At 42.6% G+C, this 144,179-nt stretch overlaps 1 protein-coding gene and 1 long non-coding RNA gene across 11 annotated transcripts; both read right to left on the reverse strand.

Annotated features, from left to right (window-relative positions):
* Positions 1-64,087: 64,087 nt before the first annotated feature.
* Positions 64,088-113,041, reverse strand: Agfg1 (ArfGAP with FG repeats 1). Of its 10 annotated transcripts, none has more exons than XM_040753194.1 (15): positions 112,587-113,041; positions 97,836-97,929; positions 86,684-86,799; positions 82,589-82,751; positions 81,742-81,895; positions 78,931-79,050; positions 78,219-78,290; positions 76,860-77,069; positions 75,708-75,888; positions 72,908-72,981; positions 72,657-72,749; positions 68,216-68,263; positions 66,245-66,403; positions 65,321-65,412; positions 64,088-64,767 (listed from the first exon to the last, which is right to left on the reverse strand). In XM_040753194.1, exons 1-15 carry the CDS (start codon positions 112,751-112,753, stop codon positions 64,708-64,710), a joined length of 1,803 nt encoding a protein of 600 aa, XP_040609128.1. In that variant the 5' UTR covers positions 112,754-113,041; the 3' UTR covers positions 64,088-64,707. The 10 variants fall into 10 exon arrangements, with proteins under 10 accessions (XP_040609128.1, XP_040609129.1, XP_040609127.1 ...); XM_040753195.1 differs by having other exon boundaries at positions 65,321-65,406; positions 72,908-72,984; XM_040753193.1 differs by having other exon boundaries at positions 72,908-72,984; positions 112,587-113,040.
* Positions 113,042-113,181: 140 nt separating this feature from the next.
* Positions 113,182-120,648, reverse strand: LOC121142774. Its single transcript, XR_005879870.1, has 3 exons — positions 120,180-120,648; positions 117,778-117,869; positions 113,182-114,025 (listed from the first exon to the last, which is right to left on the reverse strand). It is a non-coding gene; the product is annotated as an uncharacterized LOC121142774 (long non-coding RNA).
* Between the last annotated feature and the right edge of the window lie 23,531 nt (positions 120,649-144,179).

The following is a 144,179-nucleotide window of genomic DNA, read 5'->3' on the forward strand; positions in this document are numbered from 1 at the left end:
AGACCCTGATTGCATCCTCCATTAGATTATCTGACTAGGATAACTGGTGCATTAGTCTACTCTAATTAGATAAAAAGGGGAATCATGAAAATGGGGTTTTAGTTACTCCATAGAGCTCAGTAAGGGGGAAAGCATCATCTATGGAAAGCCAAAGAGGGGTGCAATTTATTTATTTTAGGTGCGGGAAATGTGGATTTGCTTAGAGTTTAAACAGGCTCATGTGTATAGAAGTTGAAGTTTTATTTAGTGACTGTCTCTGTATGTATATGTATAAGCATAGGCTCTTGTGAAGGTCAAAGGACAACTTTCAGACATACATTTTCCAATTCCATCTTCTGAGACAAGATCTCTATTGTCTCTGCAGCATCACCACTCAAGGCTAGACAGCCTGCCTCCCCTGGGAGTACTGAGATTTCAGATGCACACCACCACACAGGGCTTTGTATGAGGGCTCCAGTTAACGCTTTTACCCACTGAACTATCCCACCTGTCCAGAATTGGTATTCATCATTTCATTCTTAACTGATATTTGCATTTGAAAATGACATACAAAGCCATGGCTATCACTCAGTGATTCAGATCTTGCCTAACATGCATGATGTTCTGGGTTCAGTCACCAACACCCCCACAAAAAGAAAGAAAATACTGTGTACAGTGTTGCTATCTGATACATGTCTGTGATGTATAATGATCAAATAGGAATAACTGGCATTGCTAGCTCCTAGTATATTGTCATTTCTGCATACAGGAAGCCTTTGAGCGCTTCTCTAGTGATTTGAAGCACGTTTCAAACCGCTGTTGTCTTACTTAGAACTGCACATCCGCAACTATGCATTGGCATCCTCTCTGCTCGCTGCACCATTCTTTTCTCAAAACGGTATGCTCAGTATGTGTGGCACCTGTAATACTGGAAGGTCTGGATAACTCGAGCAAGCACATTTCATAAAGGTAAACACACAGGCGGTGTCAGACTCAGGACCCACCACATTGAGGCCATTCCAGTGCTTTGTTTCAAAACACAGCTGCAGTGAAAGACCAGATTTTTTGTTGTTAAACGAAATAACTTTTGAGACAAAATGAATGAATATTACATACTGACTTCCTCCTCAAGGCTTGCTCAGCCTGATTCCTTATACAACTCAGGACCTCCTGCTCCGGGGTGATACCACCCACACTGGGTTGGGCCCTCCCACATCAATAATTAATCAAGAAAATGCCCCCACAGACATGCTCACAGGCCAGTCTTACGGAGGCATTTTCTCAGTTGGGGTTCCCTAGTTGACAAACCAAGAAATGCATGCACGTGTATGCAGTAGACATCTTCACAATCACACAATTACCATTGTGTTTGCAAGAGAAAAACATTTCACCATTGCTCTTTTAAGGCAAAAATTCTTAAAAAAAAAAAAAAGTCCTCTGTGCCTTGCTGCCCTTTCTCCTATCCCTCCATTCACAAAGCAGTATGTATTAAGCAAGCACTCCACCACTGAACTACCCCACCACCTTGCTTCAAAGTTTTGTTTTGTTTTGAATTTCAACACATTCCTATTGAGTTTTGCAGTCCTCTGCCTGTCAAGTCAACAGCATCACATTGTCTAATGCAGTCATTAGTCATCAGTGCTCATCTTACTGCATTAGTTGGTAGTGTCGCTGCTGTGATCATGCTACTTGGAAGAGTTCCTTAATGACTTCTAGGACGCCATGCAAACTGACTTCACTCCTTCACCACTGCTCCAGTCTATCGCCACTGCTGCCCTCTCCTTTTGAAACTTTTAGCCTTGGAAAGTCCTGATGTCGCCTTCTCTACCCATTGTTTGACGACATCCTACAGTCTCTGTGTCTGTACACTGATGGCAAAGAACGGGAGCTCCAGCCTTGACATTTGCCCTTTCACATTTCTCTGTAGATCCTGCTTCTCATCAGCACTGGGAATAACCCTGTGGCTTATTTATCTGAGATATTAACATTTCAAAGAAAATCAATCTTCAGCCCTCGGCTGCTCACTCAGCATTTCCATTTGGATGACTGCTAGGTATATTAGCCCAACAAACACCAGAAAGAACCTCCATCTTACTCATATACTTACTTATGCTGTATAAATAGAAGAACTATACATACATAGGCTGCATAAGTATACATTTGTATTATACACTATAAGAATACACATACTCATTCTTATGGCTTGCTCTATAAATTTTGAACTGATTTTCCAGCCCCCATAACCCATGATAAAGAATCCTTTAACCTGTATCTCTTACAGGTTGACCCCTGACAAGTATAGATTCAGTAGCAGTAAAAGTTACAGGAACAGAATCTTAGAAAACAGTCATTCAAACTATTTCTGGGTTTCCTGGAACTGATTAAGTAATTGAGCTATAGTTTCAAAGATTCATCTTATTTTTTAAATATATATGTATGGGGGAGGGTGCTATGCATGTGAATGCAGGTGCCACAGAGGCCAGAAAGAACATCCAGTCTCCTGGAGCTGGAGTTACAGGAGGCAGTGTCGGAACCAAACTCAAGTCTCTGCAAGAGTAGTATGTGCTCTTAACTACTGAACCGTCTCTCTAACCCCTAGTCTGGCTATATTCAAAATCACAAATGAACCTATAAATAAATTAGTGGTCATAGCATGAAGTTATAGAGACAACAAAATGTCACCAATATAAAACTGTTATATTAGTTTCTGGGGGTTGTCATAGCAAATTATAGAAACAGAGTCATCTAAAACAGCAGAGGCATTCTCTGTGGTGTTATCAACGTCTGGTATCAAGTTATTGGCAGGGCTGTGTACTCTTAGGGCTCTGAGGGATGTCCCTTCTTTGGTTCTTCCTTGTGTTTAATGGCTTCCAGAAACCCTGGGTATTCCTTAGGATTCTTTCTCTTTCATGTGTGGTTTTCTTCTCTGGGTGAGTAAGTTACCTTCTTCTTAGAAGGACACTACTGGTGTTGGAATTCTGGTCTTAAATTATCTGGTATCAACTCAACATCTGCTTACAGTGCATCTATATTCATGTATTTAACTATTTTGCATTGCTATCATTAAACTCAGAAGTATAATGTAGCTTGTTGCTCTTAACTGCCCCGAGGAAAAAGAGAGAAATGAGTTCAAGGCTTCAAATGCCCATCTTAAGTGTGACATTTATGACCTAAAAGCCAACATCTGGCATGAAAGAGCTCTTGCCACCTGTAGCCAGAAAGCTAGATTTCTGAAGAACGAGCCCAGAATCTCATCTTGAAAGTGGCTGAATTTCAGGGTGAACTGAACTCCGAATCTTTCAAAGCATCTCTAGGAAGGAATGGAATCATGGAAACTGGAGTGGAGACACTCTAAGATCTCACTCAAGATGGGGGCATTTAACCACTACATTCTGATGAAGATTTTTATGGCTCTTAAATGTTCGGGTCTTGAAATCAACCAAGAGCTTATGTGTGGAACAGCTGGTCCACAGCTGATGGTACTGATGAGAGGCAAGAGAAGTTTTAGGAGGTAGGGCATACCTGGGGAAAGTCAAGTCACTGACAGCACGCTGTTGAAAAGCATTGTGGCCGGGCATTGGTGGCGCCCGCCTTTAATCCCAGCACTCGGGAGGCAGAGGCAGGCGGATCTCTGTGAGTTCGAGGCCAGCCTGGTCTACAAAGTGAGTTCCAGGACAGCCTCCAAAGCCACAGAGAAACCCTGTCTCGAAAAACCAAAAAAAAAAAAAAAAAAAAAAAAGCATTGTGACCCTCTCCCTTTCTCCTTTTTCTTTCTCTCCCCCATCTTCTCTTCCCTGGCCCACGATGTGAGTAGTTTTGCTCTGGTACACACACTCCACCTCGTTGTTCCTGCTCACCACAAGTTCAGGGTAGCAGAGTCAAGCAACCATGAACCGCAGCTCTGCAATCCTGAGTGGAAAGAAATTGATCCTTTTGTTTATCGTAGGTACTTTGTCACCATGGCATTAACTAATACAACTACCTAAGGAAGGGGGCCCTCTCTTACCTGGAAAGCATGCAGTGGACTCCCCTAAGGCAGATATTTCACGAGGTCCTGTGGATTCTCTCCACACCCTCTATTTTCTTGAGATCAATAATCACATTCCAGGGTAATGGGTGAGCAACAATGTGTGACTCTCTAGGACGTATACCTCACGCCAGAACATCTGCATTATTTTCTCTGTGTTGTACTGTGTATCAAGCCTCGTATATATTAGGTTAGCACTGTACCAGAAACACATCACCATTTCCACATCAGGGACATAAACGTAGAGATTAAATATAGGCATACATCTAAGTGTATGGCAGTAACACACGCTAGATCAGAACAAATACAGTTGTAGATTAATACCTAAAGGGTCTGGATTGCAACTAGCTATTGCAACATGTTCTTATTCCTTCAGTTGAATATATTACACAAAAAGAAAGCTTTCAAAGTTGTCCGTACACGATTATTTCTGGCATTGGTTTTTTGTATTTTTGCATTGATTCTAAATGTCATCTGTTTGTTGTTTCTGCTGCTCTTTGAGAATTTCACATGTGTATACAGTGAAACATGATCATATCCACCCCCACCCCATTTCCCAACCATCTCCCTCACCTCATGTCCCGAGTTCATGTCTTCTTTTTCTTGACCTTCTCTTCCCTCCACTCCTCCTCCTCTTTTCCCCGTCCTTCTTCTTCATAACTTGCTAAGACCATTTAGTACTTCCCATATGTACATGAGTACAGGCCGTCCACCAAACCATGGGCAACCTACCAGTGGCTACAACAAAACAGGAATGACTCTCCTTCCCCTCGCAGCTGCCACCCAAAGCTCCTTGTTAGGAGTAGCCTCCTCTGAGCTCCCCTCCACTTGCTTCTGCACTGCAATTTCAAATTATTTGACCTTATGGAGATCTTATGTTGGTTACCACAACCACTGTGAGTTCATGGGTGTTGAAGCTATGTCATATCCGGTAGGAACGTTTTACAGCATCACCACGCCCAACCTCCACCTCTTACCTTCTTTCCACCTTCTCTCTGAGAGGGTCCCTGAGTCATAGCATGGGGTGGAGATGAGGCTAAGGTCTCACATTTAAGGCCTAGCACCCAGATTCTCTTGTGGATTTAATTCTACACTGGGGGCTTGATAGAACACTATGCTGTGTTACCAGAAGTCTGCTGGTAGTCATATATATTGGAAGCATGATTCGGGACAATTTGATATTTCACTGATGGAAGGACTGATCTCCAAAGACCCGACCACAGCTTCTCATGTGACCCTTTGTAGGAATGTTGTCTTAGGAGGTGTCTCAAAAGTCTTTGTTCAGCAATAAAACATCTCTCAAATTTCAGAGGTTCATATTGTCGAGAAGAACACAAAGGAAAAGACTTTTGTGGCATATTTTCTTTTATTGGGAAATTTAGAAGCTATTATACAAGAGCTGTAAATGAAAAGGAGAAAAAGAAAAGGTACAGTGAAAAGAGAGGGGGAAGACCAAACAAAGGGAAACTGGAGACAAAGAACAGCCATAGGGCCAAACACCAGGACCTCGCTGGAGAGGGGGTCAGAGGATGGAGAGTGACGGGTCCGAGGCTCAGCAAATGTTTCCCCCAGAGAAGTCTCCTATCAGTTTGGATAGAGACTTTTCAGATGGAAAGACATTAAACGCCAAAGACAGGAAAAGTCCACGACTAGAGGGAGATGGAAGAACAGACAGGCAAGGAAAGAGTGGCAGCTGCTAGACACAGAAGCAAAAATTCTGGAAGGATGCTAGCAGCAGCATTGCTTCTGGCAGCAGCACTTCTGCTGGCAACAGCCCTTTCCACAGCCACAGCCACAGCCACAGGAGCCGCAGCCACAGGAGCGGCAGCAGGTGCGGCGGCAGCAGCACATCACAGGCTTGCAGCAACCACAACAACCACAGCAGCCACCACAGCAGCCACCACAGCAGCCACCACAGCAGCCACAGCCACCACAGCTGCCACAGCCACCACAGCCACAGCCACCACAGCTGCCACAGCCACAGCCACCACAGCCACAGCCACCACAGCCACAGCCACCACAGCCACCACAGCCACCACAGCCACCACAGCCGCCACAGCCACAGCAACCCATGTTGTCAGTAGAGAGGACTCAGGTGCAGTGAGGAGAGAGACTCAGGAGAGGAGAGGGAGATGTGATGCCCCTTCTGCCGGGGAGCCCCTTAAGTACCATCTCGGGAAAGAGGAAAGGGAAGCATGGAGGACACGTGACCTGTGGTCACTTCCTTGCAGCACAGCTGCTGTTTTCACAGCAGGGTCATCCAAGGTGTTTATGTCCCATGCACTCCACATAACCTAGCACACTTGCTAGCAGTGGCTTTTCCTTCGTAAAAGCTGTGTTTGAAGCAAGTCAGGAGATGCTGATGTGGGGGAGGGGCGTTTACTTTCTCAGCAGCACACTGCATCTTTCAGATTTTGAGTGACAGTTCAGTCGCTGGCAGCCATTTCTTGTTCCTGTTTAATGCTTTTCTCCGTCATCCATTTGAAATCTCCCTGTTCTCACAGGGAAAGATCAATTAAGACCATCCACGTGGAACTCAGCATGCTTTAAAAGTTCGTGTGTTTTCTATATCATTTTACCTGTCTTCTCATCAAAAGAGCAACTCTTTTTATGACTTTATGCGGTGAAGACTGTGTTTAAATTACTTATCATGAATTTCACTTTTCCCTTAACTCACTAAATTTCCTATAAACGTCTGTGCCTTCCTCCTTGCCTGGTCCCATTCATCACCCTGGATTTTGTTTCCAAATGCATCTCTGTAGCTCACACTCACCTCCAAGCACCTATTCCATCCATAATCAAGTCCCTACCCATCATCTTCCTGAGTCCCAAGAACATCGAAATGCCCTCAGTGTCCATGCCCCAGACTAAGTCAGAGATAAGTAGATGAATGTCTCCTACCGTACCATATCTATATACCCGTGAATAGGTGTGTGAGCCCTTACTTTCCCTCGCTCCAGTCTCCCCTGCCTCGCCAAATTCAGCTCACTCAGGACGTTCACACTTTCTCTCTCTCTCTCTCTCTCTTCTTTCTTATAGAGGAAAAACATTTGATTTGGGTGGTTTATATTTCCAGAGGTTTAGTCCATTATCACCATGGTGGGACATGGTGGCCTGCAGGCAGATAGGGTGCTGGAGAAGGAGCTGAGTGCCCTACATCTTGACTTTCAAACTTAAACACACATCTCTAGCTCTCACTCATCAGCACATAGTTCAAGTTGCCCCACCCCAAGCCTTTGTGAATGCTGTCTCTGGTCCAGATGTCACCCAAGTGTGCTGGGATAGGCAATGGGCAGCAAAAGAAATCCTACACATTTTTCACCCCTCCCTGTTGCTCAGATCCTTGAGGAGCCATGCTAGAAAATAAGGGAGCAGGTTGTGAGCAGTGGGTCTATTGATTAAAAGAAGGGTGGAGATTTGTATGCTTCTGGTGAGCTGAGTACTTTCTAGAACCTCCCACATGCTGGAAATGCTCTTGTATATTTGCATAAAGAAGAGCCATCTTCGTCGACTCTTGCTTGGTAAAAAGTCCAGAATAAGCCTCACCATGTTCCAAACCATATTCTGATTCCCCTCCCCCAGTAAATTCCCTTCCTCCTTGATGTAAAGTTCTCCGCTAAGCTCTTCTCCGGGTCCTGGTGTGCTACCATAATAATCCTGCTGCTTAGAAAGGTCCAATAGCCCATTCTTCTGGAAGCCTGGGTCAGGCTAATAATTATCAATGTGTTTTATACAGGCAGATTTCTATTTCACAATCAAAGATGCAAGTTAAGACCTGATTCAAAGTGGAATATAGCAAAAGTTACATCACTATAATATGGATGGTTATAAAGGTATGGATGGTAAACAGCATTTAAACCTGTCATTAAGGCCTGAGTGCCCCATAGATAAATCACACTGCAAGGCTTCACATGCAGAGGTCATGAGGTTGATTGCAGCCCCAGCTGACCCCAGTGCTTGTAAAGGTCACAATGGTGTTTGCAGGGACTTTGAATCTGTTCTTGTTTCCTCCTTCCCACTCCACAGGCTTTCTCTTGCAAACCCTCTGAAGACAAGGTCTATGCCTCACCACGACTTGTGGACATCTCAGAAGCTCACAGGCCAAGTGGCCCAGGGGTTCTCTGAGGATGCCTGTGGTCTGTAAGTCCCACCCACAGCTCACAGAAGGACATGATTGGAGCACTCTGGGGAAAATGGAAGGCTACCCATTATATGGACAGTATTCTTAGGTTCCTGGAGCCAACAATTCTTTCCAGAAATGTTCGGCCCTTTTGAGTCCTACTGGAGTGCAGTTTTAGGAAGAGTAGACATAACTGAAATATGCAAAAGTCAAGGATATCTGGGAAGAGAGGTAAATAACAGCTGGTGAGATGCTCATACATACAGGAAGTCAGATGACAGCAAGGAATGGTCACATGTTCCCTGCTGGACTCCCCAGCTTTGGTACATAAGGGGCTCCCCCAGCAGGAAGGGGCATCACATCTCCCTCTCCTCTCCCGAGTCTCTCTCCTCACTGCACCTGAGTTCTCTCTACTGACACCATGGGTTGCTGTGGCTGTGGAGGCTGTGGTGGCTGTGGCTGTGGTGGCTGCGGCTGTGGCTGTGGCTGTGGTGGCTGTGGCTGTGGTGGCTGTGGCTGTGGAGGCTGTGGTGGCTGTGGCTGTGGCTGTGGTGGCTGTGGCTGTGGCAGCTGTGGCTGTGGTGGCTGTGGCTGTGGTGGCTGCTGTGGCTGCTGTGGTTGCTGTGGCTGCTGTGGCTGCTGCAAGCCTGTGATGTGCTGCTGTCACCGCACCTGCTGCCGCTCCTGTGGCTGTGGGAAAGGCTGTGGCTGTGGCTGTGGGAAGGGCTGTTGCCAGCAGAAGTGTTGCTGCTGCCAGCAGAAGTGTGGCTGCAAGAAGTGCTGCTGCTAGGATGACAGCTGGCCTCTGGGCTTCTGCTTCAGCTGAGAGAGGTGAGCCTGTCTGCCTGCCTGTCTGTCTGTCTGTCTGTCTGTCTGTCTGTCTGTGTCTTTCTGTCTGTCTGCTCCTGTTGGGATTGTGAGTCACCAGCATGGACCAAGCTTATTGTCATTGCAACCTGGAATTTCTATAGTTGTTATTATTCTGCCAGTACCTGATAGTCACCAAGCAAATGAATGAATCCAAGGCCTTCCCTGTCAGTTTACATTCAATCATGACTGCAGCAGATGCAGTCTGGGTAGGTTATGCTATGACTTCCTACAATGCCTCTAACTCTCCACCAATGACATGTTTCTCCATTGCATTGCCATATTTGTAACCACAAAGCTATTCTTGCTAAATAAACTTCAGTAAATCCACCTCAAACAGTGACTCTTGTGTGTCTTATTTGATTTCCAGTTTCTAAACTGTCTTTCTATAGGGTGAAGCAAGTTCCATCTCAACACATACGACAATGCTAAACAGGCAAAAGCAGCAGAGAACCAGGGACATGGTAGAGTGATGTACATAGACAGGTGTGATGCTGAATCCAGGGGCGGTCTTCTGGTTGTTGGGGCAGACCCTTGCAGTGAGTCATGGCCCCTGCTCAGGATCCTCCTTTTCATCCCTCCTACTGCTCAAGATGTGGGAAGCTTTGTTCTTTCCCTGCCCGGACATGCTGCCTCACCACAGACCTAAAACTGCTGGGGCAAACCACTGTCGTGGTTCTTCTCTGTGTTAGCCTGCCTGCATTAGATTGACCTCAGGGAGGGATGGAGTCAACTCTAGATATGTCTGTGAGGATGTTTGCAGAGAGGATGAACTAGGGTCAGGAGAGAAGAATCACCCCAAATGTGAGTGGATCCATCCCATGGATGTGGACCTCAGATTGAACCAAAGGGAAAGAAGAAGAAAGCAGAGTAAGGCCAGTTTCCATTCTCTACTTCCATCCAGTACCTGGGAGTGGCTGCTGGGATCAGAGGTGTTTATTTTCTGCTAGTCTCCCCTCCTACAAGTGCAAGATCAAGGTGTTAGCAGACTTAGACACTTCTCTTCTTCACGGGGTCTACCTCATGTCTGCATATCCCTTTCCTCCTTTACTGAACATCTCAGTCATGATGAATTTAAACCTACCTTTCTTAGTAATGGTTATCACTGCTGTGATGAAACGTATGGCCAAAGCAACTCGGGGAGGAGATTTGTTTGACTTACACTCCAGTATCACTGGTCATCATTGAAGGAAGTCAGAACAGGAACTCAACCAGGGCAGGAACCTGGAGGCAGGAGCTGATGAAGTGACCATGAAGGAGTGATGCTTGCTTACTGTCTCGTTCCTTATAACTTGCTCAGCCAGCTTTCTCATAGGAGCCAGGAGGACCAGCCCAGGCATGGCCCCACCCACAATGGTCTGGGCCTTCCCCCATCAATCAGTAATTAAGAAAATACCCTATATGCTTGCCTACAGCCAGACCTCACGCAAGCATTTTCTCGATTGAGGTTCCTGTCTCTTAGATGACTCTAGCTTGTGTCAAGTTCAGATAAAATTATCCAGCATGCCACACTAGTGACCTTATGGTGACTTAGCTGCCGTTTATAGTTGCTGTAAAGATGCTATATCCAGATGACATCTGCTTTCTGGGGTCTGGGGAGTTACATCCTCAAGATAAGGATGAGCAGGCCCAGTTCAGCCCCATAGCAGAAGAGTAGCAAAACAGAGACTGCGTGTTTCATCCTGTGTTCAGGTAATTTCAATGGTGACCTGTGCTCAGTCTGACATGCCCTTTGCTTTTGCTGATTTTATTTCTAGTAGCCATTATAAATTTTCACTTAAATCTTGTTTTCAGTAAAATGGTATTCTGCCAACAGGACCCAACACCAGGTCTGACAAAGACATGTACATTAAGTGGCCATGCTATACTTGGAAAGTTTGTGTATCCCATCCAGGTAGTCAGATGTCCCTCTGTAAAGCTAGCATTGGCCACACAACTTGTCCTTATCCTCCTCTGAGAACTAGCTCTTAGAGGCTCAGGTAGAACACACTGGTACCTTTTGTTTGCAAACGGCACCATCACTCCCTCACTCCTCTCTTCAGCCTGGCTGGCTGAGCTTTCTCTCCTGCTGTTCCCTACCATGTGAGCCTCTTCTTGGCGTGCAAGCACTCCATCTCTCCAGAATTCTGGGGAAAACAAACCTTTGTTGCTTCCCCGAGCTTTTCCTATTTCCTCTTGTGACCACATCTGCCATCTATTTTAAGAATAAAACAGTATAGGTAGATGGGGCAGAGCAGGGTAAGGTGTTAGTTAACCAAAACTAGGGGTGTAGATAGAAGCCTTGGGGATATCTCCTAGTTTGTGGCTAATCAATGTACAATATGAAAATGGCAGCTGTATTAGAGGTTTCCCCATTGTTTGACAACAGGGCTTCCAGAAGACATCAGTTACTTGAAGTAATTCTCAGTACCAGGCAAAGCTTACCTCCTTATTGGTCAGGGAAGTTGTGAGGAATCCAAAATAATACAGGCTATTGTCATTGTCCTTGGTTGCCCATCACAACCAAATTCAATTGCTTATTACTGAAGATACCTTCATAACCAAACTCAACACTTTTTTTTCTGAATACACCACCCACCTTGATTGTAGAACATTGAGAAGCCAAACTCAAACTGAAACTTTCAAACTGCAATCTCAATCAAGAAAACTCTTCCTTTGGTTGTTAGTTTACATAGTACTAGAAAGTACCAAGCAATTGGATGGGGGGGAAAGACCTTAACGATCCTGCCCTGAGATAGATATGTGCTTGCTACAATACCAACTTCGTAGGAAAGCTGTGCCCACTAATGTAATAGTGACACAATGGTTAAGGAAGTAACCAATCACACTCTGCTTGAATTTGAGGACTACTTCACAGTAAGGATTTCATATGTGATGCTACAAACCTGGTCAAAAATCTTATGACTGGGGAGATTCTAGAGGGGAAGCTACTGGAAACTACTGGTGATATTCAGCTAAATGTCCTGTTATCAATATTTGCATTTCTACACATAAATTTATTTTGCCTTTATTCTTTTTTGATCAGAGAAGCTTTTTGCAGTGGGTAGTGTTTAAAGCAAAGATTCATAGTCAAACTGCTGAGAATGAGAAACTGTGAATGTTCAGCTGTGGAACTTTCCTCCATCCAAGGGGCATCATGAAAGAGTGGGCAGAAAGAATGTAAGAGTCAGAGGATAAGGAGGAGGGCAGTGAAACATTGCCTTCTAGATACAACATGGCTCACACACATATCAACTCACAGTAACTATGCTTGTCTACAAAAGACCTGTACAAAATCAAGTCAGTCAATATTCCAGTAGATGGGAAGAGCTCCCAAGTCCCACCCCTAGGTGGGGAGCTATTGGCTGTTGATGACTGCTGATGGAAAGTCAGTTTTCATTGGGCATGTGCCTCCTGGTAGATTGCCCATGTGATGGCCCCACACCAATTTGCATATAGCCAGCAAAAGTTGAATTCAGGAGACAAGTAATAATTTTAAAAGAAGATGTGAATCAGAAGGAGACAGATTAATGGGTCCTGGGGGAGTTGCAGGGAAGTAGTGGGGGTTAGATAATACTAAAGTATATTGTATAATGCATGGCATTTTCAAAAAAATAAAAGTTTTTTAAAAAGATAAGTAACCCAACCTTAATACATGGGGAGGGGAGGTGCTTAGTCTTAGCACAACTTGATATGCCATGTTTTTTTTCTTTCTTTTTATTTATTTTTCAGTTTAAATTTAGATTAGAAACAAGGATGCTTCACAAGTCAGTTCCAGGTCCCTCTCCCTTTCCCTCCCCTCCTCCCGTGCCCTCCCCTCAGCCCCCCCATTATCCCCTCATTTCCCCAGGGAGGGTGAGGCCCTCCATGGGGATGCCCATAGTCTGTCATTTGATATGCCATGTTTTATTGATACTCATAAGAGACCTGCCCTTTCCTGGAGGGAGACAAAAGAGGAATGGATGGAGGAGTGGGTGGGAGAAATGGAGGGAAGAGCCTAGGGGGAGAGGATGGTGTGAGGCTGTGGCCCAGATGTAAAGTAAATAGATGGATTTTTAAAAACATGTTAAAGAAAAACAAGATAAGTAAAACAATGCAGGCACTCTGCCGTGTGTGTGTGTGTGTGTGTGTGTGATGTACCTATTCATGTGAGTGTGTACACACGCATATGAAGGTCAGTGGTAGAAGGCCAGTGTCTTCTTTGATCCCTGCATCCTATTTTTCCAAACAAGATCTCTCATTGGGGCTGGAACTCATGGATTTGGCAATGAATGTGGAAATCCATCTAGTTCACTATCCCCAGTACCAGGGTTAGGGATGACAGTTGAACACTTACGTCTCTTCTCTCTCTCTCTCTCTCTCTCTCTCTCTCTCTCTCTCTCTCTCTCTCTCTCTCTCTCTCTATCTCTCTGTCTCTCTCTGTCTCTCTATCTATGCATGCGTGTGTGCATGCGTGTGTGCGTGTGTGTGTGTGTGTGTGTGTGTGTGTGTGTGTGTGTGTGTGTGTGTGGTATTTATACTGGTATGTGCCATGGTGCACAATGGAAGTCAGAGAACAACCTTGGGTTCTGGTGCTTGCCTTCCACTTTGTTTGAGCAAGGTCCTACACACAGCTGTGTTTGTCTGTCTGTCTGGCCCCATGAGTTTCTTCTGGCTGTTCTCCTGTCTCCACATGGCATCTCCTTAGAGAGGCATGCTGGGGTTACAGACGCTTACATTATGCAGCTGACTTTTACATGGTTTGTGTGACCTAAACTCAGGTCTTTGAGTTGCACAGTAAGCACATTAGCCATTGAGCAATCTTCATAAGCACTCTGTGCTGGCTAGTTTTATGTCAGCACATGCTAGAGTTATCTGCAAAGAAAGAACCACAATTAAGAAAATGCCTCTGTGGGATTGGTCAGCAGGCAAGTCTGAGAGAGTATTGTCTTGATTACCAATAGATGTGGGAAGGCCTAGCCCCTTGTGGGCGGGGCCACCCCTCGTTAGGTGGTCCTGGTTGCTGTAAGAAAGCAGGCTGTGCAAGCAATGAAAAGCAAGCCAATAGGCAGCATTCCTCCATGGTCTCCACATCAGCTCCTGTCTCCAGGTTTCTGCCTTGAGTTCCTGCCCTGAATTCCCTGGATGATGGAATACAAGATGAAAGAAAAAATAAATCTTTTCCCCAAGTTGCATTTAGTCATGGTGTTTTACCATAGCAATAGTAACCCTACCCAAGATATGCCCTGTGTGTAGAATTTTACATGGGTGCTAGAGATCGGAACTCAGGTCTTCATTTTTTTTTTGAGGCAGGCACTTCACTGGCTGACAACTCTCCAGTATCCTTCTTTGTTCTTTTCGTCGCAAATCTATGTCAACTGAGTGAAGATACCAATCAGTCCCTTATAGACGATGTCTTCTACTGCTGTGGGCCAAGAGCAAATTTATTTCCAGGGCACGGGACAAGGAGTACAAATACTTAGAAGAAGCTGGGCTTTAAGTCCTATGACAGGCTAGGAGTCCCACAGTTCTTCTGACCAGCAGGAATGATCAGGAGACTGGCTCAAGGGTCCTGAGTGAAGAATAGAGATGAACCTGAGCACATGCTAGAGTTATCTGCAAAGAAAGAACCACAATTAAGAAAATACCTCTGTGAGATTGGTCAGCAGAATAGAGATGAGCCTTAACTCTCCGTTATCCCTCTACAGTCAGACAACAGGAACCACTTCCAAGTGTAGATATGGGAGACAGGGATGAGACAGATGAGAAGAGTGGGTCCAAGAAGGAATCCTGGAGGCTGACAGTACCTAAAGGGCTCTGGGTAACCCAAGGCCATCAGAGACGTGGGGATCCCACAGAGGGACAAGGCAAAGGAGACAGAATTGATGACACACAAACTGATTTGACTGCTTAGCTTCTGGAGACTCATTCACACCCCATAGACACCACTCATGACTGCCAAGAGGAAGGAAACTGGCCACTGTCTCGTCTCTGGCGTCCTAGTCTGTGTGTTCTTAGCCAAACTGCACTCAGAATTCCTTTGGCTGAATCATTCCAGTGTTTCAGATACACTTGGTTGGGCTTCTGTTCTGTGCCTGCGCAGAGTGACAAGGAAGACAAGCATAATGGTTCCAAGGCAGACATACTCAAGAAACTGGTATTCACTGGCGCAAACTCACAGCCCAACCTCAACTGAGATGCCTGCCCTCCTTTTTTTTTTTTAAATGATTACGTTTAATTAAATTTTTTCATTTATTTTACATTCTAACCATAGTTTCCCCTCCCTCCTCTCCTCCCATCCTCTCCCACTCTCCTCACACAGTCCCATCTACCTGCCTCCCCATCCACTCCTCCTTTGTTTCCATTCAGAAAGGGGCAGGCCTCCCGTGGGCTTGAACAAAGCATGGCGCATCAACTTGAGGTAGGACTTAGTAGAGCTAGGTGATCCAGCATGGGGAACAGGTTTCCAAAAGCTAGCTAAGCACCAGGGACCTCACTGCTAGGAGTCTTACAGACAGACCAAGCTACACAACTGTCACACACACGCAGAGGGCCTGAGTCAGTCTCATGCAGGCTCTCTAACTGTTGGTCCAGAGTCCATGTGCTCCCATGAGCTCAGGTCAGCTTTCTCATGGTCTTGACCCCCCTGACTCATTCAATCTTTCCTCCCTTTCTTCAGGAGGACGCCCGGAGCTCTAAGGAGGACTCCTGGAGCTCAGAACTTGGTTGCCTGCCCTCCTTAAAGCTCCCTTTGCTGCTAAATGAAGTACACTGTGCTGTAATGTGGAGTCTGCACTAAAATGACCAAGTAAATGAAATGACTGCAGAAAACTAGCAGAGAGGGAAGATTCGGGAACACATTGCTTTGTGCATGAGGATGCCCATGGCAGGCATGGGTGAGTTGGTCTTGAATTCCTTTAACAAAAGAATCCAAGGCATTCAACTTAGAGAGAAAGAGCTAAGGTTGATTTTGGTTAAGTTTCAGAAATATTATTTCACATTTGTTGCATTAAGTGTCATGTGACAAAATAGCTTCCACAAACAATCTAAAACTAAGATATTCCTGTTGACTCACAGTGTCAGAGAATGGAATCAATGGTTTCTCAGCACCCCCATATGTTGGCAAAACATGATGGTACAGGAAACATATGGCACAGGAAGGTTGTGACATTTTTATCCCCTAAGGAAGAAGAGAAAGAATAAAACAAGGCACTAGGATAGCATCTAACTATCCATGTACTTATCCATCTGTCTATCTATCCATCCATCCATCTATCTATCCATCCACCTATCCATCTATCTATCTATCCATCCATCAATCTATCGATCTATCTATCATTTATCTATGTTCCATCTGGTTCCACTCACACTTAAGGTAATTCTTCTCCCCTGGCCCCTGTTGATCTTCTCTGCAAACATCACCACAGATAGCCAGAGTTGACTCCATTCCTCCTCCAAGCCAATCTAAATGCAGGCAAGTTGACCCAGAGAAGAACCAGCACAGTGGTTTGGTCCAGCAGCTTTAGGCCTGTGCTGAGGCATCATATCCAGGTAGGGAAAGAACAAAGCTTCCCACATCTTGACCAGTAGGAGGGATGAAAAGGAGGATCCTGAGCAGGGGCTATGACTCACTGCAAGGGTCTGCCCCAACAACCAGAAGACCGCCCCTGGATTCAGCATCACACCTGTCTATGTACATCACTCTACCTTGTCTCTGGCTCTCGGTTGCTTTTGCATATATAGCATTGTTATGTCTGTTGAGATGGAACTTGTTTCACTCCATGGAAAATAGTTTAGAGAGACTGAAAAGCAAATGAAACACACAAGAGTCACTGTTTAAGGTGGATTTACTGAAGTTTATTGAGCAAGAATAGCTTTGTGGTTACAAATATGGCAATGCAATGGAGAAACATGTCATTGGTGGAGAGTTAGAGGCATTGTAGGAAGTCATAGCATAACCTACCCAGACTGCATCTGCTGCAGTCATGATTGAATGTAAACTGACAGGGAAGGCCTTGGATTCATTCATTTGCTTGGTGACTATCAGGTGCTGGCAGAATAATAACAACTATAGAAATTCCAGGTTGCAATGACAATAAGCTTGGTCCATGCTGGTGACTCACAATCACAACAGGAGCAGACAGACAGAAAGACACAGACAGACAGACAGACAGACAGACAGACAGGCAGGCAGGCAGGCAGGCAGGCAGGCAGGCAGACAGACAGACAGACAGACAGACAGACAGACAGACAGGCTCACCTCTCTCAGCTGAAGCAGAAGCCCAGAGGCCAGCTGTCGTCCTAGCAGCAGCACTTCTTGCAGCCACACTTCTGCTGGCAACAGCAACACTTCTGCTGGCAACAGCCCTTCCCACAGCCACAGCCTTTCCCACAGCCACAGGAGCTGCAGCAGGTGCGGTGACAGCAGCACATCACAGGCTTGCAGCAGCCACAGCAGCCACAGCAACCACAGCAGCCACAGCAGCCACCACAGCCACAGCCACCACAGCCACAGCCACAGCCACCACAGCCACAGCTGCCACAGCCACAGCCACCACAGCCACAGCCACAGCCGCAGCCACCACAGCCACAGCCACCACAGCCTCCACAGCCACAGCAACCCATGTTGTCAGTAGAGAGGACTCAGGTGCAGTGAGGAGAGAGACTCGGGAGAGGAGAGGGAGATGTGATGCCCCTTCCTGCTGGGGGAGCCCCTTATGTACCAAAGCTGGGGAGTCCAGCAGGGAACATGTGACCATTCCTTGCTGTCATCTGACTTCCTGTATGTGTGAGCATCTCACCAGCTATTATTTACCTCTCTTCCCAGATATCCTTGACTTTTGCATATTTCAGTTATGTCTACTCTTCCTAAAACTGCACTCCAGTAGGACTCAAAAGGGCCGAACATTTCTGGAAAGAATTGTTGGCTCCAGGAACCTAAGAATACTGTCCATATAATGGGTAGCCTTCCATTTTCCCCAGAGTGCTCCAATCATGTCCTTCTGTGAGCTGTGGGTGGGACTTACAGACCACAGGCATCCTCAGAGAACCCCTGGGCCACTTGGCCTGTGAGCTTCTGAGATGTCCACAAGTCGTGGTGAGGCATAGACCTTGTCTTCAGAGGGTTTGCAAGAGAAAGCCTGTGGAGTGGGAAGGAGGAAACAAGAACAGATTCAAAGTCACTGCAAACACCATTGTGACCTTTACAAGCACTGGGGTCAGCTGGGCTGCAGTCAACCTCATGACCTCTGCATGTGAAGCCTTGCAGTGTGATTTATCTATGGGGCAATCAGATTTAATGACAATTTTCATAACCAGACAAAATCATTCTGAAATATGCGTTTTGATGATATGATGATTTATATGGCTTGATTTAGGGAAGGAAGATTTTTTCCTGTGTTTGGATATTAAATATGAGTGAAAGATACACTAAGAACCTTACATGGGTGGGCTCTTCGGTCTTAGAACCTTTTCTTGCTCTTTTGCTTCTTGGAGAAATTGAGAGTAGGCCACCAAATGGGGCATAATGCAAGGACAATAGGGTCAGAGGAGAGCCAATGGAGGTCAGCATAGGAATGAAAAGGCATTTACGACACTGAGGTAATGTGCATTGCTGCAAGTTGTGGTGGGCCTGAGCGCTGGCACAAATGAGGTGAGTATAAACATATGCGCCAAGACCTCACAAACACGAGTAAATGCTTTTCTCCAAGAATACATGGGGAAAACCTTTCAGTTTACCCCTGAGAACTCACAGGCAGCAGCAAGGATCAGTGCGGTCACCAAAGATCCTTCCCCTTTGGGGTGGTCGTGATTCACTGCCCATGGCCTGTTTCCTAAGGCTGGTTAAGCTGTTCTGTGAAGATCTAAGCAAGAAGGAAGGTTGGAGGTTCCATGGACTCACTGGGTCTGTTCTTTGGTGACACCGCACACTTGAGTGGTTCACAAAGCTAAGGTTGAGGAAAAAGTAGAGAACCATGAACAGATTCAAAGCTGCTGAAGAGCTGAGACAGCAGATCTCCTGGGAGAGAGGACATGGGGGTAAGAGAAAGGAAGATTTTAAGCAGGAATTTTAAGGACTGACACATAAGGTCTGTTCAAGTGCCAGGGTTGGTAACTCAGAGGAACGTTTGACTTGAGTGTGAGAGCGGGACCCTGAATGTGCCTCAGAGGGACCAGGCAAGAAGACAGAGTCCAGAGCAGAATATGATGGATTCGGTGCTGAGGTGACTGTGAACTGACTTAGCGGAGAGGACCTGCTCTACACTACTACTCTACTAAGGAAAGTTAGGCATGGAAATCAAATCCAGGATAGTGGATTGGACCAGGAAGGGAGTTAGTTCAGTGACAGGAGGGGGCAGAGAAGAGAAGATTTTACTAGGATTTAATGCACAGTTTAATGAGTGAAAAAAGGGAGAGTCATGTCATTTCCTGTAGTCTCTCTCTCTCTATCTCTCTCTCTCTCTCTCTCTCTCTCTCTCTCTCTCTCTCTCTCTCTCTCTCTCTCTCTCTCTCTCAATTAAGGACGGAGCATGAAGACTCACAAGCTACCTAACTGGGCATCTAATGGTGTGAAAATCACAGTAATGTAGAAGTAACCATTTTTAAAGAAAAGTCTGTTTCGATGATCCTAATTTGCCTTTTCCTTTGAGAGTTCTTATTACAGCATGGTGAATTCAAATGGATGATGGAGAGAAAGGCATTAAGGAGGAACGGGGAAAGGCTGCTGACAGACAACCAAGTGTCCACTTGCCTGCAAATCTGAAAGATGCAGTGTGCTGCTGAGAAAGGGAACACCCCTCCCCCACATCAGCATCTCCTGACTTGCTTCAAACACGGCTTTTACGAAGGAAAAGCCACTGCTAGCAAGTGTGCTAGGTCATGTGGAGTGCATGGGACATAAACACCTTGGATGACCCTGCTGTGAAAACAGCAGCTGTGCTGCAAGGAAGTGACCACAGGTCACGTGTCCTCCATGCTTCCCTTTCCTCTTTCCCGAGATGGTACTTAAGGGGCTCCCCGGCAGAAGGGGCATCACATCTCCCTCTCCTCTCCTGAGTCTCTCTCCTCACTGCACCTGAGTCCTCTCTACTGACAACATGGGTTGCTGTGGCTGTGGCGGCTGTGGTGGCTGTGGTGGCTGTGGTGGCTGTGGTGGCTGTGGTGGCTGTGGCGGCTGTGGTGGCTGTGGTGGCTGTGGTGGCTGTGGTGGCTGTGGCTGTGGTGGCTGTAGTAGCTGTGGTGGCTGTGGTGGCTGTGGCTGTGGTGGCTGCTGTGGCTGCTGTGGTGGCTGCTGTGGCTGCTGTGGTTGCTGCAAGCCTGTGATGTGCTGCTACCGCCGCACCTGCTGCCGCTCCTGTGGCTGCGGCTCCTGTGGCTGTGGCTGTGGCTGTGGGAAGGGCTGTTGCCAGCAGAAGTGTTGTTGCCAGCAGAAGTGTTGCTGCAAGAAGCAGTGCTGCTGCTAGGATGACAGCCATCAACTTCCTGTTTCTGGGTCATTGGTACCAGGAAGCCAGGGCCTTTCCTCCAACCTCTACACCAGCTGCTCTGTCCTCTGTCTGTCCTGGTATATCTCCCTGAGTGTGGCTTTGCTTCTGGATACCAGTTCCCCTCTTTTCTGCTTTAGTGTTTCTAATCTTTCTAGATATATGAACCGTATTCTCTCTGTAGACGTCATTCCATCAGAACTTGGTGTTAAGTACTTTCTGATGAATGGAACTGCCTCTTCCCCATTCATTTCCCATCTCTACACCTTTTCTCTGTCCATACTTATCCAGCACTCCTTTTGTTTCATAATAAAATACAAATGACCACTGAAAATTCCCATTGTCTCTTCTTTGGTGTGACCGCATCCCTAATCCTAAAAGTTCTTCCAAATCCTTACAAAAGCCTTTGGGGGCACCAACGGTAGCAGAGTGGCCAGCAACCTTGAGGCCGCTCTCTTTCCTTGTGCTCTGCACAGTCCTGGTTGTCAGCACACTGGCAGGACTCAAGAGTGTACTTCTCTTCCATCGGGTTCCATCTCCACGTAGGACTTGCTACAGACAGTAAATGTGTCACTGGTACCAGAAATCCCTGAGTAGGTCAACTCAAAGGATGGAAGATGCATTTAAGCTCACGATTTCAGGGCTTTCAGCTCACACTTGCCTGGCCCAACTCCAGAGGACGTGTGTTGAGGCAAAAGGATACAGCAGGAAGTACATGATGGAACCAAGATGCACAGTCGATGGCAGTTGGGTATAAAGTAGGAGAGCAATCAATAGGGGAAGCAGCTGGGAACAGGGACTCACTCTCTTCAACTAGACCCCACTCAAGTTTCCATCACCTCTCCATGGCCCATTAGTGGATTAGCTCACTGCTGAAGTCAGAACCCTCAGGACAAAGCCCATCTCTGAATATTGCTGCATTGGGGACCAAGCTTTCATCACCTGAGTCCCTAGAAGACAACTCAGCTCCAGATTGTGAAAGTCAAGTCCATGAATACATCCAAAACTTTGTTTTACATGCACACGTGCGTGCACACACACACACACACACACACACACACACACGCATGCATGCATGTCCCATACAATTTTTTCAGAAACATTGCTTACTGAAAAACAGATAATACAATTTTTTTTATTTCTCTCTATTGAGAACATTCACCATTGGCCCGGAGGACAGATGGCAGGCTTGTTTTGTTTTGTTTGATTTTCTGTAACTATGATGTGCACTTAAACCTTGACACCGCCCCTTCAGCTTCTCCAGCTGTCTAACTACACACTTCTTCTGTGTGTCGTTCATCATACCACTAGTGATGAGCGAGCACCAACAGACACACTGGCCTTGCTTCTGCTTAGCAGGAACTTTAGGGTGGAATGCGCTGTGGGGAGGAAGCTGCTGTTCCTACAATTGCTGCTCAGCGTCCTTCAGGGGCTTTTATTTCAGATGATGCAGGCCAGAGAAGAGCACAAAAATGGCTTTCAATCTGCAACCGTTCATCGTGTCATCAGGGCAATCTGGTGTCACCTTTATTCATCATAATATCATTATGAATTCTCTGCTTCACTGTGTGCCCTGCTGCCATTTAAAATCATGCAATGTATGAAGCATGATCTAAAATTTCTGATGGTTAAGACTGTGCCCTGGAGTTACAGGTGAGAACAGACCTCTCCAGTGTGGACGCGCCTATGCCTCCCCAGCAAGTCTTATTGTGTCTTTCCTCAGGGAAGTCACTCTTGGGGATTTCATCCTTCTTTTCCTTCTTGCTACAGACAAGCACCCTTTCCCCACTCTTCCTTTTTTTAAAATTTATATAAATTTATAAATTTATACAAATTTTGCTGCTATTAAAGTCTTGAAGTTTTACTTATTGTCTTTGTTTAATTTAAATTAGAAACAAGCTTGCTTCACATCAGTCCCAGTTCCCATTCCCTCCCTTCCTCCCTCATACTCCCCAACCCTTTCCAACTTCCTACCCAATCCCCACTCTGCTCCCCAGGGACGGTGAGGCCCTCCATGGGGGATCTCCAGAATCTGTCATATCATCTAGGGCAGTACCTAGGCCCTCCCCCATGTGTCCAGGATGAGAGAGAATGTCCTTATATAACATTCCCCCACTCTCACCTTTGGTCATGCCTACTGGCTTTACATTCATTTGTCTCTGATCACCACGTTAGTTCTGGAAAGCCCTGGAACCCCATTGCCTCTTTTCAGAGAGCTGCTGCTTGCCTTTCACCTACATTCTTACCATAATGAGAGCTTTGTTAAGATTTTGAGTTGTTTGCAAAATCTTTGGAAACCTTTCTTAATGATCTGTGACTTATGTTTTTTGCTCATTTCTTTCTATTGTTTTAGACTTATGAGCCTAGATAATCCTTGAGGTTTGGGCTGTGCTCAAAGCCGTGTCCTGAGAGAGAAAAAAAACCCCTTCTCTTTGGGTAGGCATTAGTCAGGATTCTCTAGAGGACCAGAGAATGAATACTTATTACAAAGCAGATTTGTGACACTGGCTTACATGATGACTATAAGGGACTGAGTAGTCCAAGATGGCTGTTTGCACACTGGAGGGGCTAAGAACATGGCAGCTTCATCCAAGTAGCTGGATGCCTCATCTAACCCAATCTGCTGCTAAGAGCCTGGAGACTGGAGGACTCCTGGAAAGCCATTCACCTTCTGCCCATGTAAGAAAGCCAGAGATGTGCTCTGATGTTAGCAAAGGATGGAGGCTACAGAAGCAGCAGCGACAAGATAGCTGCACGCACTAGCGGGAGTGAAAGCAGGCAGGCAAAAGGGCCGCCCACTTTCCCCTCAGATCTCTTTGTGTCTGAACTGCCACTAAAAGGCACTTCCCCTCTGGAGAAGTGTCCTTCCTTTAATTCCTCTCAGACACACCCTGATGGGCCTTCCCAGAAGCATGATTCTTACTCAATCCCAGGTCAAGCCAAGGTAACACTGAGATCAGCCAGTGCAAGTCAGATCTATGTTCCTTTCACCAAGGGAAGGAGCCCAGACTCAAGTGATCTCTAACAACCACAAGCCATTTTGCAGATTAAATAAAAGGACAAGTGGCCTTACTCCAACCATACGTCTTCTGAAGTTTTGAGAATTGCTAAAACAGACTTTTCTTCCCAAGGTTGTTAAAAATTCTTTGAAAGGTTCTCAGCTACAAAGCCAAGCTTGGTGGAGCAAAGACTAGAGAGTGATTTTAGTTCACCAGCCCATGGTGCAGCCCCAAGTTGCAGTGACTCTTCCTACCACAATTAACCCAATATAGACAACCCTTATGCACCAAGGCTTGTTGCCTAAGGGAAGCTATACCCTGCCAAGTTCACAAACAGGATTCACCATCACAGCATCCTGCACAAAACCATTGCCTTCTTATTCCATATGGCTTTGGCACTGTTTGCTCTCCCTGTCACACTCAGGACAGGTGGACCTGTGATGGGGGGGAGGGTGCAGGCAGAGCTGGACTTCAGAGAGCATCTGGTTGAAGACCATGTGGAGGAGGCTCTGAACTGCAACGAGAGGACTGTTGTGCAACACCCCCCTCACCCCTGCCGCCATGCCCTCTCTGTGGTCACAGGTTCTTCTCTCAGTGTGTGTCTACACCTATTCAGTCATGGGACCAGGACCTATCCTGATGACCTCATTTTAACGTAACTACACCTTTTTTGTTGGTTGGTTGGTTGGTTTGGTTTTTTCAAGCGGGGTTTCTCTGTGTAGCTTTGGAGCCTGTCCTGGAACTCCCTCTGTAGACCAGGTTATCCTCAAACTCATAAAGATCCGCCTACCTCTGCCTCCTAAGTGCTGGGATTAAAGGCATGCACCACCACCACCTGGCTGTAATTACACCTTTAACTATTCTGGCTCAAATACTGGCCCTTTCTGAAGTGTTGGGAATTATGATTTCAGTAGACAAATGGGAGGGAACACATTTCCACCCACAACAAAAGAATGACAAAATGCAGGGGCCTGATATGTGTCATCCTTACTCAGGTGGCTTCGCTGGTATCCTGCATGCACTTAATCTTTGCTCTTGTCTATTTTCTCATGTGACCCCCAGTAATCACCATATATTTGCACTTCTCTTCTTTTCCACAGCAGAGTCACCTATTGAGCAGAAGTAATTATGTCTTGATATCCCTCTATCAGAACCATGCCCGAAAAAGATGTCTATCGAATGGCAGTGATGCACTGTCCTGGAAAATTTGAGCACCCCTGCTAGGTAGTGAGATGCCCACTTGTTACTTCTGGTCACAAGTTCCTCTTTCTGTCTACCCCTAGTAGCACTCAGAGGCACCAATGAAGTCTGCTAGCATCTTTTGTTGTAAACTCCACTACAACAGCCAGGATGAGCCCATAAGCCCTCCCTCATTTTGATGCTCACATGAGTGACTGGCTTTTCTCCCTTGCTGCTCACTCCCAGGTGACCCCCTTCTCAGCGTGGGTGGACTCGTCTCTCCAGGATTTCTGAGTACAATAAACTTTGAGCCCTGAGCTTTTGTTCTGAGTCCTCCTGTGACCATATCTGAGATATGTTTTAAGAATAAAACAGTGCCTGCATTCTTCATAAATCAATATTAACACTGAGTGATGATAACCCACCAACCCCTCACTGTACCCATCTTTTACTGCCACAGGCCAAGAGCAAACTCGTTTTCAGGAAATGACACAAGGAGAGCAAGCATCTAGAAGGGGTTGGATCTTAGGTCCAAGGAAAGCATGTGTGCTCCAGAGTTCTGATCAGTATTGTTGCCCAAGCTCAAGAGTCCTGTGAGAGAAACAGCTGCCTTCAGGTCAGATGAATGAGCCTGAACTCTTTCCTCACTCCTCCCTCTTGACAGCAGGTCCCGTGAGAAGAGAAAATTTCAAGAGTCGATACGGCAGGAGAGGAAGAGATAGACAGTAGGTCCAAGAATGAACCCTGCAGGCTGAAAGTAACTAAAGAGCTCTGGGTAACCTGCGGCTATCAGACTCTCAGAGATCCTGTAGTGTGGTTGTCTGGATTCACCCAGTGTCTCAGTATACTTCCTGTTGCCTGCAGGTCAAGAAGGTCAGCTCTGCTCTAGCACCATATCTGCCAGCACACCAGCATGTCACACCATGATGATAACAGACTAAACCTCTGAAAAAGTAAGCCACCCCAATTAAATGGTTTTCCTTTACAAGAGTTGCCGCAGACATTGTGTCTCTTCCCAGGAACAGAAACCTTAGCTAAGACAGGCAGATAGATGGACAAAGCAGCAGAGACAAACACAAGTGATACACAATTCACCCTATGAACTTATCTCAGGAGACTGATCCACACCTCATCAACAACCTCTGACTGCCCCCTGGAAATGGCAGCAAGATTTCAAGGGCTCATCTTGAGTCGTATAGCAGGTGCTCATTGGCTCATTTCACTCTTGTTTCCTTTGGTTCTGTCAATTCCATGTGTCATATCTATCATGTAAATTTCTGTTCTGGCCTGGGTCTGCTTAGAAATACAAGGAGGAGGCACTCTATCTAACTAGACCTTGAGAAATACAGTGAAGGGAAATACACTGAAGGACTCAGGCTTCCCTTGGTTCAGTCTGACCCACTCAGTGCTTGCTAGGACTTCCAAATAAGACTTTTCACTCTCACTCGACTGCTACGTAAACCCTCAAAGTGCTAGAATCCAGAGTCTACAGAGACCAGAGGGCATAAGGGGAGATTAACTAAGGAGACATATGAGGACATTTTGCATTGTGTGTGTGGACACTCCCTGAGGGTGCTTTGAGGTATGTCTGTTTTTGTTTTTTGTTTTCCGTGGTCTTTTTTTGTTGTGGTGGTTGTTGTTTGTTTTTAAATGATGACTTCAAATCACAACTAACATTAGCATTGGCTTAGAGTGGCATCTAGGAGTTCCATAGCAGGTAGCTATAGCCCAACTTTATCATCCAGATCTTGGACAGATGAATCAGAGGGTGAGATGGTCCATGAAGAGTATGATGTGGACTACAGAGATAATGACAAGAAAGGTGACAAGACCCAAGGAGTCTTTGGAGTGATCTCAGCAGTGAAGCCATGAACAGTGAGATCAGCATGCAGTAGGAAAGGATGCTAGGAGTAGACAGAGCATGGCCTTCCAAAGGAGGATCCTCAAACTCAATCAGGCTTCATACATAAACATTTGGGAAGTGATCTAGCATTTTTGCATTAGCCTTTGATTGCTGTCGAGTGAGAGGCTGGCAGTACAATCTAGCTGCTAACATTGAAGTGCCAAGGTTGAGAAGGTGCCCCACCCCCACGTCCCTCCCTTCTCACATCCACAGAGGGCCAATTATCCATAAATCTACATCTACTGCAAACCGTTCATCTCACCTTTAATTCTTGGTTTCCTGTTTACACACTAGGCTTATCTGCTGAGATAACACTCATTGTCTTTAGGGAAGTTTAGAGAATGGAAAGATGGAGGAAAAAAAAGGACATGAATCTTTGAGGCTGGTTTAGTGTAATTTATTAAGACAGGAGTTGCTTTGTGTACACAGATAAGCTTTGCAGAGGTTAAAACAGAGCATAAAATGGGCATTTTAGGAAGGTGCATCGTTAACTCTTTTGACTGCATTCTGTCACCATCGTGATTAGAATGTTGTGATTAATGGAAAAGGCTGCGTATTTATTAGTGTCCATGATAGTTAGTAAATGATGATGAGGCACAAAACTTTGTAGTGAGAATCCCACAGGCTGGTGATAGATTCCGGTCACAATTGTAACCTACAGACCAGATGGGAGCAGACAGACAAAACTCACCTATAATAGTTACCTGTGGGAGCGGTCCAGAGGCCAGCTGCCGTCCTAACAGCAGCACTTCTTACAGCCACACTTCTGCTGGCAGCAACACTTCTGCTGGCAACAGCCACAGCCACAGCCACAGCCACAGCCCTTCCCACAGCCACAGCCACAGCCTTTCCCACAGCCACAGGAGCTGCAGCAGGTGCGGTGACAGCAACAGGTCATAGGCTTGCAGCAGCCACAGCAGCCACAGCAACCACAGCAGCCACAGCCACAGCCGCCACAGCCACAGCCGCCACAGCCACAGCCACAGCCGCCACAGCCACAGCCACAGCCGCCACAGCCACAGCCGCCACAGCCACAGCCACCACAGCCTCCACAGCCACAGCAACCCATGGTGTCAGTAGAGAGAACTCAGGTGCAGTGAGGAGAGAGACTCAGGAGAGGAGAGGGAGATGTGATGCCCCTCCCTGCTGGGGGAGCCCCTTATGTATCCACTCTGGGGAGGAAGTGAGCCTGGAGTCAGTTCTACTTCCCTGTTGTCATGCAGATATCACCAAAGGAACCTCACGTGGACACATGGACTTCCTTCAAGCATTCTTCTAGCTTGGAAGATCTTGCTATGCGTAGTTTCTATTTTCTGTTTAGAGCTACTATTCATATAACCCAGTAAACACCCGTCCATTCTCCTGTCTCTCCTCCCTCTCTCCCTCCCACCCCCTACCCCCACTGTTGTAAAAGACGAGGTAGAACTAGACATCACTCAGGTATCTTTTTCTCCCCTGCCATAGCTGAACAGGGTGCCATACACAGACACCGGCCGATGGTCTGCGATAGTCCTACCCATTAGCTTGTAGAAGGTCCTGCTGGAGAGTATCTTGTAAATTGAAAGGGGGGAAGTTTTTGTGTACACTAGGATTGCATCCTGCTCAGCTGAGTTCTTGGAATGTTTCTTGTGCTAGTGACCTGAACTTGGATCCCAGGAGCTTCTGCTACAAACAATCAGCTTGTGCCATGAGGACAACCCTGAAGCCATGATTTCCTTTGGACAGTTTCCTGAGCGCCTGGGTGGTGGTTGACAAACAGGCCCCTGCTGCCCATGGGTAGCTGCTGTGATAAACAGGGTTTGTTTGGGCAAGCTCTTTCTGTTTGTTCTGCCATGCCAGGACACCTATTTTGTTTCTTTCTTCACCTTTCTGGAATGAATGGATAAAGAAAATGTGGTACATTTACACAATGGAATACTACTCAGCAGAAAAAACAATGGAATCTTGAAATTCGCAGGCAAACAGATGGAACTAGAAGAAACCATCCTGAGTGAGGTTACCCAGTCACAAAAAGACAAACATGGTATGTACTCACTCATATATGGATTTTGAACATAAAGCAAAAGATTACCAGCCTACAATCCATGCCATCAGAGAAGCTAGGAAACAAGGAGGACCCTAAGAGAGACTTACATGGTCCCCTGGTCCCCTGGAGAAGGGGAAAGGGACAAGATCTCCTGAGCTAATTGGGAGCATGGGAGGAGGGGATAGGGAGCTAGGAGAAAGAGAAGGGGAGAAGAGGAGGGGAGAGGATGCCATAAGGGAGCAGGAAGATTGAGTCAGGGGAAGAATAGAGGACAGCAAGAAAAGAGATACCATAATAGAGGGAGCCACTATAGGTTTAAAGAGAAATCTGGCACTAGGGAAATGTCCAGAGATCTACAAGAATGACCCTAACTAGGAATCTAAGCAATAGTGGAGAGGCTACCTTAAATGCCCTTCCCCGATAATGAGATAGATGACTACCTTATATACCATCCTAGAGCCTTCATCCAGTAGCTGATAGAAGTGGAAGCAGATACCACAGCTAAACACTGAGCCAAACTCCTGGAATCCAATTGCAGAGAGGGAGGAGCGATGAGCAAATGGGTCAAGACCAGGCTGGAGAGCCCACAGAAACAGCTGACGTGAACAAAGGGGAGCTCACAGACACCAGACTGATAGCTGAGAAACCAGCATAGGACTGATCCAGACGCCCTGAACGTGGGTATCAGTTAGGAGGCCTTGGCAATCTACAGGGCCTCTAGTAGTGGATCAGTATTTGTCCCTAGTATACAAATGGACTTTGGGAGCCCATTCCACATTGAGGGATACTCTCTCAGCCTAGATGCATGGGGGAGGGCCTAGGTCCTGCTCCAAATAATATGACAGACTTTGATGATCCCTCATGGACGACCTCACCCTTCCTGGGGAGCAGAAAGGGGATGGAATAGGGGACAGGTGGGGGGCAGGGGAGGAAGAGAGGGAGAGGGAACTGGGCTTGACATATAAAAGAAGCTTGTTTCTAATTTAAATAAAAATAAATAAATAAAAATAACCTCCCTTTACATATTTACATCCTGTTGGTTCTAAGAACCCTGCCTAGCACTTAGATAACATCGTGATCTGGCTCGTGTCTTTCTTTGGGCCATTTCTTAGTTATTGTGAGAGAGCTCTTAAAGATGATTGCTCTGAATTAGATGTAGTAGCTCACAGAAGCCTAAAATGGGAGGATCACCACAAGTAGTAGGACAGCCTGGCTACAGAGTAGCTCTAAGTCATCCTGGGTTGTAGAATGTAAATATGCAAAGAGAGTTTTAAAAGGCAGTCAGTCAGTCACCTGTAGAGCCTCCACCACACTGACTGTCCTGTGTCTGGGTCCTAGTTCAGAATAGCGCAGTGTTTCCTTTGCTTCTTTCCTTTCACAGCTTATTCTTTGGTTCAGATACTTACAAAGCCCAGGCGTACTTTCACTGGTGCTCCGGGTTTCTTCACCTTATTTCAAATATCCTCACCTTGCAGTTTGGCTGCTTCTCTGCCATGCGCTGCTTGCCCATCTCCAAATCTAACTCTCCTATCTCTGTCTCTCTCTTCCTCGGGGCTGCAGAGATTGACAGCTTACCTGTCTTATTTTTCTTGTAAACACTAATGAAATTGTCCTTGAGGGAAAGACAAAAACAAGAAGGGATAAAGATGCCTGTGAGAAGTGGCTGTAAAATCTGCTCTCTGAAACACAAAGATAACAAGGCGGGTTAGTTATCTAGCCTAGCCTTAGGTATCTTGGTCTAGCCACCTACATTCGCCTAGAGTTACTCTCTCTGTGTTGTACAATAGTGAGATCATTTCTGGTTGGTGGCGTTTCGCTAGTATTTTGGAATATAATAATTTCTTTTGAATCTTCAGCAGATTTCCATCCTCACTTCAGGGTAAAGACCACGCAACCAAACTGCTTGAGTAACCGCACCAGAAAGTGCGAGAAGACAGAGCTCTCCATCCAAGCCTTCACCTGCTGTGCCTTTCTTCCCAGCTCTAAACTCCAGGATTTGTCTACTTCATTTGGGAGGCCACACAAACATCCACCATGTTTCTTAGTAGTTTCCCATTGTGTATACTTGGGGGAAGTGTTCACCGTACTAAATGAGCCTTGAATGTCTTTCTTCTAGGAGGAAGTGGCTCTTCGGTGCACTGTAAGAACACAGCAAGATCAATCCACAGGTTCTCAGCCTGGCAAGAAATGTGTATAAACTGGGTGGTGGTGGCCCACGCCTTTAATCCCAGCACTCGGGAGGCAGAGGCAGGCGGATCTCTGTGAGTTCGAGGCTGGGCTGGACCGACAGCCTCCAAAACAATACAGAGAAACCCTGTCTCATAAAAACCAAAAAAATAAAATAAAGAAATGTGTATAAAGAGATTCCAGTACAAAGAGCTGTAAGAACCAGAACAAGCCACAGGTGGCTGTGGTGAACAGTATGGGGGACAAGCCAGTTCTGAGCTTTTGTGGACAAAAGGTTAATTGTGAAGATCGGCATGGGGACTGTCAGGCTTCCCATGTTAGTAGCACTGGAGATAGGGAAAGGTGAAGGGCAATCAGACAGTCCCTCCCATCTGACCACAGGGTGGGCACAAAGGCCACACCTGGAAACACGGGGAGAATGGAAAGGTACAAATCCTTGGGTATTACCTTGAAGAAGCATCAGATGTTTAGAAATCAGTCATAACTGTGATCTGAATTTCAGGAAGACAGTTGACAAGAGAACCAAGACTTGGGATGTGAGACACAAAATAAGAATTGTGTTGGCTGGCTGGCTGGCTGGATGGATGGCTGGCTGGCTGGCTGGATGGATGGATGGATGGATGGATGGATGGATTAAAGGAAGGGGTTGTGTTTTGGCGTGGTAGATCTCAGTGGGCCAATGTGTTCATCAATTAGTTGATGGATTAAGCTGTCCATCTTTATGTGCTATAAGACTCTTTTCATCTTCGTCAGGGCCATCCTGTTCTACGAATATCATCCTGGGAGCTGTGCGGAGGAGTCAGAATGTTTGCAAACACGGCACTCTCCAGTGCCCCGGGATTACCACTTTGTTCACTATCACTCAACCTTGGCTGCTCTTTTGATGCTTCTTAAGCAGGAAAAGGAAGCAGAGGCACCTGACAGAGGACACCTCCCGCAGGCACTGACTGGAGGCTCCACGCCAAAGCTCTGCAGTGATGGAGCCCACCTCAGTCACCAGCCACCATGTCGTGTTGTATCTGCTGCCAGTTTTAACACTCCTGGCCATGTCTGTGTCAATGTCACACCACCCTGACATCACTCTACTGAAATGGAAATGATATGGGATATCCTTCTGTATGCTGCAAATAAGTGTTTCTATTACTGGTTGACAAGTAAAGCTGATTTGGCCAAATGGCCAGAGAGAATAGAGTGAGGCAGGAAATGCAAACAGAGAGATGGAGAAAAAGAAGGCAGAGTCAGGGAAACTCCATGTGGTTGCCAGAGAAGCAAGATGTGAGGTAACAAGCCACGAGCCCTGTGGCAAAATATAGAATATTAGAAATGGGTTAATTTATATGTAGAGCTAGGCAGTAATACGCCTGAGCCATCAGTCGAACAATTTTATAATTAAGCCTCAGAATGATTGTTCAATAAGCTGCTGCCAGGACCAGCAGTTGGTCAGGAGAAAAGCTTCCAACTACATGAAAGACTATCTTTCCTCTTCCTGGTAGCATCTTGTCACTGTCCCAAAATACTACCCTGGCATTTTTTTCTTCACATGCTTCAGACTCAAGTCTACAAGGGGACACAATTGTTATAGGTTCCAACACGACAGCATAGTTTATGCTTTATAATAAAATATGTTTTGTAACAGCAAGTATACTACTCAAAAATATCTGTAAGAAATGAGGTACTCCCATAAAGATAAGCATCAGTGTTTGAATTCTTTACTTGAAAGTGACTTCATGAGTTTTTGTCTCATTTACGTGAGGAAGTCCCTCAGTCTTTAATTCGTATTTTTTTAAAATTAGTGTGTGTGTGTGTGTGTGTGTGTGCTATTGTTAGTGATAGTGAGCTCATGCCATAGTACACATGTGGAAGTCAGAGAACAGTGTCGAAGAGTTAGTTCTCACCTTCCGTCTTGCTAAAGCCCTCTCTCCTATTTCTACTGCTCTGGAGTATATATTCCAGGCTCTCTCACCCAAAAGATTCTTGTTCCTCTGCCTCCTACCTCACAATAGGAGTGCCTGCCTTACAGGGACATGATCGGGCATCAGGGGTTTTATATACTTTCTAGAGCTCAAACTCAGGTCATCAGGCTTCCAATCCGGGTCACTAGGCTGATGCAGTTAGCACTTTTACCCACTGAGCCATCCACCTTGCCAGTCTACCTAGTCTCGGTCCTGAGAAATCCTGAGACACCCACTCCACTATGACCCTAAAGCTAACCAGATGTTGGAGAATCCCCATACTAGCAGAGTTTAGCCTCAAGGTGGGTCAGTCCCTCTCTAAATATAAATGACATCGTGGAAGAAGGAATGACAAAATGTGACTAGCCAACCGCATGACTCACCGATCCTCTTCGTAATTTAACGAGTCAGCCTTATGTGTGCTCCTTGTCCATTTGTTACAGCCTCTCTTTCCACGCCAGTCTCCCATACAGTTATTTGAAGATGTGCATGTCTATAGGCTGTCCACAATCCCTAAATCGATTTATGAAGAAGAACAGAAATGTCCTGTGTGCTAGTACGATGCCCAGAAACAAGAACAGAAAATAAGAGGTGCCAATGAAACATAAGGATGTGTGTTAGAGACATTTCACAGAGCTAATGAGCGATCGAAAGCTAATAAAAGATGGATAGAAATTACAGAAATCAAGATGCCATATACACTAAGGCCACCCAGAGATCCCAAACTACTATGCTTAATCCTAATAATGATGCCTTTCCTTTAAGATGGTGTGGGTGTCCCTATAATTATTCAGAGTACAAAACCAGAGTACCACATAAATAGCATTTAAAAAGACCTTTGATTCTATTAATTTTATTTTGTTTTGTTTAGACCAGGTCTCAGACAGCCTGAATCAGGCTGGCCTCAAGCTCACTTTGTAGTTGTAGCTAAGAAGGACCTCAGTTATTTATCTCTTGCATGTTGCATTTAGAAGTATGAACCACTATGCTCGTGTTCTCATGCATTGCTGAGGATCAAACCCAAGGCTTTATGCTTGCTGAGAAAAGACTTTACCAACTGAGTTATGTCACCAGCCATAAACCTTTAACCCAAATTCTCTTTTTAAAGTAACATTATACAGTCGGGTGATAGCAAAAATCTTTAATCTCAGCACTCGGGAAGTAGAAGCAGGCATATCTCTGAGTTTGAGGCCTGTTTGATCAATAGAGCTAGTTCCAGGACAGTTAAGGCTACACAAAGAAATCCTGTCTCAAAAACCAAAATAAAATAAATAACATTATACTATGGCCAGAGCTTATTCAAATGTATCTACACTCAGACTTATCTACCTCTGAGCAGTTAACACATCCTGGTATGGCCTTTGACCACGATCTCAACCTCCAATCATACTACCCATAAAACCAAGATTGCTGGATGCCAGTGATTATCTAAACATGCAACCTATTTGTTAATAGGAGAAATACGTATATAAATCATGGATCAAATGCATCAACATGCCAGCTAAAAGTAGCCCAGTGTCCCTACTCTGATTACGTGAGGGATGCTATTTGGGGCAACTGTCTATTGACTTCCTGCTTATATGATGGGGGAAGTCCTTCTGTGTATATGTTGATAAAGAAAGCACCGTTGGTCAATAGGGAAGCAAGATAGGTGGGACTAGGAGTCAAGGAGGATTCTAGGAAATGTAGTCAAGGGTGGAGAGTCACCATGTGATCTCCGGGAGGAAAGGACACACAAGAAGGGCGTCCTCAGAAAGATAAGTCCTTATAAAAAAATATATGTTAGCAATTATGGGTTAATAATTAAGTTTGAACTAGTCAATGAAAAGCCCTGGACATTGGCTGACAGCATTGTAACTAATAGAGTCTCCGTGTGTTATTTTGGGGCAAAAGCAGCGACCGAACCTGGGCAGGAATCCCACAACACTTATAGTTCTATTTTAAAAGATAAACATCTTGAGCAGCATCAAACCAAATCAACAAGCTTTGTCAAAAACTCATTATGTGCAAGGTATTAAGAATAGCACAAGAAACGTATATTTCAAATACTCTAAACTGGTAAGAAAAATGAAAAGAAATAGAAAAAAGTAAGGAAGAAAAGGTGTATAGTCTACTAAGTGAAGAGTTGCCTCAAGGTGAAGTTCTTTGTGAATATTAAGACTAAAGGTGACAAATTACTTCCAACTACATAGCTAAAAGGGGAAGTCTTTTGAGGGAGCAGGGACTCACCAGGCAGCCTTGGCTGGCCTGGAGCTCACAGAGATCTGCCAGTCTTTGCTTTTTCAATGTTGGGATTAAAGCTGTGTATCCACTGCACCAAGGCTTTTGAAGAAGACCTTTGACTGCGTCTTGAGAGGAAAACTGGGCACGAGTAAGTGGAAAGGAATTAGGTGCCAAGGGTCTTCAACAAAGTCTGAGATTGTCCTACATAAATTGATCCTCCACCTCCAGACAGCTGTGACTCAATTTTTCTATGCCTTAATTCTCTGAAAGAAATGATAATATTTGATTCTAAGAGTCACTGTAAAACGCACAGGAAATAACACTTCTAAAACACCCATGAGAGGGCTGGGGACACTACTAAACTTAGCCATTGCTAGCATTCAAAGTAGACCTCATAAAGAAAGCATTTTGCTCACTGTGTCAAGTTTATTGCATTGAGTAGATAGTCAAGCTGGAAACAAAAATCAAGACTAGTTATAACCTTTAGGTTACTGAGTCTTTGAAACTTCATTTGAAGGCAAATTATACATTGTGATAAGGATGCTATATCAGATACAACCTGTGGATATACTAAGATGAGAACTCAGAGGCAAGCTAGCTAGGTGGCTATAAGTATGGAACTTCATACACATCCACAACTTGCAAACACAAAGAGTCTTACGGAAATTTTTGTTCATTATACTTTAACTTGATTGTCTTTCCATCAAACTGTGAATGTGGCAAAGCCAGAAGCCAACAACTCTCATCTTCTACATGCAGTGCCCAGGCCAGAATGAGCACAAGAACTTCCCGCTCATTCTAGAGCCTAAACAGACAAGCATATTAGTGAAAGAGGACAGGAGAAAATATTTTATACATATATATGTGTTCATACCAATATCCATATATTATATATTCATATATGTGTGCTCAGAGTATCTATAAATCACCTGTTGTTTCTTCTTCATAAAAAGCAATAATAAAAGAATATATGGCCCTGTGTGATGGTTAGTTATAGCTTTAATTGTCAGCTTAACACATCTGGACTGATCACCTGGGGAGAATCCCAATAAAGATTGTCTAGATCAGACTGGCTAGTGGATGTGTCTGTGAAGGATTATCCTGCTGGCCCTGGAAAAGACGAATGAGTAGTAGGTGTGCATACCTTCATTCTCCTTTCTCTTGACTATGGCTGTAATGTAGCTAGCTGTTTTAAAGTCCCTGCCACCTTTACTTCCCTGCTATGATAGGATGTTTGGTGGTTTGAATGAAAATGGCCCCCATAGACTTATAGGGACTGACACTATTAGAAGGTGTGGCCTTGTTGGAGGAAGTGTGTCACTGGAGCTTTAAGGTTTCAGAAGCTCAAGCCAGGCCCAGTGGTTCTTCCTGCTGCCTGCTGATCCAGATGTAGAACTCTCAGCTTCCTCTTCAGCATTGTGTCTGCCTGCATGCTGTCATGCTCCCCTCCATGATGGCAATGGACTAATCTCTGGACTGCAAGCCAGCCTCAATTAAATGTTTTCCTTATAAGAATTGCTGTGGACATGGTATCTCTATACAGCAATAGAAACCCTAAGATAGTTGTAATTTAGAATTGCAAGCCAAATTTACCTTTTCTCCCCTAAGTTGCTTTTTGTTATGAGATTTTATCACAACATCAAAGATGAAACTAGGACATCTTGTTGCTAAGGAAACCAAGTGAGAGATCACTTCTCTGGAGTAGACTGAAGTAGAAGAGGTTCAAAGAGGAAGATGACATATCAACTAAAATAATGCCACCTCTAAAAGGCCTTTGGTATGTTCAGGAGGCATAAGAGATGTGACTCAAAACATACCTAGAGCCCCACCATTTTAGGATTGTCTCTTACGCAATCTACCCTGGAATCTAGAGTAACAACTTGAAGAAAATTCTTGGGGTTAGGGACACAGCTCAGCGGCAAAGCACATGCTTGGCATATGCAAGGTCCTGGGTTCATCCCTACACTATTATTTTTAAAGGAAAAGATGGTTCTCGAAGCCATTTGTTAAGAATCTCACCAGGCACGGGTGAATGTATTCCTATAATCTTAGTACATGGGAAGTAAAGGCAGAAGATCAGGAGTTTGAGGCCAGCCTCAACTATATAGGGAGCTAGAGGTCAGCCCAGGCTAGATGAAAGTCTATCTTAAAAAGAAAGCAAAAGACTCTCTCCTTCCTTTCAAGATCAAGCATCGCATGTGTGAGGTATTGCTAACACAGCTGTTGGTAAGTCAAATGTTGTAGTGTGTTCATGTGTGCCCAGAACTATCACTGAGAGATGAGAAGGAAATATTTACAGTGTGGCTTCTACTGCGGGGAGAGACCCAAAGGCGACATGGTAGATAAGGGAGGGGCAATCCGCATTCATGAAACTAGGTGGGATGGAAAATGGGGAGGGAAAAATGAAAAGTGGAAAGAGTTCTAAGCTCAAACTCTTTATGGTAAGAGTAGTGTGAACAGGGTATGCAGGAAGAGAAACCTGGGATCCAGGCTTTCTTAACTAATTTCTTCACTGACCCAGGCTCAGCCTCTGTAGACTTGTGGAAGGAACAGAATCATTCACATCCACAAAGAAAGGTTCAGGGAAACCCCACTCCCTGTCTGTACAGCGTCAGGGTGCAAAGGGGCTCTGGGGGCTTCTCTGTTTTATGGCTGGTGGGTTGGGCTGCAAATGAGGATTTTGACTGACATAAGTGGGGTTCCACTTTCTGGATGACCTCATAGAGCTGCTGGGTTGGGAAGAGATGCAGGTCTCTCCTTGAGACTTGCCTGTGAGGTGTGCCTACAATGTTGGCAGAAGACAGAGGTGATCCAGACACCAGCTAGGACCAGAGTCACATGACCCCCCACCACCACAGCACATGACCCCTGGCTAGGACCAGAGACACATGACCCCACCACCACAGCACATGACCCCTGGCTAGTCTCTTCAGAAACTGTCACATGTTGTAGGGTCAAAGCCATACATGTCCCCCTTCCTTTCAGTCCCACTCTTCATTTTTTTAAGAAAATTAAGAAGCAAAATCCTATGAATTCCCACCTCCTTTACCTTGAAAGACTTAGGGGAGACCCAGTTCAGAGACACTGCTGGGAAATGTCATTCCAGGGCAGCAGCGTGTGGGTTGTTCCTCTCTAATAAGTGGTTATGAATGTCAGGGGCTGAGGGCTACTCTCAGGAGGAGGCAGTCGTGTGTAAACAGTTATGGGTGTCAGGCACTAGGGTCTGGAAGGGGAAGCCTGCAGGAGTGAGAGCCGGAGCGAATGCAGGGGCAAAGAGCTGCCAAGGCAGCTGATGAAAACACCACTCGAGACAAGGACTTTAGTGCATGCCAAGTTATTTTATTAGGAAATTTAAGGAGCGAATATACAAAACGCTGAATATAGGCAAGAAACATCAAAATGACTAAGTATCGGTCTGAATGTTTATAAAAGACTGGACATTTAAGAAAACTGCAGTGCATAAGATCAGAGATCCTGGTTGGCTCTGGCTGTAGTAGTCATCTTACCAGCAGGTCTTCGGATGCATATCTGTCTCCAGTGGTTTAGGCAATGCATGAGCAACCAAGCTCTCAGAAAGACAAAGCATGAGGTTCACAAAGCAGAAGGGCAGCTGGTGATAGATGGGGGAGGGGAAGAGAGGGAGAGAATGGGGTGAAGTCTTACCAGCAGGACACAGCGTAGCCTCCCATATCTCCTAGGAAGGAGCAGAGCAGCCAGCTCTCCTAGCAGCAGCACTGCTTGCAGCCACACTTCTGCTGGCAGCAACACTTCTGCTGGCAACAGCCCTTCCCACAGCCACAGCCACAGGAGCCACAGCCACAGGAGCGGCAGCAGGTGCGGCGGCAGCAGCACATCACAGGCTTGCAGCAGCCACAGCAGCCACAGCAGCCACCACAGCAGCCACCACAGCAGCCACAGCCGCCACAACCGCAGCCACCACAGCCACAGCTGCCACAGCCACAGCCACCACAGCCGCAGCCACCACAGCCTCCACAGCCACAGCAACCCATGTTGTCAGTAGAGAGGACTCAGGTGCAGTGAGGGGAGAGACTAGGGAGAGGAGAGGGAAATGTGATGCCTCCCCCTGCTGGGGGAGCCCCTTAAGTACCAATGCTGGGGAGCAGAGGAGAGCACATGACCCCTTCCTTGTTACTGTTTGGCAGTCTCTACCGGAAAATTTTAGACTCCTGCTTATTTCCCTATCAGACAGCCTAGTTATTAACTCAGTTGTTTTCAGTTTATCTCAGCTTATTCCTGCCCCTCTCATTAGGAACATTTAGAGGAACTTATGCCTGTTTCTAAGTGTAGCCAGTCTTGGAGTAGCGAAGCCAGTGAGGCACATCTGCCCATACACTTGTGTTTTCTCAGTGGAATCATACATTTCCCTTGTACCTGTAAGGGAAGGTTCCTAGTGGCTAAGTTAATAGAAAAAGAGAAAACCTGTCCTAAGGTGGTAGCTTCTACCATCTGCTGTGCCCATCACTGGTCTGAATATCAGTTGAAAGGGACCCACTTCTGATACCAGATATAACAATATTTGATGCTATATATGGAAAACAATATATTTATTTACCAGAGAGAGAGAGTCGCACAGACCAGGAGTTAGAAGCGTGCCTGGCTTCCAGGAGAAAAAGGGGAGCTCCTTTTCCTTTCACTTCCTTTTATCAATACCTGTGCTAATTTACTTGTCCCCGCCCTGATGGGCGGATAGCTTTGTGGGGTTCACTCCTATATTCGGCTTCTAGGTTGGTGGCTGTGTCTTTGACCTAAGAGGGGTGCTCGGAGCCCAATGAACTCATAGAGGGAATTAGCAAATCACCATCAGGAGACCGACCCACCACCATCAAACCCGTCTTCTTCCACACATCTCACTCCCCTCGCAGGGCTTGATGCATGTATCTTAAGGTTAGCAAATGCCACAGCAACTATGAGGGAGGAGTCAGAGGGCCCAGGAAGCTCCATTGTTCCCAAAGACTCTCTCACCCAAGCCTGGCTTTGCAGAGTTAGCTCGGAGCTCACACATACAGTGTCTGTAGAAAGGAGGTAATCACTCTTAGGCCTCCCAAAGTTTGTTGGCAGAACACTAGGCCCACTGGGTGTTGAACATAACACATAGAAAGGACACACATGCTTAAGAAATAACTCTCGGTGAAGCCACACAGGCTTTCTGACTCTGGTTTTAGAAGTTCTCATTTGTCACATGTTCTGTGACTCTAAGGAGAAAGGGGAGGATGCTGTGTGCCCAGACTATGTGACTTTTGGACATACCTTCAATCTAGAGCAGTTTTCCTCTTGGGAAGCCAGCCTTTTCTCAGCTGAGGGTTCCTCTTATTAGAGGACCCCAGCGTGTGTCAGGTTAAATAAAAACTAGCCAGCACATCTTCCTAAATCATTCTCTACTTCATATATCAAGGTAGTCTCTCATCAAACTCAGACCTTGATAACTCAGTTAGTCTAGCTAGGGTGCTTGCTTAGAGAATATGTGCTAGGATTGTGGATATACCACCATACCCAAGCAGCTTTTATGTGGATGTTGGGGATCCAAAATCTGATCCATCCCTCTACCCTTGAATGGCTTTTAAAAAAAAATAAACATTTCTACTTAATGTGCAGAATGTCTTTGTTGAATATTGAGTTTAAGACTTTCTTTCCTCTCCAAAACTTATTATCGTTATAAATATGTCAGTTTCCCAAATAAAGATTTAATATGCAGCATTCCCTACACTGTTTTTTAAATCCCATTTTGATAGACTTCCTACATAAAGTCATAAATTAAGGAGTGTGTGATATGAGTAGGATAAGTTAAAACAAAGGCATGACACCTTCCACCTGGGATGCAAGCCCCGATTGGCAAGGGTGAAGAAGATGGTCTCTTCATCAAGGCCATAGACTGCCAACCAAAAACATTTCCCTCTCAAGCAGGCAGAACACACTGTTTATGAAATATTTCAGACAGTTCACATTCCATTGTTGAAAAGGAAGTGATTCTACCTAAAACAAATTCAACTGTGCCCTCATGAGGTGAGGAAGTAGCCTACAGGAAATGTGTTCACAGAGACCAAAGCAACAACCAGGAAGTCTCCGGTAGGAGTATTTAAGGGTCCTGGCAGAGGCAAACATTCAGACCTCCTTCTCCCCTCAGTCTCTCTCCTCATTCCACCCGAGCCTTCTCTGTTAACAACATGGGTTGTGGTGGCTGTGGAGGTTGTGGTAGCTGCAACAGCTGTACCACAAGCTGCCACTCCTGTGGCTGTGGGAAGGGCTGCTGCCAGAAGCAGTGTTGCTGCTAGGCTGGCCGCGGTGCCTCTGGTAGACTTTGCTGGGACGTTTCTGCCTGGTTGGTAAGCCTTTCCCATACTTTACTACTGTCTGACCCAGAGGTCATTCACATGTATTCAAATGCTACAGATCTGTTACTCTCCTGTCATATCACAGATGAATAATTTTTAAAAAATTAATGGAGATCTCTGAAAAACAGAGGCAAGTCACACTTGACAAGTAGGAAACGGAATCAGTTACTGATAAGTGTTTCAGAAACCCTTTCAAGTAACCACCATGACTGTGTCTTTCTCTGCTCATATACTCCACACCATTATTACTATATTCTTACAACCACAACTCCTGTAATCCTGAAAAGTAAATGCATAGAAGGGGCCATACTACATTAATTCCCAAAGGTCTCTTTAGTGCTTTTATCTTCTGTTTTGCTATAACAACTATTTGTATCCTATATATTCATCCACAGTAAATATAAAACCCTTGTTGGGAAGAAATCCCCCTATGGTCAGATTTGCTTCCGATCAAAGTCATGCTGAGACACACTGTGGGCCTTAACTCAGGATAGAAACACTGTTCACACGTGGGAACATGTCTGAAAGCAGCCAAGTTCAATGTGCCTGACTCAGTGTGTTGTCACTGAAAAATAAATCACATACTTGATGAGGGTGTAGGTAACTATTGTGGAAGGTACTTAAAGAGAAACTGGCGACCCAGGTGAGTCAGCAGCTTTCCGAGACAGGACCGGAAGCCCGTCTCTCCTGCACAGCCTTTTATTCCCACATCCGTACGCGCCTGTAGTCACGCCCAAAGAGGTCGTGGTCAGCGGCACAGGTATCTAAGATCCCTCCCTACAGTGTGTGACACTCATTTCTTTGAGGTCAACAAAGATATTATTATTTATTCCAAAATGTCTACACCTCACCTCCACTTTTGGGAAGAGGTGAAGAAGCATGAATTTGGGTTGCTACTGTTCAAAAACTATAGCAAATAGGCTGGGGAGAGTACAAGAGCGAGCATGCACAGGCATAAGGGCTTGACTTGAGACCTCCAGCACCCACATAAAGCTGAGCACGGCCATGTGCATCTGTAACCCCAGCATAGGAAAAGGCTGAAGAGTCACAGGGCCAGCCAGGCTAGCAGAAAAAAAAAAAAAAAAAAAAAGAGGCAAAGAGACCTGTCGCAACAATAGGGCAGGACATTCAGTCCTCCTCTAGTCTCCATGTAAGCATACACGGTGGGCACATCGGATGTACACCTATGTGCACATACCACACACACACACACACACACACACACACACACACACACACACACACACACACACAATGTAATACTGAAGTATCTGTCAGTTTCTCAGTCGGGATATTTTTCCTCTAGTTATGTAAAGGGCTACCAGGGGGTGGAAACTGAATGAAGGGTATTTTTTCAGCTCTGTACAAAAAGGGCTAGAGAAATGTCTCTGCAGTTTTACGGTGTTTACCGTGCAACTCTGAGCACCTGAGTTCAGATCCTAGCAACTACGTAACAAGCCAGGTTTGGCTGGGAGCATGCCTATAGCCCAGTACTGACTGAGAGGAACAGAGGACCCTTGGGGCTCACTAGCTGCCAGCAGCGGGAGTTTCTGGCTCAGAGAGGAACCTTCCCTCGAGGGGAAGGGGGCAGGGAATGATAGAAGAGGTCACCCAACACCTTCCTCTGGCTTCTGAACACAAACGTATGCAGGAGCATACACCCACACACATACACCCACACTAAATAAAAACAATTTAAAGAGTTTTTAAACTGCAATAAAACTGTAATGTATTGAAATCACAAGTTTAAAAATAAATTCAGGGTAACTTTAAAAAGTGCTTCATGTAGATGAAGATGCCCAAGTCCATCTCTCCGCTCACCCCACCTGCTGTCAGCTGATTATGATGTTCCTATACTTCCCTGTCCGGCACATGTGCACTTTTGAATTCCTCTGTCACAAATGTCTCCTTCTTCCCCCACTACCATCTATTTCTGGCACCACCCCCAATGCCCACTGAGCACTTAGTGATACCACCTCCCATGCCCTCGCCCTAGTTCTCACTCTCACTCAGCAGCTGACCTCCCTTTACCCCTTTGTATTTACTGTCATTTATTTCATCCACCAGCTCCCGGCCCACCCACCTGGCAGACCCACCCTGCCACCCACACTTGCCTTCTTTGCACTCTTCAGGCCCGTAAGTCTTGTGCCTTCTTCAACATCTTAGCCCAAGGTACTTGCTCGGCCTGCAATCATTTTCTCGGCTCTTTGCCCCACCGGCTCCTGCTTCACTTGAGGATATAAAATGACCCATCACTGCCTCCTAGTCATCCTTCCTGTCCACCTGATCTGAATGGCTCATTCTTATGTAGTTCTTCCTTCTGTAATCGTGGAATCCTATCTGCTTTTCCCCGTTCACTGCTGTGTTCCTGGTGACCGCAACAGCTCTGAATATTCTGTAGATGCCTACCGGATAAACATAGGGAGGGAAACTCTTTGAGAGGCATTTTCACCAGCTCTCCTCTTTATCCTTCACAGCCCAGTTGCCCCTCCCCCGGGGTCGCATCTTGTCCTACACAACCATAGTGTAACTCTTGATTCCCAGACCTTGAAGGTCTCAGTCAAGGAACTAAGTGCATTAGTCTCGAATTCCTGGCCCCTTTCACAGTAAATGGCATCCATTAAAATTTTAATGAGTCAGTGACTTCATCCACTTTTGAGGGAATGGCACCAACTGGTCACTGTCATCAAGAATCCACTCAAAGCTATTTACGATGCCAGTGATGATGGCTACTGGGTGTCTTATGTGATGCATATGGGTCACACAGAAGTCCCTAGTAAGTATGCGGCTCAGCTGTGTCCCTAGGCCTCAGCAGAAGATATTTCACACAGAGAACTCCCACGACTGACAAAAACTACAAACCAAACCACAACTGTATATTCTAGAAATACTTATAATTCAAACTCTTTAAAAAGCACACTATGTTGAGACAAGATAATGCAATGAATTTTTCATTCAATATGAAATGATTTCCAAAGGAAGGAACGGCCATATGACCTCCAGGCCACCAAGTTTCTGAGAGGTCAGCAGAGCAGGTGATAGAAATGTGAAGAACAAAGACCTCTTGAAAGTAAATGTTCCTTTCTTGATTCCTGATACTGTGATGTCACACTACTGGTTTGTTTTTAAGAATCATTTATTTTATGTGCATGTGTGTATGTTTGAAAGTATCTATGTGTATCATGTGAGTGCACGTGCCTGCACTCCAGCAAAGTGTGTTAGAGCCCCTGGGATGGGTGATGTTGTGAAACACCTAATGTGAGTGCTGGGGATTGAACCTGGGGTCTTTGTAAGAACAGTAAGCACTCTTACGGACGAGCCATCTCTCCAGCCTTTACCCTGGTGCACTGAAACACTAAGGTGACCTTCCAGTCCATCTCCAGCTCTTACCCTGGTGCTCTTATACACAAAGGTGACCCTTTAGTTCATCTGTTTCTTTTGTTACTGCAAACTTTTGCTAACAGCTACACAACATGCACACACCACCCTCCAATGACACAAACCAGACAAATGAGTTGGGAAATGTTAAGACGAAGTTTGCAGTGAAAGTCTCAATGCTTTGTCACTCCCCATCTAACTGTCTCAATGGGTTTCTGCAGGCCAGACACTCAGCCTCCTCTTGGCAGTCTACATGTGCAGACAATGGATGGCATGCATTATCGTCCAGACCATTCAGCTACACTAAACCCAAGGGGCTCTTCTTTGTTGAGCTGAACCACTGACTCTGGATGCTGGGGTAGGAAGTTTTGCCAGAGGGACTAAAGCAAGAAAAAAGAAATATACCATGTTCCTGAAACCTAAGGTCTTCAAAATGGTTTGCTTTTCCAAGAAGGATGTTCAATAGGATATTCTTTTCTCTTTGGGTTTTTCTGACACAGAACAGAATAAAGAATTAGAAGCCAAGAGCCATTGAAGGGAACATAAAAAGGTACCTGGGCAACATTGCTAACACAGCAGGTAAGAACAAATTTTCCATCAAACAATTCTCCACAAGAGCCAGAAGAGGACATGTGGATGAACACTTTTACCCAGAAATAACAAGTTGGTAATTGTTCATAGACGGTGGGAATAGATAGTGTGTGGGAGACTTTAATTACCACTGAGAGCTCTAAGAAGCTCTTTGAACCTGAGGTAACAGGCTGAGTATTATCAGGTGAACAGACTAGAATGAGTGAGAAGACTATGTCACAGGAGCGGTACACTAGAAAAGGCAAATGGGTCACTGCAGGGATGACATACAGCACCTAAGATAAGTGACACATCTCATTATTCATCTTTTCAACACTGGAGTTCATCTGTGCCTTGGAGGGAGCTTTCATGGGAACAGGGGACAGTGCCATGAGGGGTGCTGAGGATCCTGGGCAGGTGTCTGTTCATCAACGGCTTCCTAGAGCTCCACAAGTCTAAGTCTTCCCTAGGAAACACTGGAGATCAGATTGTTTCCAAGGGTCCCATTTGTTTTTTAAATTCCTGAGTTCAATGATGCACAGAATGAATGACCCATTTGAACAAAGAATGTAGTCCCTAGATGTACATTCACTAAAGGGATTGCCAGTTTGCCTAAAAAGAACAGAAGTGGATTTTATTTGGCGAACTAATGTGTGATTTCAGAGAACTCCAGTTTCTTCACAAAGGATAAAGCATAGAGTATTAGAATTTTAAAAGTGAATTAATGAAAACGGGCTCAAAGCTTACTCTTAAAATGAATTCCAATCTATGTTTCCTGGGGAGAACTTGAAAATAAAACCCATTAATCGCCGGGCGATGGTGGCGCACACCTTTAATCCCAGCACTCGGGAGGCAGAGGCAGGCGGATCTCTGTGAGTTCGAGGTCGGGCTGGACCGACAGCCTCCAAAACAATACAGAGAAACCCTGTCTCGTAAAAGCCAAAAAAAAAAAAAACAACAACAACAACAACAAATTAATCATTTAAAAAAATGGCAAAACCGCAGTTCTTAGATTGTAGCTATCCCTAGTGGAAGCCATCCATCCATTCATCTAAATCAATTCTAATAGCCATAAAAGATTGATATCACGATCCACATCTTACAAACAGAAAAAACTACAGCTGAGAACTTACAAAAGGCTTCAAAGACTTGAGCCTCCTGATGTGCACAGCTGGAATATAAATCCAAGTTTCAGGGGTTCAACAGTTAACATTAGTCACTGTACCACAAATACCAGCAGAGCCATGGAAACAGTGGGTCCTGTATGAACCGAGGCCAGTAACCAGAAGGAGATCGTTAGACATCATCATGTATTTTAACAGTGATTACGAAAAGTGTTCATTCTTTCTGGGCAAGGAGAAGCATCCTCAGAAAATACACTGAAGACAACTAGACAGGGCAGATCACTCAACCAAAAAAGTAGCAAAAGATTTCAGATACAATGTTCTTTCTAAGTTGAAACAGAGTGTTTTTTACAAATGGACTTCGGGTGGTCTCTTGCTCCTTTACCCTCACCACCATTTGTATCTTGGCTTCCTTCCTACCCTAAGATGGAAAAAGTGGTTAATTTCTATCTTTCTGACAACACAACGTTCCATGGGACTTATTTTATTCACATTATCATATAGGATACTTCCTACAGGAAATCCCAAACAAATCACTAGCCAAATGCTGGAATGCAATCATTGCTGGCTAAGTTGCCCCTCATTATGTATGGACATAGATTGTGATGGGCAAATGGCTGACCAAAAAAGCCCTTATGATGGGAAACAGCCATTCTCTGTTTGGCTACTTAAAAAAGAATGCCTACCAGTGGCTATACACTGACTTTATGCCAGAGATTCAAAGCAAGTCTGCATGCTTCAGTACAGAATATTGGAGTGTTCTATTCATATAGTTATTTTACTTTTGCATTTAAAAGTGAGATATAAAGCCTGTAAAGGCTCAGTGGGTAAAAGTGTTTGCTGCCAAGCTTGATGGGAACCATATGGTTAAAGGAAATAGCCAACTCATGCAAGACTCTCCCGACTTCCCTGTGCGTGCACCATGGGAAGTGTGCACGAAACTACCCCAATAACAAAATGGATATAATTCTCATACTATAAACATTTAATATCTATTCACGAAATCTCTTAATTCCAGAATATTTTAGTACTACCCCATAAAAAATTGTTGGGGAAAGTCCTGTGCATTTGTCAATAAAGTACTGTTGAGCCTATAGGGAACCAAGATAGAAGGGACTAGGAGTCCAGGAGGATTCTGGGAAGGAGAAACACGAGAGTCAACATGTAACCGCCATGGGGGTAGGAGCCCAGAACTATTCTCCGGTAAGAGACATACTTAGATTAACAATTATGGGGTAATTACTTAAAGCAGAGCTAGCCAGTAAGAGACAAGCAAGGCCAACAGCTTCATAATTAATATAGCCTCCTGTGTGTTTATTTGGGACTAATGCGGCTCTGGAACCAGGCTGGCGGGACGGCTTCACTCAAGGAAATAGCTTCTCATAACAAAATGGTGTCAGGAGTGGGATCATGAATTTCCACGCAGAATGACAAAAGCTTTAAAGGAATTTTAGAAACAGAAGAACAGAGAGAAGCACAGATTTTGGTAGCAGCATTTTTCTCAGGTGTTTTGCTAGCAACAAACCGAAATTCACGCGGCTCGTTTACTGGAGTCTTCCTGACTCGGCATAAAAAGAAAAAAAAAACCAACAAGGTTATTTTAGGAGACTCTGCTAACGATTAAAAGGGGTGTACCTACAGCTGGAAGTGGCAGCTTTTGCTGGATGTCAGCATGGACTGAGGCAGTAACCTGAAATCACGCTTACGCCCGCCATCTTGAAACGGCAGTTTAAAACAGCCGCGGTTTTACAGATAAGACACGTGGCCAGAAAAACAAAGATTTACAGTAAAGTCAGACTTGGATAAAGAAAAACCTCTAAAGGTTTACAGTGTGTTTAAAAATATATGTGAGATTGAGAGAAAATGAAACGACAAAGTGGTAAATAAATAAAAAAGCCGGCGTTGTGGTGGCGCACGCCGGTAGGATTTACTCCAGAGGCAGAGGCAGGCAGATTTCCAAAGAGAAACCCTGTCTCAGAGAAAAATAAATAAAAGTAAAATAAATAAAGTAATAATAGATAAATAAATAAGCCACGTAAAGATGGAAAATACACAGAGAGTCTGGATACTGTACGCTATTGTGTTTTTCAGTTTTTTGCTTGCTCAGGAAGGAACTGCTACTAAAGTACACTTGCTTATAAATGCTGCTAAATTAATACAACTTATATCTTTTGAAAATGCCTTGACCTCAAAATTTAAGTATAAGGATATGTTACTTGGAAAAGGAGAATTTGCTTATGTTTCTACAGAAAATGAAAAGCTGAGAATTCCTTCCAGGCTTCTGTGGTTTCACGAACCAAGACCCCCGGAAGCAGTGGACCAGGTGTTCCAACGACTGAGACAGCTAAGATGATACAGCTTTACAGACCCCGAAAATACGGACTTATACAGGTTTCTGAGTTTTTTCATTGTCCCCATGGTATAAACAGCGCCCCCTTCCAGCAGGAAGCAGTTTGGAATGAGCGACGTCCCAATTCCCATCTTGTTCATAAATCTTTGTTTTCATTTAAATGGGATTGTTTATAATTGATTAATGATCACAACCAATCTCCTTTTAATGGTAAAAAGGAGAATTATAGTATGGGTATTGTTTTTCATTTATTGATACAAATTCAAAGTCAATTTTGTAATGTGTATATTTCTCCTCTTGATTAAGTATTGTGCTTATACTGATCTTTTACAACGTAATACATAATTGAATACAGATTATAGATAGTTACTTATAATAGTCAGAATTTATACTTAGGTAAGTTAGGTTTTCTAGATATACAGAAATATACTTGAGATAGATAGGCGGTCTTCAAACCTCTCAAAGACCTTCAGAAAATGGCATTTAAAATGGTTTAGGGTTTTTCTTGACAATGAGAAATGTCTGCTCCTGGCAGCACCAATTATGTCTGAGAGGAAGATGGGCATTGAAGAAACTTGTTAAGGAGTTTGCTTTCAACATGACAAGATTAGCCATTTGGGCAAGAAACTGCTCTTGCCTAGACTGACTGTTGCTGTATAAACTGGACATGCAGGACCCACAGGAAAGTGAATGTTGAACTCAGTCTTACAGGGTTCCTGTTTCATGGAAGAGTCCGCAAGACTTTCTGCAGGACAAAGAAAAATGAATGATAGACTGCCAATGCAGATGGACAGTTTGAAATTTCCTGCTTTGCTGAGAAGTGTTCCAGACACACTGTGGCCTATGGGCTGAAGATGGATGCCCCAACGTTACAGAGGAACTTCAGGTGACTGTCCAGGCAGTAAGATACCTCTGTCAATCCTAGTGTTTATACATTATCCTTCTGTGGTCTTTGATGGAGTTGAAGACAGATAGTTATAATTATAGTTTTCCTTAGTGATGATAAAAGATAAGCTACATATAGGACTTTGGACTCATAAGGATGGGATGGATGATATTTTCTTTAGATCTTGCTAAATGTTAATAGACAAAATGTTGTAACTGTGTTCTTACTTGATAACTGTTCTGTCATATACAATTTGACTATGTTAAAGTTAAGACCTTTCTTTTTGTTTAAACAGAAAAGAGGAGATGTTGGGGAAAGTCCTGTGCATTTGTCAATAAAGTACTGTTGAGCCTATAGGGAACCAAGATAGGAGAGACTAGGAGTCCAGGAGGATTCTGGGAAGGAGAAACACGAGAGTCAACATGTAACCGCCATGGGCGTAGGAGCCCAGAACTATTCTCCGGTAAGAGACATACTTAGATTAACAATTATGGGGTAATTACTTAAAGCAGAGCTAGCCAGTAAGAGACACAAGGCCAACAGCTTCATAATTAATATAGCCTCCTGTGTGTTTATTTGGGACTGATGCGGATCTAGAACCAGGCTGGCGGAAAGGCTCCTCTCAAAGAAAAAGCTTCTCTTTATAGAAAATAGCTTCTCTTTCTCTGCCCATGTAATCACCATTCACCTATCTCTTTGGTGCTCTATTCCAGTTAGCTTTCTATCACTGGGATAACACATAATCAAACAACCAGGAAATAATGTATATTTCGCTTTACACATCTCAATCACAGTCCATTATAACGGAAAGTCAGGGCAGAAACCCGGAAGCAGGATCATAGAAATATTGTTATTTGGTGAACATGACTACAAACTCACTAGTTCACTGGCCATTTAATTTTAGGGGGGGGGGGAAGAGATACAGTTGACTGCACCTTCTTCCATCCTCAGAAGATGGAACTGAATTCTGCAACAAGTTCATTTCTGGATCAACTCTCCAGTCATTTCTGTTACTCAGTGGCATTCTTAAACATCCCACAGCCTATCAGCTCACTGTCACACACCTGCTCCTCTGAGGCCTAGAAGGTATTCCTTCACTGGTTTACCTTTCTGGGTTCTTAAAGTTCCTTCCCAAAAATTTGTGTCATGTCAAGTCTTCAGTTCTTCTAGTAGTGAATGTTTGGAGGCAACACATTCTTTGCCTTCACTTATCTGTATCTCTGTGCTCCCAAAAAAGAGATGCTGTCGATTGGAGAGCTTTCCCCCCTCCATCATCTACAAGATCTGGCTCCAGGATTCCCCAGGTGCAAGGCTTCTCAAGTCAAAATGAGGTTCTGCATAGGCGTGATCATTTTCTCACCTTTCAAGATTCTTTCTCACTCATCTGGTTTTTGAGCATTGATTATGGGGTGCTCTTAAGTTACATACATTTCAGAGCAGACATTTGCAAAATGAGCAGAAGGGACAAAGATTTCCTGTATACCTCTGCTCTTACTCAGAGCCTCCTTCACGCCACCATGTATGTGGTATTTGTTATAATCGATGAGCTTTAATGACAATTTCCTTATCCCCTAAAGCCCATAATTCACATTAGTTTCACCCTTTAAGTGTGGCAGGGCTTGTGTTTGAAGAAATGCACAATACATAATCTCATGAAGTAAAGTTCCTTGCTCTGAGAGTCCTACAATGGGCCAGCAGGATGACTCAACAGGTCAACACTTGCTGGCAAACCTGACAACCTGCGTTCAATCCCTGGGATTTAGAACAGACGCCCCAAAGTTGTCCTCTGACCTCTAGATCACACACACACACACACACACACACACACACACACACACACTCTTTCTTGCACGCACGCACGCGCACACACACCGCTTGCTCCTCCATTGCCAGAGTTTTGTTGGGTACTCATCAAAGCACTGAGGAAAAGCACTTCACACACACCCTCTCACTCCTAGCAGCTACTTACCTTTTACACCATTCAATTTTTATCCAAAGCTTTAAATTTGCCTGTTTTGGAGGGATGCTCCAAGATTCTTGAGCCATCTATCTAGGACTTTAAGCAGATATTTACCTATTATTTCCTCAAAAATTTGTTTTTCTTTGGAACTCAATTACTCATATCTTTTGATATTTTCTGATGGGTAACTAACTCTTGTTTTTTTTTGGTTTTTTTTTTTTTCCAGACAGGGTTTCTCTGTGTAGTTTGGAGGCTGTCTTGGAACTCTCTCTGTAGACCACGCTGGTCTCAAACTCAGAGATCTGCCTGCCTCTGCCTCCCGGGTGCTAGGATTAAAGTTGTATGCCACCAACGCCCAGCTAACTCTGTTTCTTATCTGTGAATACATTACACTGTGGTATCTTCAAGATTACTGACCCTTTGTCATCTCCAATCTGTTACTGGATTCACCAGATTTAAAATTCTGTTCTTCATGTGATTTTTGTTTTTCAGCTTGTTTATATGGTGGATTACGTTGATAGATTTTCGTATGTTGAACCATCCCTGCATCCCTGGGATGAAACCTACTTGATCGTGGTGAATGATTGTTTTGATGTGTTCTTGGATCCGATTTGCCAGTATTTTATTGAGTATTTTTGCATAAATGTTCATGAGGGATATTGGTCTGAAGTTCTCTTTCTTAGTTGTATCTTTGTGTGGCTTGGGGATCAAGGTTATTGAAGCCTCATAGAAAGAGTTTGGCAAAGACCCTTCTGCTTCTATTGTGTGGAACACTTTGAGAAGAATTGGTATAAGCTGTTCTTTGAATTTCTGGTAGAATTCTGCACTGAGGCCATCTGGACCTAGACTTTTTTTGGTTGGGAGACTTTTGATGACAGCTTCTATTTCCATAGGGGTTATAGGTCTATTTAAATTGCTTATCTGTTCTTGATTTAGTTTTGGTTTCATCCCAGGGATGCAGGGATGGTTCAACATACGAAAATCCATCAACGTAATCCACCATATAAACAAGCTGAAAAACAAAAATCACATGATCATCTCACTAGATGCTGAAAAAGCCTTTGACAAAATCCAACACCCCTTCATGATAAAGGTCTTGGAAAGATCTGGGATAACAGGGACATACTTAAACATAATAAAAGCTATATACAGTAAACCAACAGCCAACATCAAACTAAATGGACGGAAACTCAATGTAATTCCTCTAAAATCAGGAACAAAACAAGGCTGTCCACTCTCTCCATACCTTTTCAACATGGTACTTGAAGTCCTAGCTATTGCCATACGACAACAAAGGGGGATCAAGGGGATACAAATTGGGAAGGAAGAGGTCAAACTTTCACTGTTTGCAGACGATATGATAGTTTACATCAATGACCCAAAGAACTCTACCAGGGAACTCTTACAGCTGATTAACACCTTCAGCAAAGTGGCAGGCTACAAGATCAACTCAAGAAAATCAGTAGCCCTACTATATACAGATGATAAAAGGGCTGAAAGAGAAATCAGAGAAACATCACCCTTTACAATTGCCACAAACAACATAAAATACCTTGGGGTAACGCTAACCAAACAAGTGAAAGACCTGTATCGTAAGAACTTTGAATCTTTAAAGAAAGAAATTAAAGAAGCCCTCAGAAAATGGAAAGATCTCCCATGCTCTTGGATAGGTAGGATCAATGTAGTAAAAATGGCAATCCTGCCAAAAGCAATCTACAGATTCAATGCAATCCCCATTAAAATCCCAGCACAGTTCTTCACAGACCTTGAAAGAACAATAATCAATTTTGTATGGAAAAACAAAAGACCCAGGATAGCCAAAACAACCCTGTTCAACAAGGCAACGTCCAGAGGCATCACTACCCCTGACCTCAAGCTCTATTATAGAGCTGTAGTCCTGAAAACAGCTTGGTATTGGCACAAAAATAGACAGGTAGACCAATGGAACCGAATTGAAAACCCGGGTATTAACCCACACACGTACGAACATCTGATCTTTGACAAAGAAGCTAAAAATATACAATGGAATAAAGAAAGCATCTTCAACAAATGGTGCTGGCATAATTGGAGACTGGCATGTAGAAGAATGCAGATCGATCCATGTCTATCGCCATGCACAAAACTTAAGTCCAAATGGATCAAAGACCTCAACATAAATCCACCCACACTGAACCTCTTAGAAGAGAAAGTGGGTGGTACCCTTGAACGAATTGGTACAGGAGACAGCTTCCTGAACATAACACCAGTAGCACAGACAGTGAGATCAACAATTAATAAATGGGACCTACTGAAACTGAGAAGCTTCTGTAAGGCAAAGGACACAGTCAGCAAGACAAAAAGGCAGCCCACAGAATGGGAAAAATATTCACTAATCCCACATCTGACAGAGGGTTGATCTCCAAAATTTACAAAGAACTCAAGAAGCAAGTCTCCAAAACACCAAAGGACCCTATTAAAAAGTGGGCTGCAGAACTAAATAGAGAGTTTTCAATAGAGGAGTCTAAAATGGCTGAGAGGCACTTGAGAAAGTGCTCAACATCCTTAGCCATCCGGGAAATGCAAATCAAAACAACTCTCAGATACCATCTCACCCCTGTCAGAATGGCTAAAATCAAAAACACCAATGACAATTTTTGCTGGAGAGGATGTGGTGAAAGGGGGACACTCCTCCATTGCTGGTGGGAGTGCCAACTGGTTCAGCCACTTTGGAAATCAGTGTGGAGATTCCTCAGAAAAATGGGAATAAACCTACCACAAGACCCAGCAACTCCACTCTTAGGCATATATCCAAAAGATGCCCATTCATACAACAAAGAGGTCTGTTCCACTACGTTCATAGCAGCTTTATTTGTAATTGCCAGAACGTGGAAGCAACCTAGATGTCCCTCACCTGTGGTACATCTACACAATGGAGTACTATTCAGCAGAAAAAAATAATGGAATCATGAGATTCGCAGGCAAATGGATGACACTAGAAGAAACCATCCTGAGTGAGGTAACCCAGTCACAAAAAGAGAAACATGGCATGTACTCTCTCATATATGGATTTTAGACATAGATCTGGGGAGTGCCAGCCTACAATCCTATGGCCAGAGAGTCTGGGAAACAGAAACTTTATTTAGTGGCTGATCGAAGAAGAGGCAGACTCCCTTGGTTAAGTACTGAGCTGAACTCAAGAAAGCCAGTAACAGAGAGGGAGGACTGATGATCAAAGGGATTAAGACTGGGCTGGTTTAACCCCCAGAAACAGCTGACCAGACAAAGGTTAACTCTTGAATCCCAGGCATTAGCCTGGGAAGCCAGCATGGGACTGATCAAGACCCCCTGAATCTGGGTGTCAGTGAAGAGGCCTAGGGAATCTATTGAGCCTTGGGCAGCAGATCAGTACCCATCCCAAGTATACACACGGACTTTGGACTCCAATAGAACAATGTGAGGTGCACTCTCACCCAGAACTCTTGGGAAAGGGTCTAGGCCCTGCCCTATATGAAATGACACACTATGGACACCCCCATGGAGGGCCTCACCCTCCCTGGAGAAATGAGAGGATAAAGGGGGGGGAGGGCACGGGAGGAAGGGAGGGAATGGGAGAGGGACCTGGAACTGACTTGTGAAGCAACCTTGATTCTTATCTAAATTTAAACTGGAAAATAAAATTAAAAAAAAATTCTGTTCTTCAGCTCTATATGCCTTTGGCAATTTCTGTCTCTCTCGCTCATGTCTGAAATAGGGCCCAGTCATTCTGTATCTCAGGCTAACCTCAAGCTCACGGAATTTCTGCCCAGCTTGGCCTCTAATGCTGGGACTACAGGCTTGTGTCACCACACCTAATCTACTCATACTAATGACGTGCACTCAAATGTGTCTCTAGCTCTGACCTCAGAGTTTCATTTATTGATGATCGTTATCTACACTGACTGGGCCAGACCTGTCCAATGCTAAGGTGGATGTCATCCCAGCCACTCCCCTAAACCAAGAGAGCACTCTTCAACTCTCCTAGCTAGTTGCTCAAGAACTGACTGCTCTCACCCTTGCAGTCCCATTCATTATGCAGATTCCAGATGCCAAGCTAACACAGCCTTCTAACTTGCCTCATTGTATTCCTTAACTCCCCTTTCCTCTGCAGCCAGTCATATCTCAAGCTGTAATTCTGGCTATACTCAACTCATTTAAGTCACAACTCTCAAGACAACCTAGAAAGTTCTACTGTACCTGTTTGCTACCAGTTCAACCCGGCCTCATAATATTGCCTCATCTTCATTTCCTCCATGTTCCACATAGTTCTACAAGCCTTAGATTGCTGCACTTCCTGGCCTCCATGCTTGCGCTGCTCCACTTTGAACTCTTTGTTCCTCGTTGACTTCAAGTCTCAGCTGGGTATTTCTTTTTACAGTGTTAACTTTGGTTTAGGCGCCCCTCTCTGTACCTACAGCACCTCAGCTTCCGGAACAGCTTTTATTTCCTGGGAATGTTGTCTACATACCTCACTGCACTGTAATTTGAACATAATTCCTCATTTGCCACTAGATTTCTGGACCAGCACTATATATTAGCTGCAGCTAAGTCTTAAAACCAAATTAACACCTGGCTCATGGTACTATTTGCGCAGGTGAAGATGAATTGTTCAAAAGGTATGAAGCAGTATTGTTCAAGGACTGTTAGTTACTTTTGAATGTTAGGGTTTTTTTTTTGTTTGTTTTGCATCAGTGAATCCAAAGAACACTCAAAAGACTGAAGCAAGACTGAGTATCAAGTATATGTAGCCAAGGGGATGTCACAACATACTTCAATTAGTGAAGAGCTACTGTCATGGAAGACATCACTGCCCAGTGGGGAAACCAGTAAATGAATTATAAAACTATACTACAAGACTGGGACATCATGGGACATAAATATCCCAGCACTCAAATGATAAAGGTTAAGAAACTAGCTAGTTAGAACGTGCTAAATCCCAGACCCAAACAATTGAGGTTAATCTAGAAGCATGCACAAAGTCTAAGTGACAAGCACCTGTCTTCCAGCTGCTCACAAGGTTGAGGTGGCATCACCCGAGCCCAGGAGTCTGGGCCCCATCTGTGTAAGTGACCTAGGGAGGAGGTAAGGGAAGAAGGACAACAAACACATCAGACTTAACTGACAGGAATAAATCTATACTTCCAGTGTTGATTTCCATGTGTCATGAAGAAATCCTCTAAGGTTGGGATTAAGTAAACCCAAAAGAACCAGAACAAGCAAATGTGGATTTAGAAAAAAGGACCTAGGATGACCACTTAGAATGGTAGGTATCAAGAGAAACAAACACTCTCTTAAGGGTGTGAACCCAGCAAATAGCTTTGTAGATAACAGGGCCTTACAACAAGGAACCACGAAAGGTCGATTCCAGTTCATCCACACTTAGATCTTTCAAAACAGTACTACAGATATGCATGTGTATAGAGGTTATCGACTAAAATGGCCTGCATTCTGGGCTGGGGATGTAGTTGTTAGCTGAGCACTTCCCTAGCATGTGTGAGGCATTGAGTTTGGTCCCGAGCACCAAATCAAAGCAAAACAAATCTCGGCATGTCTTCAGCTACCCTGTGAATTTGAGGCCAGCCAGGGACACCAGATCCTGTCCAGAAACAGAAGGATATCCCTAGGAAGTATGTGTCTACTAAATGAAATACTTTGTGGTTATCAAAATCATTGTTTTAGCCAGGCATGGTGGTACACATCTTTAAAATTCCAGCACTAGGGAGACAGAAGCAAGTGGATCTCTGCATTCGAGGACAGCCAAGGATACATAGTGAGACACTGCCTAAAAAAATATCTTGTTTTAACTGGGGTTGATACTCAGGGTCACGGGCAAGGCCAATCTGGGCTTTTAGCAAAACTGTCTCAACCCCTCCCCCACCCCCCAAAATAACAACAAAAAACCCCAACCCATCCCAAACATTTGTTTCACACATAATTATGTACAATCACTTTATGGTTTGGTGGGTTAAATGAGAACATGAAAACTCAAAGAATAAAACTGCAGACAATTTTAGATGTTCATCTTTTCATGTTTGTCTGATAATCTAAGCTCATGTCAGCAGCTTTCCTGTAAACTATTTGAAGGTCTGTTGACCACTGCTACAACTACAAAGGTCCCTTTTTCAAGGCCAGAGCAACAAAATCAAAAAATCAATGTGTTTGTATCACAACAAAATTTTGTCTACAAAAGAAATGAGCAGGATGTCAGATTTACCCAGCCAGTAGTACAGGGTTTGCTGACCTGTGACCAAGTATGACTTGACTTTTAATGGCTCTACAGGACTAGGAGATATGAAAGTTTTCTACTTGATATTTTTTTCGTGTCTTTTTTTATTTTGTGTGCATGTATGTCTGTACACCATATGCATGTCTGGTGGCCAGAGGCTGAAAGAGGCACTGGGTCCCTGAACTGGAGCTGCAGATGGTTGTGAGCCACGCTAGCCTCTGCGAGGGCCTTCAGTGCTCTTCCCCAACGCGCCATCTCCCCAGCCCCTTATGTGCTCTTTTAATTACAACAGCAAACTTACGCTCAGTACTCTTTTCAGACTTTAGCTGCCTAATCTCACAAGTACTTTCTGGTTTCAAAGAAACAAGCGATTAATTTCTACTCATATACTAAGTACCTTCTGTGTACCCAAACTCAAACCCCTGGAGCCAAGATGTGGATTTACACATATTACTCACAAATTTTCTTGAGGGGTTTTTTGAGCAACTAAGTGGGCATTTCTTTCTTTTTTTCCATTCAGCTCTTCCTTACATCAAATTCCCACCAAATCATCCAGCTCCCTAAGTAAGTGAGTTACTATTTTAGGCCCTGAACGTTCCCTACTTAAGATTAGCAGGAGCAGCTCATGCTCATGTGCATGTATGTGGCAGCACTAAGCACATGGGAACACTGGCTGGCATTTGCAGTGTCTGACTAAAGCCAACACCGCAGGGCCTATGGCCTGTGCTCCATCTTCCCTCACTGCCTGTCCTCTTCTGGCTGCCTTTTACATCTCTTTGGGGTTTTCTAACTCGGGAAGCTGGACTCATTGTATACATCACCGCAAAGGATCAGAGCAATGCTGCTAGGTGGACTTCTACCAGCTTCATTTCCTGGTGCTGCGTTTTTTAAATTTAAATTTTGACAATTTTATACCAGTATACATTGCATTTTGGACTCAGACACACACACAGTTCCTCTTTTAAAAAATGATATTAAGACTTTAAAATACATATAACAAAAATATACTTTTTGGATACAGTGCTTGGAATTGAATCCAGGGTTTTATGCCTACTCAGGAAGCCCTTAGCACTGAACTACCCTCCAGTATTTGTTTGTATTTAAAAAAAAAGTCTTTCTAAATAGGAAAGAAATATTAAGCTTTGATCAGCCTAATCGACTATTTAGGTCTCTTGACGGTTTGCAGCCCAGCTCATAGCTAGAAGGCTGACAATCTCATCTTTGGGTAGAAGGCTGACAATGTGAGACTGGCCACGTTTTTGTGCTTTGCAGATTTCCTTCTGGTGAGGTTTTACCTTTTTCTAGCATGACCCTTCACAGTTTGCTTTTATTATGTATACTGTATGTAAGGACCTGGGTGCAAGCCTTCATGCATAGACTGTGGACCTTTTTGTATGCTAACATTACATAAAGTTACATGTTTTGCAAGTGTTTTTCGTTCTTCATTCTTCATAGGTGTTTTGTGTCTTTGTAAAGTCATACCTGTCGGTGTTTTCTGTAATCTAAAATTTTGGTTTCATGCTAGAAACCCTTTATCAAACCAGTGGTTTACAAACATTCTCTTGGTGCTCCTATGCTTCCATGGTTAGCTTTAGGTTAAATACTTCAGAGTTGATAAATCTTAAGATGCTAGAGATGGAAATACAAAACAAATTTAAATAGCTGGTAAGTCTCAAAATAGAATTATCTGTTTTATTGAAAGTTTCCTATCAGATAAAAACCAAGAATTTTCATATACGCATATATTTAAAAAATGTTCCTCCAAAGAGACATCCACCCCTGGATCCTGATGCCATTTACATGATGGGATAATGCTGCATATAGTAAAATAGAAAGGTGTCCAAGTTAAAAAAGGAACAGATTCCAAAATTTTGACTTTTAAAAAGTCAGAACCATGAAAGGCATGCATAGATACACAGACAGACATAATAAAAGATAGCATTCCTGAAAACAGTATTTCCCTGGAGTGTTTACCATATACCCTGTGTATACTGCACAACTGTAAAAAGTCCTACACATGTCATTTACAATATATAAAAAGTCTAAGCCTTTAAAAACCTGGCTCTGCTCACCACATTATAGGAACACTGACTATATAACACCAATTTAGAACCTTTGCTGCCTTAGCCACTGACTCAAGTCACAATCACAAGGCTCCTTGAGTATTTGTTTAGCCTGTACCTTAGATACACGTGATCAAGATCTTGGAGAACAAATCAATTTAAAATTTGATTAAATGGATGCACTTATGAGCAAATAAAATGTTCTGTCTAGGATTTTTTCCTTTTATAAAATCCTGAATCACATCATCCTGTTTTCAATAACCCCCAGAGATCTAGGTGCTGGACAAGTACAGATTCAAAACAATGAAACTATAGGCATAAAACATGCAGAATGGAGAAGGTATTAGATGCACCATCTCTGTGGAAGTCTTCATGGGAAAAAAACAACAAAAAATCGTCCAAAGAAAGGGTGCCAGAGAAAAGCCCTACCTCCCTTTTCTACCCACTCAAGGTCTACCTGTGGAAACGCTTAGGGAAGCAGTGGAACGTGGGACCAAGAGCACTCGGGTGGGACACAGAAGCCCTTCCCAGGTCCATGCTCCAGCTATGGGTCTTGAGATGGTCTACACCGACCACATATTAGAAGAAAGCACAACACCTGAACAGCCCTACACCAATGTCTTCTCCAAATCTTTCACAGCACTTGGACATTTCCAAATTATAGTGTCCTTTCAAGAGTAAACTAGTGTCAGGATGCTTAGAGAATGAATCACTAATAATATAAAACAAAAGGTTTTTGGAGTGTGCATATAATCATCAAAGGACCTGGTGAATGAGTTGTGGTATCACACATCAGTGCTATGCTAGAGTGGTGTAACTAGGGTTCAGGAGATCCACCAGTGCTCGTTTTAAACTGCATTCACTTCATGACATCAGACTGCTAGTCAAATGAGTCTGTTGCTACAAAGCAGGTTCCTGTTCTTTTCTTCAAAGTTGCTTGTCAAACACCTGCACAGTCCTGGGTACACACTGGTCACACTTTCATTTGTTCAAACAACCACATGAAAAGCAAATTAATGACATTGCTCTAAAATAGTCACGGTTCAACTGATTTGAGAATAACTTCAATACAATAAACTAACTTATAAAAATTTTTAAATTTCCATTAAAAAGCAAATTTTAAAACTGTAAGGGGAAGAAACTACATACACAAAAAAAGGTTAGCTGCCTTATACAATAAGTCACTGTCAACTGGAGGTATAGGCTGTCTCATCATTGACCCTGTCAGAAAAGAAAAACACAAAACAAAAACAACAAACCCAGACTCTAGAACAAATGGTAGTTTATCAAAGTATGAAAGAATTCATACATATAGGAAGTAACTTGAAATTTCAAAATAAGTAAGAAAAACTGGTCATACGAAAGCACAATTTAATCCAACAGTACCTTCTCCCCAAAACAAAAACTAACTAGCTTACCTGTTCTATGCCTTGTAGATTCCATTACATGAGCGGATAGAAGAAAACTACTCAGTGAGAACCTGATAAACAAAAGGGTGTAAAACACCACACCTACATCATCACCATTATTACTTTAAAATAGTTAATAATGTTAAGAAGTTTAGGATTTCAACTGGAATTTCACTTTTTCCCAATCAAACAAACCCTTAAAGTTCAGAAGGGACAAGATTCCCCCACAGATAAACTAAACATGCCAGAAACACAGTGACATGTTCTCAAGAGGAATCTGGGAACCTGTGAGGAACTACATCAGATCAAACTGCTTTTCTACCAATTCTAGGATGGCGTGCACCCTTCTCACCATCTGGATTTCCCACGCGCACAGTGAGTTTACAACACTTTTCTGCTGTGTGGCAGAGTCTGAAGGTAACCAGGATGAATATCTCAGTTTCTGCTAAGCCTGACATAAAAAAGGTGGGCAAAACATAAACAGCGTCTGTTTTCATTTTCGAAAAAGTTATTTTACATCAAACACCTAACTTAACAATCAATAACACTATTATTGTCCTATTTAAAAGTTATGTTTTAGAAATCCCTCTGTACTGATTTACCATGTAACTTATGAAAAATTCACGTTCCATAACTTGGGGAATCTCAACAGCTATAAAAACTATGAATGTAAAATATGTTTCAGAAATGCTGGCACATTGCCAGCAGCAGTTACTCTCTCGACTTTGAGACTAGCAGGAACTACTATACAAAGCACCTCTCAGATAAGGGTATCCCAATTTACAAAACAGATAATTTTATTGAAGAAAATGACAGCCTAGTCTCTACTTTCAAAATAACCTAAAGCATTCCTTGTGTCATAAAAGCAAGAATAAGATGTTTTTAAACTGAACATAGATTTTGCCGCCGTAAATGACAAACTCATTTCTGATCAAAGACAGAGCAGGAAAAACGTATTTCAAGCAATAAGCCAGGTGGGTGAAGATATGTCACTCTGAGCACTGTCCTTCAAATGCTCAAAACAATGACTAAAACTAGAAGCAAAGCCGGGCGTTGGTGGCGCATGCCTTTAATCCCAGCACTCGGGAGGCAGAGGCAGGCGGATCTCTGTGAGTTCGAGGCCAGGCTGGACTGACAGCCTCCAAAACAGAGAAACCCTGTCTCGTAAAACCAAAAAAAAAAAAACTAGAAGCAAAATAAATTTAAGCCTAAAAGAAGTAGATTTTCAAAGGAGAAGGATCATGAGAAAACCCACTTTAACACTGGAGCTGGTCTGAATCTAAGTACTTATATTCTGATTATGAACACTCACTGAAAGTCAATATAGGTTCCTCCATTTAATTATACATCTCAAGATCTACTAGAAAAAAATAGTCTTTAAACTATTTTGATAACAACTGTTTAATTTACTTAATAGATGGAAAGCCTGGTGGATTATTTGGGTAATGGCCTATAATGATATAATATAACTTTTGTACATCTGAATTGATTTGAAGCTAATACAATCTCAAACAAATGTTTAAAGACATTTAAGTACTCCTTCCATGAAAATAGATGAACCCCCAAAATGTACAAAGAATTCAAGACTATGCCAAAGTATGGCTGAGCCTGAGCGGCAGTAACTGGGTTCTCAGTGGCAGGCTGCTGAGAAAGGGCTGAGTCTCGGGCATGTCACTTGTCAAGTGCACATAAACCACAGCTTCTGCTAAGGAGGGCAGCAGACTGCAGCCAAAGTAAACACCCAGACTTTAAAGCATGATGGTAATAGCCATCACTGCAAATGCATCCAATATGAATAAAATGTTTGAGCAAACTGATGTTTACACCACCTAAAACCAAAGCTTTAAATTTTAAAATTACTTTCATACAGGTATTACATACTGTGTGTGAAATTTTAGCTTTATGGATGGTACAGAGTCATTACAGATGTACTAATATAACAGTCCCCTGGGCTAGCTGTCCCTACAACCTTTGGCAGTGCATGCTCTCTGTTGTCATTTTGAATGCCTTCCTTTCATCAACACAAATAGACTATGGACCAGTAAATCAAATTACCCAATTATTAAACTCTCACATTTAAAGAAATGTGTATGCTCTACATACAAAATCATGACTTATGGGTGTTGTTCAAAGGTTTTTTTTTTTAATCATTTCAGTTCGCTTAGTTGTGTTTTGTTTTGATGAGAGTGCCAGATTATCTTGGGATGAACGAAGCATTACTACATATAAATAATTAAACAAGTTCTTTTGAATATTAACAAAAAGATAAACTAAACTTAGTATTGCTACCTTTTTACACAAAGTATTTCATCACTTTAGGGTAACATTGGGTTCCTGTTTCTTTACCCCTAAACAAACAAACAAACAAACAAATGTTCTATAGATAGTTATCAGTCTGTCCAGAAAATGAGGGGAGGAGAAAAAACTCAGGTGCAACTATGTCACAGTCAATGCATGTCTGCTTCCAATACATTCAAAGACAGTTAAAATGGAGAACAGAAAAAAAACTAGTTAAAATAGGCCTTTTGCAGTCTGAGAATTCAAGATCTTTAAAAAATATTTGTAAATACACATACATGCAAATTCTCCATATTTACAGATTTCACAAAATTAAGAAGTTGCAGAGAAATTAGAAGTAGCATGGTGAATTTGACAAGCTACATTTAAATGCTTTTCCACTGTCACAGTCCTGAATATAGCAGTCCTAGTAGTTTTAATAAATTTTCTACATGGCCTTTTAAAAAAAGTTAGTCACTAGAAGTCTTTAAGAATTCAAGATGTTCTCAACTCACTACTCATTATTTAAGGCCACTTTGGTAAAGGCATTGCAGCAAGAACACAAAAACAATAGCATACTTTCTAATGTTTATTTTGTTCACCTGCAAACTGTAGCAAAACATGATCAGCTTTATTCCGCAGACAGGTGCCCTTCACATCTTTAAAGAATTTAGCCATGTATAAATAGAAGAGCTCTTTAGAAGGAAAAATTCAAGAATGAATAAAACCTTCTGATTTTGACTTTGAACTTCCCAGAAGCAATGCTTCAAATGATTTTTGTCATTCATTCCAAGATATATGACAGCACCTTAAAAGTGGCTGATCTATTTCCCCAGTAACATTTCTCACATAACAATGTGTTAAAGTTACAAATACTGATATGCACAAATAGCTAATTTCTAAGAAAAATATGTACAGTACTGCAGCATAATGAATGTGGGATCTGCAATAACTTAATATTAGCCAATTTATAACATACATGATGCCGCTACCTTTTTCTGCCAATTCACAAGTGAAAAGTTGTTGCTGAGCCCTCTGTTTTGCACGTATTATCTGGTGTTTAATACACAATGCAGGCTTTTTAAAGACTTCTCTCGTGTTTAAAGCTAAGATCAGTGAAACAAGACAACAGTGCAAGAGGCGGAGAGATGTAATGATCACATAAAAGTTCGTTCCAGTACAGTGTCTGTGTAAGGCTATAAGAAAGGGTTGGTTGATGAGCTTCCTGTAGGAAACTGTCCTGTCGGTGCACCAGTCTATTGGAAAAACACATGGAAAAAAAATAAACAGAAGTGATGTTTGTATGAGATGAAAGCATTGCATTGTACTTAAATTTATAACTTCATTCAAACTTCTGTTAATAATTGTTTATTGGCAATTCATTCCTTATTGTTGCTGTTAACAAACTATAAACCACCTACTTCTTTTCACAGACTACACTGTCCTTTCCTACCCATTCGTTTATACAGTACCTGACTACTGCCTACAAAGGAACCTGGCACTTAAAAGTACCTCTAAGTTCAAATTTTAAAAAAATCCCATTCTTAAGACTCCTTTTCCCTAAACCCAATGGCTTCTCCAAGTGTAATTCCGACAAGAGTGCACGTATTTCACATTATAAAATAACTAATCTGTTATCCAGATTTTGATGACTAACTTCTTACAGCCATTATAAGGGCCATACATAAATCTATGTCATCATATTAACAGAACACTAAGCTGTATGCCGGAATAGTCACATTCTGTTTTCCCTAATTCAAAAATAAAATACAACTTAGTTTTAAGGTGCTAAAACTGAAATCCACTTACCATAAAAGGATTACTAGACACTCCAGCAGCTGCAACTTGACCAAAAGGGGTTACTACTGGTTTTGTTTGTCCAAATGTTGCGAAACCTGCACCTTGTTAAAATAAGAGAAACGCCAGTTATAAGTTACACTGCTACCAAGAGACTTCCCAGTCTTACAAGTTTCATAAAAATTCTTACCAGATAGCAACATGAAATGCAACATTAGGTCTTTGTCTTTTCAGACACCAGAACAAATTCACTGTGGCATGTACCAAGAGCCTCAGAGCTCTGAAACAATCTAACTCAGCCCAGAGTAAGTCATTGACCTCAGGGATTTAACTGATTGATGAATGAGTGACTGTTTGAGAGGGGTCATGTGCAATGGATGCTCCACAACACCACAGTGTTTCTTATGAAACTCACCATCATTTATGACTATTCTATGCATTGTATTTCCTAACTACTGAATGTGTGAGATCAAAGGACATTCTTGAAATGTATGGATTTCAAACTTCAGCAAGTAAGAAACTAGGTAAGAAGAAAGGCTGAGTGAATCTCCTAGGCTCTTAAAAAACAAGCTGCAAGTGCAGCACTGTCACCCATGTAGAGTGTTCATCTAAAACATACACCTACACCAGCAACCATTTTTCACAAAATACAATTTCCATTTCAAACCAAGAACATATGAGAACACAAGATAGACTTAGAAGACAAGGGCCTGAGAAGGGCCTTACAGTCACTGGTGTTTCCTAACATACGGTCAAGGAAATTTACAAAACCACAGTAAATCTTCTAACGTGTGGCCTGAACTGCCAAGGCTCTGTCTTCTGTAGTCAACACTCAGTGCATAAGACGACAGCAATCTTAAGACAGTCTCAAGCACTTAACATCACCCTATGTAAAAGGCACCGATGTCATACAGCTGGCCAAATGTTCGAGCTTACCATTGGGCTGCTGAGAGAAAGCTGTCTGCTGAGGGAAAGCTGCTTGGGTTGGGAAGGCGGGCTGCTGGAAACTGCCACTGAAGCTGGTGGGGAGACTGTATGGGGCAGGAGTGCCAAACCCTGCTGGCATACTCATGGATGCAGTGCCAAAGGTTGCCGCTGGCAAAAAGAAAAGAAGGAAGGGTGGGTCAAAGACACACACAGCAGGTAACAGTGTGGAATACACTGCACTTACCTTGAAAACACCAAGACACAGTGCGGGCATTTGAAACCCCAAACCCTGACAAAGTCAGTACTTATTAGCACTGTCTACTCTAACTATAACATAACCTAAGAAATTTTGTTCAGAAATGCAGTGACCAGAAAGCAATTACTAAAGCTATCGTTTGAAGTCCCCCCGCCCCAAATCTTCCGTATGAAGTTATCTAAAGTCAAACACTAGCTGGCTTTCAGAAGCCAGTCATACTGTGATTGTTGTATACAGGAGTATACATCCTGGCTTTGAGGCTGTTCTCCTATATCTAATTTGAAACAACAACCAAACTTTAATTACTAAGGTTCATATTTCTGTAGAAAAAATTTAAGACCTCTTCAAAAGAGTTCATTAAAAATAATAGGACTTGTAGGGCAACTAGGGTAAAAGGCAGGGCATTCAAAACTACAGCAAAAGACAGAAAAAAATTCTATTTAAAACATTAATGCAATTATAAAGACATAATAAGTCCTATGTGTGTATATATACAGCTTAATATATGTATATATACACAATACACAGACACAGACACACACATATAAACACATACTTCTACACCCCCATCTCACAACTCTGGAAAGAATGGGGGATATCTGAGATTACTGAGCTTCAGAAGTTAGGGTAAATGCACGAAGATTGGAAAAGAAGTGCAAAGGGCATTTTTAGAAGACATGAAGACTACTGGGCACATGGGTCATGTGTCCATGTTATTAGCCTCCTCAGCTTGCTTTGCTTGGTGAGTAGAGCATGAGCAGGAATCTATGTGGGAATCACCAGTATTATGTGACATGCCTACATCAGACCCTAGTTACACAAACAAGCACATTTATGAACAAACTTCCACTTTAAAGACATGCAATAGCAGAAGGCTGTGTGAGTAACTGGTAAGAAATACAGAAAGCTCCCCATGATCCAATGATATGCTCGCTATAGGGAGGGACTTCGTGAAACAAGTGACAGTAATGTAATACTGTAAAAGCATATCAATTTATTTATTGAATTTCCTGATTTCAAAAGGTGACTGATTTAAGGGAAAGAAATTAAATATTAAGAGCACTTCATAAAATGTTCTTACCTAAAAGCCACCTGAAAAGTCCGTTCGTTACTCACAGCAATCCTAAAGTTTATGACAATGCAAATTTTCTCAAGGAACCTAGTAAGACTACAGAAGGTTTTTGTTTTTTATGTCTTTACTAATTGACAGGGTGGGGAAAGAAGAGAAGGAAAGAAGAACAGGCTATTGGGAAGCAAGTGAATGACACAAAGCCTGAGCACATTGCAAGGGAGACAGGAGGGTTTCACCGCAGACAAAATGCATTGATGCAATGACAAGTCACTGTTGAGAGCACTCAAAGCGAAGCTCGGGCAGCTGGGCAAAACAAAACTCCATGAGATAAAGCAGGAAAATGATTTGGTACATCAAAAAGTATCACTTAAAGTACTATGAATTTAAATGTAAGAAACAGAATCAAAATAGCTATTATTCTACTGTGACCATGGAGGGAAGCAATAATGCTTTTCAGTATTAAAACATAAACCATTACATAGGATTTTCATGTTACTTTAAATACAACATGACCTTGATGCCACACATCCATGCCCACTCCATATTAAAACATGGAAAAAATTAATTTCACATGCAAGGATCCAGAACACTAGCAGAAGCTTCCACAAGCAGCTAGACAAATTGCCACAAAAATCTAGTTGTGGCCACCTACCAAAATGAGCGTGAGGGAACACTTGAGAATGCATTGCTCCAGAAAGGCCTTATGGGAAGCCATAAAGAGAGCAAGGTCAATTAAGTTATGTAAGTTACTGTTAAAGTAAAAGGTAACTAGTTTCATTAAAGAGCTCTAGAGTTACAACAGTGTTGCCCACTGGGTGTCACATGTATATACGATAGAAACTCATTCACAGAGACCTCTTGTTTCAATTATATTCATGGCATTGCAATATGTCATTTTTAAAAGCTTAGAACAATAAATACCAAGTCAAGAAAAACTGATGAAATATATTCTTAAAAATAATCCTTCATAGCCAGACACAGCAGCCCATACATTCAATTCCAGTATAGGAAAGGGAAATTATCTCTGAATTTGAGACCAGCCTTACCCTATATAATGAATTCTAGATCAACTAGGCCTATAGAGTGAGCCTCTGTCTCCAAACAAAAGAAATCTTAAGTCTGTTTTATCATGTAAAGATATAACTATAACCTAAGAGCCAGGTATGGGGGCACACACTTTAAGTCCTGACAACAGTTTAGAGGTGTACGCAGGAAAATCATGATTGTTCAAAGGCCAGCCTGAGCCACATGAAACCTTATTTTAACACACACACACACACTCACACCACACACACAACAAGCATCATGAGACATGTACAAAATAATGTTTTTTTTTACCAATTGAAACTCCAAGTCTTGAACAAAGCACCTAAATAACAGCAGAAAGTTTTCTTTATATATCAAGATATTAACTAGAAGTATCCAAATAATTTAAATGAGGTAAAAATTATGAGAAGAAAATTCAAACATACAAAATGAGAAGGTGAGTCTGGCCCACTTAGTCATGACTGACAGAATGGAGAAACGCATCCTGTGCACACCTCACACCTCACCTCATGTGCAGGAGGACAGACTTACATGCATGTATGTAACAGAAGAAAGACTTACATTACAAAGCTCTGCTCTGGTGCTGCTTAGTAGTCTGAATTAGGGCTATTACTAAAATATATTTCTATGCATTTTAGACTGGAGTACTTTTTCACTCACCATTCTGAGGCACAGAGTGACAGAAGAGAAAAACTCTGGGCCATGGTTCTGCCACTTCCTACATCTGTGATGTTGGCAACTAAAGTAAACTTCAGTTTCCTTGTTTGCAAAAGGGATGGTGGAAGGACAGAGATAATAGGACCCATGTACTCCAAAAGAGCTGCTATAAAAACTAAGTAAATAATGAGTTAATATACTATATGGAAAGCAAGAAATACTTTCTTGCCAATTTAAGCAGATTTTATTCTGTGCTCTAAATTTAGCAGAATGTTGAGAAGGGGGCTGAAGGGGTGGTACAATTGGTAAAGTTCCTGCGAGCATGAAGTCCTGAGTTCAATCCTAGAACCGATGTAATCACTTCTCTGTCTTTTGGCAAAAATTCATATGGTATTATCAGATATGGTAGCACAGGCCTGTAATCCCAGACCAAGTAAAGAGAGACACATGTGAGGATATGTGCATGTTCGTTCTCTCTCTCTCTCTCTCTCTCTCTCTCTCTCTCTCTCACACACACACACACACACACACACACACACACTTTTAAAGTTTTTACGGCTGACAAAGAGGCGTTCTGTGATAAACAGTTTGGTCAATACATTTAACTCGCTTCTTAGAAATGTAAAGGCTTCAACTAGTCTTGCATCAGCAATGCTTGCTAAATTGTGTTTTCTCAGCATTTCCCCTATGCACTTACTGAGGCACAGAACTCTTTCCACTGAATACTGCTTTTAAAACTTTTCAAGGCCAGCAATATGGCTCAGCAGACAAAAGCTTGAGTTCAATCCTTAGATCCCTCAAAGGAAGAACTAATCCCCAAAGTTGTTTTCTGACCTCCACTCAAGTGCTATAGGCATTCACAAGCCCAACTGCACCACCCCCCCAGTTTCTCTCTAATAAAACTACTTTAAAAATTCTCAGTCAACAGTGACAGTTAACCAGTATTTAGCACCACCATACTATAGTCTGAAACAGAGCTGACAGCCTAGGTCGGTACTTATTTATTAATCTTCAAGAGGATAGAACTGTCTGTCACACACTGCTCTTCTAAAGCTATCTCAGAACAGCCTTTCACAGGGCTAACACGAGAGAAAGACCCCTCCAGGAATCCACGTGCTACAAAGGCCTGGAAATTCCTAAGGACAGTGGATCTGTCAAACAACTGCAGTGCCATAGTTTTGGCGTCTGTTTCAATTTAGTCAATCCAATAATAACCTAAGAAAGATAGCCAGTGTGATACATCCAAAACCCCTTATAATGCAAAAATTACTTTGAAATAGCCAGGAATCACGGTGGCACATGCCTTTAAACCCAGTATTCAGAAGGCAAAGGCAGAAAGATTTCTTTGAGTTCAAAGCCAGCTTGGTCTATATACCAAAAAACTTACCTCAAAACAAAAACAAAACAAAAGGCAAAAAAGTAAAAGCAACAAAATTATTTTGAAATAAAAACTTGGAGATAATATTTTCTTTCTAATAAACTTCAAAATTAAATATTGCTTACATCCACCATAGAATATGTATGTATGTATGTATGTACACACACGCACACGCACACACACACACACATATTCTATGTAGAATCTTATCTCTTAAAATACTTTCTTATTCGAAAACAGCAAAAAATAAAGGGGTGTAGGGAGTTTTTTGAACTCTGATGTACACACAGAACACAAACACACAAGGTGACTTACAGCATCTGACTTCAAACAGCCTGACTGCCCAGGAAGCACTGCTCACGCTCTCAAGTTAAACACAGCATTTAGTTGGAGCTAAGTCAGTATACTCTCACACAAGGTGCAATCTGAACGTCTCCTCTTTGATACCTCTACAAACCATGTGTTGTAGCAACTTTAACACAGCACACATTAGGACAGTTGGTTCTCTCCTTCCACCGTGTGAGCTCCAGGTCAGGAGGCATCGGGGAGAAGTACCTTTACATATCTAGCTACCTCACCAGGCCCTGAACAAACCATTTCTTAAAAATTAAATCTGATAAATTTCAAATACTTAAATTATGATTAAGTACAGAGAAACCCTGTCTCATAAAAATCCAAAAAAAAATTATGATTAAGGTGTTTGTGGAAATGAAATACAATACTTATCATTCTGACTTCTGGTATCACAATTTTTAATTTTTGCTCCTTTGTCTAGGTTCTCCCTGTAGTAGTCCAGACTGGTCTCTAATTCCTGATCTTCCTCTGCCTCTCACCACTGGGTTTACAAAGAAACACCATCATGCTAGCTCTACTGTCATAATTCTTAGTCTTGCCAATGATAAAGACATTTATCATAATTACTAATTCTTAATGATTAGATACATTATAATGATATACTCTTAAAACTTCATATCAACACTTGCTATAATTGTGGTTAAAACTCTAGTTCCAATCTACAAAGTTTATGGAGTCTAGACTGAATGGCTAGCTAGTCACAACACTTACACCTGCTGACATGCCTTGCCAGACGATGGCAGCAAAACAAAACTGGAAGAAATTAAATGAGAATGATGTGAATGGCTTGAATATGAAACAAGTATTAAAAAAAGGAAGAATTAATGAAAGCAAAAAGTAGTGAGAGATAAAATGAATATGGATATAGTTTAGTTAACAGAGTGCATGCCTAGGATGCAGGAGGACCCTGGCATGATCCATTGCTCCCACGAAATACAAAAACCAAAGAAACATAATATAGGAATCCTGAAAAGAGTCACTAGAAATATTTAATTAGAGTTAACGTAACAAAATTCACTCATCTGATAGAATCTCACAGGATGTTTTATGAAATGTTTTGTTAATAATGAATGACTAATAGCCATTCTGGCACCAAACAAGCTGAACTATTATTGTCAGTCAAGTTCTTCTGCCTGCTTCCTTATCTGAAAAACCAAAGTTTCAGCCAGAAGGGGTAAAATATAACTTCTCATGTTCCTTGTTATTACTAAATTCCTAAATTTCATAAACTTTCAGTAGCATTTGTCTTTTTTCCAAGGGTTTCTCTGTATAATTCTGGCTGTCCTGAAATTAGCTCTTGTAAACCAGGCCACTCTCGAATTCAGAGGTCCACTTGCCTCTGCCTCTGCCTCCCGAATGCTCGGATCAAAGGCATGTGTCCAGCTAGACAAGGTCTTTCTATGTGGCTCAGGATGGCCTCATGCTCACTATCCTCCTGCCTCGGTCTTCCAAATACTGGATGAAAAAAACAAAAGCCCCCACACTCAGCTGGCATTTGTGTCTCTGACCTCACTCACCTATCTTTTCTTGTACTACGCTTCAGCAGAAAGAGGGCTTATGTTTAGATATACTTTATAATAATTGAGAAAATAGATGATAGATGAATAATTAAACTCCTTTACCCATGGTTATGATTCCTTGATCTGTCTTTTCTTACCTGTTGCTCCTCTGGCATTGGTCTGAAATGGGTTTGTAGATGATGCCGCAGAAGGACCAGTAGCAGCCACAAATGGATTCGTAGAAGGCGCAGCTTTTAAAGAAGTATAAAATATGCTATAAAATCCTAATATTTTATATTCAAGATTTTAAAAATTCTTCACTATAGTTTTCAAGACAGAAATGTGAAATGTTGCTCTCTTATTACCTTCTAACACATTAAAAACAATGTTCTCTATAAAAAGCACATACCCCCAAATGGAGCAGGCCCACTTGAACCAGGTTGTGTCTGAGCCGAAGCACCCACAGGCACTGTTCCAAAAACACTGCTGAAAAGGAGATCGAGAGTCAGCATTTAATAAAGAAACAGAGTCATTTACCTACAAGATGTGGAATCACATAAAAATTAACTGTTTTACACATCACTGCGGCTCTCAACGATAACTCAAGGTAAGTTTACATTATGAATTATTCACTGAAGTTTCAGTAACTAATTGTTTATATATGCCATCTTTGTTAATCAGGAGTATATAAAAATTGAGGGGAAAAAAAAAAAACATGCACCTGAGATTGGATTCCATTACACGACAGCATACTTAGTAACTGTATTTTCAAAGCGAAAAGAAAATAACTTTTATTGTATATTTCTACTAATCTACACACACATTATCAATTGTTTGAAGTACAGGATGAACATGTCCCTAATACACATACTTAACAAGTAAGAGTATCTATTTTCTTTGATATGACACCTAAAGAAAGGTCAGCCTGAAATGGAGACCTTGAAAGCTATCAATGAACTTTTCCCACACCACTAAGTCACACTTCACTGCATCTTCACTTTCAAGTTTACGGTAGAATGCACAAATTTCCCACATTTCTAACATCAACAAGTTTTGTTTCTTTTTTGAGACAAGGTTTCATACAGCACAGGCTAGCCTGGAATTTTTTATGTAGGATGTGTTAGATAAAGGTTGGAATCTGCCATAGTCTCCTTGCGTGGGAGACTATGGCAGATTCCAAGATAGGCGAGGGTGACTTTGGGGGAGGGGAGACACGACAAACACACCAGGCAGACAGAGCTTAAGTGAGAAGTTTTATTAGAAAGGGGGAGGGGGAAGAAAAGAGAAAAGAGGTAAAGAGACACAAAGACATGGAAAGAGGACAGAAGAGAAGAGGGAGACAGGAAAAATCTTGTCTGTCTCAGGGAATCAGCAGGAAAGGTGGGGGAGAGCGTTAAGTGGGCGGGGGTCTGTCTTTTAAAGGGGTCCTTTGCACCTGAGTGTACACTAGTACTCATGGAACCCTGGGCTGACCTGAGTGCATTCTGCCAGGTGGCAGGGGCAGGCCAGAGTAATGCCTGAATCCTCACAAGATGACCCTGAACTTCCGATCTACTTGCCCCTATTTCCAGGTTCTGGCAATAAAGGTATGCACCTCTGTGCCCATTCATGGTGCTGGGAATCAAATCCAGAGCTTCCTGCATGCTGGGCAAGCACTACCCTTGAGCACCACTCCCAGCATAAGGAGTAGTCTTTACAGTGACCATATTGTTTGTAAAAATATCTAACAAATAAATACTCAAATTCAAACCACCATAAAAAGAGTGGTTTGTGCCAAACTTAACAACAGTCAATTTCTTTCAAGACAACCATGTTTTACTATGTGTCCAAACTACTTGATACATAACCAACTTAACATATAGAAAATATATTTAATAGAAAACTAATAGGTTGAAAATGCTATAATTTTACCAAGAATAGTAGTTAGGAAAACTAATCAACATTATTGGAAAGGTAAAGAGAGAAATGGTGTCACATGCTAATTGAAAGAACGAGTAATAATCATGAGTCAAACACTAGCCCAGGCAACATTAGGAGACACATTTTTTTTTAAATCAGAAAAAGAGTGTTGCAACACAATACTCTGGTTTGATCTGATGATACTACCTTAATTTCTGCAGCAAGGCTTTCCTGCCTTATTGTATTTTGTGTACATCAATACAAATGTCAATCACTGAAAAATCAATTAGCATCTCAGAATTATGAAAAAGGAGGTCTGAACTCAGAGATACTGTAAAGGGTGGGGTCTTAGGTAACTCAAACATTCCACAGATCATAATTGTAAACCACTAATGCACCCCAATGTAATATTAATAATCCATTTATCACATGGATTTCATCTATGTTTCCTGTTTCCAGGCCTCACAGTACATTGCTACTATTATTAAAACTTTAACACAGACGATATTAATGAAGCAAGCCAAAATAATGCCAAATTTTATTATTTGGAGTCAATTTGTTCCATCTCAAGCAGTTAGAATTTCCCTCTAGAAAGGATGCCAAAGGGAAATAAACTAAATAATAATAGTAATAAAGTAGATATAACTACAGAAATGAATAACTACAATGCTGCACACTCTCCATAAATGTTAATGGTTGTTAAAAGTCTAATGCTCTTCTGGATTTGGAAGTACATGTCTGTAAGCACTTTGGAGACAGAGACACAGGACAATGAACTTACAACCAACCTGGACTACTGGACTGCAAAACCTTATCTAACACAAGGCTGATATTTTAAACATGTACTCTTCCTGTTCTTTGGAACTCCTTTCCACAAGGTCTGTGTGAGCACACAAGTGCGTGTGCAGTCTATAATACTAAATGACAATGACAAGCTAGAGAACTGACAGTGGCAGTGCCATTTGGTGCAAACAGACTAAAAACTAAGACTGACATATGCAACTAGACTGCTAAACAAATTAAGTGCTGAGTACAATCCATATGTAATTGTCCATTTAGAAATTTGTGTTCTTTGAAGTACATTTAGCATCCAGGAGTGAAAAGGAGTTAAGATTTCTAAGACTTGATAAAAGAATATGGCAAATACTCAAGAGTTACATTTTAAACAGCAAATTACATTCAATTTCAACTTAAAAATCTAGTCAATTATTTTTAAGTTACAACCCCACGAAAGTCCCTTTTAACTATGTTATTCAGACATAGAAAACCAAAAGGTCAAAGTCAGGAGTGCTGACTAGGACAAGCTGTACCTGCTAGCGTTACTCGTGGACGTGTATGCGTTACTGGACGTGGCTGCAGAACTGAAAACACTGTCTAACTCTGCCAGGGCTGCATATTTGTCTGAAGATGCACTTGAGTGACTGGGAACTGAAACCACAGAACCAACAGGAGCTTTACCTGTGGTCCCAAAACCACTCCCTTGATCACCTCCTGGAGGCAAACAAACAAAGAAGTTACACCAAAACTTTAATGTTATATTGTCAGTTCACCAACCATATTTGCCATGAAACACAGGTAAACCCACCACTGACTTGATCTAAACATTAAAAATGGACAGGATTTAAAAAACTCTAAGACAGATGGTTTTGTTCAAATGAACACATAAATTTATATGATGAACATAAGGCATATAATTTACTAAAAGTGCCATTCTTACAGGGATTTCCTTAAAAAAAAAAGAGATAATTCTAACAGTAAACATTATACTGAGTGCTTCCTGTGCTAGGCAGTGCTGTAAATGCCTTACATGGAATAATTCACAAAATGTAAGTGCAAGAATTCAAGAACTCAATTCTATGATCTCTCAATTTAGAGATGAGATAAACAATGCTAGAGATCAAGATGCAAAATCCAGTGTAGGACACATCCCCACTGTTCTCCATTGAGCTATATATTGTTACAGGGGAAATACTGGTCTAACGGGCAAAACTTACTACAAAAATATATTAGAAAAATAAAATCTCTAAAGTTCAAAGCCAGCCTAGTCTACAGTGAGTTCCACGACAGCCAAGGCTACACAGAAAAGCCCTGTCTCAAAGAAAAAAAAAAAAAAGGGGGGATTACCAAAATGCTAATGAAAATAGTTCAAAATGCATATATGATAGAAATTACAAAATAGCACTATGATCAGCTCAGTAAATGAAAAATTTTGGCCCTTTGTAGCCACAGAACCACAAAATACAATTATTTTCAATTACTTTCTTTTGAAAATCATTGCTTATAAATTAACTTATACATCTTCCATTTTATAGTTGATATTTTATGTGCAAAAATGCCAACGACCCTTTACTCAAAACATTTAATATGCACATAACTTCTATACAAATGAGAAATGCATTGTCTCAGATTTTAACATATGTAATTTAGACAAATTAGTATCTGTTTTGTTTACACGTTGATACCTTGCCCAGCACTGAAGATATTGTCTAAATTAGCAAGTGCCGCATATTTGTCTGCTGTCTGTAAACCAGCTTTGTTTGTTGAAACTTTACTAACAGTTGATGCTGTCTGGTGACTCTGGGATGTACTGAAGGTTCCAAAATCAGCACTGGAGGATTTGGGGAAGTTATCAAAATGAGCAAAATTAGCATTTACTGATCCAGCATTTCCACCTGTAACAGAATAAACAAAACATGAAGTTTCTAGGCTTCTCCCAATCTCACTGATAGATTATTTGTGATCATTCCTGCCTAACATAGGTGTCCAATAAGGGTATTCGTATAATCATGTGACTTTTATAAATTATGAACGTCTATTTTCTAAGGTGCTGACAATAAACAACAGAACTTGTTTATGGAGGTGGAGATGAAATGGTAACCTTGCAATGGCATTACTTCCAGCTACATAGTAGCATCAAGTTACAGTTTTTCAACAGACTCTGAGTAATGTTTAAGAATATGCTGGTTTTTAAAATCCATGACTTTTTACTTGAAGAACCATTACTAAACTCTACATAGAAATTCAATGTGTATTCAACAGCCTGATGCTCACAGTAAAACTAAGTCCTACCATAGTAATTCAAGACATAAGGTTAAAGTACATGACAGTGATTTTTGGCACAATTCACCTACCAGTCAACAGCATGCTGCCTGCTCAATCTGTACAGTTCTTTCTCAACCCCAGAGCTCTTCTGAGCACTCCCCAAAACTACAGCCAGTGGCTTCCTCTCTGCTTTGAATCCTACATGGGTACTAGCTCTTTTTTCCTAAACTGCCAATAAAGTATCAACCATACAAGTAGGACAGATCATCACCTATGCAAAAGACCTACATCAATCACTTCTTTGACACTGTAGACCAAATACAAACTTATCTTTTTCAAGAATTAAACTCTGGCTGTTTCAAAGGAAAGTGGGCATGGTGACACATGCCTATAATCTGACTTACTCAGGAGGCTGAGGCAGGAGGATTGCCTGTTCAGTGTCAACCCAGTCAACACAGCAAGTTTCCATTTTAAAAATTAGGTTTTAAGGAAAAATCAGCTAAAACTAGCACAAATATGTTAAAAGACAATGATCTATTATGAGTAGCTAGCAAGCAAAATAAATACTAAATTTTTATTAAAAATTTTATTTCAAATTATTAGATCAAATTTCATTAAAAACTATCTTTGCTATGACTTTATTTAATAAGAGAAGAGAGTAAAACAAATGTTTGAAGGCTCATCATTAAAAATGAAGGTGATCAATAACTGCAAAAACATGAAGTAACACAAAAAGCATACAACTTAATAAAAGATGCCTATGGGACAACAGAACTTACTGTGGGTAGCCTGGAGAGGAAAAGCTGAAGTAAAGTCACCAAAACTGCAGCTAGATGAAAGTACTCTAAATGCTGGACAGCCAGAAATTATGTAAATGATGAAAGTTAAAAGCGGAGGGGGAGAAAAGAAAATGGAAAGAAAAGGCTTTAAGACAACACATACTGAGTTAAAAGTTGAAAGAAAAAATAGTCAGCCGAAAAGCTAAATAAGGGTTCAATGAATTTCTGAAAACAGTACACTCTATGGAAGAATTTTCCTGAAAACCAATTCCTGCACAAAATTACTTCCATATTTGATTACACTGATCATTAATAATTTATACTTGACTAACATTAAAATGTTTTATTTAAGCTTGCTTCCCCATAAAATAATTTATTCTCATTTCTATGGAAGCTATCAACTAGCTTTCTTATCGCAAGATACAACATCAGCCTTAATCACTGTGTTTAATGTACTTAAAAACTTCTGTTGCATACAACCTCTGTGGATGGGAATTTTAAGGCAGAACCATGTGCAGGAAGAGGATGGGTGCTAGACAGCAGACAATGACCAAAGAGTTCAGAGAAACAAAGATTTCAGGTTTCCCCAGAGCTTTGTAAAATAGAACTACTTTAAAATTAGGTCATTAGAGAATTTAGTTTTTCAAAACTACATTTGGAAAGTTTTGTTTTTTAAAGCAAACATTTAAGCACAATGCTGGAGAGGCTCTACCTGTAGTTTGGGGCTGAAAAGGAGAGTGACTTGCTGTGGGGAAACCTCCAAAATTACTCGAACCACTAGACTGTCCAAATGCATCAAAGTTTGCAAAATCTGCATTTGCAGAATTCTGAGCTGTAAATGGCAAGGACAACACATGTTAATGAATATGAAAACTACAACTGAAAAGACATGACAAATGAATTTAAGAATTTTATGAAAATGCCAATGCAATATAAAGATAATTTAATGCAATTTAAAGATAATTAAGTTAAAAAAAATCAGAACTTTTTAATCCAATTAGGACTGTATATTACATAGTAACCAGAAATTTCCAAAAGTGCTTTGTAAAGTCATAGATCTGTTCACAATACCGTTAGTCACAGTACTATTTTAAAAAGACTCTAGTAACAAAAGCAAGCTATTTCAGAACATCAAGTATATTCTAGGAAATCCATCTTAATTTTTTATTGTTATGTATCTGTGTGTACATGAACAGAATACAGAGGCTGACTTCAGGTGTCCTCCCAAGTCGCTGGGCTTCATACCCAGTTTTTTGTGTGTGTGTGTGCTGAGACTCTTAAACTGACACCATTATGCTTACACAGCAAACATTTTACTCAGTCACATTCCCAGATCAGTAACTTATTTTAAAATGATAGTGAGCTTGGCGAATCTGAATTTAAGTAATTTAAATACATAAATAATGATATAGAGATGGTTTTATAACATTAATAATTTTTGTTTTGCTTTTGTTTTTAGTTTTGAGAAACCGGGGCTTCACTGTGTAGCTTGAGCTGATCTCATGATCTCCTGCCTCAGTTGCCCAAGTGCTGGAATTATAGATGTGTACTATCATGCCCAGCTTTCTGATTTATCTAATGTTCATAAATAGGTCCACCATGAGCACATATAAGTGGGGAAAATGTATATGGACACAATCACCGAAAAGCTGAAGATATCGTAAAAGTCAGCAATTATAACACAAACCTCAAATCAAAATTCTAGAGTTCTCTAAACTTTAAAAATGCAGATAACTAAAAAGCATTTTGAAAATGGAAATAAACCATAATAAATTCATAGGGGCTGGAAAGATGGCTCATTAGTTAAGAACATTTGTTGCTCTTTCAAAGACCCAGGTTCAGTTCCCAGCACACACATAGTGGTTCACAACTGTAACTCCTGTTCTAGAAGACTCCACACCCTCTTCATGCCCCCGCAGGGACTATATACTTGGCATACAAACATACATGTAGGCAAAATATCAATACACACAGACTAAACGCACATTGTGTGTGTGTATGTGTGTGGTAGGAAGCAAGACTGTGAGCCCTTGTTTGGTCAAGGGGCTTTTTTGCTATATAGGTTACCTAAAGGGAAAGGGGAAAGAGTCTCCATATTTGGTAGATAGGTTAACACAGGAAAAGAAAACCTGTCATATATTTCAACAACAGAAACTTGCAGATTTCTAACCCTCAATATGCGACCTTAGCTGGCCTGGAACTTGCCATGTAGATCAGGCTAGTCTTAAACTCAACTGTTCTATCTTCCTTTAAAAAGCAAAGCGGGGCTAGAGACACAGCTCAGTGGATAAGAACACGGGACAGTCTTGCAGAGGACCCTGGTTTAATTTTATTATGTACATGGTGACCTACAACCATTTGGAACCCGAGTTTCAGGGAACCCACCATCCTCTTCTGACCTCTATGTCCATCAGACACACACGAGGCATACATTCGTACATGCAAACAAGACACAAATACACATCAAATAAAATAAATAAATCTTCCAAGTTTTTAAACTTATGTGTCTCTTAAGCCCTAAGTAATACCTAGCCATACTATCCCAACATATACAGAAAACCACTAGCTTACCTAGCAATCCCTCCCATCCCTGAAAATAAAGATACATCCTCCACTGGTGGAGTCTTCAGATTCAACTACTAACTTACAAGCAACTTAGGACAAACTTTTAAGGGTACCACAGGAGGGCAATTAACAAGTTCCTCCTTTCTCTAACAAATCACCAAAAAAAAAAAGGGGGGGGGGATGAAGAGACAGGACAACCTATAGAAACCTAATCAAAGTTGATTTGGTCATTTGTAATGTTCCATAGTAAAAAGGTAGTATCTGCATACACATTAGCATTATCTCTCATTGGCATGGCTCCATAGGGAAAGGAACCTGCCACCAAGCCTGAAAAACTGAGTTTAATCCCCAGGATCCACATGCAGAAAAGGGGGGGAGAGCACTGACTCCTACAAGTTGTCCTCTGACCTCCACACACGTATCACGTAGTATGTATTCTCATTCTCTCACACACTAAAGAAGCGTCTATGTTTTTGTTTTTGTTTTTTTCATGGAAAGAAGTCACATTCTATGTCACATATCATCTCTTCTGTGACACTTTGATACTTTTTAATGGATGGTCAGGCAGTGGTAGCACACAGCTTTAATCCAAGTTCTTTCTGAGGCCAGTTTGGTCTGCAAAAGGAGTTCCAGGACAGCTAAGGCTACATAGAGAAACAATGTCTCAAAAAGGAGGCTGGGGGGGAGGGGGGGAAATTGAGTGTATGCCCTTAATTTCAGCACTCAGGAGGTAGAGTGGAACCATAAGGAGTTCTCAGTCATCCTTAGCATAGAGCAAGTTCAAGGCCAGCTTCAACTACATATGACCTTATCTAAAAAGTTCCCCTAAAAGTACCGTGGTTATGTATGTCTATATGGATGACCAAAATTCCTCAGTAGACTATGCCCACTGACACTTTATAATAAACAATTAATGATTCACACATACCCTGGGCAAAGTTATGAGAAAAAGCCATACCTGCGTGACTGTTAAAATGTGCAAAGTTAGCAAAATTGGCTGTAGCCGTTGACTGAGGAGCCGGAGCAGCAAAGATGTCTGAGCCAAGATCACTCAAAAGGTCAAACTGCTTCTTCTCCTGCTGCTGCCCTTGAGAGCGACCTACAACTGGGGACTACAAACACATTTCTTACTCATGGTGTTTCTAAAATACATACTGATGCATTAACTATAAAGACTTTTCAGCCAGATATGCTTACATTTTACATAACAGCTATCTCCAATTCACTAGATTAAAAAAGCAATTCTACACAAGAAGAGTTACAGTATCCTGACTTCACTCCAACCTTCATTTTCTACTTTAAGTCTTGGGAAAACAGATTTATTCAGAGGCCTAGAATACAGTGTCAAAGGGCAGGATTTAATCTTCACAACTTTGCTTCAAAACATTCACGTATAGTATATTGTAACAATGTTAAACAGTAACAGTCCTAACATTATCCTCAATAAAATGAACACTTAGGTATAAGCATATAAATGGTTTCAGTCTGTTCAGTTTGGGGAGTAAGGTATATTGCAGAGCCATGAGAATTTCAATGATAATAAGCAGCTATATAATCAGTTAATTAGAAATCCTATTATTTTCTGCTAAAGTACCACAGAGGCTATTCTTCTCGGACTCTGCTGGTCACCAGACTTGCACAATCAAGATAGACAAACTGAGCAACTTTACAAATCGATGAAAGCACACATTCCTACCATATACCAAAGATCTGCATGTATTACATTACAAATCGCACTGATACAATGTTAAAGGTTCTTAGCATTCAATCTTCCCTGCATCTTTTAAGAGTTACCAACCCCTCACCTGACTAGGTGTGCCCTTATTTAAGTGCAGTGCTGGTGCAGAATCTCCCAGCAGAGATTTCAGGGGCTTGACCTCAGGGGTGCTGCTTGTGCTGCTGGCAGAAGACCCTGAAATAGATGCGTGAACCGATGCCACCACTTTGGCTTGCTCTGGTGGAACATACCTGCAATGTGAAAATTAGAACAGACTGCTAAGAAAATTTTGAAGAATCATATTTAAAATATTAAATTTTATAACACTCTTACAATATTAATCTTACTTGAAAAGGTAGCACTCAGAACTGACAGCTTATTAATTACCTGAAATTACTCAAGGAAAAATAAGTATCAGTCACAAAACTTGTTTCAACTATTTACTCATGGCTTTCCTATGACGATACACTATAGCAACTGCTGTTTTGAAGATAGAAGACTTACACAACCAACAGTTAATTTAAAGTGAAAAACTCTTAAGATCATAAATACCTGGAGATGAATGAAATGGTGAGGAAACGCTATTATAATTTATGGCCCCAAATGCATAAATCATTAAAAACAAGATTTTACTTTAAAATGGACAAAAGAAACAAGTCATAAAAGATTATGAACTGAAATAAAATAAAAATGTACATTGATGCATTATTTATCTCTGATCTATATGAACTATGAATTTTTAGTTGCTATCTAATGAAAATATATATACAGGTATGCTCTATACCCCATATTACTCCTAGAAATCTATCCTTAGCAAGTAACTATATATATATATATATATGTACATATATATAGATATAGATATACATTATATTATTCTTACAATCTTAATTTTAAAAAACTTGGAAACAAAGCTAACAAACACCTGTAAATAAAGAGTTGCTTATGTACATTATGCTAAAATGTATATAAATCTGCATAGTTACTCCCCTTCCCTGGCAGGTATAGATGCCCAAGTGACCTAACAAGTTTTTCAGGTCTGATCCCTGCCTGTCACATAAAGAGAACATGGAAGAGGGAATGAAGGAAGGAGAAAAAGAATGCAGGACTATAATGCCCAAATACCAGCAACTGTTCATCACTAGGGAAGGGATTACATGGCAACTCTATAATTTCAGGTGGATTCCCACCTTCCTCCGATTCACCATAACAAGTGGGTTTGAAGAAAAAGCTTTAAGGTAGCTAAAACCATTTCTCCCAGAGACAGAGGTAAAACCCCAGCTCCACCACTCAAAAGCTGTGAAACCTTGGGCACATTAACTTTAATGCCTTGCTTCCATTTTTTCACCTATAAAGTCGTGGGGATTAAATAAATTCACATTTGTAGTGTGGTTAGATTAGTTACCAGTGTATTAGCTATTATCCAACCATTAACAATCACAATTAAACTAACCCCATCAAATAGATATAGGATATGATGAGATCTGAGAATGAAACAAACTCATGCTCTCCTATAATCTGGCATTGCACTGACAACAAGAATTCTTTGTATGATCAATTTAACCACGAGATACGACAAATAGTTTAAGTAAGAATATGTTTAAATAGTTTAAAGTAAGAATGTGTATCTAAGTGAAAAGAACCATCTCAAGACTTTATTTATCCAGCATCATCCTACTGCACTGCTTCCCACAACAAAGGTTCTTAGAGACTGGCTGCCTTGGTGGCTGCTGCTCAGACCATGCATAAACCCATTTCACTGCTCTCTAGTTACATTAGGACAACAGAGGCAGCTGGATGCAGATCCTGGCTCTGGAGAATGACAGCAAACACTGCTCCATCCATCATTCTTTTTTTCTTTTGTTTAACAGCCCTGGCTGTCCTGTCATTCTGTAGACCAAGCTGACCTTAAATTCCCAGAGATCCGCCTGCCTCTGCCTCCTGAGTGCTGGGATTAAATGCGTGCGCCACCAGCACCCAGCCCAATCCCATTACTTTTAGAATGCTTGTATCTGTGCTCTTTTTACGTATGACTACTGTGTTTCTTAGGAAAGGGGAAGAATTCGCACAAACTATTATCTGAGATTTTCAGGTTTTTAGACCATGGTTTGAAGGAGAAACTTCCTATTATGAGTGTGGGAAAGGAATGAGGACTAGCCAGCAGCATTCACATTCCTCGTCACATTCCTGCTTCTCTTTGCAGCTAGAGCTAACCTCAATAAAATCCCAGCTTGCTAACTCCAACTGTTGAAAACTAACACTGCTGCAAAAGGAAACAGTTATGCTAGGGTTATGCAAGGAAAACAGTTCTATCTATAGGCTGGGAAACCTAGAGACTTAAGAACAACAATGATAAAAGGATGATGGCTTTTATTTAAAGAAAAAAAAAAGGCCGGTTGTTGGTAGCACACGCCTTTAATGCCTTTAATCCTTTTAATCCCAGCTTTCAGGAGGCAGAGGCAGGCGGATCTCTGTGAGTTCGAGACCAGCCTAGTCTACAGATAATAGTGCCAGAATAGGCCCCAAAAGTACACAGAGAAACCCTGTCTCAGGGAAGAAAAAAAAAATCATTTGTTCTCTGTGACTTTGAGTCCAGGCTGGTCTACAGAGCCAGTTCCAGGACACACTAAAATTTCACTGGTATATTTCACTTATTCATACCTAATGCATCAAGTACATATAAAGAGAGTCCTAGTTAATCTAAATTTGGGTTAGACAATGTTAGAATATGGTCTGCACACAATGAGTAACTAGGAGCAAGTGTGCTTTCTGTTCATGGATATATCCGCCCCATGAACAACAAGAAACGCCCTCCCACCAACACTACCTCTGACTACATCACTCCTTGGGTCAAAATACTGTTCTTCAGGGAAACAAGAGGCCGCCTGCTTCCCAATTAGCCACTCCCTCTATCCTTAACTCTGTCACCTTAATTCCTCCAAGAAGGAATACGTACTGAAGGCTATAAAGAGGTCAGTTAATTCGTCACTACTGCACTTAGTTATTTTGTAAAACTAAAGCTGAGGAGTCTCTAACCCTGAACACTAGCTCCACAGCTCTGCTAAAGGAACACACTGGCTTTAGTGTAGTATAGAAGGAGTGAAATGCTCCCTTCTTGCCCAACAAGCAAGTTAATTTCTTGGGTGGGAAAAAGATATTTAGAGCAAAGATTACCAGCAAGACACAACAGACTACTACTACACAAGAGCGTTAACAGTGCCTGAAGATACTACTCAATAAACACTTTCTAAAGACACAAAGATTAGAAGGAAAGAAGCATTACAGGACTAAAATATCTAAGGAAATTAGGAGAGATCACTGACTTTACTTGGCAGGAGTCTTGACATGGTAAAGAAAAGCTGCTTGCTGTTTGACACAGATGCCTGAAGATAACATACAAAGGTTTTTTGTGGTGATATCTTGAATATACAAAATATCTGACTGGGGGTTTTTAATCTAGACCAACTAAGAACTCCATTTACATTTTGGCACCCAATGTGAGGCACAAACCCACGACTGGAATTAAGAGTCCCATGCTCTACCGACTGAGCTAGGTGGGCTGGATGTGCCAACTCTGGGAAGTCTCGAGGTCTAGGAGTATGTCCCTCAGTCTAAATAAAAGCTGAATCAAACCACCAAATTCACCCACTGGCACTGGGTGGAGGGGAGTAACAGGGCCCGCTTGACTGAGCAAGCCCATGACAGCTCTCTCAGAGTCAGACTGGGACCCTTATGGGGCGATTTGCCCCTATCCTGCCATTAATGTTCTGGCCATGTGGGCGCCAAATGTAAATATAGAGGAAAATGCGGAGAGATCAGAGAGAAAGAGCAAGCCATTGCCACACCTACCTCCTCTATGTCTCAGCAGACAAGAGGGAGAGTTCCTGTTTCTCCCTGCTTATATCCTGTTTCTGCCCAGCTTCCTGTCTGTCTGTACAGATCTCCAGACCTCTATGGTTAGCTAGTGGCATGCTCCATTCTCTGACCTTCAGGCAGGCTTTATTTGTATAAGCAAGATATCACCAGTTTCTGGAAACCAAATCTAACGAAAAGTCAAAAGGTAATGAGATTGTACCCACCAACCATCATTTAATTCCTTCATTTCTGCCTGTCTACCTTAACTGTGTCAAATCAAATCTCAATCACATTTGTGGTTTGGGAGGCTTTAATCTATTTTACTCACCATCTTTTCTTTTCGTATTTCTCTTGTAGGAACTCTTTCACTTTCTGTGGATCCCTGAAGTCTGGAATTGCTGAAGATCTATCATCAAATAATCCTAGCCATATCTGTTTGCAGACCTTTGGAAAGAATTAGGAAAAAAAGGGTTAAATTCCATGTCTTTATTTAATAAAATTTTAAGGGAAAACTCTAGTTCTTTTAGGAAGCTACTAACAATGCTGCTCTTCCTGACAGTATTCACTGCAGTGAAAAGTCCAGGAGCTAAATTCATTTGCACATGCTGCTGTGGGACAGTCAAGTTTCAGCAACAGCTCATGAACAGAACTTCCCAAGGAAACAAGTAGTGAACTGAGACTTGAGAGCATTGGGGTTCTTTTGGTCTCAGCATGATCATGAGCCATAAGCCATAGCAGTCAAATAACTTGTGGGAACCTGAGTTTCTTTACCCATAAAACAGTAACTTCATCAACAGCAATTTTAGGGACCTTTAGCAAGCTAAAAACCAACCAAAAAGAACACACAGATACCAGAATTATGAACAGTCTGTTGATAAAGTGTAACAGTATTATCAATGAAAACAGAACAAGTCTAGCTTTTTATTAACCAGATTGAGAGTCTGAAGACATTTAACTCTTTTGAAGAGAAATTGTTAAAGAACTTGAATAAGACACAAAAAAGAACTAAAACGGAGGGGGCTGGAGCAATGGCTCAGAGGTTAAGAGCACTGACTGCTCTTCCAGAGGTCCTGAGTTCAATTCCCAGCAACCACATGGTGGCTTACAACCATCTACAATTCAATCTGGTGCCCTCTCCTGGCAGAACACTGTATATGTAATAAATAAATAAATCTTTAAAAAATGAAAAAAAAACCTAAAAAGGAAAAAAATATTAAGTTGGTTTAATAAAAACATAAAACTCTTTCAAAAAAACTTTAAAAAAAAAGCAGCCTGGTCCACAGAGTTCCAGGATAACCTCCAAAGCAACACAGAGAAACTGTCTCAAACAAACAAACAAAAAACAAACAAATAAAGTAAAATAACAGCAGAATACTTAATAAAAGGAACAATGTGGTGGTACACAAACTTCAAGACACTTATGCTGGTGGAGAGAAATGAAGCCAAACATAAAAGGGGACCAGCAACACAGCCCACTGGTAAAATCCCTGTGGCCAACCTAAGTCAATCCCTGAGACCCACTGTAGAAAGAGAGAAAACTCCCAAAAATTGTTCTCTGACCTCCACATGTACGCCAAGTTAGGCAGGCAGCATATGCACACATATACAAATACTAATCTAATAAAAAGACCTCCATTCTTTTTTGCATCTGAGAGTCACTTCCTTGGAGTACTCTTTCTACCAGTAAGGAAACAAGCATTTCTCAAATGTAGTCAGTAAACGTGTCACTAAACTTTCCCAACACACCAAAAAGCTTGCCTCTTTGCCTTCTAGTCACCTATTCTCACATTCTAGCCCCTGAAAAGTTGAGTCTTTCTCCCATTATCATATCAAAACTGCTCCCTACAAGCCGTTTCTAATGTCTCTTTTGTTTGTTCTGTTTTAATAAAATTAAACTGAAAAAAAGGGGGGGTAGGGTGTTTTTTTTTCCTTTAGGGAAAAGAAGGAATAGAGAGCGCCAACTAAAACGGTATGCGGTGCTGTATACTGGTGACTGCATGAGGGAAAGCAGCCTGAAGTGCTTGTTTAAGAATGACATAAGCACAATGTTGACTTTGGCTAAGTCCAACAGAACAAGGGCGGGGGCTGGTAATAAGACCATGGTTTCTAAGCTAGGCCAAGAAAAAATTAAGACAAGTGTTTAGCGGAATGAAGGCTCTAGTAGTTACTACTAGTTAAGCTTCATAGTAAAAGAACTGGGAATAAAGGAACAGTGGGGGTTACAGCAAAATACTTAGAAATCCCCAATCTGGGAGGTGACAGCTATTGATGAAAAATGGGAAATGGGATGTAGGACCACTGGGGACAAGGTGGGGGCAAGGGCTAGTGAGTGATCCTTGTGGACACTGGTAGCAACACAAGAAAAGTATAAAACGAACAAGCTAAAATCTAAAAGGAATAATGTTGTGGGACAAAATACATGAAGTAATAACATCTATTAACATGAGGAACGTGGAGTGTGGGGCTAGAAATCGTACTGAGGAATGAAAATAACCCTAGAAGCCATCATTTCTAAGGACTCAACACATAATGGGATTAGTTCTGATGATCTCTTTGTGGAAAGGAAGTGGATAATCATCCTAATTATAGCGTAACGTTGCTGTGGTGCTTGAGAGCCCAAACTAGCTCAGCCAACTCTGACAGGTCTTCTTATGTAAAATGCACACAAAAACAGGACTTACTTGCTAGGGATATTGGGCATGTCCCATGAGTTGTTAAAACACCTAACACTGAGGTATATACTATATTGCTATAATACCATTATAGTATTAGTATATGAATATTGGTTGTGCTGTTTTTGAGAAATCTGCAGTGGTGGGTGATTGGATAAGCATCAGCTGACATGCAGGAAATTAGGTCCACCTTTAGTCCTGCTGCAGACAGAACCTAAGCAAGTGGTCTTGAATCATCAACCTCCGGTGAACTCACAAAGTGCCATGTTAGACTCACCAAGTGAGTCTCATGAAATACTTCTTAACCCTTATGATGCTCAGAAGATGAGCCTTTGTGTCCAATGAGCAAAATGAATCTGGAAAATAATCTTAGGGAAGAATTAAAAATAAAACCAAAGAAAATTGAGCTGACACTAGCCAAAAAATAAATTTGTAAAACTGAGATATTTTTCTTCACTCTAGAGCGAATTCGTTTTAGAATTACCATCATGATCACCAACAACAGAATGTAAACTATTTTGAAGAATACTTTATCAGTTTGTTGCCAAATGAACACTCAATGTGGATAATTGGAAGTTAACCAAGAGACTACTGCAAAGCACAGACTGGTTGGAAAGAAACCTTATGTTAGAGCAGTGTTCTCAACATTCCTAATGCTGCAACCCTTTCAAGAGTTCCTCGAGTCGTGGTGACCCCCAGCCATAAAACTATTACACTGCTACTTCATAACTGAAATCTGCTACTGTTATGAAGTGTAATGTAAATATCTGTGTTTTCAGATGGTCTTAGGTGATGTGTGAAAGGGTGATTCGACCCACCCCCTCAAAAGGGTCATGACCCATAAGTTGAGAACCACTGAGTTAAAGCACAGCATTCCAGCACTCCACCAGCACTGCAATAAAACATTCAATGAAGCCTCAAAACCCAGACAGGTTTATGGGAACTGTGAGTGTCAAAGGATTCAACCCTGCTGCAGAGATCCAGTCACCCAACAGCAGGACCCAGCCAGGCTTCCATTTTTATGTATAGACAGGCTTGATACCAACACTGAAGTAAAGTCCAGAGCTCCAAGAGCAGGTATGGCAGTTGTTGATACAGCAAAAAAACCATGACAATAAACATACACACACAATGTCCAATCGCTTGTATAAAAAGAGAAAGTAGGAAACAGTTACAGGCTTTAAATGGAAGTCAGGTAAGGGCAGGATTACTTTTTGCTTTTAAACCTTTCAAGGAAAGCAAAATTAACAGAAATGCCAACATATGCATTACCCTTTATCAAAAATAAACATTTACCATGATAACAAGAACAGAAATAATAAACAATTCTAGATGAGAGTAAGAGCAGCAGCAGGAGTTGGAGCATCTTTCCTCAATAAGCCATCTCTACACTAACTTTTCAAAATGTCTTTGTCTCTTAAGTAGAGATAACAGTACTGACTCCTTCTGTTGGTAAGACATAATAAAACAGTTAATAATACTGCCCATAAAACATAAGTTTTAACTTACCTGATTCCCACTTTTTAGAAACAGGAAAAAAATAACAACTAAGCAGTAAAAGTACTAGCTATAGAGAAAATGTTATTAGAAACTCTTTAGATAGCTACTATGAACCTATACAAAAGACTACTATCAACTTCTATCTACTTTCTATCAGGGAGACATAGTCTTGCTATGTATGTAGATAGCACAGGCTGGCCTCAAACTCCTAATCCTACTGTCTCAGCCTGTTATTACAGCACTACAGATGTTAACTATCAAACTCAATTCTATCACCAACCCTCATCCCCCATGATGCTAGGAAATCAAACTCAGGGTCCTGTGCACAGGGACAAGCCCTCTACCTAAGACACATTCCGGCCTATCACTAACGTATTACTCTGACTGTCCCTCCCCCAAGAAAAACCTAAGGTAAACTGATATGGTGGCATATGCCTTTAACCCCAGCACTTGGAAAACAGAGGCAGGTTGATCCTCTAGGTTGAAGCCAGCCTAACATACATAGCAAGTTCCAGGCCAGGTAGAACTAAATATGTCATGGTCCAAATAATACAGTAACAAAGCAAATACAATATACACATTTCCACATGCAGTAAGCTTAATTCGCATGACTATGCTAATATTCTAAAGTACCAACTGATACATATTTCTCAATGGTAGAGTATCCAATAGTATATAAACTGAACAATGCTTGCAAACACACAGAAAAACACCATTATTATCCATCTCTCATGCAAAAGAAATTAACAGTTCTACATTTATATACATTTCAGAAACCATTATATTCTACCTTAACATTTTGCTCTTTATAATGTGCTAACAAGAATTAATGAATACACAACTGTGTGAAAATAGGCAGAAACAGGGAAACAGATTTAAAACCCAGTCACATAATCATGTGAGAGAATGAGACTACAGAGGGACCAGATCTAACTTCCTTACTTTATCCTTGGGTTTTGTTTTAATTTTTAGTTTATAGCACAGAATTCCTTGCCTTATAATGACCTCCTTGAAAAACAGCATCAAAGTGCTTATCCTGACTAACAGGCCCAACAAAACCAAACCCTGGATAACTCTTCAAAGGGATTGCTGCTTCCAGACACACTGTGCTCATCAGCAAGTTCTCCCTGCCCATCCAATCCAAAGGGAAAATGATACAGCAAAACTGAGATGCACACTATAGGATGAGTCACTTACTCGAGACCTCTATGTGACAGTTTTTAAGTGTATATTTCATGAGGCATGAACCTCCTGTCCAATGAACTATTCCTGTTCCACCTGAGGTCCAGCAGGCACAAGATACTTGAGCAAAAGCATCTTCCTACCTCCCTGAAGCATCCTTAGAGTGAAATGCTTTTCTCCTTTGTTCCACCCAAAATATGTATGCTGACCTAGAACATTTAGTCTCCCAACTTATTTAGGCAGAAATAATAAATTCAGTGATCTAAATTCTCCATATATAGGCCACGGGTCAGCAAATACAGTTTTCTTTATAGACTAAGTGTTACTGAAACAGCCATGCCTACTTGCTTCCCAGGGTCTGACTAGTTTAGGTTACAATGCGTATTAATCAGTTCCAACAAAGACCTGAAAGTATTTACATCTCACGCTTCATAGAAAGCATCAGCTGGTTCTTGCTGACTCCTAACATAGGAAAAACATGGACTAACAACGACACCACCCAAGCATCCAAGAATAACATATAAAGAGAACAACTGAAGCCTATTTTAGATGAAGGCATTGCAAAGTACACAGGAAATAAATAACGGTATAAAATAAAGGAAGTCTTTCACTGGAGGCAAACGGACATTATTGCATGGTGCTGTGTAGGGGGAAACAGAACAGGGTTCAATGACAATCTCTTACAGTGATTCCTGCTTGCCTTCAGTGAAAGATTCTTGCAAACTCCCTGTACACTAAATTCTACTCAAAGCACATCATGTTCCTACGTGATAATTATTTTCTAAACTTAGGAATCAATCAGAAAAGTGTCTTCCCACATAAAAGTGCCAGCTTACATCAACATAATATATCAATTTTTAAAATACTGTTCTTCGAGCCTCAACCAATAAACACAGACTACAAAGGAAAATGAGGCTCAAGAGAAAAAAATGGTTTGCCTATAGTCACAGGGCTCATAAATTAGTAGTAATAAAATAAAAACTGCAAATTTTTTCCCTAGTCCCATCATGAGACCTTTACTTACTATTTTTTTTCAAATAGGTTCTAGTTAAAAAAAAAAAAAGATAAAGTAGGCGGTCATGGACATACATGCCTATAATCCCAGCACTCAAAATGCTGAGACAAATGAACCATTGCGGTTTTTGGGGCCAACCTGACCTAGACAGGAATTGGAATTAAGTCTGAGCTCTGTAGTAGAGTGTCTCAAAAACATCAAATAAAAGCAGAAAGAGAGGCTGGGGACAAAAACCCACCCCAATCATCCCTAGTGGTTATGTATTGTTTCCATTTATTAGATAAGTCAATTCATTAAAACCAAGAATTTTTTACATACTCTAAATTCACCTTGACACCTCCCTAAAAGATATTTCTTCAAGATGGGCAGTGGTGGCGCACACCTTTAATCCCAGCACTGGGGAGGCAGAGGCAGGTGGATCTCTGTGAGTTCGAGGCCGGGCTGGACCAACAGCCTCCAAAACAATACAGAGAAACCCTGTCTCGTAAAAAAAAAAAAAAAAAAAAAGATAATTCTTCAAAAATTCTGCTCTATGTAACAAGGATGAACCTTAAGAACAATAGTTAAAGTAACCTGTCTAAGGAAGACAAACATTACATGATTCCCCTTCTGCCAGGAACTGAGGAAGAAAGCAAACACCCATTCAAAGCAATCTGCTGAATACTGCTATGCCTGTGCCAGCTAGCAACAATGCACTGCAGTTAAAAGTTTATCAGAGTAGGTCTCATGTAAGTATACTTACCAAATTAAAGGCATAATCTTCAAGCTTAGTATTTGGGACAAGGTTTGCTCATCACAGTAACATTAACACTCAATAACAGTTCCTTGAATAAAGGAGGTGATTGATAAATCAGTTTCAAAAATGAAGAATAGCAGGAGTTGGGCATAGCTTAGTTGTTAGAGTGTCTACCTTGCATGAAGACCTAAATTTCATCCTTAGTAACACAGGAGGGACAGAGGGAGGGAGGGAGGGAGGGAGGGAGGGAGGGAGGGAGGGAGGGAGGGAGGGAGGGAGACAATGAATCAAACACACATAACAAAGAAAAAGAAGTGGACTTTATCTCAAAAGCTACTATTTTGTTCTCAATCTAGCAGAAAGCTCGAACACTAGTGAGCCATGAAGAGTACTGTTTATGTGCAGAGACTGCATGCCTGCAGAACACAGCAGGCTCTCCTCAGTCCTTTGTTCACATGCCCTACCACATAGGAAAGATAATCTATTTCTAGAAAAAAACTACAATTGTTACGTTTTCTTTTTTACAAAATCATCTAGACCACCATTCACTGGTAGTCTACCACTAACTCTGAGAACCAAAAGTGAAATTCCTGTAATTGAAAAGTCAACATTTAGCCGGGCGGTGGTGGTGCACACCTTTAATCCCAGCACTCGGGAGGCAGAGGCAGGCAGATTTCTGTGAGTTCAAGGCCAGCCTGGTCTACAAAGTTCCAGGACAGCCTCCAAAACAATACAGAGAAACCCTGTCTCAGAAAAAAAAAAAAGAAGAAAGAAAAAGAAAAGTCAACATTTACACACAGTGTCACAAAAGAAGACTGTGAGGGAAACAAAGTTTGGTTGTGCATTTCCCTGTGTGTATGTGTATACGTGATGGGACAATGATGAACTGCCTTCCTCAATCACTCTCCAACTTAGTTTTTGAGACAGGATCTCTCACTGAACCTGGAGCTCAATGACTGGCTACAATGGACTGCAAGCTCCTAGACCTCTTCTATCTCTGACTCCACAGGGCTATGGCAGGCTTTTTAAATGCAGGGTCAGGGGATCTGAACAAAGGTCCTCCCTCATGCTGGTGCTTTAACAAGCCCCTTCTTCCCAACCTATCATCCAACAGAAATGTTTAGTAACTAAGGCAAGAAGGAAACATCACTTTCATATTACAGCAGGATGGACCTAGCATATAGCCCAGAGGGGCTATGTGTTAACAGTTTAGTCCCAAAGGTGGCACTACTGGAAGGTGCTGGAACCTCTAAGAAGAGACCAATGGGAGCTTTTTAAAGTCATTACAGCAAGCCCTTAAAAACAACTGTGAGACCCCAGACCCAGCCCTCTCCCTTCCTGCCCTGGCAATGATCCATGCAGTGTCACGCTAATGTTCTTGTTGAGATACGCTGCCTCTCCATGCTCTAAGTGACCACAGGCTGAAGCCTCCACCACTCTGAACCAAAACCAACCTTTTAAGGCTGTGCATGGTAGCATATACCATAGTCTCAGCATTCAAAGACTGGCATAGGAGGTCACAGCAATTTCTAGGCCATAAAGATGCTGTCTCAAAAATAAAAAACACAAAGCCAGGTGGTAGGGGTGCACGCCTCTAATCCCAGCACTGGGGAGGCAGAGGCAAGAGGACCTCTTTGAGTTTGAGGCCAGCCTGGTCTACAAGGGAGTTCCAGGACAGTCAGAGAGCTACACAGTGAAACTTTCTCAAAAACAAATAGATAAATACATACAAACATAAATAAATACAAAAACAAATTTAAAAGTCAAAGTAAATATTTACTCTTTACAGGTTCCTCAGGCAATTATTATAGTGACAAAAAGTTGATTAAGCTTCAGGATAAGGTGTGTGGAAGAAGTGTGTGAAATAATTTGTTGGCCAAAAACACAGTAAATAAATAGTGTCTCACTGTCGTGTATATCCTTACCATCTGGCACTCCATGCCCTATAACTTATAAATAAGAGATATATACTTCACTACATCTGCTCCCATTCTGTGAGAGTCTAAACATTCTTTTTTTTTTTTTTTTTTTTTTTTTTTGGTTTTTCAAGACAGGGTTTCTCTGTATTGTTTTGGAGGCTATCGGTCCAGCCCGGCCTTGAACTCACAGAGATCCGCCTGCCTCTGCCTCCCGAGTGCTGGGATTAAAGGTGTGTGCCACCACTGCCAGCTGAGTCTAAACATTCTTAATAGCGGAATAATTTATAAAGCATGTCTACAGAAACTAAAGACATAATCTGTAAAACATCTGGCCTTGATGTATATTTATTTATAAGTAACAGTATTAACTGCTTATCATAGTTACCAGCAGCCCAATATACAGAGGTACCTATAACTATTAGTTTTGTAATTTTTCAAAATAGTGAACAATTCTTGACCAAGTTCTGAATTATGGGGTCTCCCCAGATTGACACATGTGATAAGTCAATGCATCGAGGGTTTCAAATGATGGTTTCATGTTTGCATGTCTTTTGCCTTGAATCTTGGTAATCTTTCCCATTGATTCTGGATGAGAAGCATGACTTTCTTTGGCAGTTAACATGTACACAACTGTAATACATGCAACACAGGATTAAATTATATGTGCATATGGTTGTATACATGGTTCCCATTATATAAATGTCTGAGTGACCCTATGTATATGATACACACACATAGCACACTGAAACTCTAGCATGGTAAACCAAAGGGAGAAGAAAGGACCTAAGAATGCTGCCAAAGCCAATACACTTTCTGATCTCCTAATTCAGAATCCCTCATCTCCAGGCATAAATTCAAGATGTATGACACTGCCATTTTAATCCTAAATATATGTTTAAGTATAGCACCTTTTTAAAAAGAATTTTTTTTTGCAGGGAGGGGACAATAAGGCAAAGAGACAAGACAGACATAGAGTACACTGCCCATGGAAATCAGAAGGCATCTGATGCCCTGGAGCTGCAGTTACAGGTAATCGTGAACTGCCTGTCTTGGGTGCTGGGAACTGAACTCAAGTCCCTGTAAGAGCAATATGTGCTCTTAACTGGTGATCATGTCATCCAGCTTTGTAGCTTCCAATATTGTACTCAAATCATCTACTAATTCAAAATACTTTATCACTGGTCAAACGAAGAAACTATAAAGTATGTTCTATTCTCTAAATATATACTTTAGAACATTTCACAGTTGTGAATTCACTCTTCAACACTTTAGGAACAAAAACATTATGTGTATCAAAGCAGGCAAATAATTCTACTCCATTTTGGTTAGATGGGTATCTCATGCAGCCTAGGCTGACCCAGAACTTGCTATGTAGCCAGTGACACCCTCCTGAGTTTCTGATCCTCTTCCCTCTGTCTCTGAGAGCGACACAATGTTTGGTTAAGTAAATAATTTTAAGTAACCATTCTGAAGCATTGGGAAGAAAGAATACTCTGGCATACATTTTCTAAGAATGAACTAAGAGGCGACTAAACTAATACAAACTTAACATTCAGCTTCTTTTGTGTCTAAGATTATCACAGACATGCAACCAGAATAGTATGTCTGACATCTTATTTTTTTCTAGAAAGCAGGCTTTTCCTGTGAAGTAATATTTTTTATCAATTGAGTTGAGCTGACCCACTCAACCTTACCAAGATTAAAAAGCATTCCCTCCAGGAACATTGATATACATTTTTTATCCCAGAGGCAGAGGAAAGTGGATCTCTCTGAGTTTGAAGCCAGGCTGGCTTACATGGTGAGTTCCAGGACAGCCAGAACTATATTAGCAAGAAACTTCCCCTCAAAAACAAAACAAACAACCCATGCTCTTAATTAATTTTACCCATTTTTACAACAATAGATCACTACTTTTATTAGTAACAAAACTCAAACCTAAAAATCAATAAGCAAACAGCATGGGTTTACTAAGAGCCCATTAGAGGTCACAGCAATCGGTTCCCCTATGACACTATGCAGCCCTCCTGAACTAGGAACCCTCTCCCTGCTAAGCACTAGACATCACATACATCTAATTAAAATGTTAGTTTAAAAGAATGGAGATGGCCTTGAGAGCTCATTGCATAACACTATAACAAGTTTAGTGCAGTATCACAGAGCTAGCTCTTTTGCTTCCTCCTCCCTCAAGATAATGGCATCTACCAAAACTGCCTTCTACTGCCAACACTGCCGTTTTAAGTGCCTATGTTTTACTTCTAAGTAAAGTTTTCAGTACCTAGGTTTACAGTAAAACACTTAGGCATTAATTCCAAATACACTAAGAAATAAGAACTTTCTGAAGTATCTAAATACAAAATATAAAAATAACATTTTGAGACAAGGAAACATCATTTTAAATAACTTATTAAATCATATTAAAATGACTGCAACAAAGTTGTAAATTGCAAAATACTCACTTCATTTCCATGTTTTTGCAGGAATTCAATTTCCTGTTGTGTAAATGTTGTCATGGAGATAGATTTCACCCTGTGAGGTGGATTTAATCCTCTCCTAAAAGATAAAATATTTTACAAAATTTACTATTGCATATTTTTTAAATTATTCAAAACATTTAGTATATTTAAACTTATAAGTAATTTCATCCCATAAACAGAATTACTTAATATTATTTAATATTAAAGCTGTTGCTTCTCAAACAGATAAAGTAAATTTGGTCAGAATCCACAGAACTAGCATTCAAACTGCCACAATATTCCTTTGATTTACATTTAGTTTCATTTCATTTAAAAATTATACATATTGTGGGTGGATGCACGTGCTATTCACCACAGAGCAGCACATGTGGAGGTCAGAGGACAATCTGCAGCAGTCAGCACACTGCTCTATAGCTGGCCCAAATAAAACTCTCTTTAAAAGTGTTTACAAAGAATATAGAAAAAAAAGTAAAAGCTTTTCTGCACTAGGTAGAGGCAAAGTAGCAAAGTGAGAGGAAATAGGCATTGGGGAGGGGACTTTTTCTAAGGTTAAAAATGTATCCTGGTGAGCTGACTCAGCAGGTAAGACACTGGCGAGCAGAGATCAACTCCTAGAGCTCACATAGTGAGAACAGCTGACTCCCACTAGTCACGCATGTGACCTCTGACCTCCACACATGCTGTAGCACACCCACACCTACATACATACAGAAAATAAATGTTAAAAAAATTAAAGAATTAAAAAAAAGTATCAGCAACAAATAACCAATAATGAACTATATTATGCAAAGCAACTGGCCAGAAAAATGTAAGTTTATAATGTAAAATAATTACAAAGCACACAGGGACTTAGTATATTTAATCTCATTTGGATTCTAACAGTGTGACAGACAAGATACTCTCAATTTTGTTGCTTAATTTTATTTGTAATAATGTGTGTATGTGTGTGACTGGGAGGTATGCAGATGCCAGTGCAGGTCAGAGGAGGCCAGAATAGGGCACAGGAATTCCTAGAGCTGGAGTTGCAGGCCAGTGTGAGGAGATGGAGATCAAACCCAGGCCCTCTGCACGAACAGTGCAGTCTCATAACTGCTGAGCCATCTTCCAGGAGAGTGAGGAGGGAGACGGGACACCTGTCAAATCTCAGTTTCCTGAAATGAAGACTTACAAATGTCAAAGTTTAGTTTTCAGCAAACCACTTTAAAAACCAGATTAAACATATCTGAACAAAGGCCTGGACATGGGGGCACACACCTTTAATCCCGGCATTTCGGGGGCAGAGGCAGAGGCAAGTGGATCTTTATAAATTTGAAACCAGCTTGGTCCACACAACAAGTTCCGGGACAGCCAGGACTACATGAGATCTTGTCTCAAAAACAAGCAAACAAACAAAAACAAAACAAACATATCAGAACAGAGAATTAATGTACTAGAAGACAGAAAGGCAAAAAAGGATAAATAAACCAGAAGGTAACAAAAAGACAAAAAAGAAAAAAAAGGAGGATATAATTAGGAAACCTAACAGGCATCTAAAGCAGGTCTACAACTACAGAGCTAAGGAAGGAGACACATCTGAAGGGATAATGGCTGACATTTTTCAGACCCAATAAATGAGTTTAACAAAGTTGTGGAAAATAAAATCTACAGTTAGAAACATTCTATCAAATTTCAAAGACTAAAGTATAACGGCACTTCATTGGGAGTAAGAATATTATCTTCAGGTGGTAAAGGAAGTAACTGCTGTGATCCAGAAAAGCCATTACTGAAGAACAAGATAAAAATGGCAGTAGTTTCAGACTTTAAAAAAAAGTTCTTAACCCAAGAGACTTTTTACTAAAGAAACATATACACTTTAAGAAAACAAAAATATAGGCTGGGCGTAATGACACAAGCCTTTAATCCTAGCACTTGGTAGCTAGAGGAGGCAAGTCTCTGTGAGTTCAAGGCCAGTCTGGTCTGCAAATCGAGTTCCAGGACAGCCAGGATTACACACAGAGAAATCCTGTCTGGAAAGACAAAAAGAGAAAACAACTATACTAAGTTTTTGAGATGCAATGGAATAAACACAGACCCCAGCAAACATAGGCAAATTTAAACACACAATGACGATCTGTAAGAATATAGGGGGGAAGCCGGGCGTTGGTGGCACACGCCTTTAATCCCAGCACTTGGGAGGCAGAGGCAGGCAGATCTCTGAGTTCCAGGCCGAGCTGGACTGACAGCCTCCAAAACAATACAGAGAAATCCTGTCTCGTAAAACCAAAAACAAAAGAGTAAAGAGAGACACATTTAAAGATTTTAGCAATAATACTTGTGAAAGCATTTTCTATTTCCAACAGTTGTATATTATCAAAGTAAAAATACTGATTAATCACTCACAGAATGTTAATATGAATAACAGTTTCAACTGTGATTATAAAATACAGAATTTGCAGTTTCTAAAACCAGTGGAAAGCAAACATCAGGACAAGTCTGTTACTTTTTAATAAGATAAAACACACACACACACACACACACTTGCTACATGACCTTGTAGTACAGGCCACAAATTGCATTTGCCCCTAAACTTTTGTTTACACCTTCTCCATTCATATGCAACAGAAGTTAGAAACAAACCAACTGCCTCTCAAATAAGGAATGGCTTTTAAAAAAGCTATGTAATATGGTAAATAAAGAATGGTGCATACCTTTAATCCCAGCACTTGGAAGACAGAGTCAAGATAGATCTCAGTGAGTTCAAGGCCAGCCAGGTCTACAGAGTTTCCAGGACAACCAGGGATACACAGAGAAGCCCTATCCCTAAAAGCAAAAAAAAAAAAAAAAAAAAAAAAAAGGGGGGGCGAGACCAGAATTCTTAATTGATCAAAACTGACACATTCTTAGTATGTACTCCTGGAAGCTGATGCCACTTCATGCTAGTCAACATATCACATGAATACAGTGCTTACAAAACAGCTCATTATTTGATAAAAGTATTGGGGGAAAAAAATCACATCATTTTTCAGAGCCAATACTAAAGCAATGCCCATCCTAAACTCTAAAAATACACATTTCAAGTTTCCAAATTTGGGCCAACATTTTTTGACTCACTTAGTAAGTGCAACATTGATGTTTTGAAAGCATGTATGTCAGCTAATTAATTGGCTTTACGTTCCAAAGTAACCTGCCAGTGCAGCCCAATATGTTTCTACAGTATAATTAAGTCATATACAGATCCCCAGGAGTTTTGTTTTAATGACCACCACCCAGGTATGACTGTAAGCAGATGGTGTGACTCACTGAGTATGTCTGCCAGTATGTTCCCAGCTATGCCTCAATCTTGCAAATAGTCATTTGTTCAATTCAAATACCAATCTGTGCTGAATGAGTAAGAAAGCTCATTTGGTTGATTTATTAATTGTTTTTCCCCTGCTGAGGGAAAAGCTGTTTAAAATATTTAAATAGGCTATGGAAATATATGTGTGCTGGGCAGTGGTGGAGTACACCTTTAGTCCCAGCACTAGGGAGGCAGAGACACCCTGATCTCTGTAAGTTCAAGGCCAGCCTAGTCTGGTCTATAGAGTGAGTTCCAGAACAGGCTCCAAAGTTACAGAGAAATCCTCTCTCGAAAGACTAAAAAAAAAAAAAAAAGGAAAATGTGTTTGCTAATATAGGCTATGGAAATGTATGCAGTTGTTAATATTACTGTCAGAAAGTAATAAAGTTAATTTGACATTAGGTATATTCTAATCCTAGTTATTTACTAAAAGATGAACATTATACATTTTATATTATAAAAATTACACAGTTAAAATCTCAAACAGATAGAAGATGCCTTTAGTAAGTTAAGATTCTACAAACTGTTGGCTCGAGGACACCTATGTACTAGACTGTTCATCCATCCAGAGTGCAAAGTCAGCCAGTCTCACTCTCCCCCGTCTCTCTCTGTCTCTCTCCCTTCCTCCCCCCTCCCAGAGAGAGAGAGAGAGAGAGAGAGAGAGAGAGAGAGAGAGAGAGAGAGAGAGAGAGAGTAAATGTAAGGCACAATAGTTATTTTGTTTGTTGGTTTGTTTTTTCTTAGAAAGCCACAATCCAAGATCCCTATAATACTCAGGGCACTCATCTAAAAAACAATATTCAAGTAATGAACTAATACATAGTGGTAACAGTGATGAACAAAACTAATAGCACAGAGTAAAAAGATTAGCCCACAAGAAACAAGGGAATGAAAAAGCCCTTACAAACACTACTGTTCTTTAATAGTAAACTTTGGAAGGAAAACATGCCAAGCCAGGACCTGAGGCCAGGTGTTCAAGACCAGCCTGAACAACAGTGAGTCCTTGCATCAAAAACAAAGAAGCAAGCAAGAATATGCCAGCAATATGTAAGTAAGGCACAACAACAGAGTTCCCGCAGAATGGGAGAAGCCAAATGGGAGATGCTGATTCCCACCACACAACCCACAGCAAGAGAAACTGAGAATGGATACAGCTACGGTCACAATGCAACACCCCCTCACCAAGGCCTGAGCCCTGGAGGAAAAGTTTAAGCTAGACAAATTCTACAAAAGACTGTGGACACAAGCATACTGGGGCTTTGTTGGCCTCCATGCTAAAAACTGAGGAGACATACCTAATACTGAATGACAGATTACATGCCCACAACTTCCACAACTTGACTCCAGAACAGTGGAAGCCAGGCTTTTTCTTTGCAAAAAGATGACAGCAAACACCACGAAAGTTAATTTTAAAAAAATAAATGAAAATTAAAAATAAGAACCAATTCCCAAGTCAAGTATAAAAAGAATTTTAATTAAAACCCTTTTCAACTCAGTGGAAACACTGCAGGACCCATAGCTCAAAGCACGTTTAGCAGTGAACTCTTCAAATTCATTGGTTTCTAGCAAAGCTGCAATGCAAAAGATGGGAAGGAAACAGAATGAAAAATTGAAGAGCATGAGCACTGGGTCAGCATGTGGTGAATGGGAAGGCAAGGCATTTCCTTATAATGGGCAGTGTTTGGAAATCCAAAGAAGATTGTGAGAGTTAATCAACCATTTCTTAATGGAAGGAAGGAAGGAAGGAAGGAAGGAAGGAAGGAAGGAAGGAAGGAAGGAAGGAAATGGTAAAGGAAAAATAATAAAAATATTTTTATAGCACAGTATATGGCTATTAGGTCTCGTCCCTACCTGTTAAAGGGTATAGCTGGCATAACCTGCCCCCTACCCTAACGTTCTCCAGCTCAAGGGCTGGGCTACCCTTCCCTACATATCCGGTCATTTTGGATACCAGGCCTGAACCATCTCCTCTACCACACCTAGGAGCAGTCATGCCCCCCCCCATAGCAACGCTGCTAACAAACCAAGAAGCTTCTGTAAAGTCTCCCCAGACAGGAGAGGATGAAATGGAAGCATTCAAATCGGTGGCAGGTGCTGGCAAGAGACAGAGAAATACCCTCAGACTCTAACAAGACTAACTAGGCCCTCTTGTCCAGAAGACGTAGCTCAAGAACTGCTGGCATTAATGTCTAATGCACGAGCGCACAAGTGTGTGCGTGTCTAATCTGGAACATGAAATAGTAACTACACTCTACCTATCAAGTGTGACATGTTGGATCTGGAAGAACTGACAGCTGCTGGAATTTTTTGTTTTTGTCTTTGCATCAAAAGCACCACTTAAAAGTAAATGAATGAAAGCTTCCTGGAGTTGCTTCCTTTAACAAAATGGAAAATTTGATACAATGGTGTATTCCCCGTATTGAAGAACAGCATTTTCTAAATGTTGGGGACTCTCCCAGTCCTTACTCAACCAGAACTTTTTTTTTCTTTTTTTTTTTTGGTTTTACAAGACAGGGTTTCTCTGTATTGTTTTGGAGGCTGTCAGTCCAGCCCGGCCTCGAACTCACAGAGATCCACCTGCCTCTGCCTCCCAAGTGCTGGGATTAAAGGCGTGGGCCACCACCACCTGGCCAGAACTTAATTTTAACTAGTATGCAGAAGGACCATTCTGGTAGTTTCTGTTTGTGTAGATACATAAAATATTTATGTAAGTAAATATTTTAAAATATTCAACAGCCTAATAGTGGCACATGCCTTTAACCTGACCACTATTACTGGAGAGGGAAAGACAGAGGAATCTCTGTGAGCTAGAGACCAACGTGGTCTACACAGCAAGTTCTAAAACATCTGGGGTTATATAATGAGACTGTGTCTAGAAAACTAAATAAATAAACAGGGCTGGAGAGATGGCTCAATAGTTAACTTTGAAATGTTAAGAGAAGATACTGTTCATGTTGAGGACCAAGTTCAATTCCTAGCACCCATGTCAAGTGGCTACAACTGCCTTAACTTCAGCTTCATGGGGATCTGATGTCTTTGGCCTCCAACAGGACCCCACCACCACCACACACACACACACCCCACCCTCACCCATTTAAAATTTAAAATAATCTTTAAAAAATGATACTTCACCAAAACAAAGACCATGGTTCATAGGCCACATCCATGAGAATCCATCATTCTAAGAAACTGTCATAAAGAAAGGTCTATCAAGGGAAATTCCTCTGGCCCAGAGAATAAAATCTCTTGCCTAGTGGAGACCTAATATTGAGCAAGGTCAATGCCCTGGACCAAAAGACCACCCCTAGCAGGCTCATCTTAAGAGACAGGTGGAATAATTAGTCCTTAATGGAGACTGCTTTTCCTTCCTAGAATCCCATCCCTACTGCAGCAGCTTCCTAAGTCTGCCCACTTCCCCTAACATTGGTTTTCCAACACTCTGGGCTTCTTCACTTCTAAGTCCTCCTCCCTCACATGACTGCTTGCCTGCCACATGTCTGACCTCCATGCCAATTAAATGCCATGATTTTCCCCTCTCCTCCTCCTTCACTGCTTGCCTGCCCTAGGAGCTTTTCTTTTAAAGTCCATTTTTAAATTCTTTCATGATGATTAAGAGTGTCAAAAAGGGACCCTGATTTCCTCTGTTATGGTATCTCATCTATGTTAAGTTTAATTGTTTCCTAAAGCTATCACATCTGATATTAAACAGAAGATTCTTACAGCTTGTGTGAGATAGTTTAAGAGCAGCCACACCAGTTTGTTTTTCTATCATCACAAAAATGCAGTTATTTATTTGCAAAATGTAATCACTACAAACTTGCCACCAGACAAGAAAGCTAGATATACCCTCATCTAGTTAAGTGAAATTTAAAAGGACTTTATACAAAGTCTGTATATTAAAAGGCTATGATTCAAGAAATTTCTAAGGCCGTTTATGGAAATGCAGTCACGTGGTTGGGGGTGTTAGCAGGTTAGAACCTGCTGACATGCTGACATAAACGACTAAACATTTTACAATGTAAGTAACTGATCTGAAAAATAAATGATCTGCTTGCTTTTTCTTTACCAACTCATTCTTTACATGTAGGCTTCATCTTTTCAGTATCTGGGCTGACAGTTCAGAAGAATAACTTCATAGTATTAGACTGTTATTTAATGGTGTAGTTAACTTTACTGTAAATGATGGTGAATGAACACTGATGAGTAGTTTCATAGTTTTATATACTTCTTTACCATGTGGGAGGGACCTCAGGTGGGTTGTCAGTTCTCATAACAAGTGCCTTTCCCCACTGAGCCACCTTGCCATCTCATTATTTTTACATTTGAAAGGGAGAGAAAAATCCTACCACAAATGAACAAAAGACCTACACCAAAATATTCAACATTTCAAAACACAGTTCAGAACAGCAGAAATTAAATACAAAAATACTGCGGCACACCTTTAATCATGGCACTCAGGAGGCAGGGAGGTAAGGCGAATTTTTGTGAGTTCAAGGCCAATCTAGTCTACAAAGTGAGAGCTGTTACCCAGAGAAACCCTGTCTCAAAAAACTAAAACAAAGATAAATGAAGATGCCCTTGAAAAGGGAAGAGAACATGGCACCAAAAATCAGTACTAAGAACAGCTTCAGCTGCCACCCTGAAGAGCAGAGAACATTTTCAGCCACCTCATTTGCAAAGTGACTCCCTATTCATCCTTGGTCAGGAAAATACCAGAGTGGAGGCCCAAAGGAGTCAGTCCAGAGCTATAGGAAACTCACAGAAGGGAACTACAGACAGCATTCCTAGATGGTAGCTGTACAGAGGCCTAGAAAATAGAACTGCCAAAGCAGATTACAAACATTACCCAGAAATGACTTATCAAAAAACAGTAATGCAACTGATAGGGGCTGGGGAAGGGTGGCTCAGTGTGTAAGAGTGCTTGCTACCCAAGACCCCAGTTCAATTCCCCAGAAGCCACTTCAAAAGCTGGGTGTGATAACACAGGCCTGTAACCCCGGGCTGGGTGGGGGTGGAGGTGATAAATGGGTGCCTGGGGCTTGGTGAATGCTGCCTAGCTCTAGGTTCAGTGAGAGACTGTCTCAAAGAAGTAAGATGGAGAGAGATAGAGCAGGCATCCAACATCCTCCAGACAGGCACACTCCCTATACACCACACCCATTCGTTAATAAACTTGATGTCTTATCACACTGAATGAAGTTTTATACCTCAGTCACAGATAATATCTAAAGTCTGAGTATGTATCCATACAGTAAAGCAAAACATTTCAAAGGATGAAAACTGGACAATCAGAAATGGAGAGGATCGCTGTACAGGTGAGGATGATGAGAACAGGAAGGCCAAATACTATCTTCCTCCTACAGTAAAAAAGTTGGGAAAGGCTAGAACTGGGGGGAAAGGGAATAGGAATGTTATGTTAGCTAAAAACAATATGGAAGGAACTAAAAGGCTCCAAACCTTTCTTATGGTCACCAGAGACTGGGGTCAGGGATGGAGAGGTGGGTCAGTGCCTACGAGCTCTATTGCTCTTGCAGAGGACCACTGTTGGCAGCCTTCACTTTTTAAATAAGAGTAAATTCTACAAAGTTAAAAAAAAAAGCTAAAATTATTCTTCAAATTTAAACTTAGGTAGTGTATAGATTATTTTCTTCAGCTGGAGGGGAAAATATTCCTATAAAACTAAGGACTTTTATAAGCTTCAAGAGTTTCAAGACTCTTGACTGTACACTAGTAACCTTTAAGAAAACACTGTTGAACATGTGTTCCAAGGTAGAACCAACAAGATTAAAAGCTTAGAAAGAAAAATGGAAAAAAAGGCCTTCCCATGTTCCTACATTACTAGCCACAGTAATTTTCATCCTAACTCCACCAAAAGGCCTTCAAAATTAAACAAAAAGTGGAGAAGAGACAAGCAGCTCTAGATATGACAGTTCTAGGAAAACTTCTTTCCTTGCACAAGTGGTTCCATACTTCTCCTAGAAACACAGGAACACAGAAGAAATCCATTCCTTCACCCTCCCCCCAGCCTCCTCCTCAAGATAACAGGTTCCGATTCCAGCCAAAGCCCACCTCTCTCTGGTAAATCTCTACTAGCGTCATCACATTCCTTAGTGCAGGCTCCAGTTTGTTAAGGTGCCTCTGAAAACAAGCAACCGTAACAGAAAGGTATAATTATGACCTCTGTCTCTTTAGAAACTATTTGTGGTATTAATCAAAAAGGATTGAAACTTTACTGAGAAGTCTTAAACAAATAAATTACCTTCCAACTTTTTTTGTTTTTCAAGGACAGGGTTTCTATGTAGCCTGTCCTCAAACTCAAGGTAGCGGCCTGTCTCTGCCTCCCAAGTGCTGGGATGAGATTAAAGATATGGGCCACCATCTCCCAGCACCTTCCAACTTTTAAAGTACATTAAAAATACATTCCCTGGCCAGGCGGTGGTGGCCCACGCCTTTAATCCCAGCACTCGGGAGGCAGAGGCAGGTGGATCTCTGTGAGTTGGAGGCTGGGCTGGACCGACAGCCTCTGATGAAGCCCTGTAAATGACTCATCCTTTATACACATTAGAGAAATTCTTGCTGTGCTCCCTAGACTTTCACTTCTTTGACCATTTGAAAGGGAGACATGTGCAATAGATAGAAACTGGAAAGAGGCAGTTATCAAAACTCTTAACCCACGTGCTGAATTAACCCACATTTAAGCTGCCCTTTGAAAAAGCTCCATGCAGTGTCTAACACAATGGTTATCTGATGGTGAGACTACGGCTATCTCAGCTAAAATCTAGACTGATTAAGAACGGCCTGGAGCCAGGCATGGTGGCACATACTTGTAACCCCAGAGACTAAGCAAGAAGTACAGCACATTTTAAGTCATCTTGCCTATATGATGAACCATGGTCTCAAAAAAAGAAAAGGGAATGGCAAACTGCTTCTCAGACGTAACTTTTATTTTGCCTAAGGCTTCACTAAACCATTTATGTTTGTTTGTTTGTTTTTTCAAAATAAAGTAGTCTCATACACTAGTCCTCAGGCCCTGCACAGCGGCTCACAAATAATTCCAACACTAGGAGACTGGGCAGAAGGACTAACTCCAGTTTACAGCCAGTGTGGACTACACAACAACAAACAAGAGGTAGGCTGTGGCAGTGCTTACCTGGGACCTAGCCCGTGGGAGGCAGTGGTAGTGGCCCACAGTGAGTCTGGGGCCAACCTGAGACATGAAACCCTGTCTCCAACAACAAAAGGTAATCCCACATCCTAGCCTCAGGCCCAGAGTGTAAACAAAGAGCCTCCAGCTTGGCAGTCAAGAATCCTAGCCTAAGTTTTTACTGTTGCCTATAGTTTATAACTTACATATTCTATAAAGAGAAAACAAGAAACAGCCTGTAAGTCAGGACAGGCCTGGTCTGTTCCTAACTGAACTAACAGATACATCACAAGTCTTTTTTAGAAGTTTGATATTTTGCCTTAAGTTATGCTGAATGAACACCATCCGAGCATACAAGGTAGAAATCTGGGAGAAAAACAAAAACAAAACCAGGAGAGATTAGCTTGGAGTCCAGTGGTATCAGCAATAAATGGTGGCTTCATTTACACAAAGATATTATTGAAGGAATGGTAAAAGATAGGTTATAAGCACACGCCTTTGATTCCAGAACTTGCAAGGCAGAAGCAGGCAGACCTCTGAGTTTGAGGCCAGCCTGGTCTATAGTGCAAGTTACAGGACAGACAGGGCTACACAGAAACCCTGTCTCAAAAAAATATATATATATATAGGTTATAGGTTATTGTATTTATTATCCTAAAATGTAAGACTCATGACAGATACCATTTACCTATATAGTGACATTGTGCTAGAGAAATCAAACAACCAGAATGCCTTGCTTCTTACTTGTACCTCCACGACTTAGTCCTATGCTCAAATACAATGTGTTCAATAAGCTAATACAGTGCATGTACTATTCCCACTTTACAATCATGAACACACACAGTATGCTGCCATCACAAACTTAAAATCTGAAGCCAAGGGGATGGATCCAAGTCAACGTGTACATTATACCATATCACCCACATAAGAAATACATAATTATTACTCCAGTCTTCCTAAATTGTTTTTCCAGCATTATTGCTTTTCAAAGATAAACATCCCCAGGTGCTTCAGTTTCTTCAAATGCTACAGCAGACATTCCAAGGTTACAACTGCAGCATCACAATTTCTTTGCAAGGGTCTGAGGATGGAACATGCAAAGGGCACTGACTCAAGGTAGCTAGCGATGGCTGACCCCACTAGACTCCAGGGCAGTTTGTGGCTCCAGGAACTGGGGCAACCATCATTTCAGAAATAAAATATCATTTAAACCCAATCAGCAAATTGCCTCCATATTTTTGAGTAAGGTTTCACGTTACAGCCCAAAACTCATACCCGATAGACTCTGATGAAGGAGCTTCTCACATCAGTGACTTCACCATTCTGATCCTGATCTCTGTTAGTAACACCTGCTGGGCTTCTATTTCGTACCAGACATTGTATGAAGCTCCATCTCTTTAGTATGGAAAATAAATTTGCAATAGAAACTTTTATTCTCACTATTTCTTTTTCTTTTTTTTGTTTTTTTATTTTGTTTTGTTTTGTTTTTGTTTTTGTTTTTTTCCCGACAGGGTTTCTCTGTATTGTTTTGGAGGCTGTCCTGGAACTCACTCTGTAGACCAGGCTGGCCTCGAACTCACAGAGATCCACCTGCCTCTGCCTCCCGAGTGCTGGGATTAAAGGCATGCGCCACCAACACCCGGCTCACTATTTCATATACAAGAACTGCTGATTGATTGGATATTTTCAGTATCAATTACATGCCTTTTAGGGGCAAAATGAAAAGCAGTGTTGTCTAGCTCCTAAGTAACCCACTCTTCTACCACAGGAAGCTGCTACCTAGAACTTGTCATTGAAGATCTTACCTCAGACATCAACTCTTCTGTGAAGCCTCCAAACCAACCTTCATATAGTCTAAGGATAGCACACTCATAGGGGAAAGAAAAATCCCCTAAAATAAAAAATTATACTGGGAGCCCAGAGACAGCTCAGTGGCTCTTGCCACCAATCCTAATGACCCAGCTCAAACTCCAGGGTCCACAGAGTGAAAAGAGAGCCATCCTTGGACAGACAACCAAGTATGTGATGCATACAAATGCATATATGCACATGTGCACAAAAAATTAACATCTGTGTGTGCAAACAATATAAACAAGTGTAACTTTAAAAAATTATATCCGTAAACCTGGCAGGTGATGACAAACACCTTTAATCCCAGCACTTAGGAGGCAGAGTTCAAGGCCAGCCTGGTCTACAAAGTAGTTCCAGGACAGCCAGGGTTACAAAGCTGTGAGGAAAAAATTACACTGATAGATCCTATATCTACTGTTTCTATTTTCTTCAATTACATTCTTACTGCAGAGGAAGTACTTTATGTATTTATAAAGCGCTCTAAAGATGCAAATCTACAGCAATAAGTTAGGCATACAGTAGGTGGTGGTGGCTCAGACCTTTAATCCCACAAGTTAGAGGCAAAGGCAAGCAGATCTCTACAGAGTTCAAGGCCAGCCTGGCCCACAGAGCGAATTCCAGAGCAGTCAGGTCTACACAGAGAAACCCTGTCTCACAAATAAACAAACAAACAGATGAATTATACATATGTAAATATGTATGTGTTTCAACCCAAAGGCTCAAATGCATCTAAGGACCTTCTTAAACATGTTATAAAAGTAAAATACGCTTTAAATAAATTGATTAGCTTAATAATTTTGGAACCAAAGTTGCCTAGCATAAGTGACTTTAATGTCCTAAATTTATTTCATTTATAAATGAAAACCATGAAACACGCATACTATCTCCTACTTGCTATGTAGCTTTGGCAAATTCTGAGGTTTCCCTAAACACAAATCTGAAAGTAACCTTTGGGACTATCCTATTACAGTACTCTCAAGTTCAGTACAGTATCCTGCTGGCTGTGCTTTTCCATTTTCTCCATTAGAATGTAGATACCAAGAGACCAGGGCCATGGAAGTATTTAGCACCACACCCTAAAGCTTCAAGCAAAACTAGTAGGTACCACCCAAAATAATATAATGCTCATGGACAGTCAAGGGCCCTCCTTGCCCAAACTTAAAACTAGAAAAAGGGTCAATACTGGACCATTGGCCATGTCCAACATTTTTCAACTCTTTAGAAATTTGTTTTCCCACGTGTTATGTACTTTGTTATTAATCGCATAATAAAAAAATAAGGAGCCAGGCGTTGGTGGCGCACGCCTTTAATCCCAGCACTCGGGAGGCAGAGACAGGCGGATCACTGTGAGTTCGAGGCCAGCCTGGTCTACCGAGTGAGTTCCAGGACAGTCTCCAAAACAATACAGAGAAATCCCCTGTCTCGAAAAAAAAAAAAAAAAAAAAAAAAAAAAGGAGAGGGCCAGCAAAAAGGCTCAGCTGGTAAAAGCAAATCATGGTCCCACAGACAGACACACACACAGACACACGCGGGCGGTAATACTTTTTAGAAACCCAGGGAATATTAACTACAAGCCGATTAATAACTTATATTGAATCCAGGATAGCGCAAAGGGGCATTGAATCAGTACCAGAATCACCTGAAGTCTTTCCAAATGAAATTTCACAGGAACAAAAATTCCCATCAAAAAAGCTTAAACAGAGAAGCCCAGACATAAGCCATCTGAGTAATTTCGGGCGGCCATCTCCATCGCCTGTCTCAACATCGTCTTCCCTGTCCCCATTTCTCCATACAGCCAGGACACCTGGGTACTGATCCAGAAAACTCATCGAATTCTCCATCCTTATTTTGAACCGCACAACTCCCGATACCCATTTCCAGTAAAACTTTGCCGACTCGGGACACTAGGAGCCATGCAGACACAACCCTCGTGCTTTTGCTGTCTCCCCCCCGCCCCCACCTCCACGAAATTAATCCTCTAGGGAGAACTTTTCTCCTGGGATTCACATCTCAGCCATCGGGACGTTTTAACGCGACTCCCCGCCACCCCGCTCCCAGCCTCGTCCCTGCTCTTTCCCCTCCCACCGGCTCCGCGGCGCCCAGCAAATGCCGGGTTCCAAACCGCGTAGCTGCGGGGAGCACAAAGGCCCCGCACAGCCCTCCTGGGGCTGCTCCGGGCCTGCGCCCCCCCCCGGGGCCGGGCTACGCCCGCTGAGCGGCGGGAAGCCGGGATGCTCCGTCGGGCCGGCCGCTCGCTGACCCCGACCCCACCCACGCCCCACCCACGCCGGCCACCCCACGGCTGGACCCTCGCCCGGCCAAAGCGAAAAGAGAGCATCCTGGACCCCGAGGCCCAGGCCGGCCGTATCCCAAAGGGCCCCGCCGCCCCGGCCCGGTCCCCCAGGCCCCCATCCACACTCACAGGCTGCCGGAGCAGGAGGTGCACACGAAGGAGCCGACCGTCATGTTCACGTAGGTGGGGCCGCGCTGGTCGCAGTCGAAGCACTTGCGGTTGTGCGGCAGCCCCGTCATGTCCCGCAGCATCTTCAGGTGCTTCTCCTCCTGCTTCCGCTTCGCGCTGGCCGCCATGGCCGTGGCTCGGACCGACGAGGTCGGCAGGGCCGGGAGCCGGCGGCGCTGCCGGGGCCCCGCGCTCCCTCCCACGGGCCGCCCTGGACGCCGCCGCCGCCGCCGCCTCCGCCCTCCTCCGCCCGCGCGGGCTCCGGCCTCGGCCTCCGCTCTGTTCCGCCCAGAAGGACGAAGCGCCGACTCTGCGCAGCGCGCGCCGACCGGTCACACCAACCGGCCGGGCGGGACAACCGCCACTGCCGCCGCCGTCGCCGCCGCCACCTTCCCGACTTCTCCTAAGGGGGAAAAGACGAGGTGGGGGGGGGGCGGCAAGAGGAGGCCCGCCTCGGGCGGCCAGCGGCCAAGTGTGGGCTGTCGCCCTCTGCTGGCTGGGAGGAGTCACTGCGGCCACGCTGCGGCAGGGGTCGGAGCTGGGCGGGGTAGGGAAGACACAATGGTGACAATTAACAGACCTTACCCCCTGGGCGCCTGTACGTGCTAAGCGCTTTGCACAGCTTTCATCCTCCCGAAGGAAACGTTTCCGAGAGCTTTCTCGCTGCTCAAGGGGTAACCCCAAATTCCTCACTTCTTCCACTTCGTCTCCATTCATTCAGCCACTCTAGACTTAGGTTTGTTTCCTCCAGGACAACTTCTCTTTTCATTCCTGCCCTTGCTGTTCTCTATGTAGCATGCAAAGTTTATCAGTTTCACCACTCCTGACATTTTGGAAGGGTTTAATTTTGGCGTCGGGGCTGTCCTAGGTAAGGCATAGTGTAGAGGGGAAGCATGCCTGGCCTCTTTCCACTGAATGCCATGGCCATGTGGCCCCTCTCTTTCCAAGATATAGCAAGCAAAAATCCTTACACATTGCTAGATGTCCAGGAGGACATCTAGTGAGATCGGCTGCTGTTTGGACAAGGCCAGATCCCCCTGGCGAGCGTGTTAGTCACAAGAGGTTCAGCCAGCTCACCCTCCAGATAGACCGGGATCAGTCCCTATATGGTCGCAGTTCACCTCTCTGGGAACAGCTCTCATCCTTTCAATGCCTGAGTTGTTTAATAGTCATTTGAAGGACTGTTTCTCACCTGCTCTGGATCTCCCTTCAGGCTCCAAATGGGCTGCTCCACTCATTCGCCTCCCAGAAGTGAAGGTTCAGAGTTCCTTGCTTGTGGAATGAATGCACTACACGTATCAGACGATCTTCATAGCTGAGCTTTGAGCCAAGCATGATTGGTGTTTCCATGCCACCAATTGAGAGTATGGTGTGCTGGGTAAATTTACTCAGGTACTCACCTACGGAAACCTGAGTTACAACCCTGTCCAAGTCTTTGTCTCTGCAGGAAATGACTGTCAGCCCCTAAGGCAGAGGTTCTCAACCTGTGAGTCTCGACCCTGAGAGGGGTGTGGAATGACTCTTTCAGAGGGATCCCCTAGCACCAGGGGAAAACACATATTTACACTGCCAACAGTAGCAAAATTACAGCTATGAAGTAGCAAACGAAAATAATTTATGGTTGGGGGTGTCACCATGACATGAGGGTCGCAGCATTAGGAAGGTTGAGAACCACTGCCCTGAGGTATGAGGAAACCATCTGTATCCTCATTTCCTAAAAGTATGGCGAGACTCGGAGAGCTGAATTACAGAATTCTAACCCTGCCCCCACCACAGATGGAGTCATTTTCACAGGAGAGGCATTCAAGTTTCTTAGCTGGAAATGCTGAGTCAGTCCAGGGAGCTGGCAGGTTAACGAAACAATAATAGTAAATGCCTTTACTATTAAAAGAGGGGGACAGACAGTTTGACTAATGTGTTTCTGAACTGTTTCCTCTATGAAAAATATTAGAAAGCCTAGAGCCCCTCGTTCACCTTCAGCAACTATCAGCTCATGCCTCATCTTCCTTATTGACACCCTTGACCCCTCTCTGTCCCCGTTCCTAGCCTAAACCGTAGCCATCTCATCATTTATTTAAAACACATTCACTTATATCGCTGAAAAAGAACAATCCCAGGACTTGTGAGAATGTAGCTCAGTAGCAGGGTGCTTGCCGTGGATGGACAGGCCCTGGGTTAGATCCCTAGCCCTGGAACAGTAAGAATTACCCCCTTCCCTTCTCTCATGTAACTACAGGACAGCTGGCACACATAGGAAGTTAGAAAGAAATCCCTGAAAGCCATCGAATGTCCCACCACTATTGAAGTAACGCTACTATCAGTCTTTTTGAGTGTTTTATACTTTCCCTGATTCCTTAGTGTACAGTTGGAGTTAAGCAGCATCGGAGCACAGTCCAGAAATGGAGTCCTATGAGGAGGTTTCTGAGAGTTTGTGAAAAAACTGTAAGAAACCAAAAAGGAGTCCTGTGACTTTGGTTTCTTCAAAGACACAGAATTGTTCTTGGACTGTGTTCTTCCCGGGTGTGAGTTTACTACCGATTGTGTACTACAACTGGCTATTATCTCACACCCTCTCTGGAAAACCTGCTTTCACCACCGAAGGCTTGTCCACCATGTGCTGCTTGCCCTTGTGATTGGACATTTTATTCATGTGACTCTTCTTAGCCCTCCAAGAATAAATTGTCTGATGCTCTGAATAAAGTTGGCTGTTGTATGAGACTTTAGTCTGCCTCATTTATTAGCTCCATTCCCTCAGATGCCACCACCTCTAGAGATATAAACAGGTAGTATATCTCATACAGTCTTTTTCTGCTCTCTCTCTCTCTCTCTCTCTCTCTCTCTTTCTCTTTCTATAGTCTCTCACTGCCATTTAACAAATCCCCATTCTCTCTTTTGCACAAATAGAAAGCTAGATCTAGTTTATTTATATGTGGCTCGGTTTAGGTAAGAGCTTTATGTTTTTCCATTAGGAGTCACATATCAAGAGTGTCTTTTCGTGATGTTAGCAATCACTGACAGTTAATGCCTACAGTCATCGGCAACTAAAAGTAATGATATTCTCGTTCTGCCATTCCCATGTCTTATTTGTTTTACCTGAAATATTTCTTTTAAAAAATTCAAAAAAAACAAAGCCAAGCACCAGGATGTGTTCCTTTAATATTAGCACTCAAGAGGCTGAACCAGGTGGGTCTCTGTGAGGTCAAGGCCAGCCCAGTCTACACAGCAACTTCCAGGCCAGCCAGGATTACATGGTGAGATGTTACCTCAATCAATAAGAAAATCTTCCCCACATCTACTAATTGCATATCAGAAAGACTCGATAAAGGTTTGGTTCCTTGCCTTTACTCCCAGATTTCCAAGGGCCTCTATTAGTCTTAGTTCACCTTCTCACAGTGGTGTCATCACATAAAGTCAAGAATCTGGATGGATGTGTGTGATCCATTATACGCCACTGCTGCTGACATCTCACCATTGGCCAGTGGGAGACGTCAGATCCATTGAATTGTTTTCTGGGAAGCCCCCAGGCCGACCATGAGATGAGAGCACGCAGAATACAGGACTGTCAGAACAAAAATGTTGACCCCACTCTGACTAGAGGACATACCACCATAGTCTCTTACTCCTTACTAGCAAATCTCCCATGCCTCCACCCACACACACCCCTTCTTCCCACAGCGCTCGGCTTCTATTCATACAGACTCACTTATTTGTCTGCCTTCTGGCTCTTCATCTCCCCTGAGATCTCTTATCTGACAAAGACCATAATAGGAAGAGTGGAGAGCAACAGTTTAGATAGCTCCTTAAATGAGTGGTTGAATTCGTCGTGTATCTGTTGTTGAAGAGGCAGGAGTTGATGACTTCCAAACAATGGATGTAGAGCCAGCGTAAAGGCATGTGAAGTCTAAGGTACCTTGTCTAAGAAAAACTGGACCACAGGATGTTGCCTTTCTTACCATATGTAAGACGAACATTAACTTCTACTTCAGAGAATAACTTGTAGGAAGGCTTTATGTATTGTCATTCCTTTATCTCAAGGACCCCTCAGATGCTATTATCCCATTTACCGACGAGGAAACTGAAGCTTTGAAAGGCTGTGTGGTCATGTGAACAGTGAGCACGAAGTCAGGACTCCATCCCAGATCTGGCTACAAGGTACCAGCTTCGACTTCCACTGCATTCAAGACAAGTACTATACTAACTGAGCTACAACCCCAGCCTCCCAAGAAGCTCCTTGTGTACCAAATTATGTCTCACTGGCCCAGCCACACATGCTCTGGGTACCACCTTACACCTCCACCACTGCTCTCCAGCCCTGTGTCTCAGTTTTGTATGCCCTCCCTCTTCCCAAAGGGCCTTTCCATACACAATGGTTTTAACTTCCAAAAGTGGCTCATATCTTTCTTCCATCACATCCATCATGTTGCGCTCAGATCATGTTTTGTTTTTAAGGCACAAACACCTAAACACATGCATGCGCGCCTACATGCCTGTGTGTGCACGTGCAAACACACACACACACACACACACAAACACGCACAAACGTGCACACACACTCATGCACTCACTCAAACATTCACACACACACAATCTCTGCAGGTTTTATTCAGAAAGAGACCAGGTCCCAAGTCCCAGGTCCCAGAACTGCATTTTTTTTCCTCCAACACCTAGCATGGGCATGACACTTAGAAAGGGCTCAATAAATATTCATTGAGGGATTAAGTAAACGCAGCTGCCGCCTGCCAAACAGTAAGCTCTCCTCAGTCTGAGGCACCAGGGTTCACCATTCTGTTTGTTGTTGTCTCTGCTGTTTTGGCTCCCAGAATGGCGACAGTTCTGCTAAAGCTACAGTGGTTTTATTAAGGAACTTGCAAATTCTGAAATCAAACCCCCAATGGTTTCAAAACAAAACAAAACAAAAAACCCCTAACCCTTGAATGCTGATGGGCTTGCTTCCAGGCCTTTGCCTGTCTTATCACCAGGGGTGAGTCAGAGAAAATATCCTGAACAAACCCTGATGTTTGGAGAGGCCCCACAGAGCCAGCAGCCAGCTGCCAACTCATCCCCAGCTGCCCCGCCCTCCACTCGATGCTGTAGGCCAGGCCTAGAGGTAGTGCTTTGAGAGCAGAACAGGATAAGCAATAGCAAATCTTACCTTGTTTTTGGTGGAGGTTTCAGTCCTTGGAGCTTTTGAGTGGAGAGAAGAGGACTTTCCCTTCATGGGGGACTTCAGACTTCTGACCACATCTGTTTCCACAGTGCAGCAGAGATCCATTGATAAAACACAAAGATGTTGCCAGATACGAACCTGCTGCCATGGCCCTCCTAGCCACCTCTGAGCTCATATTTTTAGTAGCTTAGACTTGGTGAATAGTCCGGTTGCCTTGTTTTGCTTTCTTGGGGCTACAAGGTCTAAGTTTTATGTCACTTGTTGCTGCACTACTATGACCCTATACATACCTGATAGAGATAACTTAAAGAGGAAAGGGCTTTATTTTAGCTCCTGGTTTTGGGCGGCATGTCAATCTGCCTGGCAGGGAAGGCATGGCTGTGTTCATGGGGCAAGGAGTAGAGGCTGGTTCCCATGTCACAAATCAGGGAACAGAGAGTAACAGGCTGGAAACAGGATCAAATATACAGAGGGCTACCCCTAGAGACTACGTTCTGTCCGCCATATCCCATCCAACCCCATGAAAGGACTCCAGAGCCCATAAAATAATGCCATGGATGCTTGGTTCTACTCCACCTCTACTAAACTTGGAATGGTATAGAGATGACCGATGTGGTCCTGGGAAGGTTGGTGTTAGAGCCTTGTATTCCCCAACCACTCAGGGAGCCGAGGCAGGAGGATGGCAGATTAAGGTCTGTCTTGGCAATTTAGTGAGAATCTATCTCAAAGGTTTTCGTTTGTTTTGTGTTGTGTTTTGTTTGCTTTTTAATGGTAGGGAAATATATAAGAGGTAGTGCACTTGCCTAATACACTCAAGGTCTTGGGTTCAACCTTGGAGTATTGGTTTGAATGAGAGTGTCTAGCCTAGGCTTGGATGTTTGAACTCTTGGTCCCTAATTGGTAGTGCTGTTTAGGGACAGGGAGCCTTGCTGGAGGATATACATCACTAGGAGTGGGCTTTAGGTGTTTATAGGCTCACCACACTTCCGGGTTGCTTCCTCTGCCTTTTGCTTGTAGCAAGTGTTGTGAGCAGTCAGCAGCCTGCCCCTTGCTGCCCTGCCTCCTGCCATCCTGGACTCTTACCCCGGGCAACCGTAATCCCAAATAAACCCAGACTTTGGTAAGTTACATTAATCATGGTGTTGTATCACAGCAATAGAAAAGTGACCCATGCACCTGGGTACCACAAAAAAAAAAAAATCAACAAATAGGCCACCTCTTGACCACAAAGCATCCAAAAACATGAGTCTGTGGGCGACATTGCAGATTAAAAGCATGGCAGTTTAGTTGCTATTTAAAAGATATCTCTCTTCTGAGGCTCCATTTTTATCTTTTTTTCCAGAACCTCAAAACAACAACAACAAAAAGAAAGCATGAGTTCTCTCTGGTTAGCTGCCTTCACCCTATCACTCCTGAGTCCTGACTGGCTTGCATAGCCCCAGAATTTATAGTTCAGAGCCTCAAAGAGGCCTCCAAATCTTTTCCCAAGGACTCCGTTTAGACTGCATGTTGGGAAGCTTCGACCTCGTTCCCCCCTCCTCCAGTCACTGAGGCTGACTCTGCAAATAGGCAGAAGCTGACAGACAGCAAGAAGAATTTATAGTGGAGGCACCCCAGAGCTGTGGGATTCCCTCCTGATGGACATCGTTCCCTCCCCGTGGCATGGCTTTTTCCTGCTTTTGGCCAGAAAGTCAATACTAATCTTTATGGCCCATGTAAGCAAAGGAAACATTAATTCTGGCCCCACAAACTCCTCCAGCCACGCCCCCGCAGGTTTCACTTGGCGAATAGTCACTCAAGCATAACGCGACGAGTCAATGTGATATTTTCCCCTGCTCTTCTTTTGAGAGTGCCTCCCTTCAGCTGTGGTTTCATTATTTTTTAACATTGCTTCCTGGCTTACTTTTTCTCTATTTCAGAAAAGCTGTGAGCTAGAAAGGGGAGAAGGGAAGAAATTACTAAGAAGCAGCAGCCGTGTGCACTTCCTGGAAATAGGGGGCTTTCTGGGCGCTGTGCAGACAGCACCCAGAGTGTCAAAACCAGACACCCAAAAGACGCCAGCTCCTCACCTCCAAATCTGACAAGTGGTCAACTGGCTGCTGCCTCTCTGTCGCAGCTGTCTGTCCCCACATGGCCTGCGAACTGAGCTCTTGCTCTCCCCGCTGTTGAAGATTCGCTTTGTTGCTTCTCTTTGAATTCTCTGATCTGAACTCATTTCCAACTTTCTCTCACCATTGAGTGTGCTCTGAAACTTCAAGGACCTGGTCATAACCTTTGTGCTTCTTACTTTGCTGGGCCATGAGCGATACTCCAGTTGGTTAACAGACCCTACCGAAGGCCATTCCAGAAACCCGAAGCAATCTCCTCTGGCTTCATTATTCACTTACCAGAAAAGCAGTTTCTAGATCTTCAAGGGAAACCAGAAGAAGCTTCCGGCCTTCAGTACTATGTACTGAGAAGCGGCTACCTGCCAGACAGGAACGAGATGCGGTGAATCATCTAAGTGGGGTGTAACGCGCCAGATAGCTCAGACGCCAAGGGAAGCAGGGTGATGGAGTGAATACACTGTGAAGTGGTCAGCTCAGCCCTGGGCAGGTGAAGGAGGGACAGTGCTCAGAATTTCACATCTGAGAAATCCGAGGCATGACGTACAGCATGAGCCGGCCTGCAGACTCTGCTGCCAGCAGCCTTCCTTATTCATCAGTCTCTGCCAGAGTCAAGACTCCCAGGCTGCCCTGTTGGCCGGTACAGAACTGGAATCACAGTCAGCAGCCGCCAAGGGAAAGAGAAAAAGTCCCTGCCTCCACAACAGGAAGAGTCTGGGGTAAGAAACGCTCCATTCACGCTGTCAATGGAACGTTGTTCTTGCCCAGGACTGAAAAGAGAAAGGGGAGCTTCCCTTCTGGTTCAGGGGAAAGAAAGAGGCCCCTGTGGGCAAAAAAACCTGCTCTAGTTATCAGCAAGGAAACCCCCACCGGGCTTTCTGGTCACACAGAAAAAGGCAAATGGACCCTTCCTGTCACTCCTCCATTTTGAAGAGAACACAAAGAGTGATACTTTATTATTATATTCTGTGTATACATGTGTGTATAAGTGTGTGTGTGTGTGTGTGTGTGTGTGTGTGTGTGTGTGTGTGTGTGTTCGCCATGGAACCATGTGGAATGCCATCTGGAGCTCAAGAGAGATTTCTACCGTGTAAGGGAGAGAGATCAAACTCAATTTTTTAAGCTTGGTGAGAAGCAATTGCTGACCCAGATAGAGGTGTTTTAAAAATGGATCTCTAAAACACTCGTCACTCTTCTCACCAAATTCCATCAGATGGGCAATGGCTTTTGATACAACGTTGGGTAAACTGAGCACAAAGCACCTCTCTGGAGCCACCGATGGTGCCATCACTGTTAAGATGACATGTGATTTTCCTAGAACTACATGCCTGACACCTCAGTAATGGTGTCTGGCACTTCCTGCAACTCTGCACTTTCTGTAGAGTGGCCCCCATAACCCTTACAGCAGCCTTTGCAGTTAGACTTTATTGTAATAGATAAGAAACTGCAGATGAACTGACCACCGTGTCCCTGTCCTATAGCCTGGAAGCCATGTAGCTGGAGTTAGATGGAGGATGGTTAGGCTGTGGAGGCCATAATTTAACCAATGTAACTGAGATAGCCAATCTCGCAGAATCTAGAGACACTAAGAGGCAAGCCTCTAGGCATGTCTGTAAGGTATTTTCTATCCACCTAAATGTGGGCATTGCCATTCTCTGGACTGAGATCCCAGGCCAAAAGAAAAGAAAAGAAAGAAGGAAGGAAGGAAGGAAGGAAGGAAGAAAGGAAGAAAGAAAGAAAGAAAGAAAGAAAGAAAGAAAGAAAGAAAGAAAGAAAGGAGGAAAGAAAGGAGGAAAGAAGGAAAGAAAGAAGTGATTGGAGTAGAGGTATTTATCCCATGCTGCCTCATGCTCCTGCTGCCTTACCTGCCACCCCTCCACCACCACGATGAGCTGTACTTTCAAACCCAAGCCAAAATAAACCCTCCCTTCCTTCCTTAAGTAGTATTTGCCAGTACTTTGTCAGGGCAATAAGGAGTCACCCCCACAGCCAAACTGATCTCTGTTGTAATCTCTTCTTGGGAATCCAACCTTGTCCTGCGTCAGACCAGGAAAAGGCTGATGGCGAAAGTCCAAAGGCAAGTGTCCCTCTTCCCAGTTCAATGTGAGGACAAAACTTAACTGGGTGTGCTTGACCTGAGCCGTGGCGCTGGACAGATGCTGCCCCACTCCCAGAGCTGTAGACTTCCCACAGGAGACTTTTTTTTTCACTTGAAGAGTTATTCAAATCAGGGAAGACACCTGAAATTCACATACACACCATACCCCCCGACGGGGAAAATGCTCTGAATGTCCACTCTGTAACTGCTCTGATTCAGATATGCTTTTGGGATGGTACTGAAATATTAGAGCAACATGGCCAGCGAAATGAGACCCCTGGAGCAAGTGTTGAGGAGCATGCCTGCAGCCATTTTTACTGTAAGTAATTTTTACAGTAAAGTTATTGATTATTTAGTATCTCAGCCCGGAGGCTACTAATGCTTTAGAAGGGGATGACTGGGCTTCTGTGAGAGAACACACCCAAAGCTGCATCTGTAGCACTCGTGAGCGTCACTACCTGGACTCCACTGATTTGAAATGTCCCTTACTCTTCCTTCATTTAGTGGGTGTCACCTCAAAGCCATCACAGCAACCACAGCTGCAGTTTGGCTGCAATTTCCAGAAGCCTCTGGAAGTGAAAATCCCTCACCACTCTTCTTTGACTACGGTACTACTGTACTCCACTTTGGTTATAGTCACTGCGGTGCGGTTGAAGTGACCTGAAAGTTGTCAATGACCTCCCTCAATGGCCCTGCTTTACTCAGACCATACGAGTTCTTAATTTGTTCGGAGTAAAGTGACACACCTCCTGCGCAGCCTGTATCCGAGAATGTGGCGAGGGGGTCGGGATTGATGACACAGAGACTGGTTGGTTGCCTTAAGAAAACTTTATGCTCCCCAAATTGGCTTAGGAAAACTTCCCAAGAAAAACGCTTCCCTTCAGAAAAACTTCTGCCATACATACACGCACAAATCTCCCACATATCTCTCTTTTTTCCCCTCCTGGCTGGTGGTTAAATCTCTGACACCAGAATCGGGAACAGCAGGGAGCAGAAAGAAGTAGCTAGCCATTGGGAAGATCAAAGTCAGGGTGTTTCAGTGAGCAAGCCCTTATCAAGCCCTTATCAGGAACTTATGGCTTTGGATTGTTTTCAGTAAACATTGTCTCGCAGCTGCCTGCTCCCAGGCTGATGGAGGAGTGGGTTTCCGGCCAGGGTCTGTGGTCCCCACAGTAAAGATCTGAAGGAGTTCAGTTCAGTCGCATTTAGCAAATGAAATGTCCCCCACATTGCTAAGCCCAGACAAGGCATGTCCATTTATTAATGTTTAGCTGGGGGGAGGAAGTGGGCTATTACATCTGTGTGTTTCAGGCAATGGTTGTCTTTGTTTGTTTGTTTGTTTGTTTTGTTTTGTTTTTCAAGACAGGGTTTCTCTGTATTGTTTTGGCAGCTGTCAACTTGCTCTGTAGACCAGGCTTGTCCAGGCTTGTCTTGAACTCACAAGAGATCAGCCTGCCTCTGCCTCCCGAGTGCTGGGATTAAAGGCTTGCACCACCACAGCCCGAGGTTGGTTGTCCATTTTTAATTGGCCCCATATCTCTGTGTCCCTGTGCCTGAAGAGACAGGGTAGCCTTGACAGACCTTCCGGTCAGTCTCAGTTCCAACCTTAAATCTCTCTCTTAATTTGTTGGACTTTCCCATGCCATGCCTCAGTTTCCTGGCTTGAAAATTGGGGGGAAATCTTACCAACCTCATGAAGTTGCCATGAAAATTAAATGGCTTCATCACTGGTTTAGGATGGGGAGGAAATCAGTCCACTATCCCCCACTGTTGACACTCTCTTGTGGATCCCTGGGGATACCTGAACTCCCCACCAAAGCCAAAAACTTAGAAGTAGCAACCTTTGTGCCTCTGAAGTGGTAAAACTTGGAAGTAGCAACCTCTGAATGATAGTATATCCTGTCATCTTCAGGCCTTTTACAAACTAGATTAGCCCCTCATTTTGTGGTTTGAATGCAGATAGATACAAAGGCAGGACGAGCCTCTTCAGTAATGCTAAATATGCTATCTGTGCTCACGTGTCCTGCCTGGATGACCTGTAATTGGGCATTTTTCCCTCTTGTACAATTCCTCACCTGCACCAGATTGCTCCAAATGATTCCAGGTGGCTGGGAGCTGTGCCCTTGTTTGCCTAAATGATCTTCTGACCTTGCCTCTGTTCTCATGTGACTGGATCTCTGTGGTTCTATTTAAACTTCCCAATGGTTTTCCTTGGTGCAGCTGAGGCCTAGAGACTTCTCTTTCTAGGGCAGCAAGCTCTCCTAGGATTTCTTTGAATAGTTGTACTCCTACATCTGTGACCATTCGGAATAATTAAGAGCCCTGAACACTCTTGCTTAAATGGTTCTTAGGTTAGCAAAGGCTAGGACAACTCTTTGAAAGTTTCAAGTTTGATCTTATTATAGGTCTTAGACCTTCTGTCTTAGTTGTTCTGAACCCCTCTTACATATCAGTAAATGCTCATTCTGTCTCTAAATCTATCAACCTACTGTCTGTTTCTCCTCCCTCTGTCTCTTTCTCTCTCTCTATGCCTCCCCATATTATTTTTTTCTTGCCTTACCCCTGTCCTGATGTACTCTTCACATCAGACTTTTGGCAAAATCTAAGCTACATGTAACTCTTTAGAACAGTGGTTCTCAACCTGTGGGTCACGCTCCCCACAGTGGTCACATATGAGATATCCTGCATATCAGATACTTACATTATGATTCACAACAGTAACAAACTACAGTTATGAAGTAGCAATGAAATAATTCTATGGTTGGGGGTCACCATGGCATGAAGGACTATATTAAAGGGTCACCATGTAAAGGAGGTTGAGAACCACTAGTTTGGAGGCAAGAAAGTAGTCTGGGCAAAGTAGCGGCATCCCTTTAATCCAAGCTCTTTTTTTTTTTTTTTTTTTTTTTTTTTTTGGTTTTTATGAGACAGGGTTTCTCTGTATTGTTTTGGAGGCTGTCGGTCTAGCCCGGCCTCGAACTCACAGAGATCCGCCTGCCTCTGCCTCCCGAGTGCTGGGATTAAAGGCGCGCGCCACTACCGCCCGGCTTTAATCCAAGCTCTTAAGAGGTATAAGCACATGGATTCCTTTGAGTTCTAGGCCAAAATGGTCTACATAGCAAGTTCAGGTCACCCCAGGGTACATAGTGAGACCCTGTGTTATAACTAACCTTGGTTGTCAACTCGACACACCTAAGAAGAAACTTGAATTATCTGGGGGAAAGGGAACTTGAATTAAGGGCTGGGCTGTGAGCATGTCTGTGGGACATTTTCTGGATTGTTGATAGATATCACATGGTCTTGTCCACTGCGGGTGGTGCCATCATTGGGTAGGGTGGTCCTGGGCTGTGTAAGAAAGGTACTGAGTAAGCCAGAGGAAGGAAGCCAATAAGCAGTATGCCTTCATGGTTTCTGCCTCCAGGTTCCTGCTTGAGTTCCTGCCTTGGTTTCCCCTTATGGACTGGAAGCCAAATAAGCCCCTTTGCTCCCCCAAGTTGTTTTTGGTGACAGTATTAGTCACAGCAAAAGAAAGCAGACTGGAATACACTGTCTCAAAAAGAGCTCTTCTCAGAAGGCGGCAGAGTAGCATGCTACATTCTGCATGTTTTCTTTAGATACTGAGGATTATGTCTCTGCAATATTGGTGAGATACAGGATGGATACATAAATCTTGCTTCCCAATTCCATTCTTCATGTCACTCAGAGCTCTCCAGCCTTGTGTTTGCCTCAGTGTTCACTGACACAGTTTGTCTCCTGTGATACAACTGCTCCACTCCTGAACGAACACATCTAGGTTATGTAGATGCCCTACTCCTCCAAAATGCAAGGACAATGCAATGCAGCCTGGGTGGGGAGGGTGGCAAAGTTCCCAGGCAAGGAAATAACAAGTCCAAGAGAACAGCGGAGCAGGAGGCCGGGGGGGGGGCTTTTCGTCTTGTATTTCTTTTGTTTTTAATTCTTACAGGTTGCTACTAGGAGAAGGAGTACATGCACGGTGCCCTGTGGAGGTCTCAACTTTGTAGAGTCCATCCTCTGCTACCACCTTTTTTACGTGGGTTCCGTGAGTTACATCAGGCCTTTCTAGGCAAGAGCTTGTACCTTCTGAGTCATCTCTCTCCTAGTTCTCAGTCCATGAGGGGGTTTCGTTGTTGTTTGTTAGTGAGACAGTGTCTTATGTAATCCAGGCTAACCTCAGCTTTGCTATGTAGCACAGGATAATGCTGAATTTCGGATCCTCTTAGTCTACCTCCAGAGCACTATGGTTCCAGGTAGCACCACCATGGATGATGTATGTGGTGCTAGGGAAGGGGATCCAGGACTTCTTGCTAGCTCGACAAGAGCTGCAGCAACTGAGCCACAGCCTCAGGCTCTGATGTTTGGTTTAAAACAGAGTAAATCAAGGAAGATCGTCACCAGAAAGTAGTGATTTGTTTTCCCTTTCTATACGTACCCCCACCATTGTTCCTCCTAACAGTACTGAAGAGCCCATTTAAACATGGGAATAGGCTTCTGTCACATTACTACTCAACCCGGTAAGTCCCACACCCAACCTCTGCTCACTGTCTGTGTCCTATTTCTCCTACACAAACACCCACCAGGTGCTGGAGAGGTGGCTCAATGGTTAAGAGCCCTTGCTGCTCTTCCAGAGGACCCAGGTTTTGTTTCTAATACCTAAAAGGCTGCTGACACTGGGAGGTGGTAGCGTATGCCTTTAATCCCAACACTGGGGAGGCAGAGGCAGGCGGATCTCTGTGAGTTTGAGACCAGAGCAAGTTCCAGGACAGCCTCCAAAGCCAAAGAGAAACCCTGCCTCAAGCCCCCTCCCCCTCCAAAAAAAAAAAAAAAAGGCTGCTCACAATCATCTTTAGGTTGTCCAGGAATTCTAATGCCTTCTGGCTTCTATAGGAACCAGGCTTGCATATGATACAAAGACGTGCCTGTGGGCTAAACACTCATATACACAAACAAACAAACAAAACTCATCAGAACTCTGTCTGGGGGTTTTCCTCTAGTCATTGGCTCTGCTTTTGCTAGGTGCTGGACTGGATAACTGGATAACTCCTTAACTTCTCCCCGTCTCATTTTTTGCTCTGGGCCTGTCTACTGTTGGCCCTGTTTAATATGACAATCTGATCTTTCTTACCACCCCACATGTATCAGCTCTTTACCTGATTCCACTTAAATATTTTTTTTTGCAAACAGGAACTTCCTAGATACTATGTGCTTCTCATGTATTATGTTTGATGTCTTAACCATGCCCCACGAGACTATAAAGTCTAAGAAGGCAGGAGACTTTTATGCTTTTTCTCTAATGTATTCTAAGTGCCTTAAATAGGGGTTAGGCACTTAGGGCTGTTACTGTGGGATGATGTCTGAGTCACTAAACCCCTGGTTCTTCGCTGACTGATGTTTAGTAGTCAGAATGTCACCTCTAAAAGGTTTAGGAAGTAAGAACATGGTGGAAAAATAACAAAATACAATGAACCCAGTAGTAGGTATAATTTACACTTTACTCAGGATATGCTCATTGATTTGTTTACATGGCTTGGTTTTTTTTTTCAATGTTCTCCAATGTTCTCTTTGTTCTATTGCCTCCCCCAGATTTTCCACGTTTCAATTTCATAACAATTACATTTATTACATACGCGTTCTGAAGTACAGAAAAACAAGTGAGACTACTACAGTTCACAAAAAGATGTATTCTTAACCTCAAGAAGAAATACAGCCTTTCAATTATCATCTGTAAGTATTGACCACTTGATTAGGGGTCTACTTACTCTTGTTGGGTTCATCTTAGAAGGGATCACCTAAGAAACTGAGTTTTTGATTTTATACCTCATACCACCCTAGACCCGTCCCATCTGCCTCTCAGCTTCATGTCCTCTTTGTTTGTTAGTAATAATCTTTGAGTTCAGTCAGTGCTGCCGTATGCACATGGTGTGTGGTTGCCCATGAAGCAAGTGGCCACACCCCCCACAGGAGAGTGACTTCTTTCCCAAGCATCCGTTAAGCGTCAATGAGGGAGGGGGAGTCTCTCCTGTCTGGCCTGAAATTTTTCTCATGCTGGAAATATTTTGATGGGAGCAAAACTGATAAAAGTGTGAGCAGGGAGTTGTATGGTAATTCTTTTATAAAGCAGTAATGCATTTTGAAAAAAGGTTACTTTTTTTTTTTAATTTCTGTGAACATGTGTGTGCCTATGTGAGTTTATGTGCACCATGTGTGGGCACATACTCAAGAAGACCAGAAAGTCTCAGATCTCCTGTAACTGGAGTTACAGACAGTTGTGAGCCACCTGATGCAGATACTGGGAACTGAACCAGGTCCCCTGCCAGAGCTCTCTGAACCAGATCTCAGCAAGCTTTGCTTAATGAAAGGACAGCTGTGTAGAGAACTCTGATGAAATGTCACATTTCTCTTAATTGGATGACAAGTATAGAAAACGGAAAGTAATATACAGTAAACTTTACTTAAAATCCAAGTATTTTATGGGGTTCTACTTGGCCCTGAGAATATTTGTTTAGATAACTATTGGTGAAAAAGAAAAACATTTTCTTCAGTGGTGTAGCCACTAGAAAGGTGCACACAGTCCTATAAACAAACTCCTGCCCACATCTTGTAAACAACCCTAATGAGACCCATTGTGTCACTAAAACAATAGACATAGAAAAGAATAGAAAGGGCTAGTTGGGAAAGAGAAGTGGATTGAGGGGAGTGGGAGGGACAGAAGATAGAGCAAGGAGCTAAACGACTAAATAGTTTAAGCTAACTACCTTTTAATGACTGGAAGCACACTATTGCATTCCGAGGCAAGGTCATGTGATTGGGAGCCAGAAGGCATCAGTGAAACCTGCTGTCTAGACTGTTCAGACAGACCAGGAGTCACAATAACCCAGTGCCACCTATTATCAATCAATAACAGACGCCAAATCCAACTGCGGAGTGGCAGCAGCTTTGAATCTAAATACTGACAAAACTGGGAAGAGAAGACATCAGAATTGTTTCAAGCAGGGTCTGATGCTTAAAGACAATTAAAATTGTGTCTGGAACACTCTGAAAGCAGAGAGCAGACCTTTTAACATATGCATAATAATATTACAAGCTAGACATTCTCTGAGTCTTTGTGATTAGAGGAAAATGTACTTTTATTTTTCACCACTGCTTTTGGGTAAAACAAACAGATCTTCTTGCATCCTAGGCAAGAGTTTTGTCCTATCACATGCTATAGCCCCAGCCCAGGAAAACATGTCTTTCTGGTGGCAGTTTGTGTTTTAAGGATTTGAAGACTGTTTATTATTTTTTTTCTCCAACATGCTTTGCAAGGTTGCTTTCCACAATGTTGATGCTGACATGGTTAATTAAGCATGCACACGATGACATTTCACAGTTCAAATCTGAAAAATATCTCGAGCTTAACCTTTAAAAAAAATAAATGCCTATAATTGCCGAGACCTGATGAGAGGCAACACCAAGACCCGAAGAGAAGCAGCAGTTGCATTTTGCTGACAGAGAAGAGGATAGTTTTAGTTTCTTAGATGAGGTGGCATCGTGAGAAACCCAGGCCACCTTTCAAAGGCTGGTGTGGTCTCACAAAGCCCAGAGCCCTCCTTCTAACTGCTGTTGCAGCCCACAGGTACCCACTGATCTAGATGGCAAGCCATCTCTGCAACCTCTCTGTGGCCTGTGACTGTGAGAGCTCTTTCCCACTTGTCCTTTGACTCTATCCTTTTTCTGTTACAAGGGGCATTCTTTTAAGGATGCCTCACCCCACTTAAACTTACCTCTCAAGAGAAAGAAAATACTAGGCTTACAGCATACTCTCTGGTCCTACCGTGCTTGTTCTCCCTTCGTGTCTGCCTGTCCCCACTGCCCTGTCTCCTTCTAAGTGACGGCTGTGGGCTTGGGCTCAGGGACCAGACTGCTTGTGTATATTCCCTGCTCCGCCAGGACTCATCAGTGGAACTTTAGGTAGTCGTGCCAACTCTCTGAGCCTAGGTCTTCCTGTTTCAGAATACAGACAGCATTACGAAACACATCCAAGTGTTCGATGAATAGGGCATGTGCTGTTGAGATAGCTTAGGGTAAAGGTGCTAGCCACCAAGCCTAATGACCGGAGTTCAGTCCAAAGGATCCAAAGGATAGAAGGGGAAAACTGACCCCACAAGCTGTCCTCTGACCCCCTACACACTGTACACACATGCAAATAAACAATACTTAAAGGTAAGAAAATAAATGAACAAGGCACAGAACATATTAGCTTTTCCTGCTTCAAATGTAGAAATCTACTTAGCAAGGCTCTAGCCAAATTCTAAGTCTTCTTCTGTTGGAGTTTCTCCAGTCTTGATTTTTAAAGACAGGGCCTCAAATGACCCAGATTGGCCTCCAAGTGACTATGTAACAGAGAGTAACTCTGAACTTCCTATCTTCCTGTTTTTATCTCCTGCCTACTGAGATTATAGGCTACCATGCCTGGCTTTGTATGGTGCTGTGACCAAACCTCAGGCTTCATGCATGCTAGACCAGTTCTGTGTCACAGAAGCTACCCAAGTCTCCAGCCCCACGTTTTTCTAAACTGATGCACTAGTTCTTGCTTATTTGACTTCTCACAGCACTAGGTTGGCACTTACTCATCAGAAAGTTTCCATTTATTGAATAACCAGATTTAAGAGATATTGGGCTCAATGCCTTTTCTTTTTGAGACAGGAGCTTACTATGTAACACTGGCTAGCCTGAAACTCTCCATGTAGACCAGGCTGGCCTCAAGCTCACAGAGATCTGTTTGCCTCTGTCTCCCAAGTGCTGAGATTAAAGGTGTGCTCCACCTGGCCTCCATGCCTTCTGTTACCTGATCCCACCTCCTTCTTTCCTGTTTTGTTTTGTATGGCTTTAAAGCAGAGTTGCATTATGGGGAGCCCAGGCTGGCCTCAAACTCACAATCTTCTCGTGTCAGCTTCCCATGTGCTGGGATTATAGAACCAAGAGTGGCTCCTCTGCTCTTGGAAAGTGGTGAATATGGTATCCATGTGGCGGTGAAGAAATCAGAGCTCACAGAGGATGACTTCCCTTCCAGCTTCACAGCGCAAGCATGGTCCAACTCAGGAGGCCAGTGTCTCTTGTTTGTCGTTCTCTTGCCCTGCCCCTCATATGAGAAGTAGTACTTAAACACCAAGCACTGGCTTGAAGTGAAGATACTGTTTTGATGCTGGAGTCCCACATAATAAAAAGAATGGGCATGTACGTGGCATTGTACACATCACTGTGCCTGTCTGTCTGAGAGATACATCCGTGTTATCTCCAGTTCTCAGATAGCAGACCAGGAGGGGGAGAGGTTCATTGGTGGTCCCCAACCCAAACTGCCTGGTGGTAGAATCAGAACACAAACACAGGCTGGCAGTCTCTTTCCATCTGCTGTTCAGCAGACACCCCCAGCCCACTACCTTTCTCCTAGGGCCATCTGAGACTCAACCAATGGCTCCCTATATTGAAAATAAAATATGGTTTATATGACTCTCAGGTGCTGCCAAAAAAGCAACAAGCACAAACAAACAAACAAAACTGTTAAGTTATCTTGTCTAACTTCAATTCTTCAGAAAGAGGAGGGCAAAGAGACCCAAAGCCAGGCCCTTTCTTTCTGTGAGAGAAAATGGTTAGCTGAGAAAGTTCTTTCAATTGAAATATGGATTTATGTAAATTAATAGGTCAGATGGGTTTTTCGGTGTGTAATTTATTATCTGTAACAGTATAAGAAGTTCACATCTATCAGCAATTCTGAGGCAGATTCAGGTACCATTGGGAGTCAGGGTCATGATACAGTTAGTAATGAACTTTGTAGGTAAAACACATGCATACTCTTGATAACATGTGTGAAGACATCTGTCTGAAACTCACCTCCATGGCTTCATCCTCAGCAAAGCACAAATGTAAGGAACTATAACTGTTGGCCCTCCTCATCCTTGAGGATTCACTTCCAGCAATCGCTTTAAGGTCCAGGATAATGCCATTTCACCGTCTCTCTGGCAGCCATCCCTATGAAAGGTGATGTAATCTTTTTTTTTTTTTCATTTCTGATTGTGAAAACACTGGGTTATACAACAAAGGGGTGGGGGAGAACACGGCTGTAACAGTCCCCATTTCAATAGCCAGCCAGCCGTTCTCTTTAAGAAGCCTGTCTTCTACAGATATGCAGAAAGATACCGAAGCAGAAATGCTGACATGTGCTTGCCAAGGGGAGATTGCAACATCAGCTGCGGGGTTTGATCTGGAACTGGCCTTTGCCTTTCCTCACCTGGGACTGCTGATGGGGCCGGAGGGGAGCTTAACTGCATTATCTCACACTCCAGATGGACACGCTCGGGGCAGAGCAAATATCAGGCAGCGACGTGATGTCTAATGGGTCATTTATTTAACATGTTATCTGCTGAACTCGGTGGGCAAAGTCCAATGCTATGTGGTGTTGGGGAGTGGAGGGAGTCACCGGATGCGGTGCCTGTCCCAAAGGGTTTTCCGTGGAGCAGGAAGGGAATGTAAATGACCTTAAATGTCACGAGGCAGTGAGATAATGTGGGAAACCCGATTTCCTCCCTCTGGAAGGATAAGGGAAGGGGAGACTCTGTGAAGGACATGGTGGCATTTAAGGCACATGGCCATGGGAGGAAGGGATGTCTCAGGCAGAAGGAACAAGACAAGCAATTAGGAAACCCACAAGCATAGGACCCAGAGGGAGAGGTCTGTTTAGAGCATAGGATTCCAGAAGGTGGGGTCATAGTTGTTTTTTTTTTTTACTTTTAACACTAATTTCTGTTTGGGTGTGGTAGCGCGCACCTTTAAGTCCAGTCTTCAGGAGACTGAAGCAACAGGATTAAAAATCTGAGGCCATCTTGGACTATATGGTAAGGCTGTCTCAAATAAATTGAGCAAAATATCCATAAAAAACCTTTACTGGTTTAATGGTGCTTTAAAACCATTGGAAAGTACCCTTGAATGGGATGAATTCCCATTAGCCAGCCATTAGCCAGTACCTCCTGCCCCAGCAAACCCTGCAAATGGGTCCACACAGAAAGCCACTTGTGCAGAGTTAGGTAGTGAACCAATGTTACCTGTAGTCTATAGAGTAATGTTGAGCCTTCCCAATGTGACCCGGTTAGTAGGGCCTAAAAAAATCATTCCAATGACAGAGAGGCTAGTAAACCCTGCCTGTCCTTTTTTCCAGAACTTGCTAAGGCAGCTGCTTAATTTCAAGCGCTCAAACGAACATCAGCAGCACATTTCGTGGAATCATCCACACACCTCATGGTTTATTTCATAATCCAGATGTGTTGAGTCGACTCTTCTCATGTGTATGTGAACGCTGTCAAAAAAAGGTGGGAGCAGGAAAGGGGAGGGGAAAGCGGAATGGGAGTGAGGAGAAAAAATAATTTTTATGACCAAGTCTTCAATTCTACATTACACAATTCAGTAGATTCTAGGAACATAGTATGATTTGTGTCCCAAACAGGAAGCAGGGTTTTGCAAGTGGGATCTGCCATGTAGAGCATGCAGACTTGGCTATGATTTTTAAGCCACCCGGTGGCATATTTCAATCTTTATGCTTTTCTGACTATATCTTAACTTCATCTGTATATGAGCTACACTGGCCTTGAATGCAACAACAAGGCTAACTTTTTTTTACTCTACTTTAAAAATTATATATATTTATCTGTTTGGGAGGGTGCCATGCATGTGTACAGAGGTCAGATCACATTTTTCTGAAGGCTGACTTTTTGTTCTGACTGAGTTAGCGACTTTCTTTTCCCTTGTGGACTAACATGCTCTGCAGTGTCCTATCAAGAAAATGTGTTCCCGTTGTCCCCAGTGTGTTTTCAGCATCAGCGCGTCAATTATGCTGTCACAAGGCAGAATATGAGACAGGGAAAAGATCTATCGAGCCATCAGAGTTCATCTCAGGATCAGGCCACATTTCCCATGGGGGACAGTGACAGGCTGGCAAAGGCCAGTGACTGAGGAAAACTTTGCCATGTGAAGTTTTACCCTGCACAGCTTTTACTATTTGAAAAGTTTCCTGTTCAGTGGGAAATGGATCAGAAGCTGGTTCTGCCACTAAGCTTGGGTGAGTGGGTCCTGGGTCTAGGTAATTTGCCCCCCTAAGGGGCTATATAGCAACATCTGGACATGTTTTAGTGTATGTCTTCTCGGGGGAAGGGATTTCTGCTTGTCTCCAGTGGGCAGAGGCCAAGGATCTGCCAGGTATCTATAATCCACAGGGTGGCCCCTGCAAGCGAATACCAGACGGCTTATGATGCCAATAATGCTGACTCAGAGGACCCATGATTATCTCTTGCTAAGCCTTTTTCCTCCTGTGGTTTTCCCATCACAAAGCAGACCACTTGACTTACTACTCCAGAAAGCAGGGGTTGTTTTGAAATATCCCATTTGAAGCAAAATCCCTCCTTTCCTCCCCTATACTGCTGGAGATTCAACCAGAGTCTTATATACACCTGGCAAGTGCTCTACCTCTGAGCTACAACTCTAGCCTTTCACTAAATTGTTTTCTAAAATGTACTGAATGTTTTGGCTGTGTGTGAGTTTGTTTGTGAGTGTGTGTGTGTGTATGTATGTATGTATTCATGCACCATGTACATGTCTGGTACCCACAGAGGTCAGAAGAGAGCATTGGTTACCCAGCAAATAGAGGTAGAGATGGTTGTGAGCCCCCGTGTGGTTGCTAAGAACCAAAACCTAGTCCTCTGGAAGAACAGCAGGTTCTATACCTCACTGCTTACTTGCTTCGTTTGTTTGTTTACACAGAGTCTCATGTAGCCTAGTCTACACTTGACCTGATGACATAACTGAAGTTTATATAGAAGCAGCAGATTGTTGAAGTCCAGTGAGAAGCTTTTAATAGTACACTGCTATCACAAGAGATTTGAGTGGTTGATCCCCATCATACCCACCATGAATTCTTTTTTAAGAAGAAAGAAAAGGAGACTAGAGCATGGGATGGAGGGATAGAACACAGGAAGGGGTGGGAAGAGAAGAGAAAAGAATGGGCAAGAGGAAGAAGAGAGAGAGAGAGAGAGAGAGAGAGAGAGAGAGAGAGAGAGAGAGAGAGAGAGAGAGAGAGAGAGAGAATTAAGCTTTGCCTCTGCATCCTTGAAAGGACCTGGGCTAGCAAACGTGTCCTGGTTGACTCTTCTGTACCCTGCTAACTTGGCACTGGCCTTGATCTCATCTATAGTGACGATGCGTCCCCCAAGACATAATTGCAGATATTTAGTTTCGTGAATCTAAGAGTTACTATTTCCAAAGACCAAAGAGCTTCTGCAAATCCCAACTCCAGGCATTTTTTAAAAACTGAGAAGCAAGCCAAATGCACCAAAAATCTTTGTTAGATATATTACGTATAGAGATGTTTAAATTCTCAGATCATTGTCACAATAATGCTAATACCTTTGAAAAATTAGGTGCATCACCCCTCTAGATTGCATAGGAGCTATCTCATCTTGGAATCGTGTCAGGCTATGGCATTTGTCTGTGTCCTCTCATCACACCCCTCTCACAGAATCCAAGGGTGAGCCACTGCGCTGAGTTAAATTAAAATCCGTTGCTGGTGTTGTTGTAACCTGTCCGTTTCCAAAGGTGTTAGCTAAATGTCCTACCTTTGAGCATTTTTTGGGAGGTATCATGAGAACAGCACAGCTAAGGATTAGAGGAGTGGTGTAAGTTAGTATTTGAAGCATCAGTACAAAGTATGCAGCAGAGAGCACCCGTCCCTCATAGTTGGGCTCAGTCACATTCGCCTCATCCCAAATGGAGCTGCCAAGGGTAACTTGAACATGAACTCTTCAGTGGGAAGACAGCCCCGCTGAGACCAGCAGAACTAAGAATTGATCAGTCAGGACCTAACCTTATCAACCGTGGGGCACGTTTAATAAGCTCCTTCCATTTCTCTTATTTTACTTATAATCATAATGACCACTGCATATGCTCATGGTGTATGCTTTTAATGCATACCATGCCCAGTGAGAGGAAAGGTAAACTTTCCCTTGCTCTCTGAAAGCCCCAGTGCTGTGAAGTCAGCACTATTAATAGTCCTCATAAGTGCACCTAGAAGTTTGCAGAGAATAGAAAAAATAATTTTTTCTATGCCCCAATTTCCTTTTCTTTTTCCCCAGAGTTCATGGCACTGTCTATATATTACCACAAAGACTTTACCAGGCCAGTACTAGAAATATCTCATTATTTCAAAGAAATTAGACAATCAGAGAAAGCAAGTGATGGCCATTACTTCATTATGTGTGACAATCCAGATCATTTTTTGCCAGCCTTTACCGGTTTCTGTGGATGGGGTGATTTCTAATGCATGCTCACAAGTTCTTTGACATTTATTTTTACTTGATAAGGTTTACAAAATAGATTTGAAAACATCAAATTAATTAAAAATAAAGTTTTAAAAAGAAACCTTATAGATGTTTTGATTAAAGAGAGGGCTTAATTTACAGGGATCAAGTGTTGTTGGGGCCAGTCAGATGGTTCTGTCAGTAAAGGCATTTGCTGCCAAGCCTGATGCCCTCAGGACCCATATCGTATGAAGAGGAACTGAGTCTCACGAGTTGTCCTCTGACCTCCACCCACATTCCTCAGCATCCAGACACCCCCACACAAACACATGAACATACCATTTTAAAAAATTAAAATGCGGTTTAAAAATGTGATAGATTGTTGTTCGTGGAGGCCATGGGGGGCGGCGTATGAACTAGCAAATCACAGAACACTGAGTGCGGCGGTCTCACAGCTTTGAACCTCTTGTTGCTTCACTGTGCTGATATCCCATTGTACTGGTTACTTCTCTGGTCTCTGTGATGCAGTCCGTCTTGCCTCACCCTGAGGTCTCCGTCCACTGTGCTGGGCGCTGTTGACTCAGGGTCTGTAGGGAAGCATAGCCTCATGGCCACCAGAGCACTGGGGCCACTCTTTGCCCCATAGAGGGCAGGAAGCAGAGTAGAGGAAGGAACTGGGGACTAGGTAGAACCTTCCAGCAGGGGCCTACTTCCTGTGATTAGGGCCCATTTCCTAACATTTGCAGAACCTCACAGAATAGTACTGCTGGCCGTGAAGCAAGCGATGAGCACATGAGACTGCAGGACACTTCAAACGACTGCTCTAACCACAGCCTCAAAATGTGCCAGTCCTATCCTGTCCCCTCGGCTATAACACAATCTTTCTTTCTGTCTCTCTCCCTCTCTCCCTTCCTCTCTCTGTCTCTGTCTCTCTCTGTCTCTCTCTCCCTCTCTCCCCCTCTCTGTCTCTCTTATCTCCCTCCCTCCCTCCTTCCCTCCCTCCCTCCCTCTCTCCCTTCCTTTCTCATGTGCATTATTGCATTGGTATTTTGCCTACATATACGTCTGTGTGAGGGTGTCAGATCATGGAGTTATGGAGTTATAAACAGCTGTTAGCTGCTATGTGGGTGCTGGGATTTGAACCCTGGTCCTCTGTGAGAGCATAATTTTTGCTCCTTGAATACCTGATGGGAACACATTGTTGTATCTGAATTGTGCCCATAGGGGTCTCAGAGGTAGAGACATTCTGGCCTCTGGTCTGGTTAACAGAGACCCATCAACACAACTGGTTTTTGTTTTGTTTTGTTTTGTTTTGTTTTGTTTTGTTTTTGTTTGTTTGCTTGCTTGCTTGCTTGTTTTTTTTTTTTTTTTGATATTTTTGAGACAGGGTTTCTCTTTGTAACAGTTCTGGCTGTCCTAGAACTCACTCTGTAGACCAGGCTGCCCTTGAACTCACAGAGATCTGCCTGCCTCTGCCCTCCATAGTTCTGGGATTAAAAGGGGGTGTGTGTGCCACCACCACCTGGCTAACACAGCTTTTCTCTGGTTTTTCTCCCTCTTAGAGTCAAAGCCTTACCTCCTAACTTCATCAACATACCAGAAGAAACATGCACTCCTCACCTCCTCTTTGTCAATTGTTTCTCTCACCTAAATGAGCTGGTCATATTAGCACACATGTCATCAAAGGACTGAATATAATGGAAACTTCTATTATTTTCTTAAATTTAGGTGAGCCAGATGCTGAAACCAACAGGTAATTTGCAGAAAGAGAGGTAACTAAAAGCCATAGCCTGACTGAGGGTTGACAAGTTGCAGACAGACTTCATGATCGGACTTCCTTACTCCTGGTCAATTGTTTCAAGCCTCTGTCCAAGGCAGCCCACAGTTCCTCAGGGACAGCTAAGCCCCTGGGAGGCCATGTGAGGCTCCATCCCAGATGCCAGCATCAGCATTGAAGCTGAGTTCAGAGGAGAGGCCTTCTGGGGCCTCCTAGGAAGTGTCCTCAGGTAAAGGAGAAAGCCAGGTGAAGAAAGGGCCTCTGTGTCCCCCAGGGAACCATCACTCAAGGACAGGAGGCCCCTTCCTGTGGCTCTTCACCTATACTGACATCAGTACCCAGACAAAGCAAGGCTGTGGGTAGGAGACCTTAGCTGCAGCCTCTGACCTCCATCAACCCTGACATTGTCCCCAGCACACCAGTTTTTGAGTCAAAATGCTTTCTTACTGCAAAAGCCAATTAAATCCACTATCTTTCCTGGACACTAAAGATAATCTGAAAAGGCAGAGAGTTCACTAGAGAACCAAAATGTCTACTTCACAAACCATAGTTTGTGCCTTTGGGCAAAGGACTGCTTCGTGAGAAAGCACACTCTGGGTACTTTTCGATACCATTACGGTGTCTTTCAACATCTTTAATGTTCTGTGTGTTTGTTTTGGGCTAGATTTTTTTTTATTTCTTTAGGAAATGACTTAAATTCTGTGGGGGTTTTTCCCCCCTGCCTACTGATTTCAGACAAAACAAACTTTGCAAAAATAGCAGGATCATTAAAAATAACAGTTGTATTCAGGGAACTATGATGGGTGTGGAAATTATTAGAAGATGTTTAAGAGCCCAGGGAGTAAAGGGTGTTTGGTATAAGATGTTCTGTTCCAAATCTATGCTGTGGGAACTGAGAAAGAATACTCAGTGTTTATCCAAATGGTCAGCTCTGAAATAATTTGCATACAAGTCAAATATAAACCAAGTAGATTGTATTTATATATTTAGGAATATATTATTGTGGTAGTTTGAATGCAATTGGCCACCATCTCATAGGGAATGACACTACTAGGAGGTGTGGCTTTGTTGGAGCAGGTATGGCCTTGTGGGAGGAAGTATGTCACTGTGGGAATGGGCTTTGAGGTCTCTTTTGCTTAAGTTTTGCTCAGTATGACCTTGAGACCACTTCCTGATACCTTCAGATCAAGATGTAGCCAGCACCATGTTTGCCTGCATGCCACCATGCTGCCCACCATGATGATAATGGACGTTCACTCTGAACTGTAAGCTACCACCGCAATTAAATGTGTTGTTTTATAAGAGTTGCCACGGCCATGCTGTCTCTTCACAGACATAGAAACCCTAACCAAGGCAATTATATACATATATATATATGTGTGTGTGTGTATGTGTGTGTGTGTGTATGTGTGTGTGTATGTATATGTAATAATATATATAAAACAACTAAAAAGAAGCAATGAATCTGCAAGAGAGCAAGTAGAGGAGGTACATGGAGGGATTGAAGGAAGGGATGAAATGAAATAATTGGATTTTAATTTCAAAAATTTGTAAAAGAATAATTAATATAATTCTACTTGACAGTGAGTAAGGGGGGCATTTTACCTTTTTTTGTTTTGTTTTGTTTTGAGACAGGGACTCACTATGTAGCTCCAGGCTGGTCTAAAACTCATAATCCTCCTGCCTCAGCTTTTGAGAGCTGGGATTACTGCATCGGGCTCAAAGCTTTTGTTTGTTTGTTTCATAAAATAATTTCATATTTCAAAATACAGAAAATTGTAGAATAGATGCTCACGGACATGGCTAATTTTATAAATACTATCGCATCACCATTTCTAAACATTAACCATCAAAACTAGGCTTGGTGGTACATGCAGTAACCCCAGGACTTGGAAGTTAGAGTCAGGAGGATCAAGATCATCTTGAGCTACCCAAGCAGTCTGAGAACAGCCTGAGTTACATGAGACCTTGTATCAAAAAAGTAAATAATAATTTACTTATTATTCTAGACAATAAAGTAAATAACAATAAACTTTCAGGTTTTGAGAGAATTCTAGATCCACACATGGGTGGCCACATTAAGAGACTAACTGAGGTGCATGAAGTCTTTTGACAAAGTTGCCTGAGAAATCTGTAAAGGAAACAAATCACAAGTGGGTTGGGCGGCACCAAGATGGGGGAGCTTGATGGGAGAGTCTTCAGAAAGTTCACAGAAGCAGACCGAAGGCCTACACTCATGTGCACATACCCACAGATAAATTAAAAAGTAAAACACACACAAATAAAAATTCAGACTAACGAATCTACAGAAGGAAAAAAGAGCAAACAGGCAGGGCTTCTTCTGCTTGCCCTGGTCTGTGCATGCAGGTGAAGGAACAGGAAGCCAAGGATTCTCAGTGCATACTCCTCAGGCATGAATCCATCTCTCCAACCTTCATTCCCTACATAATATAAGACTGAAGACGTCTGGAGCCAGAAGATCCAACCCTTCAGCAGACGTAAGGATGCTAAAGTCTCTAAGTGAGGACTGAACATTTAGAATCTGTGCCCCCCACCCCTTGAGTGGTAACAGCCTGGCACTGAGAAATGTGTGTGGCACATGTTCCCACACTTCTAGAGAAACAAAAGAAACAGATATTCTAGAAGATGAGTTTAGATAATGAACATAGCTCCTACCCATTGCTTATCACATGACTTGCTGCCAGGAATGTTCACGTTAAGTGCAGTTAACCCAGAAGGGAAATGACAGTGGTAGAAAGCTCAGGGCCTATTAGCATATTGTCACCATTGAACAAAAATGTAAAACAGTCAGTGTGGGATAAAACACTCCCAGTCAAAGCTGATGTAAATGAACAATTCTGTGTAGCTTAGAAGTATGTTTGCCATCCCACCATGAAGATTTATCTTGTCTATTTAGTACTTGGATTGGGAAAAATACATTTGTTAACAATTAGGAAAGGGTTTTGTTATATGCTAGCGAGCCTCAATCAGAAAGCCTCTGTTTGAGAAGGTAACAAGAGCTTATTTTCTCAGTAGTTTAATGTATTTTGTTGGAATACGTACTAAAATAACTAACCCTCCCTACATTCCTAAACTCAGAGTGCTCACATCCGAGTTAATCCCCAAGGACTGAGAAATCTAAACTTCAGTGATAACAGGCCAACTACGGTAGCTGCTGGGCCAGAAATCACAACATCAAGCAGACCCCAGAAAACCCTTTTGGAGACAGAAATTCCTGTTGCCAGCTCTGAAACGTTTCTTGTCTATCTCTTTCCACTAGATTGCAGAGAACAACAAAACATTTGGCAGAGGTCAGTTTCCACTTTCCACTTAGTTGGCTCTGGCCAATTGAGTGTTTTTTTTTTCTTGTAGACTAAGAAAGCTCACAAATACAGATGCTGATGAATATAGTAGCACTTAGGAAAGACAGGAGTGCATGTACACGCTCTCTCTCTCTCTCTCTCTCTCTCTCTCTCTCTCTCTCTCACACACACACACACACACACTGTAATTATGGGGAATAAAACAATAATTCTACCACCATGGGAAAGCCTAGCAGCCACCACTTTATCCAAATGGCCGAAGTTAACCTTGCAGCAGCACTGTGACCTGTCAGAATATACGAGAAGATTCTGTATCCCTCTTGTGACATTCCCGTCAAAGGAGTATCCCTTGAGTCCAGCTTGAGTGAACACACAAACCCGAGTGAAGTGAGGCTAATGTGCAAAATAACCACCCCAAGTTGTGAGAAGAAGACCCAGCACCCTGAATCCCAGGAGACAGGAGACAAGATGACAGAATTCAAATTTGAGTTCCTTTTGCTATAAAAGGCAGCCCTGGAACAGCTGGCAAAGTTTAATAAAGTCTGTAGAGAATTGGGTAGTACTGTTCAGAGCAAACTTCCAAGTTTTGGAAATTGTCCTGTGGTCATATGAGAGAATCCATGGTTTTAGGAAATACAAACAATATTTAGTGATCAAAATATCATCAACTCCACAAAATATTGGTTTGTTTGTTGCTTTTTGAGTCAGGGTCTCTCTCACTCTACCCATATGCAACCCAGGCTGACTTCAAATTTACCACAGCCCACTTACCTCAGGCTCCCAAGTGCTGGAATAAGCTATTTTTTATTTCTATTTATTTATTTTATGTGGGAAGGGATGGGGTATGCGTGGAAGTCAGAGGACAACTCATGGGACTCAGTTCTCTTCTACTGTCTGAGGCCCTGGAGCATGACTCAGGTCATTAGGCTTGGGTGGCAATGTGCCTTTCTTTGTCAGTTGATCTCTCTCAGCTGTCCTATCAGAGAACTTATTATTTTTAACGCATATGAGTGTTTTTCCTGTGTTTATATACATGTACCAGGTTTGTGTTCTAAGAGGGTATCAGATCCTCTGGGACTAGAGTTAAGGGTGTGTGGTGGTTTGAAAGAAAATGTCCCCCAAAATGGAGTGGCACTATTAGGAGGTGTGGCCTTGGTGGAGTAGGTGTGACTTTAGTGAAGGAAGTATATTATTGTGGGGGTGGGCTTTGAGTCTCCTATGCTCAACTTATACCCGGTGTAGAAGTCAGTTCACTTCCTGTTGCCTGCAGGTCAAGATGTAGGACCCTCAGTTCCTTCTCTAGTGCCATGTATGTCTGTACACTCCCATGTCCTACCATGATGATAATGGACTAAACCTCTGAAAATGTAAGTCTCTCCAATTAAACGTTATCATGGTCATGCAGTCTCTTCACAGCAATAGAAACCCTAAATAAGGCAGATTGGTTGTGAGATATCATATAGCTTTTGGGAACTGAATTTGGGTCTTCTCCAAGAACAGCCAGTGCTCTTAACTGCTGAGCTATATCTCACCAACCCCATCAGAGAATTTTTGACTGCTGAAAATATTCTATATCTCAATTATGGTGAGAACACACAGTTGTCTAAGTTTACTGAACTGAAATGAATGCATACTGTGATTTATAATTATACCTCACAAAACAAGACTGATATTTCAAAATATTATTTTATTTCTATTTATGTACGTGGATGTGTTTCTGTGTGTGAATATATGCACATGTGTGCCCTTGAAGGCCAGAAAAAGAGCATAAAATTCCTAGGAGCTGGGAACAAAACTGGGGTCCTCTACAAGAGCAACAAGTGCTTTTAACCTCTGACTCATCTCTTCGGCCTCACAAGATTTTTTTAATGTTCATTTTGGTCTAGATACTGGCACTACTCAAATATGAAATAAAAAAAAAAAACCTAACCTCGCCGGGCGGTGGTGGCACACACCTTTAATCTCAGCACTCGGGAGGCAGAGGCAGGCGGATCTCTGTGAGTTCGAGGCTGGGCTGGACCAACAGCCTCGAAAACAATACAGAGAAACCCTGTCTCGTAAAACCAAAAAAAAAAAACAAAAAACAAAAAACAAAAAAACCTAAGTTTTCATGTACATTGTTTAGTATTACTGACTGATTGGTTGATTGCCTAGCTTCCACATCATAACCGGACTGTTTCAAATTCATGTTTTCTGTGATGGACCATCTCATCTCCTCTATTTTAAGCAGGCTGCAGCATGGCCCATAGTCTCATGGTCATCTTGATTGTTTTTTAAACAGCTGCAGGTATTTTTATCTCAAAAGGCCCTACAGACCAGCAAGATGGCCCGGTGGTAAAAGGTATTTGCCACCCATGCCTGACGCCCTGAGCTATGCCCCCAGCCTCCACTAAGTGACCTTTAGAATTGTCTGGCATCTTGTGAGTCTGAATCCTGAGGTCTTCAATGCGGATACACAGGACTTTTCTACCCCACCATTCCTGACAGTTCTCTACTCCAGCTTTTCCCAATTTCCTAATACTGTGGTGTTGTTTAGGGTGTTCTACGGGACATTCTTTGCTTAGGCTGAAATATGTAAATTATTTCTCTTGTGGATTTTGCTTACTGGGAGATACAAATGTTTCTTTATTTCTACCTTATTTCTGGTAGCATCCACAAAACTCCCCACTGCATGTCCAAAATAGACACAGAGGCATCTAGTAGATAAAAATACTCTGCTGGGGCCGGGAAGATGACTCAGCCAGTAAA

Source organism: Mesocricetus auratus, unplaced genomic scaffold, assembly GCF_017639785.1.
Source record: "Mesocricetus auratus isolate SY011 unplaced genomic scaffold, BCM_Maur_2.0 Super-Scaffold_100010, whole genome shotgun sequence".
NCBI classification, from domain to species: domain Eukaryota; kingdom Metazoa; phylum Chordata; class Mammalia; order Rodentia; family Cricetidae; genus Mesocricetus; species Mesocricetus auratus.

Excerpts from the sequence above, each read along its gene's own strand:
- Agfg1 (XM_040753193.1), bottom strand. The coding sequence starts at position 112,753 with ATGGCGGCCAGCGCGAAGCGGAAGCAGGAGGAGAAGCACCTGAAGATG. Across the intron at positions 97,930-112,586 it reads ACCTCCTGCTCCGGCAGCCT|GAGAGGATTAAATCCACCTC; the intron begins GTGAGTGTGGAT and ends TTTATCTTTTAG. Across the intron at positions 86,800-97,835 it reads TGCAAAAACATGGAAATGAA|GTCTGCAAACAGATATGGCT; the intron begins GTGAGTATTTTG and ends TTCTTTCCAAAG.